Raw genomic sequence first — 144,179 nt, forward strand, 5'->3', positions numbered from 1 at the left:
CCCACTTCCATCAACTTAAAATTGGTTCAGATGTCAAAACAGATAATGTCACATCTAAACGGGAAGGTATGAACATATTACTCACATCATGGGACACTCTGTGGAGACCATAGTGATACCCAAGCTCATCGAAACTGGCTTGAGTGAAGACAGGTGCTGGGAGCTCTCCTCTTACAGTGAGGGCTGGACTGACCTTTAGGATTCCCAAGCACAATATGCATTATTTGTAGTTTCTATTCAGCATCGAGGGAAGGAGCTCTTGGGCTTTCTAATCCGTCTGATGAGTTACGGGGCAAAAGGGAACTGGGTAGAAATGGGGCTTGAAAGTGTCAATAGTCAAAGCATCAAAAACAGAGTTAGATTCTGTCTTGCATCTTGTATGCTATATATTTTACTCTCCACTGGCTAGATGTTCTTGGTCTGTCTTCCAATCCACTGTTTTGTTCTTCATTAGTGCCAGATTTCTGCTTAATTGCTTGTACATTCAGTCTCGCAAGTAATTATAGTTAAAAATTGTTTTCTAAACTATTTAGTGCTATCATTGGAAGACTTGTCCAATGTATTGTCCAAAGTATTTCATTCATAGCACTTTTGGATTCAAAGGCCATGTGACATTTCCATAGAAGCTTCTCCCTTAGGAAAACACAGGGTGGTTGTCCCACTTTGCCTGTAAAATACGCTAGGCTTTCCTTTTTTTTTTTTTTTTTAATTTCTTTTTTTCAACGTTTATTTATTTTTGGGACAGAGAGAGACAGAGCATGAACGGGGAAGGGGCAGAGAGAGAGGGAGACACAGAATCGGAAACAGGCTCCAGGCTCTGAGCCATCAGCCCAGAGCCCGACGCGGGGCTCGAACTCCCGGACCGCGAGATCGTGACCTGGCTGAAGTCGGACGCTCAACCGACTGCGCCACCCAGGCGCCCCTACGCTAGGCTTTCCTAATTCTCAGGTATTTATTAGCAATCCTCACTGACTAAGAGACTTCAATGTATATTCTCCTGTTTAGATGTCATCAGTTCTAGAAGTGACTTTGTGCTCTCTGTTTTATCTTTTTGTATTTCTCTATGTGTTGAGGCTCCAGGTGAAAACAGAGACTATTTATTGAGGACTCTTAATCTCCCAAAACTTGTGTGTGAGTTAGTTACGCTAAATACAAGAAAAATACTGTCAGTTGGAAACACAATACATGTGGCTCCATAGCAGCTTCAGTTCAGCCAAGGTTAGTAATAATCTTTTGTCTTGATGCATGTGAGGAGGCCATGTATCAATGTATGACTGCAATCCATTTTCTCATTAGTATAATAACTACACAAAAAGTTATTGTGAATGCCTCAAAACATAACAGAAAAGTTAAAGTAAATGCTAACTAAAGAAAAATGGAAGACAGGAACTTGTCTTTGAGCGCATTTATTCATTTGTCAACTGGAAAAATACCTGTAAAGTCGACATATTGGCTGATAGAATTATCCCAATGGTAGTTTCCTGATTTTTTTTTTCACTTCTAAAATTTATTTATTTATTTACTTATTTATTTATTTTTTAATGTTTATTTATTTTTGAGAGAGAGCACAAGCGAGGGAGGGGCAGAGAGACAGAGGGAGACAGAGATCCAAAGCAGGCCTCCAGGCTCTGGGGCTTGAATTTATGAACCACAAGATCATGAGCTGAGCCAAAGTCGGATGCTTAACCAACTGAGCCACCCAAGTGCCCCGATTTATTTTTTAAGTGTAAAACTCAGCAAACGTAGAAGTTGAAGGCGAAGAGAAAAACACTGACAATAAATTATTTAAATTTTCCTCTTTCCAAATATCTGAACCATCCCATGTACCACTGTTTCCACTGTAGCTTGTGAAACCCAAAACTTCTGACTTCTGCTCACTAGTCTGAAATAAGTCCAGTAGAGATCGCACTGGTGAGGTGCCAATTCTCTTTCCTTCTTGTATACTGAGATGTTCAGTTCTTTCCTTATCTAATACCACAGTTGGTTACATATTTTCTTATTTACTCCTAGTGTTTTAACTTTCTGATGCATCTTAACCAAAAGGTAAACTATCCATATTCCCGATTGTCACATTCATTGGGCTCCTCAGGAGGACTGTGGGATGGAGTCTTTGCCGGAACTGTTAGGTGATCCTATTAACTGTTCGTTGCTAACAGATCAGAATCGCGACCAAAGGATGAAGATCCTTTGCCTTCAGATCCTTTGCTGGGAAAAGCACAGTATGTGACTTCTGCTTTGGTTGAGATGCAGTGTTATCTGTATTGACATTAGAAACTCGTACATACACCTGTAGCCTCCATGGACGGTGATCTATCGTTAATTCTTCTAAGTCATTTCCATTTATTATTAACTTATGTCCAGAAATGTCAAGAATACATCCCTATTTATTTTTATGTGGGCATAGATGTGTAAAATTTAGTTTTATGTCATTTTCAGCAGGGTTTAACATGTACCATTTACTAGCCATTTTCTCATCAAATCCTCTCAATTCACTTGAAGGGTCAAGGATGCATTCTGAAATAAGCACACACTTTTATTCAGGTTCCTGGGTTTCTTTGTACATGAAACTCTGCTCAATTCCCTGTACATTATTTTCTCTGAAGTCTTTCTGAGAAATATGTGGCAATTCCAGCTTTTCTTTTGGTTCAGACTTTTTCAGGATAGTTGCAATAACAGGAGAAAAGGATTTCTATAAAACAGTGTATTTTATTATTTTCTTTTTGGTTATGTCCCTTTCATATTCCACAAAGTGAAAAATTAACTTAGATACAGTATCATCAACAACTTGACAGAGATTGCGCTGGGCAGTTTCTGGGTTGCTTACTTAGAAGATGAGTTTTGAGATCTTCAAATTTCTGCAAGCAATATTCACCGTATCTTGTTTCTTCTTCTCTTTCAATTGGAGTTGAATTGGGATGCCATCTGCTTGGGTTTTTTAGTTTAAACTAAGCAATCAGCTTTTGGATGCTGGAGGGCTTATCTACATCAAATAGACTGGAATGCTTCTGAATAATTTATAAAAGGCATATTGGTCAACTGAAGACAAAATGGTCTATAAAGTTGGCTTGTATTTTCCATCTTCACAAAAGGTTTTTTGAGTCTACCTGTTCTTGCTTTCTGGGTGCCAATACCTACTCTTTTCGCCATAAATATGAGGAATTTTTACTCCCCATGATATGGCATTTGATAGTACACTATAGGAAGGAACAACATCATGGTCCTTGATAGCTGTTTCAACCAATGCTTTTCCTCTGCTCAAACGTGCTGAGTCTAGAGACCTAAAAGAATTTCCATCACGGCTGGGAGGAGGTGAAGTGGTTTGTGCAGTATGGACTTGGTACAGAAGAAATTCTTAACAACGTTTGTGCAAATTTAGCTTCTTTTTTTATTTGAAGTAACATAACTGATATCTTTGCTGGGAAATTCTTCACTGCCCTCTCAGATACCAGATATAGTGACAGAAGGTAAGTCAGTATAAAATGCTTTACCCAAAGTGGCTTATATTTGGATTTTTAGAAAGTGCTTATGTTACTGTGCTCTGATTTTTAAAAAAAGATTGTTTTTCAATCAGTTTGTTTCCAACATTATTAATTTATGTAATGATGCAGAATACAATCAGGAATTTAACTTGGACAGGTATGTTTAAATATTGCCTGTCCCATAATATCTCTAAGTTGAATGTTACCTAGTTTATTTTATTTCTTCTCTCTTTTCACGTGCCATAAGCCATTGGTACTTCTTCAGAAAAAAGAAAAAAATCAATTATATAACTTTAAAGGAATTAGCACTTTCATATGGTTGTTTCCATTGAATTCAAATTTCTTATACTGTAAATCATGTTAATTAAATAGTTTATATATGATTTGAAATCAAATACACAATTGACGCTTTTGGAATCTCTGTCTCTGAGACTTTTCTTCGTGTATACCTTACCCTTCTAAAGCAAAACTAAGTAACTCTCCAAAGGACAGCTGTAGTAACGATCTCTTCCTTAATTTAGAAGTTAGGCTGGAGTTAATGATAATTAAACCTTCATCACATATTGTCTAACTTATAATAGTTTTGTAATATAAAAGGAAACTGCAGAGTAAATAATCTAGCAAATCTATTCATTACTAACTCATCTTGCTTTAAACAAAGTGTTTGATTATTGTAATTTGATTTTCATAAGGAAAGAGCATGAAACATAGCTATATGTATGTCTAGTCATATATTCATGGTTTTATTCTAAAAGAAATTGCAGGCCCCCTTGCTGAAATCTGACAGAAATAAGCCAATTATAAGGTTCAGATGTAAAATGTAGATATTGCATCTCTGCGAGACTCCTCACTGTGGTATTCAGTCACTGACATTAAGCAATCTGTCATTTTCCTCAATCATCAAAATCCCATCTGCAGGTGACAGTTGCTGTCAGAGAAGGCTAGAAACAGCTGCTCCCTAATTATGAGGAATACGAATAGAGGGATGTAAGAAAGTCCAAGCTGGATAATTCTTGAGGCTGGCAAAAATGATTGCTACCGTAGAATGCAACAGCAAAGGAAAATTTGGGGGAGTATTTCTTACAGAGGCTCACCTACACACGAAGAATCTGCTGGCCATGCCCCCTATAGGGGTGTATTTAAATGCTCTTCTAAATGTTAGGTAGACATAAGCAGGTTGCAAGAGCTTTGATTTAAGAATGTTCATTTAACTAGAAATGAATGGTCTCCAAGAACAAGTTTCAGAAAGTTTTCTTCCTCTGGATTATTCATTTGTTTAATTTAAAAGCAAAGATTTGAGCACACTTCCTTTCAACACAGCAATGGCCACTAATGGATCTCATTGCCTGTAACTAATGAAAAAGAATTTTGGCAAGGCATTTCCTTTTTAATCTATAATTTGCCTTTTCACTATATCTTTCAAAATAGAAATGGGCTTTCCGCAAAGTGTGTTTAACTCTTACACAATACTAGTGGGAATGCAAAATGGAACTGGTACTTCCAATGAAAGAGAATTTGTCATTATAAAATTAGATATATTACATAATATATATTCTACATAACTCTACCTTTGGCTCAGCATTCTAAGAAATTATAGTGAAGATAAAATGCCAAAATATCAATAAACAAATGTATGCATAATCTTCTTCTTCTTCTTTTTAAATTTACATCCAAGTTAGTTAGCATATGGTGTAGTAATGATTTCAGGAGTAGAATCCAGTAATTCATCCCCTATGTATAACACCCAGTGCCCATCCCAACAAGTGTCTTCCTTAATGCCTCTTGCCCTTTAGCCTATCCCACCACAAACAACCCCTCCAGCAACCCTCTGTTTGTTCTCTATGTTCAATAGTCTTTTATGTTTTGTACCCCTCCTTGTTTTTATATATATTTTTTTGCTTCCTTTCCTTATGTTCTTCTGTTATGTATCTTAAATTCCACATATGAATGAAGTCATATGATATTTGTCTTTCACTGACGGACTAATTTCGCTCAGCATAATCCCTTCCAGTTCCATCCATGTTGTTGCAAATGGCAAGATGTCATTCTTTTTGATTGCCGAGTAATGCTCCATTGGATATATATACCACATCTTCTTTTCCATTTATCTGTCGATGGACATTTGGGCTCTTTCCATACATTGGCTATTGTTGATAGTGCTGCTATAAACTTGGGATGCCCTTCAAAAGGGCACACCTACATCCTTTGGATAAATACCTAGTATTGCAATTGCTGGGTCGTAGGGTAGTTCTATTTTTAATTTTTTGAGGAACATCCATACTATTCTCCAGAGTGGCTGCACCAGTTTGCATTCCCACCAGCAGTGCAAAAGGGTTCCTTTTTCTCTGCATCCTTGCCAACATCTGTCGTTGCCCGAGTTGTTAATTTTAGCCATTCTGACTGATACGAGGTGGTATCTCATTGTGATTTTGATTTGTATTTCCCTGATGATGAGTGATGTTGAGCATATTTTCACGTGTCTGTTAGCCATCTGGATGTCTTCTTTGAAAAAAGTGTCTATTCACGTCTTTTGCCTATTTCTTTACAGGATTTTGTTTTTGAGTGTTGAGCTTGATAAGTTCTCTATAAATTGTGGATGTTAATCCTTTATCTGATATGTCATTTGCAAATATCGTCTCTCATTTCATTGGCTGCTGTTTAGTTTTGCTGATTGTTTCCTTCGCTGTGTAGAAGGTTTTTATCTTGATGAGGTCTCAAAAGTTCATTTTTGCTTTAGTTTCCCTTGCCTCCAGAGATGTGTTGACTAAGAAGTTGCTGCGGCCAAGGTCAAAGAGGGTTTTGCCTGCTTTTCCCTCTAGGATTTTATGGTTTCCTGTCTCACATTTAGGTCTTTCATTCATTTTGAATTTAGTTTTGTGCCTGGTGTAAGAAAGTGGTCCAGGTTCATTCTTCAGCATGTCGCTGTCCAGTTTTCCCAGCACCATTTGCTAAAGAGACTGTCTTTATTCCACTAGATGTCCTTTCCTGCTTTGTCAAAGATTAGTTTGCCATACATTTGTGCGTCCATTTCTGGGTTCTCTACTCTGTTCCATTGATCTGAGTGTCTGTTTTTATTCCAGTACCATACTGTGTTTATGATTACAGCTTTGTAATACAGCTTGAAGTCCGGGATTGTGATGCCTCCAGTTTTAGTTTTCTTTTTGAGGACTGTTTTGGCTATTCAGGGTCTTTTATGGTTCCATACAAATTTTAGGATTGTTTATTCTAGCTCTGTGAAGAACGATGGTGTTATTTTGATAGGGATTACATAGAATATGTAGATTGCTTTGGGTACTATTGACATTTTAGCAATATTTGTTCTTCCTATCCAGGAGCATGGAATATTTTTCCATTTTTTGTGTCTTTTTCAATTTCTTTCATACGCTGTCTATACTTTTCAGTGTATATATATTTTTCACCTCTTTGGTTAAGTTTATTCCTAGGTATTTTATGGTTTTTGGTGCAACTGTAAGTGGGATCAATACCTTGACTTCTCTTTCTGGTTCTTCGTTACTGGTGTGTAGAAATGCAACCAATTTCTGTGCATTGATTTTATATCCTGTGACTTTGCTGAATTCATGGATCAGTTCTAGGAATTTTTTTGGTGGAGCTTTTTGAGTTTTCCATATACAGTATCATGTCGTCTGCAAAAAATAAAAGTTTGACTTCCTCCTTGCTGATTTGGATACCTTTTATTTCTTTGTGTTGTCTGATTGCTGAGGCTAGGACTTTCAGGACTGTGTTGAATAACAGTGGTGAAACTGGACATCCTCTCATGTTCCTGATGTTAGGGGGGAAGCACTCTGTTTACACCCATTGAGGATGATATTAGTGGTGGGTCTTTCATATATGGCTTTTATGATATTGAGGTATGATTCTTCTATTCCTACTTTCTTGAGAGTTTTTTATCAAGAAAGAATAACCGTATTTTGTCAAATGCTTTCTCTGTATCTGTTAAGACGATCATGTCATTCTTGTCCTTTCTTTTATTGATGTGATGTATCACATTGATTGATTTGTGGATATTGAACCAGCCCTGAATCCCAGGTATAAATCCCACTTAATCGTGGTGAATAATTCTTTTAATGTATTGTTGGATCTGGTTGGCTATTATCTTGTTGAAAATTTTTGCATCCATGTTCATCAGGGAAATTGGTCTATGGTTCTCCTTTTTAGTGGGGTCTTTGTCAGGTTTTGGAATCAAGGTAATGTTGGCCTCATCAAATGAGTTCCATTTCTATTTTTTGGAGCAGTTTCAAAAGAATAGGTCTTAACTCTTCTTTAAATGTTTGGTGTAATTCCACATGGAAAGCCATCCAGACCTGGACTCTTGTTTTTTGGGAGATTTTGATTACTGATTCAATTTCTTTACTGGTTATGGGTCTGTGGAATTTTTTTTATTTCTTCCTGTTTCCGTTTTGGTAGTTTATATGTTTCTAGGAATTTGTCCATTTCTTCCAGATTTCCCAAATTAGAGGCATATAGTTGCTCATAATATTCTCTTTTTATTGTTTGTATTTCTGCTATGTTTGTTGTGATCTTTCCTCTTTCATTCTTGATTTTATTTATTTGGGTCCTTTCCTTTTTCTTTTTGGTCATACTGGCTAGATTATTTTATCTCTGCAAAAAGGGATTCTATGCTTTTTTCAAGTATAGTATTCTTATTATGATTCTAAATTCGAGTTGAGACATCTTGCTTCTATCATAGTTGATTAAGTCCTTGGCTGTCATTTCTTCCTTCTTTTTGGGGGGGGTGAATTCCTTCAATTTGTCATTTTGGAGGAATAAAAATAATTAATAAAAAATTCAAAATCAAAAAATTAAAAACAACACAAACAATCAAATAAAGGAAGCTAGATCCTAGATGTGTTTTGGTATGGTTGTTGAAAAAAGCTTGATAGAATGAGGAAAAAAAGAAAAAAAAGAAAAGAAAACATATAAAAATTAAAAAGTGAATACAGTAAAATAGAATAAAATGACATGAAGTAAAATAGGATAAAAAATCTATAAAAAATTGAAAGAATATAGTAAAAATTTAAGAATTAGTAAAAATGGAAAATAAAAATAAAATTTTTCTTCTTTTGTATCCAACAATAAGGAAAGAAAAAGAAAAATGAATAGATGGACCAGTAAGCAGAATGAAATCCTTATGAAATTACATCCAGTTTCTCCTGGACGTCAAACTATGAAGAATTTTATAGTCCACACACTAAGCAGGAGAGATTTCCACTAGGTGGCAATGCTTGGCTTACTGGGGTGGATTATTGTGGCATGTGGGCACATGTATGGACATGTGTGGGAGGGGTGAAAATGGGATCACCAGGCGTCCTAGTCTCTAGTGCCAGAACTCTGTGCTCTCACCAGCGACAATCAAGCACCCCTCCTTTGTCTCTGGCTTCTGACCATTCCCTGCTTCTACACTGTTGTGTCCAAGCTGTCTGCCTGCCAGGGGACACTTCCTTGCTGAATTTTCATCACAGATGGAGCTGTGATTCCAAACCCCTCACTTCTGAGGGCCTCGTGACATCGATTTACTCTGACCCGCTGGGGAAGGGTCTCCCTGAGCAATGGCTGGGTTTTGGCTTGTCCCTGGGAGTGCTCCTGTGATTGCACAGCTACAGAGGCTAACAGATTGTGGCCGGGTGCCAGCTTGCCCCAGAAAGAGTTCACGTGATTGCCTAGCAGCAGTGGTTCAGCGATTATAGCAAATCACAACACACAACTGATGCCAATCACCACACCCTGGCATCTTTGTTCCAATACCAGCAATTGTCTGTCCTTTGAGGCCTGCTGGGACTTTTGCCTATGGGGTAGGCACATGACCTCTACCAAATGCCCTCCTAGCAGGGGAACCACTTCTCCCCATGTCGCCCATGGACCCCTCGGACCTTGCGGCCTGCTCCTGGGGATTTGCCCTTCCCACCAAAGCACTGCCAGGTATTGAGCTCCAGTATTTCTGACTCTGGTCTCCCTTGCCTATAGAGTCCTAATGGTATTGAAACCTTCTCCTTCTCCTTCTCCTTTCTTCCTTTCTTGTTCAGTCACTTCGACTTTTTCTCTTTCCCTCCAGCTACTTTTGGGGAGAGTGCTTTTCCTGTACTCTCCCTTCTGTCTCCCTCCTCTCCACAAAAACATTTACCTACCCTTTGTGGCTTCTCTCTCCCCCAGTTTACCTCTCCATGCATGTACCTGCCAAGTTCTGTGGCTCAAGTTATGCAGATTGTTGTGTTAATCCTCAGATTAGTTTTCTAGGTGTGCAAAAGTGTTTGGTGCTGATCTAGCTGCATTTCAAGGATGAGAGATGCACAGAACTTCCATGCTGCTCTGCCATCTTGGTCCCTCTGCTGCATAATACTATTCTTAAACTCAATTTTAAATGATAAAGATCAGAAAGAATTTAAATGTCCATTTATAATTAATAAATTATGATATAGCCATACAATGTAGTACACAAAGCTCTATGGACTATTATGGCAAAATCTCCATGAGTCATTATTAGATTTAAAAAATAAGATTAAAGATATCCACATAATTTGAATATTATTATTTTGAATACCTAAGAAGGAAGAAAGGTAAACATATGTATTCACACATACATATACATGTATGTGTGTATATATATATATATATATATATATATTTCAAGTTTATTTCAGATGACTTTATTAACAAGTGACTATGTTGAGTTTTCCTTCCAAGTAACTAGGATAGTTTGGAAGGACATGCATATCAGTGCAGGAAAACTGGTGAACCTGAATCACATGACTGGGCAGGATATCAAGCTTTCTTGTGAATTATCTTCTCTTTTATCTTTAAGTTTTTAATTATTTTATTTGAGTACAGTTGACACAAAGTGTTACATTAGTTTCAGGTATACGACATACTGATTCAACAAGTTTATGCATTGTGCTATGTTCTCCATAAGTGTAGCCACCTTCTGTCCTCCTACATTGGTATTATAGCATCATTGACAATGCTGTGCCTTTTATTCCCATGTTATTCATTCTGTGACCAGAAGCTTGTATGTCCCTCTCCCTTCACTCATTTTTCTCTATCTCCACCACCTTGCCTCTAGAAGCCTTCAGTTTGCTCTCTGCATTTATAGGACTGATTCTGCTTTTTATTTATTCATTTGTTTAGATTCCACTTATGAGTGAAATAATATGGTATTTTTCCTTCTCAGTCTGACTTATTTCACTTAGCATAATACCCTGTAGTTCCACCTATGTTGTCTCAGTAAGCATGACCTCTTTTTTATGGCTGCATAATATTCTACTGTGTATATATACGGCATCTTCCTTATCTATTGATGGACCCTGAAGTTGTTTGCATATTTTGGCTATCGTAAATAATTCTTCAGTAAACATAGAGGTTCATATATCTTTTCAAATTATGTTTTCATTTTCTTGGCATAAATATTCACTTATATTTTAAAAATGGTTATTTATACCTCCTTCTGTGATAGAATAACCGTACTAGAATTTCCCTGCAACTGAAAGTGAACTAACAAAATATACAAAGCATCGATTTTTAGACCTTACAAAATTAGAAGCACAGGACTATTTCTCAGAGCAGGGAAATCCATGAGTTGAGGCCAGTATATTCTTTGGATCTCTGCATAGATAAAATTTCCTGGAGGTGAAACAATGAACAGATGTGGAACACAAGGAGGTTGTCATGATCCAACGGTACTGACGAGACAGAAATCATAAGTAGGGGCTCTGACACCTGGGTCTATTGGGGAAGTTCACTAGAGAAAGACCAGAGCTGGGAGAGGGAAAGATGGAATTCTCTATTAGCATTCCACTAGGATCTTTGGCTGTGTCTTATTTGTCATACAGGTGCAGCAGCTTGGGTTGACAACAGAATGAAAATGGTAGAGATTGTGCATGCTAGGAAACACAGGAGTTTCAGACCAGCCAGAGTGGCAAAATCTTACCACGTATCTGGAATATTCAAATAAGACAGTAGAATGGCTACACTGAAGATGAAGAAATGTACTAAAATAAGGATTCTTGAAGGCTGTAAGACATTCTAAAACCATGTCTCAACAAGATCATTTTAATCTGCAAGTAAACCAAAATTGGGGGGGGGATATTCATAATACACATATTTGATCTTCAATCTGTCTCCAAAATAACAATGTTCACAAATATTTAGAAAACAAATTAAATTTAAAATAGGAAAAAAAACAATAAAAATGTGCAAAGATGTGAAGAGAAACCTCACAGAAGATATACGAGCAGACAAAATACCCTTGAAAAAAATGCTCACCTTCCTTAGAGATCAGATAAATGAAAAGTAATCACATCACTTTCACTAGCATGGCTAACATTAAAAGTCTGGATCATTGAAAAGTTTTTTGAGGACTTTGAACGACTGACATTATTAAAATTGTTGACTGGAGTGTAAATGGAATTTGGTAGCTTTTTTGGTAATCCCAAGCATGTGCCACCCCAGGAACTAGCAATTTAGGAACTCTGCTACTTGAACGGATGGAAAGGCAATGAAAGCACGTGTCCTCAAAAAGATGTGGGCAAGATTGCTCATGGCATTTTGTTCAGAATCACTTCAAACTGGAACCCCCTTGTTGGTCAATATGTATTCTGGATTGAATTGTATCCCCAAAGTTGGTTGAGGCCCTAATCCCCAATGTGCCTGTGCTTGTAGATAGGGCCAAAAGGGAGGTACTTAAGGAAATATGGTCATTATGTGAGTGGGGCTTTTTCCTAAGATGATTAATATCCGTATAAGAAAAGGCACCAGAGGTGTCACTCTCTCTGCCATGTGAGAAAACAGTGAAAAAGCACCCATCTGCAAGCCGGAAAGAAGGTCTACCAAGAGCTCTCTATACTGGCACTCCGATCTTGGACTTCCAACCTCCAGAATTCTGAGAAAATAAATTCCTTCTGTGTAGGCCACCTAATCTATAGTGTTGTGTTACAGCCCCTGGGCCAATACAAGATGTAGAAAGAAAAATAAACTGTTATAAATAGAGAAGACAAAAATGTTTAAACGCATCTATTGGTAATGCAGGTATCAGCATAGTCTAATGTCAACGACGTCACATTGAGTAAAATCAACCAAACATTAAAGAATATGTGCAACAGAATTTCAGTTTCATTAATTTCTACAGGGACAGAGGCCAGGCTGGTGATTGAGACGAACGAGGGTGGGTGATTGACAATAAAGGGGAAATTTCCGGGATGATGAAATCCCTGTCTTCATTGGAGGACTAGTTACATGGGTAACCTTTTTAGTGAATTTGGATTTCTATGAAGCTACATAATTTTCATGGGTCAAAGAAAGACAATCCTAAATTTTAAAGCTGGAGGAGACTTCAGACTTAATCTGGCCGCTTCTTTATTTTAATGAAGCGAAAGCAATGATTTTCCATCATGTTTTACTAGCTAAGTCAGAACAATTATCAAAAAATTTTTTTTGATTGCAGGGTAGTTTTTTTTTATTATATTTTATTTGTTTTTACTTTGTTGTCTTTGATAAGAGGACATTTTACATATTTTTAATAGTCACCTGCAACAACATAAATAAAATAGTAAAATTTCTGGTTACTAAAAAAACCTGAAAATAAAGTTATTTCTTTATTGCACTGTCATTCAGAGTATGTTCTCTTATTTACTGTCTATATGAGTTTGAACAGGTTGTGCTATTTATCAGTGACTTGTTTCTTTTATTTACTTTTTAAATTGTCATCTGCAAAACGAGGAGAAAGACCATACTCCCTTAACAGGTTGATTTTGAAAATTACATGAGATAAAACATTTAAATCTTATCAAATGATACTTGACATATTATAAGCACTCAGTAAATGACACATAATAATGAAATACATAAGTATTTGTGTATTTTGGATGTCTGTGCCAATTCTAATTTTTGTAATTCTCTCAATCATATAAAAATGATAAAGCATCCTTTCATTCAAATAAAAAAAACTAACTCAGAGTTATGGAAAGAGTATTTTCTCTGGAGTAGAAACAAAAACAAACAAACAAAAAAAACCACAAAAAACCAGTTTGTCAAATTATCCAGAAAACTTCAACTGTTGAATGGGAAAATATTTTGCAATGCCTAACGTATTAGCAAACCCACAAACTGTAGGTTTCTTCTCATTTGTTTGTGTTTTTTTTTCCAACCACAAACAAATGAAAGATAGTACTTCCATGATAACATAAATATGGCAGCAGAAATACAAGTGAAAAAAAAAAAGAAATTTGCCAAAAGACACATACTGGAACAGCCTCTAAAAGAAATCTTCTCAGTTGCACATTAGAAGACCACAAGGTGAAGGGATCTGGCCTCCTTCTGTCTCCCCTTCCTCACGCAATTTTTTATGGCCAGCAATGGGAATAATCTATATCTGTAATAGTCCAACAAAAATGTGCTCAGTAGGTCAGGGATGAAAAGCCAGGAAAAAAAATAAGGAAAATTGAGGAGTAAAAAAATTGATATAAATTATTCAAAATGCTAGTTTTTGTATAATATGAAAACTTTAATTTCAAAGTAATCTCAGCATTTGTTTAGATATAAATACAACGGGTATTTATTGAGTGTCTCCCAACAACACTGGAAAGTAAGCATTTATAGATGAAGATATTGAAATTCAGAAAAGCTTAACAAATTGCTCTAAATTACACACTTGGCATTTACAAAGCCAGGGTTAGAATTTTAATTGACTGACATAAAAAATAGTGACGGATAACAACACAGTCATTAAAATTCCAACGCCTAAACAATCATTGCATCATTGTTAAATCTGTAGAGATGTAAAATCAATGAAATAAACATACACCTCCTGGATGGAGTCAGTTTCACTTACTATAATAATAGTTTGAAGCTTAGCTTACCGATTTAGCCAGTATTGTTATTTACCTTGGCAACAGTTGTTATTTTGTGTAATTATTGCTGAGCTCTATAGTTAATTATTACTATTTTTTGTTTACAGCTGCAATCCAATAAACATTTCTGAATGGCTTTAGAGTAGAGCAGTGGCTAAACTGTTTTGAAGAAAGAGAACTTTCATCATTGGTAAAGTCTGCAAATAGATCAAATGATTTAAGGACTTGTTCAGATGATATATTTGTTTGATCTCTTGAAAAAGAGCTCCCATCAGGGGGCATATTTACTGACGAATTTTGCTTTCAGTGGGAAGTCAGTTATATTTATTTATTTATTGTATGTGGTGGTGATGGAAGAGCGGGCATATTTGTGATTTATATCTCAAGACGGAACTACTACACGTCCTATGCTTCCACACCTCGATCCTACTGGTTGTGTCTGAGCTCTGGCAGGGAAAGTGTCTATTTATACACGTGGAGACTGGACGATAGAACAGCAGATGTGGAGGCATGCCGGGAAGGCCCGTGGCTGACCTAGTCTGCAAAGACGCTCTGCAGTGAGCTGGAGAGAGAACACTGGATTGGAACTGAGAGTCACGTGGATGTGCTCACAACCACATTCCAGTGCTAGGGATACAAAGCAAAGAGACAGCGTCTCTTGGCTTTTTCTTTTTTTCCTTTCTTTCTTGCTTTCCTTTTTTTTTTTTTTTTTTTGGAATCGGCACTGGATTGTGTTGCCCTTGACTTAAATGACAAAGGCTGATTGTGGGAGAAAACACAACATGTTGCTTTAGACTTATCAAAGTTGGGGTTGTCTGTTCCTTGGCCGTCTGGGTATTGTCTTCCCAATGCTCAAATCCCTTGCTTTTATAAGCACCCTAACATTGGTCAGGTCCCTTCTTCCCTGACGCAGCTCATAGTGTTCCGGGAGGCTATTATGACTTCTGTCTCTAAGACGCAGCCCGGACTCACTCTAGCCAGAAACTCCTGTGTCTTGCTACCATTTATTCTTTCAGTGTGGATATGATCCATTTTTAGCCAATGGACCTTGAGAAAACTTTTAATGAGGGTTTATGGGGAGTGAAACTTTTTTGTCTGTCTGAAAAAGCTACCAAAAGCAACTCTGGATGAAGAAAAGTGTTATAAGAACTCCTCATGTTATTTAGTTAAATTCTGTCAGAGGAGGACTCTTTACATCTTTACCATCTCATGATATATTAACAAGAACTAAAAGAACAAGCTCAATGCCTCTCATGTAAACTATCTGAAAACTGTCAATATCAGCAAACGAGTGTCTACCGAAGGCATCTTCCTCTCCATAACACAAAACCCTTCATTTGTCCAAGAAGCACATTTGTCTGCTGGCAGACTGGGAACCTGCCCAAAAGTCATCAAAATAGGACAAGACAAAGTCAAGTTGCAACGACCTTAGCGCTTTTACACTGCTGTGCAAGAGAATAAATGCAAAAGTTTCTCCCCAAAGACAAAGTAGAAAGCCAAGGTAATTGCTACCATTCATCTTGTGACCATAAGAGGAAGCCGGTCTTAAGAAGAAAAGCTGAGTGAGAGATGAAAAGAAATTGGTCTCCATGTCACTGTTGAACTGCTGAATCAAACCAACCCTGAAGCTGTTCCTAACTCTGATGTGTAGTCCTTTATTGCCTAAGCCATCTGGAGTTGATGTTTCTGCAATTTACAAGAAAATAAAGCCTATTAAGCATATACAAAAGAAGATATCATGCAGACGATTGGATATATATATATATATGTGTGTATATATATATATATATATATATATATATACGTGTGTGTGTGTGTGTATATATAGCCTAGAACCACTTAGGGGAGAAGCATAAGATGTTATAGTTACTCACTGTGAACTGACTCCAGCATGAAAGTCACGGGCTTGAAGAAGGATACCAAGGGACGTACGTGGACAGCAGGACGCTCTTCTCTAATCAGTATGGGAGACTCATTTTGCTGCTTCCAAAGGCTACACAGTCCCCAAACCCACTGGCAAGTTAGTGGACAGAACAATTAGTTTGGGATTGGAACCCTTTATAGAAATGCGGCTAAAAATAAGTCACGAAGATGTTCTTAATTATCTTTTTTTTTAATTGGGAAACTTAGCATACTGGCATTTATCTGTCTGAGGGGTTATTATTATGGTTGCAGACATATTTTATGCTTACTATTTTTCAACCATAGTTCCACCAGAAGTGGAACAAGTACTCTATTTTTTGTAATCTGAATGAAACCCACTGTTTCTCGTACCTTGCACCTTCTCCTCTGTGATACTGTTAGTCATGATTAAAAGGATTAATTGCTCAAATGAGAAAACGTAATGTTCCTCACATTATTTTAGCCGCCAGGGTATCCCCACTTCGCTTCCTGGATTTCCCAGGAGAAGCGTCTCTTCTTCTCCATTTCCCTTACCCCTCTGTCTATTTTCCTACACAGGGGTTTTTCTGGTGTTTTCATTTCCCATCCTACTTTTTAGATAATCACCAGGATGATTATTCTAATTTATGTGATCCTCCTGCCTTAAAATATAAACGTCATTTTTATCACTTGCAATGTGAAATCTAACTTTCTCAGAACTGAAAAAACAATCATGCACGCACCCTAACTTAACAGGATGAGGTGAGGTCACAAAATTGTATTTCAGGCATAGGAATACCTTCTGGGTAACAGATGCAGGAATGCTTTCAAAAACCTCTTATCTGCAACGGTGACAGCATTCATTAACAACACTTCCCCTGACACTTCCTTGCTGAGCAATCTTCTACAGTGACTCTGCAAGACCTTGTCCGGGTGTGCTATCCTCTGTGCAGGGGTGTCTCCTCTTGCTCCCTACAAACAAGAGAGATAAAGTGTTTTCTAGAGAAAACCTTACCAGAAATGCTAAAGGGAGTTCTTCAAGCTGAAACAAAAGAACGTAAGTCAGGAAGAGGAAAACATACACAAATATAAAAATCACTGGTAAGGTAAATACAGAGGTAACTTCAGAATACTCAAATGTGGCAATGGCGAGGGTTAAATCACTCATAACCCTACTATGAACATTAAAAGGCAAATGTATTAAAAATAGCTAGAAAGATAATAAATTGTTAATGGATACTAATGTAGAAAGAAAGTGTGATTTCAAAACTATAAAATACGTGTGGGGAAGGTAACAACGTACAGCTTTCGTATGTGTTTGAAGCTAACTTGTTATAGCTTAGAATAGACTGTTATAAGATGTCTTATATAAGCCTCATGTTAACCACAAAGCAAAAACATAAAGAGAAATGAATCAAAACATGCCATTATGGAAAATCATGACATCACAGAGGAAGACAGCAAGAGAAGTACAGGGGGACAAAGAGAGTAGAAAAAAAAAAGACAAAATGGCAGTAGAAATTCAGACCTATCAGTAATGAACGTAAATGCAAATAGGCTAAATTCTCCAGTTAAAACACATACAGTGGCTGAATGAAACCCATCTACATGCTGTCTAGACACATCATCTTTAAGGACAAACATAGATTAAAAATGATGTGATGGAAAAAGACACTCCATATAAATGGAAACCAAAAGAAAGCAGGGACAGCTGTACTTATGTCAGACAAAATAGACTTTATAATTTTGTTGCTGTTGTTTATTTATGTTTGAGAGCCAGAGAGAGAGAGAGAGAGAGAGCGGAGAGAGACTGAGACACAGAATCCGAAGTAGGCTCTAGGCTCCGAGCTGTCAGCACAGAGCCCAACCTGGGACCCGAACCTACAGGCTGCAGGATCATGACCTGAGCCAAAGCCAAACACTTAACCGTCTGGGCCACCCAGGCGTCCCAGACAAATAGACTTTAAGCCAAAACAGTAATGAGAGACCAAGAAGTTCATCATACATTGGTAAAGGAGTCAATCCATCAAGGGGATGTAACATTAGTAAATATTTATGCAACCAACATGGAAGTAACTAAATATATAAAAGAAATATTCATAGATCTGGACAGAGAAAATAGACTGCAATACAATGATATTAGAAGACTTAACTACGCCTTTTCAACAACAGATAGTCAGAAAATCGGTAAAAATTGGACTTAAACTATACATTGGACTAGATGGACCAAATAGATATTTACAAAATATTCCATCCAACAGGAGAAGAATAGATGTTTTTCTTTTTAAAGAAAATTTTAATGTTTATTTATTTTGAGACAGAGAGAGAGAGAGAGAGCGCGCGCGCAAGTGGGGGAGGGGCAGAGTGAAAAAGAGAGACAATACCAAGCAGGCTGTGCACTGTCAGAGCAGAGTCCATCACAGGGTTTTATCCCACAAACTGTGAGTTCATGACCTGAGCCAATATCAAAAGTGGGATGTTTGACTGAGCCACCTAGGCGCCCCAAGACTATACATTTTTCTTAAACATAAATGGAACATTCTCCAGGCGAGATCCTATGTTAGGCCTCATACACACACACACACACACACACACACACAAAGTCTAAGAAGTTTAAGTAGATTGAAATCATATAAGCATCTTTTCCAATTACAATGGTATAAAACCAGAATCAATTGTAAAAGGAAAACTGGATATTCAAAATTATGTGGATATTAAAAACATGTTCTTAAACAACCGAGTCAAAGATGAATCCAAAGAAAAAAATCAAAGAGTATCTTGAGACAAATAAATATGAAAATGCAAAATACCAATACTTATGTAGCAAACTGAGGTTTAAAATGATAAACACCTATATTGAGGAAAAGGATCTCCAATACACAACTTATTTTTCAAGAAGTTAGAAAAAATAAAAAATTAAGCCCAAAATTATTAAAATGAAGGAAATAACAAATATCAGACCAGAAGTAAAGGAAATAGAGATCAGAAACAATAAAAAACAATAAGTGAAACTAAGAGCTGTTTTCTTTTTTAATTTTAGAAAAAAATTTAATATTTATTTATTTTTGAGAGAGACAGAGTGTGGATGGGGGAGGGGCAGAGAGAGGGAAACACAGAATCTGAGGCAGGCTCCAGGTTTTGAGTAATCAGCACAGAGCCTAATGCAGGACTCGAACTCATGAACTGTGAGATCATGACCTGAGCCAAAGTCGGACACTTAACCAACTGAGCCACCCAGGCATCCCAAGCTGTTTTTATTAAATAAACAAAATAGACAAATCTTTAGCTAGACTTACCAAGAAAAAAAAAAGAGAACTTGAATAAATAAATAAAATCAAAAATGAAAGAGGAGCTAAAAAGACTGACATCACACAAATGGAAAGGGTAGTAAGAGACTCTTATGTGTCAATAATTGGGTGTTAACAAAATGCACAACCAAGAAGAGATGGGCAAATTCTTAGGAACGTAAAGTGTACCAAGACTGAATCATGAGGAAATAGAAAATCTGAACAGAGTAATTAATAGTAAGAAAATTGAATCAGTAATTAAAAAGTTCAAGTCCAGATGCCTTCAACTGGTGAATTCTACCAGTCATTTAAAGAAGAAAGATACCAATCCTTCTTAAACTCTTCAAAATTATAAATAAGTACAAGAGTTGAGAATACTTCCAAGCACTTTTTTTGAGGCCAAATACAAATTCCTAAGTATACTTAGGAATAAATTTAACTAGAGAGGTAAAAGATGTGTACACTGAGAAATAGAGATATTGATGAAAGAGGTTGACCCAGTAATTGGAAATATATTTCACACTCATGGATTGGAAGAATTAATATTGTTAAAATATCCATATTACCCAAAGTGATATGGAGATTCAGTGGAATACCTATGAAAATTATGATGGCATATTCAACAGAAATTTTTAAGAAATTCTAAAATTTGTATGGAATCACAAAAGACCCAAATAACCAAAACGATCTTAAGAAAAAACCAAGTTGGAAGCATCATCACTCTCTGATTTAAAGCCATATTACAAAGCTATAATAATATAGTGATCAAAATAGTAAGGTATTGACATAAAAACAGGCACAGAGATTAATGGAACAGAATAGAGAGTAGAGACATAAACCCACACATATATGGTTAATTAATTTATGACAAGAGAGTCAAGAATATACAATAAGAAGATGATAGTTTCTTTAATAAACTGTGCTGGGAAGACATGTAAATGAATGAAAGTGGATCATTATCTTACTTCTTACGCAGAAGCAACTTCTAGATTAAACTTCTAGATTAATCTAGAACATTTTTAGATTAAAATACAAGGAGAAAGTTCCTTGACATTGATCTTAATAATGATTTTTGGGGGGATATTTAACACCAAAAGCAAAGGCAGAAAAAGCAAAAATAAACAGGTGGGACTACATTGAACTAAAGAGCTGCACAGCAAAAGAAACCATCAACAAAATGAAAAGACAACCTAAGGAATAGGAGAAAATATGTACAAATCATATCTGATAAGGGGTTAATGGGGAAATAGAAAAGATCTTACAAAACTCGATAGCAAAAAAATAAAAAAAAAGTCTCACCAAAAATGGACAGAGAAACTATGAACATCTTCCAAAGAACACATACAAATGACGAACAGATACATGAAAAGGTGCTCAACATCATCAGGGAAATGTAAATCATAACCCCAGTGAGGTATCACCTTACACCTATTAGAATAGCTATCATCCAAAGGACAGGAGAGAGCAAGTGTTGGCGATGATGTGGAGAAGGGGGAACCCTTGTGCCCTGTTGGTGGGAATGTCAATTAGTACGGCCACTATGAAAACAGTACGGAGGCTCTCCTAAAACAATAAGAAAATTACTACATGATTCAGTAATCCCACTTTTGGGTACGTATCCAAAGAAAATGAAAGAAGGGCATGGAAAACATCTTCACCCCCATGTTTGTTGCAGTATTATTTACAACAGGCAACATATGGAAACCATCTGAACTCCAACAACAGATGATTGGCTAAAGAGATAGATAGATAGATAGATAGATAGATAGACAGAGAAATATTCATTCAGAATTAAAGAAGGAAAATTTTCCATTTGCAACATGGTTGTACTTTTATTGAACCATACTAAGTGAAATAAGTCAGAAAGACAAATACTATATGATCTCAATTATATGTGGATTCTACAACTTAACTCATAAAAGGACTAAAATGGAGGTTTTCAGGGGCTGGAAATTGAGGAATACTGGGAGTTATTTACAGGGAACAAACTTCCTATTACAAGATGAGTAAGTTCTGGGGTTTTAATGCACAGAATGCTGATTTTACTTAACTGTACTCTGTTATATACTTGAAAATTGCTAAAAGAGTAAATCTTAAATATTCTCAGCATGAAAAAGAAATGCTTATTATGTAACATGGTCATGGGGTTGGCAAACACTGTTTGTGTATCAGATGAACAGCTTGTACATCTTAAGCCCAGGCAATATCATATGTCACATATGTTTCAATGAAGCTAGGAAAAAGATGATAATAAATTACAAAGGAAAGATAAATCCTTATTTGTTTACAAAAATAAAATAATTATTAATTTTAAAATGTTCATTTTGGGACGCCCGGGTGGCTGTCAGTTGAGGGACCCACTTTTGATTTGGGCTGTGGTCATGATCCCAGGGTCATGGGATGGAGTCCTGTGTTGGGCTCCATGCTGGGCTGCTTGGGATTCTCTCTCTCTCCCTCTCTCTGCCCCTCTCCTCTGCTTGTGCTCTCCCTCTAAAAATAAAATGAAAATATTTTTCATTTTGCTGGAATTAGATAAAAGCAAATTTAAAAAGTGAGCTTTTTTTTAAAAAAAGGATAAAATTATAAGAGTTATGTAAGAAAAGTGAAGATTATTATAGACGTTCCCTGTGCTTATTCATTCAAAGTCTTTCCCCTTAGAATGGAATGTCTGTGAAAACGCAGGTCATATCTATTTTATTTCTGAATCTTGAGAATTTTGCAAATAGGCTTTAATTAATAATAATTAAAACCAATTAATTGATGAATAAGTGTTGACATGTCTACTAAATTAATATATGCTACTCAGCATCTTTTAGGCTTCACGGAAATTATGTGAAGATTCCCATTCAATTCAACAATTGTTTGCGATCACCCTTTTTAAACTGAGATAAAATTGACAAATAATTTTGTGTAAGTTTAAGGTGTACACAAGTTGATTTCATACATGTCTGCTTTGCAACATGATTACCAACATATTGTTAAATACAATCGCCATCATGTCACATGATCACCAAGAATTACTGTATTAGCTCTTTTACAGTATATAACACAGTATTGTTAACTATAATCACAATGTTGTGCATTAGATCCTCAGAGCTTATTCATCTTCTAAAAGCAAGTTTGTATCTTTTTTTAAGTTTATTTATTTTGAGAGAGAGAGAGAGAGAGTGCTAGCAGGAGAGGGGCAGAGAGAGAGGGAGACAGAAAATCTGAAGCAGGCTCCATTATGTCAGCACGGAGCCTGATGTGGGGTTGAACTCGCGAACTGTGAGAACATGACCGAAGCTGAAACCCAGAGTCAGATGCTTGACCAGCTGAGCCAACTAGGTGCCCCTCAAGTTTGTATCTTTGGCCAATATTTCCCCAATACCCCAGTCACAGAATTTTTGGTAACTACCATTCTACTCTTTGTTTCTATCAGACTGTCTTTGCGGATTCCGCATGTAAGTGAGATAATACAGTATTTGTGTTTCTCTAATTTATATCACTTAGCATAATAAGGTCCATCTAGTTGTTGCTAATGGTATGATTTCCCTTTTTTCTCATGGCTGAATAATATTCCATCATGTGTATGTATATGAGTGTGTGTGTGTGTGTGTGTGTGTGTGTGTGTGTGTGTATACCCAAAACATTCCTTTTTGTTTCTGCTAAAGGACAGGTGAGGTTTTAATAGATTTAACAGCATGCGGAGAAGGTCAAAGACTATAAAAGGAAAATAGTATCTTCTAGGGATAACGAAGACGATGATTTGGTTGAAATAGCAGAGTAGTTCTGTGAAGTCATATCAGTCCAGATTGATAAATCAATTGAACACATATAATAGTGGGCCTTAAACTTCAGTCTCATAATTTTGAGAACATTGTGAAAACAAGGAGGATCAAAGAAAAGCATTTTGGAGCAGAAAAGAAACTCAGCCACCCAATTCAGCAAATGAAAAGAACTGTTTCTACCCCGTGATAATTTCTGTTGTAAGTGCTGGAGTGAATACAAAGAGGAGCAAGAAACAGTTTCTAAATGAGAGCGTTAACACAACTTTCAGCGCCACGAATCTATGATAAGTAGCTCTAATTGGACAACTATTCCGAGTGCCAATGCTGGAGAGATGAAACATGAGAAAGGAAGTATACGTGACAACTATAAATGTACACAAATGGGACCTAAAGAAGAAGCGACAGTAAAATTGGAGAGGCATGATAGAAAAAAGGATGTTTGAAGAAAGGCATTGTAGCTTTCCGCACAATTAATCATGCGTAGTTTACAGGCTGAGCATGAGTTTCTTATGTACATTTCTTTTATTTTGCTTACTAGATCACAAGACTACCTGAAGGTTGGACATCATATATTAAACATTGCCTCCCTTGAAAATGCTTACCAGAGTATCTTATGAATAGTAAGTATTGAAAAGCACTGCTCAATTCATATAAATAATATTTCAGTGCTTTGAGTTGATCAGGTTGGGATACATGTAGACTCTGAAAGAAAGTTTGTTATGAGAAGAAATATTTAGAGAACTGTTTAATTGGTGAGATTGCAGAAAGTTTTCATTTATCCAAAAAGGAAATATAAAGTTTGGAGAAAAGATTATATAAATTTTATGCTTAATATCTATTTTGCTACATCAAAATCTGATTATAGGGGCGCCTGGGTGGCGCAGTCGGTTAAGCGTCCGACTTCAGCCAGGTCACGATCTCGCGGTCCGGGAGTTCGAGCCCCGCGTCAGGCTCTGGGCTGATGGCTCAGAGCCTGGAGCCTGTTTCCGATTCTGTGTCTCCCTCTCTCTCTGCCCCTCCCCCATTCATGCTCGGTCTCTCTCTGTCCCAAAAATAAATAAACGTTGAAAAAAAAAATTAAAAAAAAAATCTGATTATAACTAATAGAATAATTAATTACTTCTTTCTTAATTGGCAATTTTAATTAATATTTAGTTATACCTTTAATTAATTTAATATTTTAATTCTGAGATTAAATTTAATTAATCTTTAAATAATTTAATATAATTTTTAATATTGGCACCTTTACTTGATGAGTTGTATTTGAAAGAAAGACCAAGGCTCAGTTGGTTGAACGTCTGACTTTGGCTTAGGTCATGGCCTCACGGTTCGTGAGTTTGAGCCCCACGTCAGACTCTGTGCTGACAGCTCAGAACCCGGAGCCTGCTTCGGATTCTGTCTCCCCCTCTCTCTGGCCCTCCCCGTTCATGCTCTGTCTCTCCCTCTCTCTCAAAAACAAGTAAACATTAAAAAATTATACTGAAAGAAAGACCAAATTTCTTCCATGTAACAACTTGAAAATTGTTAGTTTAAATGCCAAATGACGGTAACAATCCATTTAGTGTCTTTCAAAATATACCCAAAACAATGTTAACTCTTAAGGTAGTTTCTCTTTACTCAAGGTAGACTAGAGATATTCATAAAATTTCAGTAGTATATGTACATAGATCAGAGTCTTTTGGGGCTTGAAGTCTTCAGATACTTATTCTTTTTTGGAGGTTGAGTTACCCCTTGGGCTTATAACAGCACGTCTAGCCTTCTGAAGTCAGTGCCTCTATCACACACACTTTGAATTTGTACATAGAAAATGGGTGCAAAGGCGGTTGGTGAAAAGAGTTGTCAGGGACCAAGTATGAGATTTTCGTTCAAACAGATACTTAGGGAACGTGAACTAAAAGACATACATTTGTTGATCTTCATCGGATCAAATGGGTAGGAGTTGACAAAATCTCCTACATCATTTTGCCCATGGGTGAAGCCCCCAATTAATCATGCACAGAGAGATACACACTGTGCTGATAAAAATGTGTATTGCTCCTTCTTCAGGTCTGGAAAACAGCTATTACCCCTTTCAAGTAAATGACTTTGTTGAGAGTAAGAATACACAGAGGCAGTAGATAGAAACTCTAACGGAAAATAAACCTCTTAGAGCAACCTCTCCCATCTTTAACGAGAGCTACGTTTCCATTCAAACAGGTTGTCTTTAGAAAGAATAAAATTCACTCTGGAGTGAATGTGCAAAAATAAAAACAAGTAAATTTGGCTTTTACAGGGTGGCTGACAGCCTTGGGGATAAAATAAGGCTTCAGCTGCCAAGACATTCAGCTGATTTCCAAATTCGACCAAGGATATTGGGGCAAACTCCTTGTCTTACATTGAAGTCGTAGGATCTCAAATGTATGCAGAGCAGACAGAATTATGGATTCAAATTTTTTCCAAAAGTGTATAGTGAATAGCTCTATTTGTGTTTATATCTCTCAAGAGGATAAAGAAATTAAGTGCCCTCGACAGGATTTTAACCTCCAAAGATAAGCTGGTTGAGCTAATCTTCTGCTTATATATGTAACTTTTATGAAATTAAAGAAGCTATTAGCATGAAAACTAAAATTTGAATTATTTTCCCCTTTACACTCCCATACTATCCTTTTTTTTAATTCCCATACTATCCTTAAACTCTCATCTATTATCACAATTATTACACATTGATAGAGCAAAGCTCCAGAATCAGACACAGCTAGATTTAAATATATAGTCTGGAACATACAAACTCAAGATTGATGAGCTGCAGGAAGACACTTCTTTGTACTTTAATTCTTTTATATTTAAAATGTAATAATAAGAAAAAATGCTAAAAATTTTGTGTTGAGCATTAAATAAATAATACAACTGGCACCCTCAAAAAGTAACATGGCTATTATTACCCAATGGAGGACAACACATTTTTTTATTAATATGGAGTCAGTATAGAAATGCATAATACTATCTATATCTATATCTATATCTATATCTATATCTATATCTATATCTATATATCTTAAACACTTAAGGTCAGTTGCATTTATTAAACAATCCTCAAAAGGTTATACTGGGACATTTTCTTACAAAGAAGAAAATGTACTGGAAATGTGTGGCATTTCATTACTTACTCTTTAATATTATGCCTTCATATTAATAAATTATCATTGGCATTTGAGTGTGAATTAGTTTTATCATTTCTCCCTTTTTTGTTGCTGTGAGAGAGAAAAATTATGTGTTAGAGGTGGTGCATGTGCTAAGAAGATACCAATAAAGGAGGTAGAAAGCAAAAGAAAGAAGGTGGAAATCAGACAAACAGACATTCTCAGCCTCTTCCTCTGGAGTCCTCCTAAAAGCATCCTGGGGTCCAGGAGAGCCACTGGGGCCCTGGGAACATGGCCAGATACAGCTAGCCACAAGTACAGATGTCTGGGTACCCCTCCAAAGTGTCTAAAGTGATGCAAACTTTACATTTGCTCTTTTGATCCTTGATTACTTTATTTTATTTTTGGGACAGAGAGAGACAGAACATGAACGGGGGAGGGGCAGAGAGAGAGGGAGACACAGAATCAGGAACAGGCTCCAGGCTCTGAGCCATCAGCCCAGAGCCCGACGCAGGGCTCGAACTCACGGACCGCGAGATCGTGACCTGGCTGAAGTCGGACGCTTAACCGACTGCGCCACCCAGGCGCCCCATCTTTGATTACTTTAATACAAATAACTTTTAATCATACGGCAATACATACGCTTCAACATGTTTCCCAGAGTCAGAAACCACCATTCACACTGTAGAAACTACTCAAAATGGAGACAACAGGAAGGGAAAATGGTGTACAAGACTGACTTTCGCAACTCAAACTTGCAAAGTGACAAAAAACATTACAGCAGCATCCTATGTGCAGAAATTCTGGTGTTATGAGAAAGCACAATAATTGGGATATGGGCAAATTATTTCAGTCCATCAGGCTCCATGAAGCTGTCCTTAAAAATACGTTACAGAAGGTGATGGTGTTTCTAATATTACATCTATAAAGTCCAGCTCTGAGGAAGCTCCGTGGTCAAAAGAGAAAGAGGGTCACATGCCAGACGGATTTTTTAAAGTTCTTTTTAGGATTGCCTCAGCTTGTTGCCAGCCTTGTGCTGCTGGTCAGTCTGTGTATGAAAACAGAAATTATTATAACATTTTTTTTTCTTTTGGAAAAAAAAAAGAAACAATGCATACTTAAGATCTTTTAAGATATTTGAATTTATTGTTTAAAATAGTCTATGAATGAAAAGTTACTTTGCATACATAAAATATATATGACCCAGGTAATAATTTTGCTTAATGAATCTGTTATCTTTAGTAACAGTAGTTGATCTAACAGTAAATACAGCCCAGCTCCTTTGTCTCTTAGGGGTAAATGAGTCAATTGCATTTATCTACACGCTTTTTTTTTTTAATGCTTATTTATTTTTGAGAGAGAGAGAGAGAGAGAGAGAGAGAGAGAGACAGAGCATGAGCAGGGGAGGCGCAGAGAGAGAGGGAGACACAAAATCCGAAGCAGGCTTCAGGCTCTGAGCTGTCAGCACAGACCCCGATGCAGGGCTCAAACCCACCAGACGTGAGCTAATGATCTGAGCCTAAGTCGAATGCATTCAGTGGACTGAGCCACCCAAGTGACCCTTATCTACAATCTTCTAATGTCACTCACTTGGTGGAGGTGAGGCAGTAAGACATAGGTTAGCCAATGGAAGATAAGAACCCTCCCTCCCTCTTCCTGTTCCTCCTCCCCCTCTTTTTTTGTTTATGATGCTGTTTGCTCAATATACTTGAATAGCATAAGTGCGTTAAAAGAACTCACAAGCTAACGGGGTTAAAGATGGCAGAGTCCTTCTTTTCTTAGGGTGGGATTGTAACACGCCCTGCCACAGATAATACCTCATTTTTAATCACTTCCATGATTCAATAACTGACTTTTTATGAATTCTTCCCAACTTGTTCTTTTTGTAATTTTCAAAACCTAAGGTTTTTTGTTTATTTCCTTAAGCTCCAAAATACATTTTCTCCAGTCCAAACCTGAAAAACATCCTCCTCACGGTAAAAAATTTATACTTTACTTTTTATTTCTAATCTGCACAATTCTTCGAGGATAGAAATTTCCATTTTTTTCTGATTTATACCAGACAGCCTAAAATACGTCTCTTTTCTTCTTGTTCAGTTAATACTTCTGTTACTGCATTTAGTCTAAATTTTATTCTAACAAGAGCAATTACCCATTACTGATATTTTTCTTGCATAAATTCTCAAATATTCTATTTTTTAGTTTTAAATCATTTCTTCTTTATGTATACCCTAAAAATTCTACTTCTCTATATTTGTATTTTATACACAGTTGGTGGGTAGAATTAAATAGGAGAATACATTTGTAGCAAAAAAATATTATTTCTAAAAATTTTTTTTTACATTTATTTATTTTTGAGAGACAGAGAAAGACCGTGCATGAGCAGGGGAGGGGCAGAGGGAGAGCAAGACACAGAATCTGAAGCAGGCTCCAGGCTCCGAGCTGTCAGCACAGAGCTCGATGTGGGGCTCGAGCCTTCAAACCGTGGGATCATGACCTGATATCTTTCTTTCCATCTATATACCATTTATTTTTTTCCCTTTTATATATATATATATTTTTTTTTCCCCACATTTATTCATTTTCGAGAGACAGAGCATGAGTAGAGGAGGGACAGAGAGAGAGGGAGACACAGAATCCGAAGCAGGCTCCAGGCTCCGAGCTGTCAGCACAGAGCCTGGCGCGGGGTCTCGAACCCACAAACAGTGAGATCATGAGCTGAGCCAAAGTCAGACGCTTAATCGACTGAGCCACCCAGGCGCCCCAGTTCTAATAATGTTTAAGCAATTTATTGTCAATCTTGATTCCCTGCTCCAAATTATTATGTCAAGTATGTTACCCAAGCCAGAGTAATTTACATATTTGCCCGGGTAAGAAATGATGCACCGGAGGTCGGCCAAGTTTCTATTTGTCTATGTTGTTTCCAGAATTCAAATTCCAGAATTAAATATGCTTTCAATTGTAGAGTTAGAGATAATACGGAGTTCACACAGAAATGAAAATGCTTGGTCTGGAGGTCAGTAGCCTCCAGTCTAACTTACCTGTGTCCACTCAATGGCACAGAAACCGGCCAGACCTCTGAAATGATGATTGCTGCTACCTCAACTCTTACGACTGCTTTTATGTGTATTACCACTAAATACTACTAACTGCTTAGTAAATTAAGGGATTGTTTATTTTTGAGCACTATTCATTCTTAAAGAAAAATAAATGCTTTATTGATTATGCATTGAACTTTTAAGTCATTCTTCCGAAAGAAATTAGAATACTAGAAATTTTAAAGGCGTTCACAGTAATTAAATGTTAACATTGTTTTGATTTTCTGTGGTTTATTAAGATTTCTGTTTTTAAGTTTACTGTTGTGTAGCTTTTGTTTCTTGAATTATGTAATTACTGACAGCATGTTATTTCTCTTAGGTTTAAATTGCATTAAAGCACTTGTATGTCTTTATTGATATTCTGTTTCCAATACAAACTGAATATATTCTACATAGGTACAAAGAAATCAACATGAGAATAAAGCCAGTTTCCCCCAGTCACCGGAGTGACGTAAATGACTTTACTTCTGTCTTCTGAGTAACTTTACAGAAGCACTTTGGCAACAGTAAGGAAGATGGTTGTACATGTTATGAAGTCTTTGGTGTCTAGAGTTATGTAAACTGATGTATGTGATGATACTCTGATGTTGTCCTTCTTCCATAGTCTAGCCTTCTGCCAGTGCAGAACATTTATTTGGCCAAACTGAAATGTATTTCTCAGAAGACAGAGAAAATTCTGGGCTTATACAGAACATCTCTAAGGACAGTACTGAAAATATTTCCAACCTATCTTGCCATGACTTTGGTTGTGGCCAGTTATAGATCCAATTGCTGGGATCCAATAATGGCTTTTTACTTAGAAAAAGGTTCTTTATTCCCATTTCCTAATATCTCATCCATTCCAACTGCTTCTTAGATTTTCATATCTTATCCTTATATATTTGCAATGGCTTGTTGAAAATTAGTTTTGTTTTCAAACTTCCCATAAACTAGTTTATAAATGTATCCTCACATATGATGTTATGTATAATACTGAAAACTGATAATTATATTCAGGTTCACCAGGCTAATATCGGCAAATTTTACAACTATAATTTTTGAAAAGCCTGTGCTAAACCCACCTGGCATGGTATGCAAATACATTTCTTCCACTGTGGGAGATAGCATATCCGAGGTCCACTAGGGCTAGAAGAAGATATTTATGATACAAATAGACAACAGAAGTCTCATACATAGACTATGATTTATTTACAAGAAATTCTACAAAGTAGTTAGAAAAACAGGATATTCACTTAAAAATGGCAGAAAAAACTTGATTAGGAAATTCAAAAATAGCACATTAAATTGTTTATTTAAAAAAAGGTATTCAATGTTATGACACATTGGAGAAAGCATATAAAAGCCTTAATGATTTCCTAGTATGAACCTAAAAGAATGGGCAAAATAGAGCAAAATATACTTTGCTTGTGGAAGACTCACTGTAAGAAAACCAACAGTTATGATTCAATTAATATGCTCAACAAAAATACATACATATATACATCAGAAATACGCATAATAATTATTGTTGAATTGTTGATAAAAACCCAAGTGCAGAGACGATGCAAAGGTCAACATCGGAGCAGAATGCCTACGTATACGGACTTATAGAACTGTGGTTCTTAACATACATGGGAATACTCTGCCTGTGCCTCTGTGAAAGTGCAAACCCTCCCCTTATATGCATCCAAATGGGAGACACTCAGGAACACAATACTGAATGAAAGAAGGCAGACGCAAAAGCATATACATTGATAATTCCATTTAATGTAACTTCAAAATAAGCACAATCAACCTAAACTGCTGCACGTCAGAAGGGAAAGTGTTCTCCTTGAGAAGTGAGGGGCTGAACACTGGGAGGGAGCATGATTTGAGATTCTGGGCAGTGGCCAATATTCCACCTGGCTTCACGGTAGAGATTATTCCTTGGTGATAATTATTCATTGAGCTGGACATTTACATTTTGTGCACTTTTCTGCATCATATTATAGTTTAATTTAATAAAGCCAAAACCCAACATTTATTTTTGCAATACAGCTGTGGATTTTCTTGAATCTCAATTTGCATACAGCCAAACTTCTTACCTGAAATGTTTTCAGTGGCAGTTTTCTTTCCCGACTCATCTTTTTTCAGACCTTCAGAACCTATCTCAAAATTATTATGAAGACCGAAATATAATTAAAATAATACTCTAAACATTTCTGTACAGCAAGAGGAAACAAATATACATTCCATAAGTAATGATGTTTCCTAAACTTTCCTTCCACACTTCCTTATCATAATGTTTCAATGTGATATTTTCATTTTCCTAAATTGCTGCACGTCAGAGATATTATCTTCTCCTAAAGTGTGGATTTATTTCCAAGTGCTTTGTAAAATTTATGAGGAAATATAGTTCAATTTTATGAGGAGGCTCATAGAACTCTCTGCCTGAATATCACTTCTTAAGACAGTAATTAACTTGCATTGACAGCATGAACCCATCAAGATTACTGACATTTAGAATAAAAGTATCTGTACATTCACTTACACTCAGCCAGGACCTTTAAAGATACCTGCTTATCTAAGAATAATTGAATGACACGAACAGCAGTAATTTTGTTTCACATACTTACAGTTTCTTCATCATTAGGCTAAATAAGCTTCTCAAGAAGTTGAGGAGAAATTACTGACTTAATATGTAAGCTTTTAGGGAGGAGGAAGATATTGTATTTTTTGTATTTAGTATGTAATGGATACTCAAGAGTATCCATTATTTATTATTTTTATTATTTTTGTATTAAAATTTATTTATTTATTTTTGACAGAAAGAGAGAGCAGAGAGGGGAAGAGAGAGAGGAAGACAGAATCCCAAGAAGGCTCCGCACTGTCAGCAGGGAGCCCCACGCAGGGCTCATGCCCTGAGTCCAAATTAAGAGTCAGACGCTTAACAGACTGCGCCACCCAGGCGCCCCATCAAAATGTTTTTAAAGACAACATAGCCTCCATGTTGTCCTTCAATAAACCCTGTTTATTTTATATTTCTAATTCCTATTAGCCCTTTTCTTCTTATTATAACATTTAAATCTGGAATGCTTTAGATGGTGGTGTTTAAGAGAAACCAATTGGAGAACCAGTTTTATAGCATCTAAAAATACAATGACATCTCCGCATTTCATAGGTAGCTTACTCTTTTGTTCTAATCAAATTCTGTTGACTGACATAAAATATCTTTCAAATATTTTCTAACATGAAGATTGGGGAAAAGAAAGCAGAGTGTTCATGAGTCTCCATCCCGGTTCCAGTATGGATGTTTGCTAAATGATCCAAGGAGAAGACAGTGGCTTTCTCTTTTACTAGAGCAAGTAAAGGCTTGGGTCCAGCTGTGGAAACATGGCAGGAAGGTCACTTCCTCGCACATCCCCATCCTTTCTCTTTTCTGATGCCTTTCTGGTACCACTATTGGATCCAATGTTTTAATTATTGTTTAATCAAGACTAGCCTTAGATGAGCCTGGGCCTGGGCCTGGGTTGGCAGGGAGGGTAATGTGATTGGGACACCTCATGCTTAGAATATTCTGGGCTCCCCTCGCAGCTTAACAAGGACTAGCCAGTTTCTCTAGAACAGTTGTCAGTGACAGGAATATAAAAAATACTCTTGCAAAAGACAAACCAGAACAACTGACAAGATCCCATATTATTCTCATAGATGACTGAGACCAAGAACCTCTCGCCGTGTTAGCTGGGCTTTGTGGGTCTCCAAAACTTTTCCATGTTGCAGGATTTTGTTGCGTCTCTGCTCTGAGGAGTCACACATAATATTTCACTGACTGTTTACCTGCAGTAAAGTAACGTACACGCTTTGCTGTGCGTCTATAGTATTATGGTCACATTTGTGAAAATCCTGAGTTTAGCCAGGAGACAATTTTTAATACATTATACAATGTTTCCCATGTAGATCCTGTTTATTTATATATATTAATCAGATGATATACATAAGGTATCAGAGGCTTGAATATTAATTAAATTTCCAAGTATACTATGTATAATTTTGATCAGAGCTTTGATCAAGGTTGTATTCCTAAAGGTTGTATTAATAAAGATGTACTCTATGTTATAAATTTTTAGATTTTGTCATATTAAGAAGCTAGGAATGTTAGGATTAACTTTGGATTAAATCTTATATTCAAATTGGGTAAAACTTCACAACTTTACAATACTAGGGCATTTTTCTTCAGCAATTAAAATAAGAATGCTGAGAATACATGAATTGTCCATTAACTAATATTCTAAGTGACTGCTATAAATTTGAAAGATATTGGGAACCGCCATATGACAACCCTGGTCCAAGAAAGTAAATAAATCATACAGGGCTTTCCAAAATTGTTTTTCATCAGGTGTTTCCAAGGAAGCCCAGCGGAAGGGAATCTGCATTCACCTGGTACTTGGGCCTTCATCTGGCTCTTCTGAGTGGGTTTGTTGTGCCTGTTCTTCTGAAGGAACTCTGTTCTTTCCTAGGCAAGTCAAGTGGCTGCACCATATGGTCCGTCGTGAGCAAGTTTGCTTCTCCTTAATATCAGAAGAAAAACATGACCTGCTGTTGTCACAAGGAAGGATTTCACCTGACACCTCCTGTCTGGGTGACTTACATGCTCAATTTTTTTAAATCTACTTATTTATTTTTTAATTTACATCCAAGTTAGTTAGCACCTAGTGCTATAATGATTTCAGGAGTAGATTCCAGTGACTCATCCCCTATGTGTGACACCCAGCGCTCATCCCAACAAGTGTCCTCTCTGACGCCCCTTACCCATTTAGCCCACCCCCCCAACAACCCCTCCAGCAACCCTGTTTGTTCTCTGTATTTAAGAGTCTCTTCTGTTTTGTTCCCCTCCTTGTTTTTATATTATTTTTGCTTCCCTTCCCTTGTGTTCATCTGTTTTGTATCTTAAATTCCTCATATGAATGAAGCCATATGATATTTGTCTTGCTTTGACTAGCTAAGTTCGCTTAGCATAATACCCTCCAGTTCCATCCACGTAGTTGCAAATGGCAAGATTTCATTATTTTTGATTGCCGAGCAATACTCCTATGTGTGTGAAATGCATCTTCTTTATCCATTCATCCATTGATGGACATTTGGGATCTTTCCATACTTTGGCTAATGTCAATAGTGCTGCTATAAACATTGGGGTGCATATGTCCCTTTGAAACAGCATACCTGTATCCCTTGGTAAATACCTAGTAGTGCAAATTCTGGGTCATAGGGTAGTTCTCTTTTTAATTTTTTGAGGAACCTCCATACTGTTTCCCAGAGTGGCTGCCCCAGTTTGCATTCCCACCAACAGTGCAAAAGAGATCCTCTTTCTCCACATCCTTGCCAACATCTGTTGTTGACTGAATTGTTAATGTTAGCCATTCTGACAGGTGTAAGGTGGTATTTAACTGTGGTTTTGATTTGTATTTCCCTGATGATGAGTGATGTTGAGCAGTTTTTCATGTGTCGGTTGGCCATCTGGATGTCTCTAGAGAAGTGTCTATTCATGTCTTTTGCCCGTTTCTTCACTGGATTATTTGTTTTTCGGGTGTTGAGTGTGATAAGTTCTTTGTACATTTTGGATACTAACCCTTTATTTGATATGCCATTTGTAAACATCATCTCCCATTCTGTGGGTTGCCTTTTAGTTTCGCTGATTGTTTCCGTAGCTGTGCAGAAGCTTTTTATTTTGATGATGTCCCTAGTTCATTTTTGCTTTAGTTTCCCTTGCCTCCAGAGACATGTTGAGTAAGAAATTACTGTGGCTGAGGTCAAAGAGGTTTCTGCCTGCTTTCTCCTGTAGGATTTTGATGGCTTCCTGTCTTACGTTTAGGTCTTTCATCCATTTTGAGTTTATGTTTGTGTCTGGTGTAAGAAAGTGGTCCAGGTTTATTTTTCTGCATTTCGCTGTCTTGTTTTTGCAGCACCATTTGCTGAAGAGACTGTCTTTATTCCATTGGATGTCCGTCCCACTTTGTCAAAGGTAAGTTTGCCATATGATTGTGGGTCCGTTTCTGGTTTCTCTATTCTCTTCCACTGATCTGAGTATCTGTTTTTGTGCCCGTACAATAGTGTCTTGATGATTACAGCTTTGTAATACAGCTTGAAGTCTGGGATTTATGATGCTTCCAGCTTTGGTTTTCTTTTTGAGGATTGTTTTGGCCATTCAGGGTCTTCTATGGTTCCATACAAATTTTAGGATTGTTTATTCTAGCTCCCTGAAGAATTCTGGTGTTATTTTCATAGGGATTGCATTGAATATGTAGATTGTTTTGGGTAGTGTCACCATTTTAACAATATTTGTTTTTGGAATTCAGGAGAATGGAATATTTTACCTTTTTTTGTCTTCTTCAATTTCTATCATAAGCTTTCTATAGTTTTCAGCGTATAGATTTTTCACCTCTTTGATTAGGTTTATTCCTAGGTATTTTACGGTTTTTGTTGCAATTGTAAATGGGATTGACTCCTTGATTTCTCTTTCTGTTGCTTCATTATTGGTGTATAGGAATGCAACTTATTTCTGTCCTTTGATTTTATATCTTGCAACTTTGCTGAATTCATGGATCAGTTCTAGCTGGTTTTTGGTGGAATCTTTTGGGTTTTCCATATAGAGTATCATGTCATCTGCGAAGAGTGAAAGTTGGACTTCTTCCTTGCCAATTTGGATGCCTTTTATTCCTTTGTGTTCTCTGACTACTGAGGCTAAGACTTCCAATGTTATGTCGAATAACAGTGGCGAGAGAGGACATCCCTGTCGTGTTCCTGACCTTTCGGGAAAAATCTCAGTTTTTCTCCATTGAGGCTGATATTAGTGGTAGGTCTTTCATATATGGTTTTTATGATCTTGAGGTACTATCCTTCTGTCCCTACATTTTTGACAGTTCTTATCAAGAAAGGATGCTGTATTTTGTCAAATGCTTTCTCTAAATGTATTGAAGGGATCATGTGGTTCTTATCCTTTCTTTTGTTGATGTGATGTATCACATTGATTGTTTTGTGGATATTGAACTGCCCTGCATCCCAGGTATAAATCCCACTTGTTCATGGTGAGTAATTCTGTTAATGTATTATTGGATCCAGTTGGCTAGTATCTTGTTGAGGATTTTTGCATTCCATGTTCATCAACAAAATTGTTCTATAGTTCTCCGTTTTAGTGGGGTCTTTGTCTGGTTTTGGAATCAAGGCAATGCTGCCTTCTTAGAATGATTCTGGAAGTTTTCCTTCCATTTCTATTTTTTGGAATGGCTTCAAAAGCTGTTCTTCTTTAAATATTTGGTGTAATTCCCCATGGAAAGCCATCTGGACCTGGTATCTTGTTTTTTTTTGGGAGAGTTTGATTACTGATTCGATTTCTTTACTGGTTATGGGTTTGTCCAAATTTTCTGTTTTTCCTGCTTCAGTTTTGGTAGTTTATATGTTTCTAAGAATTTTCCCATTTCTCCCAGATTGACAATTTTATTGGCATATAATTACTCATAATATTCTCCTATTATTGTTTTTATTTCTGCTGTGTTGGTTGTGATCTCTCCTCTTTCATTCTTGATTTTATTTATTTGGGTCCTTTCCTTTTTCTTTTTGATCAAACTGGCTAGGGTTTATCGATTTTGTTAATTCTTTCAAAGAACAAGTACCTGGTTTCATTGATCTGTTCTACTGTTTTGTTTTGTTTGGTTTGGTTTGGTTTGGTCTTGATATCATTGATTTCTGCTCTAATCTTTATTATTTTCTGTCTTCTGCTGGTTTGGGGTTTTATTTGCTGTTCTTTTTCCAGCTCTTTAAGGTGTAAGTTTAATTTGTGTATCTGAGATCTTTCTTCCTTCTTTAGGAAGACCTGGATTGCTCTTATTACCGCCTTTGCTGCATCCCGGAGGTTTTGAGTTATGGTCATTTTTGTTGGCTTCCATGTCCTTTTTAATTTCATCTTTAACTTCTTGGTTAGCCCATTCATTCCTTAGTGGATGTTCTTTAGTCTCCAAGTACTTGTTATCTTTCCAAATTTTTTCATGTGGTTGATTTCAAGTTTCATAGTGTAGTGGTCTAAAAATATGCAAGATAGGACCTCAATCTATTTTTACTTGTTTAGGGCTGATTTGTGTCCCAGTATGTGATCTATTGTGGAGAATGTTCCATGTGCACTTGGGAAAAATGTATATTCTGCTGCTTTAGGATGAAATGTTCTTAATATATCTGTCAAGTCCATCCAGTCCAGAGCATCATTCAAAGCCATTGTTTCCTTGTTGATTTTCTGTTTAAATGATCCATCCATTGTTGTAAGTGGGGTGGTGAAATCCCCTACTATTATGGTATTATTATCAATGAGTTTCTGTATCTTTGTGATTGGTTTACATATTTGGGTGCCTCATGTTTGGAGCGTAAATGTTTACAGTTGTTAGATACTCTTGGTGGATAGACCCTTTAGTTATGATATAATGTGTTTCTTCATCTTTTGTTACAGTCTTTATTTTAAAATCTAGCTTTAAAATAAAACTATTTTGTCTGGTATAAGTATGGCCACTCTGGGTTTTTTTGTTGTAGTTGTAGTTGTTGTTGTTTGATAACTATTAGCATGATAGATGGTTCTCCATCCCCTTCCTTTCAATCTGAAAGCATTTTTAGGTCTAAAATGGGTCTCTTGTAAACAGCATATAGATGGATCTTGTTTTCTTATCCATTCTCTTACCCTATGTCTTTTTATTTAAACAATTAGTCTATTGAGTGAATACTGAAATATCTGAATTTATTGACATTATGTTGCCTGTAGAGATGGAGTTTCTCATGGTGTTCTCTGGTCCTTTCTAGTCTTTGTTGCTTTTGGTCTTTTTGTTGTTTTGTTTTGTTTTTGTCTTTTCTCCCCTCAGAGAGTCCCCCTTAACATTTTTTTGTGAGGCTGGTTTAGTTTTTGTTTGTCTGGGAAACTTTCCATCACTCCTTCTATTTTGAATGACAGTCTTGCTGGATAAAGAATTCTTGGCTGCATATTTTTCTGATTCAGCACATTGAATATATTCTGCCACTCCTTTCTGGCTTTTCAAGTTCTGTGGATAGGTCTGCTGTGAACCTGATATTTCTTCCCTTGTAGGTTAAGGACTTTTGTCCCTTGCTGCTTTCATGATTCTTTCCTTGCCTGAGTATTTTGTGAATTTGACTATGATATGTCTTGTTAATGGCCAATTTTTGTTGAATCTAATGGGAGTTCTCTGTGCTTCCTGGATTTTGATATCTGTGTCTTGCCTCAGGTCAGGAAAGTTTTCCACTATGATTTGCTCACATAAACCTTCTATCCCTTTTTCTCTTTCTTTGTCTTCTGGAACCCTATGATTTGGATGTTTTTTTTTCCCCTTTTTAATGAGTCACTGAGTTCTCTAGTTCTTATATTGTACTCTTTTGCTTTAGTCTCCCTCTTTTTTTCTGCTTCATTATTCTCCATAATTTTGTCCTCTATATCGCTGATTCTCTGCTCTGCCCCATCCATCCTTGCTGCCATGGCATCCATTTGAGATTGAAGCTCAGTTATAGCTTTAAATTTCATCCTGACTAGCTTTTACTTCTTTATCTCCACAGAAAGGGATTCTAATCTATATTAAACCCCAGCTAGTATTCTTATTATCATAATTCTAAATTCTGGTTCAAACATCTTGCTTTTATCTGTGTTGATTAAGTCCCTGGATGTCATTTATTCCTGTTCTTTCTTTTGAGGTGAATCCTTTGTTTTGTCACTTTGAAGGAAGAAAAGGAATTAATAACGTAAAAAATATAAAAATTAAAAACTTAAAAACAATACAAAAAATCAAATTAAGGGTTCTAACCTCTAGATGTGTTTTGGTCTGGTTGTTGGAAGAAGCTTGATAGAATAGAGAAAAAAGTGAAAGAAAAAAAGGAAAACTTTTGCAAATTTGAAAAAATGAATACCATAAAATAGAATAAAATGAAACTATGAAAGTAAAATAGAATTTAAAACATTTACAAAAAAGTGGAAAATACAGTAGAAAAAAACAAAGAAAACTCTTTCTTATAAAAACAGAAAATAAGGGGGCACCTGGGTGGCTCAGTCAGTTAAGTGTCCGACTTCAGCTCAGGTCATGATCTCGCGGTTCATGGGTTCGAGCCCTACATCGGGATATGTGCTGACAGCTCAGAGCCTGAGCCTGCTTCAGATTCTGAGTCTCTATCTCTCTCTGTTCCTCCTCTGCTTGCTCTCTCTGAAAAGTAAATAAATATTAAAAAATTAAAAAATGGAATATAAAAATATTTTTTTTCTCTTTCTGCATTCAAGAATAAGAAAAAAAAAGGAAAAGGAAAAGGAAAAAATCAATAGATGTACAAGCTAACAGAATGAAATCCTACTGAAATTACATCCAGTTTCCCCTAAAAGTCAATCTATGAAGCACTTTATAGTCTGTAAACTAAGCAGGGGGAGAGACTTGTGGTGTTCCTCAAGAGTGCAGTTGGCCCAGTTGGGTGGGGCTTAGTGTAATGGTTCCATTCTCCACTAGATGGCACTGCTTAGCTTACTGGGGTGGATTGTTCTGGTGTGTGTAGGCATGTATGCACATGTGCAGGAGGGGTGAAAATGGCATCACACAGCTACCCAGACTCTAGTTTCAGAACTCTGTGCTCTCCCCCACTGGTATCCAAGCACCCCTCCTTTGTCTCAGTCTTCTGCCCACTCCCTGCTTCTACACAGTCTGTGACCAAGCCATCAGGCGGAGAGGCAGCACCTCCCTCCTGAGTTTTATTTCAGATGGGGCTCTTTCACAAGCCCTCACTTCTGAGGGACTGGGGCTTTGACCTGCTCAGACCCTCTCGGGAATGGTCTCACTGAGCAATGCCCAGATGCCAGCCCACCCCAGAAAAAGTTTGTGTGATCATGTAGCAGCAGCATTTCAGGGATTATGGTAACTCACAACACACATCTGACACCAGGCTTGACTCTTAATGTCCTTGTTCCAACACCAGCAAATGTGGTTGTTCTCTGGAGTCCACTGGGACTTCGCCTGCTGAGTTCTGTGGTTTAAATTGGGCAGATTGTTGTGTTATCCTCAAATCAGTTTTCTATGTGTGCAAGATGATTTGGTGTTGATCTGGCTGCATTTCAGGGAGGAGAGATGCAAAAAACTTTCCATGGTCCCTTCCCACTTTTTATATTTTTAAATAAAGAGCTATATTCTTTGTGGAACTAATTACATTTAGAGGAAAGCATATAACATTTATATTCATACATACCCTACTCTTTGTGCATAATACTCAATGAATATGAAAATATTTCAGACAGAACATACTCGTATCATGGCAGAAATCTAGGCATTTATCTCTCATTTGGGAAATATTATGCACAGGCAAACACAATATTTTCCATAATTATATTGTTTCCCAGGCAATGAGACAAGGAAAAACACTGTGTATGTAATGAATACACCAGCAATTTTTAGTACTAAGGAAAGAATTCATATATAATAGTGAGATTCATGTCCATTGTGAAATATAACAGAAAGGAAGTGTTTTGGTCAAGACTATTATAAAGATAATCCGGCTCATTGACTTTTATTACAATATGTGTTCATAATAACAATATATCATTTATTATTATTATAAATAAATGAGGCTCTGTTAAGAAAAAAAACTACTCAGTAATTTGATGACAAACAAATAAGAAGTAGACTAAATAAAAGAGGGACAAATATATAGGTATGTTTCATTAAAAAAAAACAACTCAGTAGAAAGGCAAAATGAAAATAGGATTACTCTAGTGTATTCAGAGAATGCAATGTGGTCTGATAATGGGATAACATTAAATAAAAAAAATTAGAATAGTAAAAAAGGTATGTTAATGGCCAAAATGCTAGTATAAATTGCAAGTGATTGGTAACATGGACTTTATGTCTTAGGGCTTATTAAGAAAGTGAGAGCAAACTAAAAAGTCTAAGTCTTGCTTTTCAGCACAGTATGGAAGTTTGGCCCTGCACTACAATTCTGGGGTGAATACCCAGGGGGTTTGACAAGGAGTCTTAACCTTGCTGATCAGAACACTTTCCCCATGTCGTGCAAGCTGATGGAATTATTATACTTCCTTTCCCTTTATTGCCAGTCATGTGCTGTTTCATTCTGTGCATGTGGGATTCGGTATTACCCCATACACGTTAGGGCTCCTTTATGCAGATTTTTGAGCTTGTTTGCAGGGTCCCTTCCTCTTTATAACTCCAGCACTCAAATCCCATCCACCTGGTCCTCCCCTGACTCCTCCCCTAACAGTCCTGGACTCAGAGAGGCCTTGCCTCTCTGCTTGGGGTTGCCCCTGAATCTTCCTGCTCTGTCCCATGGTCCAGAGCAGCCTCTGAGAGTGAGTAAGCACTGCTGTGGGTTCCCTTTCTTTCTCTTACTTATAGCTCACAGTCCTGTGTGTGTGTGTGTGTGTGTGTGTGTGTGTCTGGTCTGATATGTGGAAAAAGTTTGAATGTGTATTTCACCCAGTGTTTTCGTTGTTTACAGTGGGAAGAAAGATAATGCCATCATATCTAGGACCACCCCATTAAAAATGAGAAAATCCAAACTGGAAGCATCTATCTGTTTTTTTAAATTTATTTTTGTAGAAGTGTCTATTAATGTAACATTAGGTATGTTATGACAAAATGGATTAAAAGTTTCATACCGTCTATAGTTGTTGTTTGTTTATTTTGCTCTGATCAAAGTAAAATAACTAAATCAGCTTTAGTAACTTCATGTAGTGTCAGTGTACGTTGTTAGCACTTCAACCCTTCAGCAAACCTCTACCAATAACTTGGAAACAATTTTGTCTCCTAAAAATTACATTTTAAACATAAAAGCATTGTGGTAATTGTTGGGCAATGTCATCGAAGAGAGGTGATTGATCTTTGGGCTGCCCCCAGGGAACTCAGAGGTTCTCCACCCCTTCCCTGTCCTTGCAATGTGGGTTCCACTTGTCTTTCCCTCTCTCAGAAGCTGCTCTGGGACAGAGCCTTGAGATGTTGAACACACCTGCATGGTGTACCTGACTAAAACTAAGGCCTCTTTATAAACCCGAGGTGCTGAGGGCAAGTGTGGGGATCTATTTATCTAGCTGCCCCCCAAGACAAGCCTGATGTGTAAGTTTTCTTGGTTTATTAAAACTTCCACCTATAAACCTGGAGCAGCTGCTTCTTTACTCAGCCTGTACCTGCCTTGTCCTTATGTTGGCTGGTTTGAGATTACACCAAAGAAGCTTCTGAAAGGGTTGCAAACTGACACTAGTATGTCAAAATTATAGAATAAGTTGCTGGCCTGATAATCGTTATATATTCTGGTTAAGATTACTGTAATTACGCTGGCCTGATAATCTTTGTGTATTCTGTTTAAGATTATTGACATTTCCAAAGAAAGAACAAGGTATTCTGAAGGGGGACTGATTATTTGTAAAAAAAAAAAAAATCAAAATAAAAGGTAAGAAATTTAGAAAAAATAAAGAAAGGAAGAAAGGAAAGAAAAAGAAAGGAAGGAAAGAGAAAGAGAAAGAAAGGAAGTAAGGGAGAAAGAAAAGAAGAAAGAAAAAGTATATGTAATCATGAAGGCAAAATGCACACTTTTTGAGGACAGGCAAAACTTTGCTGACTAGCTTCTTTCCTTATGGGATAGACCATGTTTCCTGTAATTACTGATGTACCAGATTATTTTATCTGAAAACATGAAATGATCCAGTCTGTCAGTCAAGTTTGTTACTGGTTTGCTTTCACAAAACTTTACAATCATGATTTAGCTTCCCATACATGTCTATGTGTATGAGACAACCATATGGGTGCTCTTCCCAGAACCACTTGGCTTCCTTTTGAGCATTTTGTGCACCCCCAAAGCTTCTGTGAGAGTTTGCTTCCAGCAGCGAGTACCTGTAACTCGTTCTTTCTGGAACGCTACCCAAGGGGAATGAGAGGCTTCATCAGCTGTGTGAATGGAGAACAAAATTTACTTGGGAATTTGCATCCTTACAGGCATGAGGTTTAACTAGTAAGTGACAGGTTGCAATAACAGGTGCCCCAGATGCCTTATTCCTGGGCGGGACAATTCGGAGGTTGGGCACACTCCAAATTTCCTGTGAGTCTCTGACAGAGTACCAGTAGTCTCCCCACTTCTCTGTCCCATTTCCTCCTTGACTCATTTCTTCTTGGAAACTTTTGTAATCACAGATTATTATCTCTGGGTCCACGTCTGAGGAACTCAAGCTAACATATCCCTCTCTTTAGAGAGAGAGAGAAAAAAAGGACTATACCATAGTGAGACTTTGAGTCCATGCTATGTAAAACATCCATGTGAAATCAATAAATACACATGTAGGTTCACTGTACCAGATTTACAAATTAGATTAAAATTAGTCCTAACCTGAAATATTTTCTAAATTTAGGTTCATAAGCCTCAAAACTATATAAAGGCAAGATCATGGATAATGATATGTTCACAAGGGGAATAAATCCTTATGGGTGTTTTGGAGAAAATTCCCCGATCTAAGGATCTCTCTAAACCTTTTTGATTCTGTATAAGCCTTTTTTGTTCTTTGATTTTCTAAAGAACATTATTCTTTGGGTTTATATTCTACAAACTTTAGATGAGTAAACTGCTACATGTCTATAGAAAACTCAATATAATCTATCTGTTCAATAAGATTAAGGGAAATTATGCCTGTATTACATATTACATTGTAGTAGTTGTTTGCATATTATCAAAGTAGATCCCATGTGTGTAAATCACCACAAATATCATCATCATCATCATCATTATCATCATCCATCTGTATTTTTATCATAATTGGTCAAATCAAACATTATGGGAAATAGCAAATAAGAAAAACTTAAATATAGCTAATCAGCATTTGTATATATTATTTAAGTATATTAATATTTAGAATTGTTTATACTTTCTGTGAAGAGTCAAATTCTGATATTTTCATTTTGGGTCTAACATCCAAGGTACAATCCCATCAGTTCCAAAAAGTGGTCCCTAAGTCCTGGGGCCCATTTCAGTAATTTCTATCATATGATTTTGGAACATTCAGTCAATTAGTAGCCTAGAAGACTCAAAAGAATATTTTGAAATCTATTGATTCTCTCTCATCATATACTTATAAATGCCTTCTAATTTCTAATTGGCCAGTGCTTGTTACCCCCATAGAAAATGTTGCTGGCAGAACATTAACCTTCCTTTACTCACTCAACAAATACTGACTGAATGTCCATTATGTGTCAGACATTACACAATGGGCTGTGGCACACACACACACACACACACACACACACACAATAAAAGTAAAAAAGAACAGGCAGAAATTGTCCTCAAATTGCTCGTGATCCTATTAAGGAAACAAAAATGTGAAACCAAAAGGCAATAAGATAAATGCTATGGCAGTGTTAGGGTGAAAATAATTTTCATTTCCACTTTGGTATTTCAACTTTATGTCACCCAATAGGTCTGTTTAGGGAGCCATTAGAAATCCTTCTTCAATGTTCTCATTTTGACAGAGCATATTTTGATCACATTGTCACATTCTTCATGTTCCCAGATGTCCTGCTTAACTTTATTGTCCTGATTTTTAAGGATCTCGTATCGTTCCTGAAGGGGCTCTAAAGATTCTCCATTTTGTGACAGACTGCAACTAAAAGAACCGTGGTATAAAGGCCATAAGATTCATTAATATGCAGATGCTACAAATAAGCTTCACATTTGTAATAAGTCTTCAATCCCGCAATTGTTTTGTCTCCAAAAACTCTTGCATAGTTTGCAAAGAAACATTGTGTTATCTCCAAACTTGTTTTGTACACCGAAGGAACTTGAAGAGTCCAGCAGGGTCTAGCTTCCACAGACGAAGGTAGAAAGGGCTTTGACCCAATTTGACCCCTTTGGTGATTCTAAGATAAGGACACTTTATCAGAAATAGCAGAACTAAACTTTATTGATTTTTGTAAGTGCCATGAAAAATATAATGCTCTAATTTTCCCAGGTATGATAAGAATAATTCAGAGTATATTTTACACTGTTCTTGGTTATGCTCGGTAGTAAATTGTGCCAATCATTATTTAGTATAATTTCAAGGTCAGAACGTTTTGCATACATTTAATCAAGAGCATTACATAAGTCTACTGTAATTTAGTCATTAAAGACTATCATACACCAATATTTGAAGTGCACGGATATTTTAATATGTTCATGCTATGTTACCATCTATTGAATATAATTAATAGAATGAATCTTCAGCATTCAGTGAAGATTGTAAAATTGCTGAGATTGTAAAATTTTGGTTAACATAGTGGGAGGGAGAAGAGTTGGAAAGAGTACATTTCCGTGGAAGACGGTGGAGTAAAAGGGGAAAGAGAAAATATTTATTGCTTATTTAGTACTTGTCAGTATTTTATTTAACAAAAAAAAAATGAATGAGGTAACACTATATCAATTATAAATCTATATTTGAGAAGATATTTATAAAGTTTTTCAGTGTTTATATTTTAAGGTTTTATCTGTTTAAATTCACATTTTTGAATGTTAGCATAATCTTCTTTTCATAGAATGTACCTGTACACTTGCAGTTCTGGGTAGTGGGTCCTGTCATTATCAGCCCTGCCTAGTGAATCATCCCGAAATATCTTCAATTGAAGATGGGGATTGGACGTTTGGGCACGGCCACAAAGTTTATTGGAACATAAAAGCGGATTATTCTGGAGTGGTGTCAGCAAGATGGCAGACAAGAAGTTCCAAGCCCTACTGCCCATGGAAAGACTAAATAAAAAGCAACATACAGGTCACAACGGCTTTGTAAGAACTCCAGAAAGTAGTTAAGATGTGGCAGTAATCAAGCAAATACCTAGCCAACAAAAAGCCTCAATCAAAATGCCAGGAAATTTCATGGCATTTTCGCTTGCCCTTGCCATATCCCACCTCTGGTGGACCATGGTGTAGTGGGGAATAAACTACTCAGTTCCAAGTTCCTCTTAAGGATAGAAGGAAAAGGGGCATTCACTTTTGAATGTCCCTCTCTGTAAAGACAGCTTTCCTACTACTCTTACTTTCTAATCTTATACTCTAACAAACTTTTGCCTGCTGCTCAAAAAAAAAAAAAAAAAAAAAAAAGGAAAAAAGTGGAACTTGCAATATGTTGGCTTCTCTGGGGGCTGTCTGGGTACTGGTTTGTACTTGACTTGGAGAGCTGAAGAGAACAGTCAGCATAGGTAGGATATTAGGTTGGAGGCTGTTGAAAGCAGTGGTGAATGCCATGAGGTAAAGAGCTTCAGATGACCCTTTCAAAGACTGAAGAAATGGTTATTTTTTTCAAATTCTCAATTTTCAACAAAGAGCACAAGGCATACAAAAAGGCAGAGAACAAGGACTATTTAAAAGAACAACATAAGTCTCTAGAAACTGACCCTAAAACAACCAGGTCTATGTATTAACTGGCAAAGACTTTTAAAACATCTGTCTTGAATAGCTTAATGAATACAGAAAGGCATAATGAATAAAATCAGGAAAACAATACATGAACAAAATAAGAATATCAAACAAAGATATGGAAATTATAAATAATGAACCAAGCAGAAATTCTGGAGCTAAAAAAAAAATACAACAACTGAATTGAAAAATTCACTAAAGAAGTTCAACAGCAGACTTGAGCAGGCAAAATTAAAAACTAGTGACCTAAAAGACAGTTTATTGGAAATTATGGAGTCTAAGAGTGAAAAGAAAATGAAGAAAAGTGAACAGAGTCAAAGGAAGTTTTGGGATGCCATCAGGCAGACAAACGAATACATTATAAGAGACCCAGAAGGAGATAAGTTAGAAAAAGGGGCACAAAACTTGTCTGAAGAAATATGTTGAATTTGAAGAATACAGAGTATATACATTTGAGGAAAGACATGAATATACAAATATAAGAATCTCAATGACCTCTAAATAGGAAATTCAAAGAGACCCACAGTGAGGCACATCATAATCAAACTGTCAAGAGTCAAGACAAAGAGAAAATCTTGAAAGCAGCAATAGAAAAATAGTATGTAATGAATATGGAAGTCCTTATAACATGATCAGTGGATTTCTCAACAGAAACCTTGTAAGTAAGAAGGGCACTGATAGATAGATAGATGGGATGATATCTTCAAAGGGCTGAAAGAAAAAAAACTTTTCAACCAAAAATTCTATGTCTGGAAAAACTGTTCTTAAACAATGTGGAGGAAGTTAAGGCATTCTCAAATAAACAAAAGGTAGGGGAGTTCATTACTACTACTCATGCTCTACACGAAATGCTAAAGGAAGTCTTAAAATTGAAATAAAAAGGTAACTGAGAGTAACTTGGAGCAATTAGAAAATATGAAGCTCTCAGCTGAAGATAACTATACGTACAAAAGAAAACCATTATTTAATTTTGGTTTATAATCCCCCTTTTAATTCTTTTATAAAATTTAAAAAATAAAAGAAGTATAAAAATAACTGTAGATTTATTTTAATTGGTATGCAATACATAAAAATGTAATTTGTAACATTAACAACAAAAAATTAGTGGCAAAAGTGTAAAGTAGATTTTTATAAGTGATTGAAGTTAAGTTGTTATCACATCAAAATAGAGTGTTACAACATTGGAATGTTTTATGTAATCTTCATGATAAAGACACAAAAAAAATCTATAAAACATACACAAAAGGAAACAAGAAATGAAAATGTGTCATTATAAAAAACTCAAACACAAAACAAGTCAAGGGAGGAATTAAGGGACAAAAAGTTAGAGACATACAGAAAACAGTTAACACAATAGTAAAATTAAGCTTTTCTCTATTAGTAATTATATTAAATGTAAAAGGGATTAAAATTACCAGTCAAAAGAATTAGCAGAATGGATAAAACAATAAGATTCAACTATGCTGTTTCATTTTAGACCTGAGAACATGAATAGTGAAAGAATGGAAAAAGATATTCCATGCAAATAACAAGCAAAAGAGAGTAGGAGTGGCCATTCTAGTATAACAAAAAATAAGCTTTAAGCTAAAAATTGTTACAAGAGGCAAAGAATATTATATAGTTATAAAAGATTCAATTGAAGAATATATGAAAATTATATATATGCATCAGAGCTCCTACATATATGAAACAAACATTAACAGTATTAAAGGGAAATATAGATAGCTTTATAATAATATCAGGAAACTTTAATACTCATTTCCAATAATGAAACAACTAGACAAATCAAAAAAGTAACAGAGGACTTAAAAACACTACAGGACGATTGGCCCTAACAGATATATACAGAACATATACAGAACTCACATTTTTGTCAAGCACATATAGAATATTCTCTAGGATAGAGCAAATGTTAGGCTACAGTCTTAAAACATTTAAAAAGATTGAAATCATATACAGTGTCTTTTATGACCACAATGGAAAGAAACTAGAAATAAATAGTAGAAGGAAAACTGAAAAAGCCACAAAAAGTGGAAATAACATTCACTTAAAAAAACAATGAGCCAAAGAAAAATTACATGGGAAATTAGAAAAACCTTAAGACAAATGAAAACAAACAAAAAGATTTAAAATCAGAAACCTATCTTTATACTCAAGGAATCAGAAAAAGAACAAATGAAACCCTAAGCTAAGAGAAGAAAGGAAATAATAAAGATTCGAGTAGAGATAAAAAAAAATACAGAAGTGGAAAACAATAGACAATATCAGTGAAACCAATAATTTGTTGTTTGAAAGCTCAGCAAAATTAGCAAACCTTTAGCTAGATCGACTAAAAAAAAAGAAGATTCAATTAAAATCAGAATGAAAGAGAAAAAGTACAACTGATTTTACAGAAATGAATATAAGAGAATACTAGGAAAAATTATATGCCAACACAAGTCAGAAAACCTACATGAAATGAATAAATTCTTTGAAAGGTATAACAATCCACTAAAATTAGATTGTTAGAAAAAAAATAGAAAATCTTAACAGATCTCTAGCAAGTTAAGGTAATTGAATCTATAATCAAAGCCCGACAAAGAAAAGACCAAGACCAGATGGCTTCACTGGTGAATGCTATCAAACATTTAATGAATAATTAACACCAAGCGTCAAACTCTTCAAAAATATTTAAAAGAGGCATGTCCAAAGTCATTTTAAGAGGCCAGCATTATCCTGATACTAAAGTCAGACACTACAAGAAAACTATAGACCAATGAATGTCCCAGATGAAGATTGATGCAAAAGTCTTCTAGAAAATCCCAGCAAAGAGAACTCAGTGACACATTTAAAAAATTATACACCATGATCAAGTGGATTTATTCCTGGAATTCACAGAGAGTTCAACATATAAAAATCAATAAATATAATATACCACAATAATAGAATAAAGAAGAAAAACCACATGATTATCTCAATTGATGTAGAAAACAAAAGTTGGCAAAATTTAATACCCTTTTATAATAAAAATACTCAGTGAACCAGGAGTAGAAAAGCATTAACATAATAAAAGTCACTTACAAAAAGCTCACGGCTGACATTATATTCAGTGGTGAAAGACTGAAAATTTTGCTTTAAGATCAGGAACAAAACAAGGATGCCTGCTACTAACACTTCTATTTAATAAGTACTGGAAGTCCTAGCCTGAGTAATTATACAGTAAATATACAGAGGGGTCAGCTGGACTGACCCCAACACCCAACACCCCCAACAGTTAACTTGGACAATTCTCCCATAGGGTTTTAGGGATAGCTTAACCACTTCTTTGGATAAGCACTGGCATCAGATTCCTCTAACCTTTCTCTTCCAAATAGTACCCTTATCCAACATGTGGGTGACCTTCTCCTCTGTAGCTGTTCTTTACCCACTTCTATTTCTTACGCCATCACTTTCCTTGCCTTCCCAACCAAGGTGATAATGTCTCCCTCTCCAAAGCTCAACTTAATCAACAATCTGTCTCATCCTTAGGATTTTTGTTTACACCAGGCCAACTCACCCTCTTGCCCTACATGGAGCCCAACTCTTACATCTATTTTCTCTATAAAACATAGGCCTTTGTCTGCTTACCCCCACATGGAAGGAGCACTGAGCCCTCATATACCTAATTTTTGACATCACTTGCCCAACTCACCAGTCCTCATATACTTAGGGCAGAGTGTAACAGGCGCTCAAGTAAAAACCCAGTCTTTATCCCACTGCTGCAGAACTGAGCCAATGTCTGTCCTTGTCCTCCTTGCCATCTTTACAAAAATTGTGTTAGGCACAGGAGGAATAACCCATTCTATCCATACACAGGAGCTGTCTCTTACCTTGAGTCAACAAGAAGCTGGCTTGGCTTCCACACTCCAAGCACTTGGAGAGACAGATTGATTCCCCGGCAGGAGTAGATCTTCAAAACTGTTGAGCTTTAGACCTACTGACTGCTAATCAGGGTAGAACTTATGCCTTACTATGGAAATAATATTGCTTCTACTTAAATGAGTCAGGCCAGGTCTGAGACAGCCTTGACAAAAATCATCAACACAACTAGAAGCAGTCAAAAACCATATAAAAACTGGGGTTCTGATTGGTTTTCCTGGAAACTGGATATCTGCTTCTTGGTTCTCATGGTTCTCTCCTTTCCTGGGACCTTTAGTGGTTATTGGACTAGCCCTTATTTTGGGGCCCCGTATCTTAAAATATCTAATCTCATTCAGGACCAAATCTCAGCTCTTGTTCATTCTCTAAGGGCTCAACAAGCTCATGTTTAAGCCCTTGCTTTCAGAGCAGTCCACTATCAACCTTTCTCTCACTCTCAGTTCTCTTGCAGCTAAGTAGGGACAGTTCTATGCCCTTACCCGGCAGGAAATACTTACGGAAAAATGACTTCTCCCAATCAAAAATAGTTTTAAATAAAGAGAGGAGCAATGAAAGGATTCTATTCAAAGCCCCACCACACTTACAGACAAAACTCACAGATGTCTGCACTTGGCCCTCTTTGGTTTTCTGGGTCAAGGGGCCCTACATTCTCAGAGAATAAATCATAGCTATAAAACATAATCTTCTCTAGCCTGACCACAACCCACATCCCAGACAAGTCTTGGACAGAGGCCTTTGAAAAACCTGCCACCTCTTGCTTTTCCTGGCCATACCTCTCCATACCTGCCATAAGCTCAACTTCAACACTCTCACATCCTTAACAAACAAACAAATAAACAAACAACAACAAAACTCAAAAGGCCCAGCCTGACGGAAGCTCAGAGCTGACATTTCTCTAGATGTCCGGCCCCTCTTCTCCCTTGGAGAGCGAATAAACTCTGTCCTGTCCTGCTTGGTGCTCCATTCTGTGCAACTCTTTGCCACCTGTGTCATGGGCCACCCTAACAAAGGTCTTGACCATACAGCAAATATGGGGGTACCTGGATCTTGGACTTTCTGGAACTGTGAGAATCAAATTTCTGTTGTTTAAGCTGCCTATTCCATGGTATTTTGTAATGCAAGCCAAACTGTCTAAGATGCTAGTTAAAATGTTAAGGGCAGATTTTAAATATTAATATGTTATTGCAATAGGGAATAAGGTCCATTATTTCTACTTCCTAGAAAGATTCTGAATATGCAATTAGTATAAATGTATATATATAAATATGCATAATATAGAATATACTTAATATAATATATTAAATATTTAATGCGCTTTTATATTTAATGATTTTATTTAACATTTTATACATGTTTAAGCATTTAATATTTTATACTACTATTAATTTATTAAACATTTAATAAAGCCAGTATTAACACATATCAATTAATGTATTAAATAATAGAGATATTTACTATATTAATGTATAGTTTCAATATTTATTAATTAACAAAAATAAGAATGCTGATAAAAGGCATAAATGATATTATTGGGGTTTTTTTCACACTAGGGGGAAGAGTAAGCAAATCCCAACCAGTTGTTCATAAGGGCTTGAAGCAGGAAATCATTTTTGAGCTCTGCTTTTATGAAAGAGAAGCGATGAGTAGCAGAAATATTCACATAGGCTGTTTGGAAAACCCATCTAGAATGGACATATTGGCAAGCTGGTGACATAGAGACAGACTGCTGTGTCTGTAAGGACAAGAGAATGAGGTGAGGTAATGAGAGGTGTTCGTGTAGGTGGTGTCCAGTTATAAACAACCCGAGTGCCTCGCTCAGGAAATTTGACTAGTGGAAGTTTTTGAGCCCAAACCATGAGAGTTTGAAAAGAAAAACTGTAGAAGCCCAAGAAGAAAAATTGGTTAGGATAGAACCTGAGGCCCAATGAGATTAACAGTCCAAATGAGAGATTGAAGCAAAGCGAAGCAAAACAAAGACAGGAGCACGGGCAGCAGAGGTAGAATGGATTTGGAAATCATTAGGCAGGAGCCGGTGCTGAGGCCGCTCTCATTCAGTGGCTTAGTTTCTCAGAATTGCTGCTGTCTGGGCCTCCACATTAAATTTTCATATGTAAAAAGGGAATTATAAAGGTGACCTAGATCAATGTGTTAAATTACTGAGTCATTAGTGGTTCCATGGCTTGCTACAAAAATAGTTTTAAAATGCCTATTCTTTTTTTTTTTTTTTTTTTAATTTTTTTTTCAACGTTTTTTATTTATTTTTGGGACAGAGAGAGACAGAGCATGAATGGGGGAGGGGCAGAGAGAGCGGGAGACACAGAATCGGAAACAGGCTCCAGGCTCCGAGCCATCGGCCCAGAGCCTGACGCGGGGCTCGAACTCACGGACCGCGAGATCGTGACCTGGCTGAAGTCGGACGCTCAACCGACTGCGCCACCCAGGCGCCCCAAAATGCCTATTCTTAGTACATGTTGCTCTTAGGGTAAGGGGATTATAGAACATAAGTAAGACCGTAATAGTGGGTATGTGTGGATTCCAGAAAACCCAATAAATAATTCTTCTCCAGACAGATTCAGAATCACTTGTGAGTTGGACAAGGAGATTGGGCAAGCAGAGATTAAAACAACACCTTTATTAATAATAGAGCTACAGACAAATACTTACTTCCCTAATTATAGACAGTATTGCACTCGTGTCCCTTAGGGGAAGGGTCTGCCAGGAAAAACCTATAAATTGAAGGAACGGATCTTTTCTCTTTGTTTCTTTGTTTCCGTCTCTCTTACTCCCTCCCCTTTTCCTTTCGTCCTCTCTATTTCCTTTTTCTGTTGGCTTCCTAGAGAGAGAAATATCTCAAACACAGAGTAGAAAAGGGAGTGTGCTGTGAGTATTGGTGGTTCTATTATACTCACCGGTCAGATAAATGACTGATACTTTTATGGACAAGAATGCATGGCAGAGTAAAGGCCAGAGTGTTTCTACAGCAGGATTCATGCATGTGGAAGGACAGAACCTAACCCAGGAATGGGTATGCTGTCCCGTCACTATGCCACAGAGGACTACAAAGGGAAAGCTGCAGAAGCAATACAAAGGTGACTGAAGATTGACATGGTAACTAACTAATGTTCTGTAGTTTATGGTCCCCGTTATCATGATGACACGTAAGCAGAATGAAAGTAAAAATGTTAATGCTGATATAAGCAGAGAGGTGCCATGATGGGTGCGAAACAAGAAGGGTGTTGGGGTAGGAAGGATGTAAGTAATTGGCACACAGCACCTTTCAGCATATTCCAACCACAGCCATACACAGACTTCAGAGACCAGAAGTCCAGATATCAACTTCTTATTACTGGGGAGTATATTTGAAGTTATTGAATGATTGGGAAAACATATAATGAACAAAATATTTCAGGGGGAAAAGACTAAACATTACAGGTGAGGGAAAAAAGATGGAAATGAAGCAATGAAGACTAAAGTTTTATGATAAAATAATTGGGATTCTCATTAAATATTTAAATACTGATAGAATGATTATAGAATACTTATATAACTGAAACGTAATATATATTTATTAAATACTGATGTTCAATGTACAAGATGACTAACAACACTGACAATAGGAATTTTGCTTTACCTCTGCCTTGCTTTTTGTTAAAACATATTTTTATTTTAGAATACTTTCATATTTATGTAGAAGAGTCTTTATTTGTGCACAAGTTGCAAAGTCTGTAGAGTTCCCACCATACTCTTATTGTTTCCCTGATTATCATGTTAAGTTACCATGTTGCTTCCATTTGTCAAAACTCAGAAACTGATATGGTACACTATCACTTTCCTAAACTCTAGAATTTGTCACACTTCCTTCGTTTTGGTCTAGTGCTCTGTTTCTGTTCCAGGATTCTATCCAGGGTCCCACATTATTCTTAACCATCATGTCTCTTTAGGCACCTGTTGGCTGGGAGTTTCTCGGACTTTCTTGGTCTTCAATGACCTTAAGAATTTTGAGAAGTGCTGGTCAGGTATTTTGCAGAAATTTCCCTGAATTGTAGTTTGTGGGATGTTTTTTCCCATGTTCCGACTGGAATATACCTTGTTTGTTACGAAGAACTCAGAGATAAACAGTCATTACCATCACATCATGTCAAGGGTACATCCTCTCAAATTGAGTTATCACTGTTGATACTCTTGACCACATGGCTGAGGGAGTATTTTCCAGGTTTTGCCACCTTAGTTACTCTCCTCTCCTTGTCATACTGTCCTTTTTGGATAAACTCACAAGTAGCCTGTACTTACAGGAGGTATGCTGCCCCTTCTTGAGAGTGGGAGAATCTACATAAATTGTTTGGAATTCTTCAGAGAAGAGTTTTGTCCCTTCTCCCCTATTTTGTCATTCATTCACTTATTTATATCAGTATGTGTCTTAGCTTGGGCTGCCATAACAAAATACCACACACTGAGTGGCATAAACATCAAAAATTTGTTCCTTAAAATCTTGGCAGCTGTGAAGTTCAAGATCATGGTCCAGAAAGATTCAATTCCCTGGTGAGGTCTCTCTTCCTGACTTACTGACAGCCAGCCTTCTCTCTGTGTCTTCACCTGGCAGAGAGAGAGAGAGAGAGAGAGAGAGAGAGAGAGAAACCACCTCTCCTATCATAGCACTAATCCATTCACAAAGTCCCAATCTAAACCTGATTACCTCCCAAAGGCCCCATCTTCAACCACTATCATATTGGGGGTTAGAGTTTCAACATAAACATTTTATGGGAACACAATTAAGCCCATAGCAGTATGGCTATAGTCTATTTACTTTTATTTACTTTTTCTTTTTTTTTTTGTTCTCTAATTAATTATTCCACCTTTGGCTCTTGGGAGCTGTTTCAGTTGGCTCTTGTGTCCCTTTGACATACTCTGTGGGTTTTTTGTTTGTTTGTTTTTTGTTTTGTTTTGTTTTTAGAGGTGGGGGTTAAAGTGGAGGGGAAAGGCATAGGGAGAGAGAGAGAATCTTAAGCAGACTCATGCTCAGAACAGAACCAGAACCAAGGCTAGGTTCCACAACAACCCTGGGATCATGACTGAAGCCTGGGATCATGACCAAGAGGCAGGCACTCAATCGACTGAGCCACCCAGGCATCCCTGGTTTTGGGTTTTGAGCACTCCCCTAATTTCTGACACTACAAGCTTTTCCAGGCTCACTTGTACATCTCCTGCCCCAGCTCTAGAGGCAGTCATCTTCCCAAAGATCCATTTTTGTTTTACTTGTGCTACGTAAAATATTACTTGGAATTACACAATTATATAATTAGACTTGCTGCTCTAGAAACTATATTTTAAACAACTAACATAACAAAATTGAAAAAAAAATTAAATATACAATCCTAAAACTGAAAATAACTTCCAGAAGTCATTAGCCTAGAGTTCGAATTCCACCTGAAAATTCATCCTAGATATTCACTTAAGGTCTTCTGTTTCAATACACAGCAAATATCTCAGATCTCTAAAGTTCCTAGTTTGTTGAATTAATACCATGATATTTCACCGTGCCTATTTCATACTCTTAGGAACTTCTTAGCAAGACATTTTAGCCATCCAGTGGTTTAGAATCAGCATATTTGAGCTTAAGTTTTGAGACACTTCCAATTTGTTACACTTGAAATAAAAAACATTTGGGGAAAAAACCATACGTATAGAGATTATTTCAAATCAACTTCATATTATAAATGATATAATTACTTTAGCACAGGAAATAATCTCATATTTCCAAAATATCCAAAGTAATGTTGAGTTTTCTTATCATTTGAGCCTAGTAATTCTATCAAGTCACTTGTTTTTAATTTTTAAAACATTTTTTAATGTTTATTTTTGAGAGAGAGAGAGAGAGAGAGAGAGAGAGTGAGTAGAGAAGGGGTAGAGACAGAGGGACACACAGAATCTGAAGCAGGCTCCAGGCTCTGAGGTGTCAGCATAGGGCCTAACGTGGGGCTCGAAACCCACAAACCATGAGATCATGACCTAAGCTGAAATCAGATACTTAACCAACTGAGCCACCCAGAAGACCCTAAGTCACTTTGGTTTTAACATTGAGTTCAAATTATTTTAAAACTATTTGTCAATTATCTTTTCCCTCTTTTTTTCTTAAGATAAACATTGAAACCTTAACATTGCTCCTTGATCTATTTGCCAGAGAGATCATTTCTAAGATTAAACACCTGAACAAATTTTCTTTTAGTTATCTTTCCAAACACTCTTAATATTTTCTATTGAGACAGCTTGTGTGTGTTTTTTATTAAAAATCTCTCCTAAAAATATAAAAGATAATAAACTTATACTTTTAGGTCCCTACAAGTATTAAAATGGCATCCATCAAAACTTTAAAAACATTATTTTCAGAAGAGATATTGAAATAATGGTTCATTACTTTCATTTAGATAACATTTCCATTCTAGTATTTTATTAATAATCCAAAGTAAAATGTTTTATGACACCTACTTTCTAATGAAGAAGAATGTAGTTTTAATTGGTTTAAAATTATTGAATTTGGCTCATGTGATTTTTTATGGCATTTTTTTAACTTTTTTTTTTTAATTTTATTTTTGAGACAGAGAGAGACAGAGCATGAACGGGGGAGGGGCAGAGAGAGAGGGAGACACAGAATCGGAAGCAGGCTCCAGGCTCTGGGCCATCAGCCCAGAGCCTCACGTGGGGCTCGAACTCACGGACCGCAAGATCGTGACCTGAGCTGAAGTCGGATGCTCAACCGACTGAGCCACCCAGGCGCCCCATTTATGGCATTTTTAAAACTACCCGTAAAATAAAACATACGCTATCTCCCCAAACATAGGACATAAATGTAAACATTCTCTAATGCAAAGGAAAATATAATAAAATACGAAGTAAAACCACTTCTGTCTTTAACAACATAAGCTATAAAACTTACACATCTTACTGTGGCAAGAGTGTCAGAGGGTAACAAGTTTCCTCTGTCCATCTTATGCAGTAAATCAAGCCATGAAAAGAGAAGGGCCTTGGGACACAGACTGTGAATTAGAGTTTCTGGTTTTCAGAGGGGTTAGGACTAGCCGAGAGCCTGTGGTCTGTGGGCACTGAACAGAGCCTGGGTGAAGGTTAATTCTATTAATATTGTTCTCTACCCTAAGAAACTATCATAGGGAGAGAACAATGACACATTTTATGTACCTTAATAAGACATAGATAAAGCAGGCATAAAAAAGCTAACCTAGGCAAGCTAAACCATATATATATATATATATATATATATATATATATATATATATATAAATGCCTCTTGTATGGGAACTCATTGTCTGTCCTTATTTATTTTCACAGGCATCCTCTATTACCATTTCCATTTTTAATATCAAAACTTTCAAAACAGTTATCAAAGACTGAAAATCATATAGCTTCTCACTGAAGGATCACAAGTCCTACTGCCTCTCATTTCATTTCATTTCTTGATCCCCTGTGCATTCTTTTTTTTTCTTCAATGTTTCAATTTATTTTTGAGACAGAAAGAGAGGGGAGAGAGAGAGAGAGAGAGAGAGAGAGAGAGAGAGAGACAGAGCATGAGCAGGGAAGGGGCAGAGAGAGAGGGAGACACAGAATCTGAAGCAGACTCCAGGCTCGGAGCTGTTAGCACAGAGCCTGATGCGGGGCTCAAACTCACGAACTGCGAGGTCATGACCTGAGCCGAAGTCGGACGCTCAACCGACTGAGCCACCCAGGCGCCCTACCCCCTGTGCATTCTTAATATCCCAGGTGTATTCAGCAGAGCCAGCTAAAGTCATTGTATTTTTATTGGTTATACATCTCTTTGTAAATGAGAAGTAAACTGAGTGTAAGCAGAACTGGTTCATTATTATTATTATTTTTTTACCACATTTTACCACATCGACAGATAATTGGCTAATTTTCTAGTATTCTTTGTCAATACGCTTTTCATCTATACAAATAAAAAGCAAGTGCCTTGAAGTCAAGAACTATATTGTCCCTCTTGTAGTACCAGGATAGACACTTCTAAGGTCACAAAGTGAATTTGGCATACCAAATAAAAGTTATGTATTCTTGCCAGCTCCCTGTAAACCCTGGCTGTTGGAAGATGAACCCCATATACGAGTGCTGTCTCAGTCTCCCAGAATTGCCACCCAACAGGTGTCATTAAGACTTTAAAAGGCCAAATAAATAATTAAAAGCATGTGAAAATAAGGAAATCTTAATAAAATATAGATTTTAGTTAAAAATAACATATTGATGTCAGTTCATTAATTATAACAAACATGCCATATTGACAGAAGATGTTAATAACGGGGGGAATTGAATGTGGAGTCTATGGGAGATCTCCACACTACCTTCTCAATCTGATCGAAAAATAAATTACATTGAAGAAGTCAACGTATATTAAAGGAAAAAAAAAAGGAATAGCACACATTCCCCCCATTCTAACTGGCCTAGCTGTGCCACAGAAATAAAGAACCCAGTGAATTCCATTAGCATGTTTTCATGCTGCATTTCATTTGCTATAAAATAAACCCATGTTCAGAATCAGTCTGGTGTGGATTACCATTACCTTGAATAAGGTATTAGGTAAATTCACAGAGGAGGGTTTTGGCAGAAACACTTTTATCAGGGAAAGAAAGCAAAGTCCTATCCAGAGTAAGTGCCTATTTCAAAAAAAGCCCCATTCCTTTCATGATGAAAGTGTCCAATGTAATCAACCTGCCAGGTAACTGGATTATCTCCTCAGACAATAGTGCCATCGAAGAGCTGTAATCTCGTCCTTGGTCAGCTGAGCAATCAGCGGTGGTACTCAGATTGGCCTTTGTGAGTGGAGGCTGGTACTTCTGTGTCCATTTGTAATGCCCGTCTCTGTCGCCAGGCACAATTTTCTCATGAAAATTGCCCAAAATTCTCATCGGGCAAGTCTAGGAGCAGCTAAGGGGAGAAAGTGACTGGCATCCATTCAACACCTCATCTTGTCCGCCTGAACTTTGAGAACAGTTTACAGGGACACTGCTTCTTAATAAGCACTTACATAAATCAAATATTTTCATTCACTGTGCCCATTTGGAAAGCCCATAGCTTTTCCTAAGATCTGCTTTTCACTAATTTTCTAAGTTGCCTCAAGGTCCCTATTCACTGGGCCAGTGATCATGAATTTATCCATTGTTCAAAATTAGTGTGGATCCATATGGCTATCTCTCTAGCTGAAAAGAATGATCAGATGCCCTGCTCAAAATTTTACTCATTGGATAAGAGTTGGGAGTAGGATTTCCCTTCATCACTGTCCTTCTGAGTGACACCTGAGTGGGACTGTAGTTCCACAGTTGTCTGCTATTGGATGGTGGCAGCATATTCTGGTAAACGATCTGGAAACCATGAGAAACTTTGTTTTTTCCTTAGTTCACCAGTCACAAAGAATATTTGGTACAGGCTGTAAGAAGGAAACTGACGACCCACGAATGGATGTCCATAGGAATCGGAGTCATTTACTTACAAAAATTATTTATGCCCTATCTTGGTCATAATCTCTACTTGTCAATGAAATACTTGGTGAGTTGGAGAACATATGGACAGCTAAGGTTGCATAATAACATGGGACCCATTTTCAAGCATTTGGCCTCTACCATGTCCAGGAGGAGAGCAGAAGTTCTTTCTGACCCCGAGAAAGTTGAAGTTGGATAGTTGAAGAGGATGAATAGTTTTCTCCAATCTTAAACAACCAAATAATTTATTCTAACACAACAGAGAAATATAAGAAATATTGCAAAAAAAAATCAGCTAGCTTTCTCAGAATGAAAGAAATTCATGACTGATAGGAGTTGTAGAATGAAGAAATATGAAATTTGGTGAGAAGGCAATGACCCAAATATTAGGTTTACAGCTTTAAGTAGGGGAAAAAAAACCTGAATGTCATATAGAAATGATGCAAAAAAGATATTGTTTAGTCCACACAATAAATATTTACTGAATTTATACTATTTTCCATGCACTGTGAAAATACAGAGGTTATCGAAATAAGGGACATCTTCCCAATCTTCAAAGAGTATTTTTTGTCAATAAGAGAGATGAGAAAAAACAAAAATAAACATCTAGACAATGTAGGTGAAACGTTATGAGAGGTAAAAATACTAAAGCCTAAATAGATTGTAACAATCAATAATAATAACATTTTCACAAAATATTTGTCAAAATATTTATAATCATACTATAATGAATATGAACCATATGAATATTAACAAAAGTAATTTAGATTTCCAAATTTGTCTTTATCTAGTGTTAATTTGTGAGTCTTTACAAATTATATTAGCAATCGTTTTAGATGCTATGGCTGCAAAACATATTGCCAAAAAATTGATGTAAAACGATCACTTATTATCACAGTCTGTGAGTCAGGAATTGACACAACAGGGATTATTTGTTTTCTTGCCACAATATCTGGGTCCCCAGCTGAGAGTCTCCACCAAGGGATTGGAATCAGTTGAATATTTAGTCACTCACATGTTGGGTGGTTATTCTGGTTAACAGCTGAGAAGTTCACTAGAGTTGTCTCAAACACTTATATTTAGCTAGTCCTTGTAGTCTGAGCCTTCTCAGAGCATATATTGGGTAGGTTCTAAAGGTGAGTCCCCTTGACTGATTGCTGTGTTGCCCCAATCTAAAAAAGAACAAAATTTTGCCATGTGCGACAACATCAATGGGCCTGGAAGGTATCATGTTAGGTGAAATAAATCAGAGACAAATACTATATGATTTTACTTATATGTGGAATCTGAAAAACAACACAAATGAGCAAACCAAACACAACCAAAATCATAGGTACAGACCACGGAATATTGGTTGCTAGAGGGGAGGAGTTGGTGAGGTTGGGGAGTGGGAGGAACAGGTGAAGGGAGTCCAAGAGGTACAAACTTCCAGTTATATATATATATATATATATATATATATATATATAATATTGTATTATATTGTATTATATTATATTATATATATTATATTACATATTATATTATTATATTATATTTATATTATAAATATATATTATAAATATATATTATAAATATATATAATATATAACATAATTATTATGTTTCCGGGAGACATAATGTATACCTTGGTGACTACAGTCAGCAATATTGTAGAGTGTATCTGAAAATTGCCAAATGTGTAAATAAATACGAAGTTAACTTTGTATGGTTATGGATGGAACTAGACTTATTTTGGGTTTATTTCACAATATGTACACTTATCAAGTCATTATGTTGCGCACCTGAAACCAATATAATGTTATATGTCAATTATACCTCAATAAAATTTTTTTAAAGAAAATGTGTCAAACTATATGTATCGTCAGAACAATTTCTGTGTTAATGAACAACCAATTTCTTTGTTATTGTAAAATAGATGAGTCTAGTCTTTATCTTCTGAGAAGAGTTTAATTTTTTTTCTGCTATTTGAACCGAATTAAGATTGAGGTTCGAAAATGAATGCCACGATAATTTTACATCAACCCTAAGCTAGATGCTCTCCGTTCACTGAGAATTGACTGAAAGTATTACAAAGAAAAGGAATTTGTCCTTATTTGAAAAGTATCCGCAAATGGACCAAAGTAACTCAGGTTGAAACCCGATAATATAATGACAGTTATTTTCTTTCTGCTTTGAGAATTTGTTCTAATAATACACTGCTTTCCTTCCCATTTGAGCAACACTATTGACCACAATTATTCTCTGTGTGAGGTGTTTATGGAAAGACCAGTGTGTGGTGATCATTTCATTGCATGCTGTTCATGTGTGAAAATAAATCCTTGATTTTCAAACTTAGTCATTTGTTGCTGTTAGTTTTTTTCATTCTTTCATTTTGAACTCATAATCTGACTGAGACATTAATTCAAAGGCACTTATCTCCAGCCATTTCTAAAGGCAGCAAACCCATCCCAGAGCTCTGTCAGCAATATCTCAGAGAGCTAGCTTTCTGAAGTGACCTCGGTGGATGCCACTTTTGTCCTCATGAGCCACCAACAAAGTCTCTGGGCATGAACAGTACTGTCTTCATTCTTTGTGCATATCAAGTCAAAAAACTTGTGATGTATTTGTGGTGGGCACATAGTCAACTCTGCCAGTATAGGTTTGTATGACTAGTACTCATTGCTGGCTCAGACATTTCTTCTATTGTTTAGAGAATATAAAAATAAGGTACAGAAATGGGCAGAAGACATGAATAGACACTTTTTCAAAGAAGACAACCAGATGGTCAACAGACACATGAAATGATGCTCAACATCACTCCTCATCAGGGAAATACAAATCAAAGCCACACTCAGATATCACCTCACGCCAGAGTGGCTAAAATGAATAAATCAGGAGACTATAGATGCTGGCCAGGATGTGGAGAAACGGGAACCCTCTTGCATTGTCGGTAGGAATGCGAACTGGTGCAGCCGCTCTGGAAAACTGTGGAGGTCCCTCAAAATATTAAAACTAGATCTACCCTATGACCCATCAATAGCACTGCTATGAATTTACCCAAGGAATACAGGAGTGCTGATGCATAGGGGCACTTGTACCCCAATTTTATAGCAGTGCTTTCAACAATAGCCAAATTATGGAAAGAGCCTAAGTGTCCATCAACTGATGAATGGATAAAGAAGATGTGGTTTATATATACAATGGAATACTACTTGGCAAAGAGAAAGAATAAAATCTGGCCATTTGTAGCAACATGGATGGAACTGGAGGGTATCATGCTAAGTGAAATAAGTCAGTCAGAGACAGATACCATATGTTTTCACTCATATGTGGATCCTGAGAAACTTAACGGGAAACCATGGGGGAGGAGAAGGGGAAAAAAGTTACAGAGAGGGAGGGAGGCAAACCATAAGAGACTCTTAAGTACAGAGAACAAACTGAGGTTTGATGAGGAGTGGGGGAGAGAGGAAAGTGGGTGATGGACATTGAGGAAGCCACTTGTTGGGATGAGCACTGGGTGTTGTATGGAAGCAATTTTGCAATAAAATATGTTTAAAAATAAAATAAAAGTCCACAAAAAATAATACAATAAAAGTCCACAAAAAATAAATAAAAATAAAAATAAGGTACGAAGATATATAAATGGCAGATGAGCACCTGTAAAGATGGGTAACATCTTAATATCAGGGAAATGCATTTCATACCAAAAGGATATACCACTTTTCACCACGTAGGATAGAAACAATAAAAAAATATGGTCCATAACAAGGATTGATGAGTTTGGGGAATAATAGGAACATACTTACCTAAGGGTGAGATTGTTAAAACGATGCATCCACTTTCGAAAACAGTTTTATTTCTTCAAAATATTAAGAATAGAGTTATGCTATGACCCAGAAGTTCTGCTCCTAGGTATATTCCCCAGAGAATTGGACATATATGCTCATTTAAAAACTTATACATGAATATCTATAGCACCTTCATTCATAATAGTCAAAAAGTAAAAAAACCCAAATGTTCATGAGCTCATGAATAGGTAAATAAAACAGGATATATCCATGCAACAGGATATTCTTCAGCCATTAAACAAGGCTAAAATACTGACACATGCTACAGGATGGGTAACTCTTGAAAATACTATGCCAGGTGAAAGAAACCAGTCACAAAGACCACATATCATGTGAATCCATATATATGAAAAGTCCAGAATATAGAGACTGAAAGTATGTGAATTGTTGGCTATTTGGCATGTTTCCTTGTCTTTCACTTTGTTTTAACATATGAATTATCAATTCAACCCCTTAATACCACTCTACATTAGTAATAGCTACTGATCTTTATATAGGATTAGTAATATGAGCATACAGATGATGCCAGAGACTTTTAAAGTACGTTAAGTATGAACTCATTATATCTTCACAACTGCTCTAGGAAGTAGGCACAGTCAGGTCAACATATAGGAAAACTATAGTACAAAATTATTGGGTGATGTTCTCAAGGTTACAGAGATAGTAAGTAGCAGATTGAGATTGGTAATGAGGAAGTTTGATTCGAGGATCTTTCCATGGTGTATCTCTTGAAAGTTTAATTTCATTCTTATGTTACAGATGTTTTTTACGTACTGCCAGTAGTAACTTCTTTCCACTGAGATCTGCGAAGGAATGAAAAGCACTAGGCATTCTGTCATTAAGAAGTTGGTGGTGTGGATTTTTCCTAACGAAAATGAGATCCTTGAGTCTTCTTTGTTTTCTACCCTAAAGGGATCTATATTTTTTTCAACCTCATACATAACTGTCAAACTTGTAACTTTGTATATGATTATAAAATCATGGCAGTTATTGTTATACTGTGAATGTGAATTATAAAGCCAATAAATAATCATAAAATACTTCTCATATAAGAAAAACCTGACTCACCAAGTATTTGACAAGCTATGCACTCACCTATGAGCAGCTCACATTATTCAAATGCTTAAGCTTAAAATCTCTTTCCAAGTGAACATATATAATTTCGTATTGGTTTCTAGTCCTCTTTCAGGAGTGGATTCTTTTTCACTCCTCCCTCAATCCTCAAATCGGTTCTCACTTTATTCTTTGGTGTTACTCTGCTGCCTTTCAAGACCATTCTAGACATTCATTATTTTATTGCTACCACAGTTTGATCACTAATCCATGGTCTGTGGTTGTAAATTTAGAACTTCTTATGGTTAGTTTTATGTGTGAACTTGTTTAGGCTCTGGCACTTACTTGTTTAATCACACACTACTACAGGTGCTGCTGTGGAGGTCTGTTGTAGATGTTGTTAATATCTGCAATCCGTTGACATTAAATAAAAGACATTATCCTTCATTACGTGGGTGCACCTCCCCCATTGAGTTGAAAGGTCTTGGAAGCTAAACACTGAGGTTTCCCAAAGAAGATATTCTATGTCCTGACTGCACTATTCACCCTGCCTGAATTTCCAACCTGACCTATGGATTTCAAATTTGCCATCTTCACAGTCATGTGAGCCAATCTCTTACGGTAAGTCTCTCCTTTTTATCTAGATCCGTCTCGTATTGGTCTGTTTCTCCAGAAAGCCCTAAGACAGTACTCTTTTTGCTTCACTTAATTTTGTCCTTACGCATTTCTGAAACCAGGAAAATATTTTCGTGACTCCAACTCTTGGTTAGCATTGCCTACATAATCTAATTGAAAAGCTCGGTTCTCTTCATTTTCTTTTAAAATAACCCCACCCGGAAAATAGATATTCACAGTTATAAACTATCTTAGATGACACCGTAGACACAGGGCTGTTAGATTAAATTTTACTACAACTCTCACAACGTTTTGGGTTCCATCTTTATAATACAATAAAGTACCATCGAGACACAGCTCCTGTTAACAAGTGGGTGTTTTCTGTCTTTGTTGTCTGGGCTTGAAACTACATCAGGATAAATTCAAAGTTCCAATTCTGATGTTTAAGACTACGTTTTCTTATATAATGATAACAACATTCTAATGTATATTGTATATTTGGTTTTAATATTACTTCTTTTTTACTTCAAATGATTGTAACCATCATTTGTTGTATTTAGCAACAAACAAGAATGGTGTAATGTTGAGAGTGATTAATATAAAGTCAGGTTGCCTCATTTCAATCTTGGCTTATCCACTTATTATCTTTGTATTATTGAGTAAGCTTCTGATCTCTCTGGCATTTTTTTTATGTGCAAAATACAGATAAAAACAACCTATCATACAGGATTGTTGTGGAAGTTAGTCAATGTTTGAAAAACCTGTAGAATAGTGCCTGGTCCAAAATAATTTCTCAGTAAATATTAGTTACACTCATTATTGCTTTTGCTTTTCCTTAAAATATGTTATTTCTCTGTTACAGACTCTTAACTTTAGTTGGCTTGAGTGCAATTATCACTAAAAAACACTACACTAAAGCTCCAAACTTATACACTAAAATGTTACTCTCAACTCTTATTTATTCAGATTTCTACAGTATCTTTAAATTCAAAGAAAAATGTTGTTGTATATTATATTCTTATTTACATCGTGTAGGTAATAGATCTTTTTCAATGCAGACATAGTCTGTTAATTGATGTTATCCAAGCTGCTGTGTTAAGACTCACTGATCCAGTGGTATAATAAAACAAAATATAAATTGCCTTGGAGAAGCAGAGTTAGCTGAACAAAAGTATGAATACAAGATAATGATCAGCAATTATGTCATTATAATTGTATCTGATTTATAAAAATGCTCATGTGAAATACTTACACTGGGCTTTGAGAGAAATATGTATTTCCAAATAGTATAGCAAATTATAAAATTATGTAGATTTTCTATGTATTACCGAGAAGATATAACAGGGCTTGGGCAGTGTGTAAGAGCAGTTAATAAGTTTAAATTACAACAAAATGCAAAGTCTGAAAAATGTGTTGTTTTCCCCCAGAAAAGTAGAAATTTTCCATATTAAGAGATTATTAGACAGTTAACAGTTTGTCTTTCATCTTCAATTCTCATATCATCCTTTGCTTTCTGTTTTGGTATGTGTGTTCCATGTAATAAAGCTCATGCAAATAACCCTTATGATTAAGACCACAGTGTGAAAAGGGGTCCGGGTATGATAGGAGTGATATCACTCAAACCTAGGACTTAAAATATTTGCTTCATTTTTTTCAAATTAGAATCAAAACATATAAACTGCAAAATAAAAGTTTTATATGACTATAGTCATTTCTTTTAATTAAGGGTATAATGACGGGGCGCCTGGGTGGCTCAGTCGGTTGAGCGTCCAACTTCGCTCAGGTCATGATCTCGCGGTCCGTGAGTTCAAGCCTCGTGTCTGGCTCTGTGCTGACAGCTCAGAACCTGGAGCCTGTTTCAGATTCTGTGTCTCCCTCTCTCTCTGACCCTCCCCCGTTCATGCTCTGTCTCTCTCTGTCTCAAAAATGAATAAACGTTAAAAAAAATAAAGGTATAATGAGATATTTAACAAATAATTGAACAACTGCAAAGTGATGGCTGCAATTCTATTCAAATTAGTACCTTGGTTATTCTGGGCATTTTGCTTTTCCATGCAAACTTTAGAATCAGTTACTTGATATCCACAAAGTAATTTTCTGGGATTTTCACTGGTATTGCACTGAATCTTTAGGTCAGGTTGGGAATAACTGATATCTTGAAAATATTGAGACTTCCTATTTATGAAGTGGAATATCTTTCTGTTTAATTTAGATCATCCTGGATTTTTCATCAAAATTTTTATTTTCATCCTACAGATACTGAGTGTATTTTGTTAGATTTACACGTAAGCATTTTTGGGTACTAATATAAATTATGTGTGTGTGTTTAGTTTTTAAATTCAAATTGTTCTTTGCTGATGTACATAAAATTGATTTGTATATTAGCCTTGAATCTGGCAATCTTGCTACAATCGCTTATTAGTTTCAAGAGTGTTTTTGTAAATCTTGGGATTTTCTGCCTCGGCAATAATACCATGTGAACAGAGACACTTTTATACCTTCCTTTACAATCTCTGCACCTATTATTTATTTTCCTTGTCTCATTGAGTTATCTAAGAGTTGTAGTACAATGTTGAATAGGAGTGGTGAGAAGGGACATCCTTGACCTGTTCCCCATCTTAGGGAGAAATTATCTTGTTTTTCACCATTAAGTCCGATGCACTTCTTTTAGCCATTAAGTGTTCTGTAAGCTGGAGGTAGATGTCCTTTTTTCAAGTTGAGAGATTCCTCTGTATTCCTACTTTGTTGAGTGATAAATTTTAAAAAGAAAACTAAAGTAAGCAAGAGGGAAAACTTAACAAAGTTTTTTTTTTAATTAGTGTATTTAGGAAGTAAAATTTGAGGAGAGCCAGGGTGGCTCAGTCGGTTAAGCATCTAACTTTGCCTCGGGTCACCATCTAGTGGTCTGTGAGTACGAGCCCAGCGTGGGGCTCTGTGCTGACAGCTCAGAGCCTGGAGCCTGCTTTGGATTCTCTATCTCCCTCTCTCTCTCTGCCCCTTCCCTGCTTGTACTCTGTCTCTCTCAAAAATAAATAAAAAATTAAAAATTTTTTAAAAAAGGAAGTAAAATTTGAAATCCAGATGAAATGAGAGAGAATGCTACATCAAGATATGATAGAAGACGATTCCAGAAAAAAGGACACGGACATAAAAAAATCCTTGCATGTAACGAACTTAATTGTCATTGAGAATTTTTTATTTTCTTTTCTTTTTCATTTATCTCCTTTGTTAATTCAGTTGTCTTTGAAATGAAACATTACTTGGATATGATGCTTCTCTTACATGTTGGTTGTTTTCTGGAGACACTGGTCAGCTCTAGGATCTATATCCCATGTTCAATCTAGATCTGTTACAAGAAAAACCCCGATATTTGGGCACAAGTGCTACAACTGAGTGGTTAAGTTGTTTTCTTGTAGTATAGGCAGGGTCTTCGTGTCTCTGGAGGGGGGGGTGAGAGGGTGGATGGCACCCAACTCAGAGTGCCAACAATGGGGTGTTACCTTTGGTACAGGCACCTCAGACATGCTCTTCAGAATAAGAAGCGAACTATCCTGCTTCTCTTATCTAACAAAGGAAACCAAAACTAAAACATGCGTAACTCTTCGTGATTAGAACTTCAACTTCAAGCATGTTTTTTTGTCGCCCAAGTGCAAAGATTGAAAATTCCTTTTTTGAGATTTGTATTAGTTTCTTGCTGCTGCTATAAAAATACTATAAATTAAGTGGCTTAAAGCAGCACTAATTTATTATCTTTTACTATTTTACAGTTCTGGAGGTCAGAGGTCTGAAATTGATTTTATGGAGTTAAAATCGAGGTGTTGGCAGAACTAAATTCCTTTTGCAGGCTGAGGGTAAATATGTTCTTTGCCCTTTCCAGTTTCTGGAGGCTACCCGAATTTATGGTCACATCACTACAACGTATGTTTTTGTCATCACCTCTCCTCTGACTCTCCTGCCTTTCTTCTTCCCCTGGAAGGACACGTAATTATACTGGACCCATATGGATAATCCGGGGTAAACTCTTCATGCTTATGCCTGCCACAAGACTTGACAAACTTTTCAATTTGTTCCTTCAGCTGTTAGCTGATTAACAACGCAGAACTGGCTTCTTCCCATGCTCTCTGCTGCTTCATATCTTGGTAACATTTCCAGACTTTACTTAAAGGTGAACTTATTTTTATGTCCTTTCTTTTTCACCTGCTTTATTGGGTCCATTAATTCCTCACTGCTCAGATCTGCTGGTAGCACATCTAGTGTTAAAATGGTGAAATAAATTAACTTGCATTTTTATATGTAGTCATTTATTCCAATAGAGCTTTGAAAGAGAAAAGTGCTAAAAATGTGTATATCATAAACCATCGTGAGTAGGAAGATAGTACATTTACTCTGGAAAAAAAGAAGAGAGCTTTATTAAAAAAAAAAAACTTCTCAATTATCTTGGATATGACATTGAAAAGATCTCAGAGCGATTAGGTAAAACTGTTATTTCAGAACTATGGATGGATTTACCTTAGATTAGAAGGATTTTTAAAAATCAATCTTCCATTAGATAATATGTACAGTTTTTGTTCTTATAGCTTAGGATGACTTTAAATTACTGGTATGGATTTCCATATAACATTTGCTCTTTCTGATTTTGAAAGTAACATAGAAAAAGCATGATTCAGGGATACATTGCTGTAGTCTCTGATGTGTGAGCATTTCATATACACACCCACACCCGCAGAAAGCTCTATCATTTATACATAGTTTCATGGATGATCTTTCACTTTTATTGCCTATGGAATTCAATATCCTTAAATGAAATCTATAACTCTATGTGGCGTGGACTGGTCTATCTCTATGAAATATCTTGTTAGTCTATTAATTTAAACAACCACCACCAACTGACAGGAACTATTTTTCAAGAACACTGTTGCTTTGTGCCTTTGCCAAAATAGTAAAACAACAAATAATGAAAGGAAGACCAACCACAGTATGGATATCTTTGCAACATTTTTTATATATTATTGCTTCGAGAATGTGTATATCTTACTCTATCATAGCACTTTTTAATGGTGATGAATACAACAGCTATCATCATCAATTCAGCCTCTGTTTCTCCTCCATTCTTTTGATAGGACAATACATATTTACTATTGAAAATTATTTCCATTGGGTTTACATGGAAATAACCTAATTTCCACATTATCTCAGGGTTCAACATATGATCCAGTCCTGGTCAACCAAATGACTCCATAACGCTAGATTTTGTCATTAGTTTGACATTCATTAGAAAACCTAATTAAAAACTGAGGGGGAATGTCTAGGGTTTCTGTGGGACAACAAAGGAATGGTGGTTGGGAAGGCAATGTAAATCTATAGGAGAAATTGTCTTCTCTTTGTTTCATCAGATAGAGCATTTTGATAATAAGTCCAGGACTAAGTAATGCAGAGAGAAGAGATAATGAGACACAGATTCTTGGTTTTATCAACCCTAAATCCCTCTCTTCATGAAAATTCACAACTTGAACTTCCTGATTTAATGATTTAATAAATTCCCCCCTTTTTTCTTGTGAGCTAGTTTGAAGATGAATTTCTCTCATTTGCATCTGAAATAGAATTGTCTAACAGAATTGATAGTAGCAATTGTGGTTATAAGATTGACACTAAAATTGAGAATCGATTGAGCTGAAATGTCATGGATGGCAATAAGGATTCCCTCACCCTGGCTATGAGTTGGACATAATTTTTAGGTGATGGCAAAGCAGCTGGTAAAACTATTGTCTAGTGAGTGTCTAGTGATCTTGTGACTGAGATAATGTGTAAACCTAGCCTAGAATTTTCATCCTAGATTCAGATTTTAATTTTATATTTAGATTCCAGCCTCTAGATTTGGGTTTTAATCCTAGATTTATATTCTAGCTTGACTTTAGGTTCGAGCTAATCCTAGCTTGGGGCAAAGGAAAAATTAGCCCCAATGATTTGTGGAACAGAATGGGTATTATTAAACTGGAAACAAAAGAGATTAATGTGTATCCAGGAGCAGTACAACAAGACATAATGGTAAAAGACTAAAACCCTTAGGGCTTGGATCCATGGCAACACTTAAACTCAGTCTTTGCTATTAGATGACACAGAACCAGGTGGTTGTTTCAAATAAGCAACCTCAAAGCAGGGCTAAAGCAAAGAACCCACAAATGGCCATGTACTATTTATTCAACCTTCAAGCCAATTCTTCCCCTTACATTTCCCTAGTTTAGGTAAATTTTAATAGTCCATACAACCATGAATACGGAATTTTGGAGTTTGCCATTATTTTTCTATATTTCTCAGGTCTTAACTATAAAATGGATCAGATACAATGGTTGTAGGGATTGCATAAGAAGGACTTGCAACTTTTTAACTATAAAATATGTCTCTTTCCAGATAATTAAATATTCTTTCTCTTCCTTTTTTGATTACTTTTTCCTCATTGTCCCTCAGTTGGTCCTCCTCATCTTTTGTCATGGAACAGAATTTGTTGAAAGGTTACTCAACAGCCATCACGTGGTCCTGATTTCTTAACCGCTTTCCATCAAAACAAATAAGCTGAATTCTGAGTTTCCAAGGCAGCTGTAAACAACTAACTATACGACCCAAATTTGGTCAATAAAAACAAACATGTCTGGAGCTTCGTAGGGAGTTTTGTTTTTTGTTTGTTTTTCCTGGATCAAAGGAGGGAGAAATGTAAAAAGTGTCACTGTCTCTTTTTAACTTACCTGTCACCTGCTTTTCGCAACGAGGTTATGAAGAAATGATGCCTGAAACCTTAACCGTCAACTTGATACAAGGGAGCAATAAACTGGAGAATGAAAGACCACCTGCTCAGGATAGTGAAATTGTAGGATAGAGAGCCTGGATGTCTCTGAACCTACGTGAGCAACTTAATAGAGCCACAGTCTTTAAAAAAAAAAAAAACATCTTCCTAATAAATAATGTGTTCTTATGGACAAATGTCTTTTTACCTGAATAAAAGGAATTATAATTGATCTCATGTTCCTTCCCATTTAAAAATTTTCTTGTACTATCAAAATATATTATTTTTTACATGCAAATAGTCATTTAAAGAGTATGTGCAAATATATGATTCTTCACTACACCTGTTTTTAGATAATATATTGAAAATGTGAACATTGAAACTAGACATAATTTTGCTCTTTTTTTTTCTCATCTCCATGGTATACCTTCCAATTCTTGGGAGAATAATATGATTCCATTATCTAAGGTTGTATTACCACCCGTCTCCATGAAAACTTAGGTCCCCCAACGTCTCATCCTGACCAGGGATACCACTTAGAGTACCAGACTAAATCAGAAAGTGTATATAAATACAGAGTATAATATTTGAGAAATTTATAATCTTCCTGAAGTCAAGAAATCAGTGATACAGATAAGGCTTGTTACCTAAAGCTTTAATTTAGGAAAGCTATTTTGATGTATGCCTATGTGATTCAAAATAGTCCATTTTTTTGGAAAATTTTTTTTTGGAAACAGGAAGAAAGGAAGCATTCAATATATTACTTCTAAAGACTTATCTTCTGTCTGGTATTTTTATGTGATGCATAACATTATCAATCTTATTTTCATTGTTATCTCATCCTTTTGAAATCAAGAGAGGAACTTTGGTTTTCTAAATAGACTATCTAAATTTTATATAGCAGAAAATTTGGGGTTATTATAAGAAGCTCATAAAATTCTATATGCATGTTTTGGAAAGTAGTAACATTTTCTGGAAATCTAAGAAAATTCTGAAAAATATAAGAAATATAATACAATCTATTTATGCAAATAAGTAGCTTTACTGCAAACAATTGAACTCTAAGTCTACACATATTTATATGTATTTATATTAATTTGTTACTAACAACTTGAATAGTTTACTCTAATTCTTTTAAAATATGTAGCATTTAGGACATTAAAACTCGATAACCATAACTTGGCAGCCATCCTCGTTTTGAGAGATCAATTTGAGTATTTTAATAAAAACACTTTGAAAGTTGTACACCAATTTTTCCTACAGATAAACACGACACAAGTCAAAAGAAAATTTCTTTATTTCACCACTTTTACGTGTTACTGGAAGTTTTCATTTTTGTGTAACAAATATTTACTTGGCACATACAATGATCAAAAAAGGCATTCCCCTAACATAACATTGGATGTCAACCATGCTTCAATAATAAGAGTTAAAAATAATGAAGTTAAATATATACTCAAAGAAAGATATTAGCCATCGTGGGATATAAGAAGAGAGTATTTCCCCGCATATTTTACATGGAGATATCATAGGATAGTGGAAGGAGAGGAGACTTTGGGACCAGACAGACCTGGGCTGGCATTTATTAGCTGCCTGACCTAAGGTAAAGGGGGAGAGTGGGTGCTGTTTAAATTTTCTGTGCCATTTTTTCATTTATAAAATGCGAATAAAGCCTATCTCACAGTGCTCTGACGAATCTTCAATGAGCCTTGTCCACAATGGACCCAGGATAGTGTTTTGCGTGACATTTATCCCCCAAATGTGATTTTTTAAAAAAATGACTGCCTTTTTTCCCATGAAAGGTAATATCTACCTTCCTGGATACAGTGTTCGTGGAAGAATGGTGTTGGGAAGGAATGTGACAGTGAGCAGCACTAGGGGGCGGCATGCAGTTTGTCTGATGCCTCGGGAAACTCTCAGACCACTGCCCTGCCAGGTGGATAGGTCTCTGCTTCAAATGAGCAGGACATATCCTTACCTTCGTAGATCACAGGAAAGCCATGGCTGATGATAATAACAAGATATGTCAGAATTTGTTGTACTCCTACTGTTTCCCAAGCGTTACCCTAAATAGTTTATATTTATTAATCAGATTGACTCTGAGTTGGGAACTATTAATTATCACAATTATTGGTGAGTCAATGGAGGCAAAGAGAATTACAATAACTTTAACAATATTACACAGCTGTATCCAGGCAGTCTGGCTCAAAGCTTGTACCCTTTCTTTCTTTCTTTGTTTCTTTCATCTGTATTTATTTTTATTTTTTGCATTTGCTTTTAAAATATTTTTCTGATTACAAAATTTTCATTATACAAAATTTTAAATTAAAAATATTTTTTCAGCTTCAGTGAGATATGATCGACATACAACATTGTGTAAGCTTCAGATTTACAAAGTGTTGATTTGATAAAATTCTGTATTTACAAAATATCACCATAGCATTAGCTAGCACTCCCGTTACGTCATAATCGCCATTTCTTTTTTTGTGGGGAAAATATTTAAGATCTGATCTCTTAGCAATTTTCGAGTATAGGGTCGAGTATTGTTAACCATAACTGCAGTGTTGTGCGTTTAGATACCCAGCACGAGTTCATTTTGTAATTGGAAGCGTGTACTCTGAACCAGGTTCTTCCCATTTCCCTCACCCCCCGAACCCTGGTAACCACCATTCTACTCTGTTTCTATGCGGTTGGCTGTTTTAGATTCTGCATAGAGCATTTGTCTTTTTCTATTCGACATACTACACAGAGCATAATGTCATTACAGTCCATCCCTGTCATCACATGCAGCAGAATTACCTTGTTTCTTTGTGGCTGAATAATATTCCATGTGATATATCTACCTCTTCTTTATGCATGTATCTGCTGATGGACACCTAGGCTGTTCCCATATCTTGGCTATTCACAGATAACGCTGCAACAAACAAGGGGGTGCAGACAGCTCTTCAAGGCAGCTTTCATTCTTTTGGCTAGATACCCAGCAGTGGGATTGCTGGATCATATGGTAGTTCTATTTTTAATTTCTTGAAGAACACTCATACTACATTTCCATAGTAGTTGCACCAATTTATAGCCCCACAAACACAGCACAAGTGTTTCTTTTTGTTCATATCCTTGCCAACACCTATTTATTGTCTTTTTTAATGGTAGCCATTTTAACAGATATGAGATGAAACCTGCTTGTGATTTTGATTTGCATTTCTCTGACGGTTAGTAATGATAAGCCTCTTTTCATATTTCTTTTGGCCATTTTATGTCTTCTTAGAAAGACGGTCACTCTGCCCATTTTTGATTGGATTGTTTGTTTTGCTATTGTGTTATAGGAGTTTTATATTTTGGATATTAACTCCTTATCAGACATAAGATTTGGAAATATTTTCTCCCATTCGGTAGATTGCCTTTTCATTTTGTGGGTGATTACCTTTGCTGTACTTGCTTTTTCGTCTGTTGTAGTCCCAGATGTTAACTTGGCTTGTCGCCTTTGCTTTTGGTGTCAAACCTAAATAATCATTGTCAAAACCTGTCAAGGAGCTTATCACCTGTGTATTCTTCTAGGAGTTTTAAAGTTTTAAGTCTTATGTTCAAGACTTTAACCCATTTTGTGTTGATTTTTGTGTAGAGTATAGGATAGGGATATAGCTTCTTTTTAAAATTTTTTTCTGTTTGTTGTTGTTTTCGTTGTTGTTTTGCACGTGGCTCTCCTATTTTCCTAACACCATTTATGAAAAGACAATCCTTTTCTCATTGTAATATTCTTGGCTTTTTTGTTGTAAATTAATTGGCTATATATGTGTCAGTTTTTACGGGCTCTCTATTCTCTTCCATTAACCTATGTGTCTCCTTTTATGTCATTGCCATACTGTTTTGATTATTATAGCTTTGTAATGTGGTTTCAAATCAAGAATCGTGATTGCTCCAACTTCATTCTTTCTCAAGCATGCTTTGAATCTTTGGGATCTTTTGTGGTTGTATAATAATTTTAAGATGTTTTTCTATGTCTGTGAAAAATTGCATTGAAATTTTGAGAGAGATTTCATTGAATCTGTAGATTGCTTTGGGTATTATGGACATTTTAGCAATATCCATTCTTCCAGTCCACAGTCATGGAATATCTTTCCATTTATTTATGTCATCTTCAATTTCTTTCATCAATGTCATAGTTTTCAGTGCATAGGTCTTTCACCTTCTTGCTTAAATTTGTTCCAAAGTATTATTCACTTTCAATGCAATTATAAATGGAATTATTTTCTAAATTTTTCTTTCTGATTGGGGATTGTTCATGTGTTGAAATACAACTGATTTTTGTACACTGATTTTGTATTACGCAACTTTGCTGAATTTGCTTATTTGTTCTAACAGTTTTTTTTTTTTTGTGATTCTTATGATTTTTTATGTATCATGTCATCTGCAAATAAAGACAACTTCCAGTTTGGATGATTTATTTATTTATTTTTCTTGTCTAATTCTTCTGGCTAAGACTTCCAGTACTATGTTGAATCAAAGTGGAGAAAGTGGGCATCCTTGCAATCTTTTAAGATTTAAGGATTTTTTTTCAACTTTTCATTGAATATAATGCTGTGAATATAAGGCTTGTCATATATAGGCTTATTATGTTGAGGTTTTGAGAGTGTTTATCATGAAAAGATGTTGACTTTTGCCAAATGCTTTTTTTGTGCATCTATTGAGATGATTATATGACTGTCATCCTTCATTTTGTTAATATGGCATATCTCATTGCTTGATTTATGGTTGATGAACCATTTGTGCATCCCTGGGATAAATTCCACTTGATGATGGTATATAATTGTTTTAACGTATTGTTAATTTGGCTTGCTAATAATTTGTTGAGAATTTTTAAATCTATGTTTATCAGAGATGTTGGAGTGTAGCAATCTCATCTTGTAGTGTCCTTGTCTGTTTTTAGTATCAAGGTGATGTAAGCTTTATAAAATGAGTCTACTCTCCCTCCTCTTCTCTTGGATCCTTGTCTTTTATTTTTTGTAAGACTTTGAGAAATATTGATAGTAAATCTTGTTAGGTGTTTGGTAGAATTCACCAGTGAAAATGGCTGGTTTGGGACTTTTGTTTGTTGGAAGGTTTTTGATTACTCATTCAATCTCCTTCATAGTAAGTAGTCTGTTCAGATTTTCTATTTCTTCATGATTCAGTCTTTGTAGGTTGTATGTTTTTATAAATTTATCCATTTCTTCTAGGTTTTGCTATTTTTTGCCATATGATTATTCATAGGGATCTCTTATACTTCTTTTATTTTTGTGGTGTTTTGTACACTGCCTCCTCTTTCATTTCTGATTTTATTTATTTTAATACTCTCTTTTTTTCTTCTTTAATCTAATAGCCTGTCAATTCTTTTTTTTTTTTTTTATGTTTTCCACAAAACACCTCTCAGTTTTGTTGATTTTTCTATTGACTTTTCTAGTCTCTATTTTATTTGTTTCTATTCTGATCTTTGTCATTTCCTTCCTTCTACTAACTTTGGGCTTAGTTATTTGTTTGACTATATAGTTTCTTGAGGTATAAATAAGGTTTTTTATTTGATACTTTCTTTTTTTATTAATTTAAGCATGTATTGCTACTGACTTTCCTCTTATATTGCTTTCACTGTATCCCATAACTTTTGCTATGTGTTTTCCATTTTAATTTGTCTCAACACATTTTTAAATTTCTCTTTTGATAAATTTTTTGATCATTAGTTGTTCAGGAGCATGTTGTTTAACCTCCTCATATTTGTGAATTTTCTACTTAGACTCTTTTTATTGTTTTCTATTTTCATATCACTGTGGCTAGAAATAATGCTTATATGATTTCAATCTTCTTAAGTTTATTAAGACTTGTTTTGTGGCTTAATTTATGATCTATCCTGGAGAATATTTCATGGGTCATTGAACAGATTATTTATTCTGCTGCTGTTGTATGAAATGTTCTATAAATTTCTATTAAGTTTACCTGGTCATGCTTGTCCAATACACGTCCAATATTTCTTTATTGGTTCTCTATCTTCATAATCTATCCATTGTTGAAAGTGTGATATTGAAATATATTAGTATTGTATTGCCTATTTCTCTTTTTATGTCTGTGTGTATATATATACATATATATATATATATATATAGGCATATATATATATAAAGCTGCCCTTATGTTGAGTGCATAAATATTTACAAATGTTATATCCTCTTGACAAATTGATCACTTTATCATTATATAATGACCTTCTTGGTCTCTTGTTACAGTCCTTGACTTAAGGTCTATTTTGGCTGATAGAAATATAACTACTCCTGCTTTCTCCTGGTTTCTATTTATATGAACCATCTTTTCCCATCCCATTATTTTCAGTCCATGTGTGTCCTTAAAACTGAAATGAGCCTCATGTACGTAGAATATAGTTGAGTCTTGTTTTTTTAATCCATTCAACCATTCTATGTCTTTCGATTGGAGAATTTATTCCATTTACATGTAAAGTAATGTTAGATAGGTGTGAACCTACTATTACCATTTTGTTACTTGCTTTTTTTTGTTTTTAATCTTTTTTCTCCTTTCTTCCTCTCTTGTTCTCTTCCTGTGTGATTTGATGATTTTCTATAGTAGTATATTTAGATTCCTTACTCTTTTGTGTGTGTATCTACTATAGTTTTCTGCTTTGTGGTTACCAAGAAGATTATATAAAACATATTATATTTATAATAGTCTATTTTAAGCCAATAAAAACTTAATTTCAAACACATAAAAAGCTCTAATTTTTACCCTCTCCACTCACATTTCATGTATTTAATGTCAAAATTTACATTTTTTTACATTGTGTATCCATTATGAAACTATTTTAGTTGCAGGTATTTTCAATACTTTTGTCTTTTAACATTTATATTAAAATTATTAGTGAGTTATCTATCTCCATTACAGCATTAGAGTATTCTGAATTTAATTAAATATTTTATACTTCCTTATATTTTCCTGTTACTAATTAGCATCTTTTTATTTCATCTTGAAGAAGTTCCTTTAACATTTCTTATATCTTATAAGGCTGCTCTCATGGTGATGAATTCCTTCAGCCCTTGCTTATCTGGAAAACCTTATCTCTTCTTCAATTCTGAAGGATGCTTTGCTGGATAGCGAATTCTGGATTAGTAGACTTTTCCTTCAGTATTTTGAATATGTCATGCTACTTCTTTCTGGCCAGCAAATTTGGGAAGAAAATCCTGCTGATAGTATTTTTTTAATTGTTTAAATTTTTGTAAAAACTTTTAATGCTTATTCATTTTTGAGAGAGAGAGAGAGAGAGAGTAAGAGACAGAACATGAGTGGGGGAGGGGCAGAAAGATAGGGAGACATGGAATCTTAAGCAGGCTCCAGGCTCTGAGCTGTCAGCACAGAGCCCCCCATGGGGCTTACCCCTAGGAACCATGAGATCATGACCTGAGCCAATGTCAGAGCTTAACCTACTGAGCTACCCAGACACCCCTGCTGGTAGTCTTATTGGGATTTTCTTCTAAATAACAAGTTGTTTTCCACTTACTTTTTTTTATTTAAAAAAAATATTATTATTTTTAACATTTATTTATTATTGAGAGACAGAGTGAGACAGAGAGTGAGCAGGGGAGGGGCAGAGAGAGAGGGAGACACCGAATCCGAAGCAGGCTCCAGGCTCTGAGCTGTCAGCACAGAGCCCAACACGGGGCTTGAACTCACAAACCACGAGATCATTACCTGAGCCAAAGTCGGATGCTTAACCAACGGAACCACCCAGGCTCCCCTCACTTACCACCTTTAAGATTGTTTCCTTGTTTTTAACTTTGGGCCATTTAATTATAACAGGCTTTAGCCTGGACCTCCTTAAATTTAATCTATTTGGACCCTTTTGGACATCCTGGATCTATATATATATCTGTTTCCTTCTCCCAGGTTAAGGAAGTTTCAGCCAGGACTTCTGAGAATAAGCTTTCTACCATTTTCTCTCTCTTCTCTTTCTGTTACCCCTATATGGCACAGAGTGCTCCATTTGATAGTGTCCTATATTCCCTTAAGCAACTTTCCCCTTTTGTTTTTTTTCTTTCTTTTTTTTTCTTGTTTTGCTCCTCTGATTAGAAGAATGCCACTGTCTTGTCTTCCAGTTCATCGATCCTTTTGCCACTTTCATCTTTCTATTGTTGAACTATTCTATTTAACTTTTTAGTTCAATTATTGTATTCTTCCACTCTGTGATTTTTGTTTGGTATTTTAAAAATATTTTCTATCTCTGTTGCAATTCTTACTTTGTGCTTACGTTATTCTGCTGATCTCAGTGAGCATTTTTATGACCATTATTTTGAATTCTCTATTAGGTAGATCAATGATATCTCTTTTACTAAAGTCTGCTTCCGGATTTCTACATTGGTCTTTAATTTGGAAGTTTCTCCTCTGTTTCTTCATTTTCCTTGACTCCCCATGTTGGTTTCTGTGCATAGATACGATCTCTCAGTCTTGACAGAGGGATTTCATGCAAGAGATAAAGCTAGACAACTGGCAGAGCCCCTGGTTCTTATGATCTCTCAAGCTGTTTTGATTTGCTGAGCCACCTTCTTTGTTCTTAGTGGCTCCCAGTAATTGCTTGCGTGGTATGCTCTGTCTGTGTCCTAAAGGGTAGGATTGTAGTCTGCACTTGGATGCTGGCCATTTGGAAGCCAGAACATCAGGCAGCAGCATCCGGGAAAGTATGTAATTTGGTCCCAGTCAAGGAAAAATAAAGGTGAACTTTTTGTCTGTTCCGTGTGTTCTGGGCCCAGGTGTAGAGCCATAGGGGGAGACGTGTCTCCTCAGTCCATTAAGAGCCATAGTCTTGTCAACTCCAGAATGCAAGTCCTGTTGGCTATCAGGGCTAGGCAATCTGAGAGCTTCTTCCTCAGGTGGCAGCTACAAAAGCTGGGGCTCCGGATGTGTGCATAATCTCCTTCTATGGAAATACTAGTGGCTTGGAAAGAACAGGAAGGCGGGAGCAGAGGAAGTATCTGCAGACTTCCCAGATTGTACTCTGGAAAGGATTGCACTCATCCCCTAGATAGTTTAAGAGTGACCTGCAGGCAGCACTTCTGAAGCATGCAAATCGACCCCCATCAGGGAAAGACTGGGAGCTGAGCATTTCTGCCTCATCCTTCTCTGCAGAGCTCTGAGGGGATGGCCAGTTGATAACTCCTTCATTGTTTACTACAGTCCTGTGTGACTCTTGAATGGGAGTTCTCTGTGCTCTCCAAAGCAGGTTATCTGAGGAACCTATCCCTTGTGCAGCAGCCACAAAAGCTGGGGTGCAGACATATGTACTAGCTCCTTGCAGGGAGATACTGGCAATACGGAGTGGCCTCGAGAGAGAGGACGGGGGAAGTGTCCATTGGCTTCCCTGGTCTCTAGAGATGATCACAGTCAGCCCCTGTTTCAATGTCAGTATTTTCTCATTTACACAATGTATGGGATTTGCTCAACTAGCTTCTGGATTTCTTTCAGAAGGAACTGCTCCAGGTGGCTCTTCATTCCGGGTGCTTGTGTGGGGAGGAAGGTGAAGGAGCTTATTCTGTTATTATTTTTAAAGTCCTCTCAAAGCTTGCCCTCTTACCCACTATGTTTACAGAAGACTGTGTGTGTGTGTGTGTGCGCGCACACACACACACACGTGAGGATGTTGGTGTGAACTCCAGGTAACAAAGATTAGCAACAATTGTTTTACTTAGCACTGATGCTTTCTTTTCCTTCCTGCAATACTGATAACCTATAAAAATTGAAGAAAGAAAAAAAAGAAGAAAGAAAGAAAGAAAGAAAGAAAGAAAGAAAGAAAGAAAGTTTAGTCACGTGGAAAAGAACAAAGGTTTAAACTATATTCAACTGAACACAAAGACGTGAGAGTAAACCAAGGCCAGTTTAAGGTGTATACAATCTGTGCTCCTGAAGAAAAAAAAATGGATCTAAATAGCATTTATATATACGATTCAAGAAGATGCTCTTGAAGTAAACTTTTAAATCAATAAACACGTGTTGGTCATACATCTGACTTTCAGAATAATGAAAAAATTACTCGTCACCAGGGCAAAAACAATAAGGTCACTCCTTAAAAAGATAAAAAACGAGTTTAGCTTTTAATTTCTTCGTAACAACATTCCAAGCTGAAAAACAGAAGAAAGATCCCGTTGAAGTGTTCACGGAAAGAAGTGTGATTCCATAATCTCACATCCCTTTCTGGAAGGTCTCTTGGTGCTGGTAGAGGGCAGTGTGTGCTCTGCGTGAGACTCCTTGTGGAAGGAGATCCAGTTTAGGTCGTGAGATCAGTGGTGACACAGACTCTTTTCTTTTGAATTTTCTCTTTTGCTATTTCATCTTTTAAAAATCATTTTGCTGCTGCTTCTGGTCTCCAACCATCCTCCTCCCATCTGTAGCTGCTTGTCTGTCCATAACCATCGTCGCTTTCAGATTTACGTTCATCCTTTCTGCACAATTGCTCTCTTCTCCTCCTTGCTCACCAGCTCCTTCCTCCTCCTGGCATTCTTCCTCGTCAGTCCCCCGTTCCAAGTTTTCTCTCTATCATTCACATTAGCTGGCACACCTCTGCCTTTCTTCCTCTGCCACTCTCCTGCCCTCCTTGCCTCAGATCCTTTGTTGGGATCTAGGGTGTGCGTGATTAAGGGGATGATCTGACATCACGCCAAGAGATCCGAAGCCATGTGCTGAAAACAAGTAGCAAGGTCTGAAGGCTCAGGCTAAAAATACACACTAATTATTGGAGAGGTTTCAGTAGAACTTAAAAGGAAGAGACTCCGTTAAGTATGAAGTCAAAGGGCAGTGTAAAGGAAAGAAACAATATGTAATGGCATTGATTGGAAGAGATATTATGAGAATAAATGTTTCTGTTGTAGTCTTCAATGATTTTGAAATTATTTTTGGCTAAATGGCCTGCATTTTAACTTCATGTTGACACTAGAAATGGGCATAACCTTAGGAGTAATATACTTACAAAATTGCAATTTTAGAAGCTATCCGCTAGAATTTTTGGATGTGAAATGTGTGTTCAGATACCTCTTTTGATAAAGTAATTACCTTCCATCTGTTTCTAAAATGCATTTTAAACCAGACTGTCCAAGATTTGGGTTTATGGTGGAACACACACACACACACACACACACACATGACTGAGATATATTTTGCTATGTGACAGTGTCGAACCCTATAGTGAAACAAGAATTTTGCTTTTGGGAAAAATGCAGTGTGGCAGTTGTGGGACCAGAGTTATACAGTCTTATAATAATTTCCCTAAACTAAAGAGGTCTAGAAAAAATTCTACTAAAATTGCTAACAGAGAATCTTTTACTCTTTAGTAAATTCACACAATAGATTGTGTGACATTTGGATGCTTAAAAGAGGTTAATGCCAGGGCTCCTGGGTCACTCAGTCGCTTAAGCAGCCGACTTCGGCTCAGGTCATGACCTCACAGCTAGTGAGTTCGAGAGTCACGTCAGGCTCTGTGCTGACAGCTCAGAGCCTGGAGCCTGCTTCAGATTCTGTATCTCCCTCTCTCTCTCTCTGCTCCTCCTCTGTGTCTGCTTCTCTCAAATATAAATAAACATTAAAAAATTAAAAATAAATAAGTAAATAAATAAATAAATAAGTGAGATTAATGTCAAGAACACAATTCATTCAAAAATGCTGACTAGTAGAATCATCTAAAAGTTTAATACGGTAACAGTAATTTGGATGAACAGAAAAAGTAACTGATTCCATGTGTCAGGACAAAGCAGGGACCACTAGCTCAGAACGGGAAGGCCAGATGTAAAGGACAGACTTGAGGGCGTGTAAGCCCACCTTGAACAGGATATTACCAAGCAGATTGCAGAATCTCAGTTCGTTGACCTTCTACCAGCAAGAGGTCCACTTTGGGCCTATGCTCCCAGTGTCCTGTCCTACCAAATCAGTGTGGTACATGTTAGGTAGGACCACGTGTCTCATTTGGATCTATTGCAATCCTCTGGAATCTCAAGAACTCCAACATGGGGGGACAATCACCCAATTTAGGGGACTTTTACCATCCTAGTATGTTCCACGTGTGGCAGATATTCATTTGCCACTAGGCAGCAAATGGTCTTAGAAGTAGAAAAAGGTGTGCCTGGGTGACTCAGTTAAGCATCCAACTCTTGATTTTGGCCCAGTCACGAGCTCAGCTTTTGAGATTGAGCCCCGTGTCAGGCTCTGTGCTGTCAACGCTTGGGATTGTCTCCTTCTCTCTGTCTCTCTTCCCCACCCCTCCTATCTTTCTCTCTCAAAATAACTAAATACGCTTAAAAAAAACAAAGAAGTAGAAAATAAATATGCTAATACTACTGTTTGATATTGAAGAGATGTGCATTATTACTCAGGTATAGTCCATGCAAGAAGTGGGACTCCAGAGTCAAGGATGAAAAATTGTTATATCCCATTAGAGTGAATAAGCAAGGAGGCGTAAGTGAGCCTGATGTCACATTACACTGTCAATAACAGCCTCTCCTATATGACACGGATCACTCCTGGCACCTTTGATAATGGAGAATTATGACATGGCAGGCCAGGAAGTGGGCAGGAAGCAGGAGGAAAAAAAAAACATACTGGAATTAATCGCTCAGCTTCAAAATACTGAGTATAAAAATATAAGGAAAAAAGGAAAGAAACACTTCATGAGAAAGAAACACGTGTTTTGACTAAGTAGATGGGAGAGGAAACTATTTTTTAAATTTCTGGATAGGATGCTTCTCTTCCATGATGTTTGAGAACAGAACTTCAAACTACTAACAATCAATATAATTTCAAATTAAAAACAATCAACTTGGACATATGTTTTGTGAAAATTAATAAAGAGAAACCTCATTAAACTGGAGTGGGGAGGAAGAGAGGAGACCAGAATGGGAAGCCATACCTTTGATGTCAATTACAGAAAAGAATCGTCAGTTACAGATCCCCACAGAAGAATCCTCAACCCGAAAGAATCATCAAGAATTGTCATGAAAGGCCCCAAGAGGGAAACATGTACATTGCATCTGTCCCTGAAACTCCGACACTGAGAAGGCATCATTACCCTGGGACTGGTCTGGTCCTGTGGCAAGTGGGAAACCTGGGTCAGCAGAAGCCCACCTTGAGCCTGGGACTGCTGGGGCTCCTCTGGCATTGGTGCAGACCAAGAGCCTTGAGATGGAAGAGTTTACCTGGAGCTGGATACTGTGGAGGTGGGCCTGGTGTTGGGGTAGGCTGGGAGCTGGGTTCCCGAAAGCTGATCTCGAGGCTTGGTGTGAAGGCCAACTTGCTGTTGGTGTGGGTCTGGTACTCGTGCTGTGGTGAATTCAGCTGTTTACTTCTCCTTCCTTCTCACATGGGGAGGATGTCTTCTTCTGCACGGGGCTGCCCGGGCTTGGGGAGGGGTGATAGTTAGGGTGAAACTGTGTTTCCCATGTTTGTAAATGTGTCTTTTGGTCTATTTTCCATAAAGGCTAAAATATTGGGAATAAAATCAGTTTTTTGACGATACTTTTCGGAGGAGCATAATAGATCCCGGTGAACTAGCATATGAAGAAAACATGAGAAAAAGAAACATGCATATTAGAAATATTAATAGCCCCATAAAATGAGAGACCTAAGATGGTACATGTTAAATAAAACTATGGTATCATTTCTAATAGATATAACCTGGTTTAGGGACATATAAAATGTGACATTTCGAATTCCTTTTTAAAGACGACTATAATGAACAGAAAGAAATATTGCATTCCTGAAAAAATAATGTATTCCTGAAATAATAACGTGTTGCTAAGGAAGGACTAAAAAAATTTAGGATTGAAAACTAGGCTGAGAAGAAGTCACGGAGGTGTATAATTCTTGGCTACAACAACGTACTTTTAGTAGAGGCTTTGGTTTATTTAAATTCAAGTGTAAGAGGAAGCAATAGAATTATAAATTAACACTGTAACAGGAACACCCTGAGACCCAAGCAACATAAATATTGATAGCACCTCTGGGTACCCAAGGAAATGCTTTTGGTCATCAAGTGTAAGGTTAAATGTTAGCTACAATATGATTTTAAATTGAGAAAGGAAAAGTTAATGTTCTGTATCAGCAGAATCAGACTGTATAGAACAAGAAACACTTTTAGCACAGAAAAAATAAATGAAGGGGTTTTCAATTCCATATGTAAAGAATTTGGAAGTCACCACTCCATACTAGGTGAAAAGCTGAAGAGAATGAAAAATACACAGCTCTTCTTGGATCTGCAAGAAAGGGAAGGACACAGGGCAAACAGGGGCCCCCCCGAACATTGGAGAGACCAGCAGGTGAGTGGAGGAAGTCAAGGGACTCACAAGCAGAAATCACTGTGGGAACCAGCGCCAGTGTAAGAAAATCCAAACTGTAACTGACCAATTTCTGGAGGCTCAGGGAAGGGCAAGTTTGAGAGTTAAAAACTCCAGGATTACGAAATCAGTCATAGGAAAAACATTGATATTTTCTGGAAAGATATTCTATTCTAGGAATGGAGGGGAAAGAAATCTAGTTTGTTGCTATATTATCCAGAAATTTTCTGCTCAGTTATAAACATAGTGGGGAGATAAAGACATTTTGACTTCAACGTAAAGAGTGAGCATATGTTTATAAATTTATTTGATCTTTGCAATTAATATAACATTCAAAATTAGTGAGTTTCAACTTATTTAATGCCTACTTTTTGGGCTTACATAATTTACCTCTTTAAGATAATTAGTTAATAGAGAAATGTATACAAATAGATTATTCATGGTATCCTTTTTGAATGAAAAAAATAACGGTTTTATTATGTATCAGGAAAAAATGAGGTTAATTAGGCCAAGACTCATAGTTTACTAGTTTTATGATCAGGTAGTTTGAGCCTGATGGAACCTTCATAATTTAAGAGCATAGTTATGCAGTACAAAATCCATTGTAAATCTACAATGAAATTGATCACATATTAGTACATATCAGCAGAATTAAACATATATGAACACACACACACACACACACACACACACACACACACATCCTTCCATATTCAGGAAACTTTAAAGTTTAGAAGATAATATTGGGCATGGCTAAATAATTTTGGTCAGAATGTAAAGGCACAGTATAAAAAGCAGAATTTTTAAAGGTATAATACCTTTCCATTTTAAAGGTATAATCAGTGACTTGTGACACAATTATGTCACCTTAGCCACTGACAACCTCCTTGAGATCATCTATTAGAGGAAAATTTTAATAAACTGCTATCATTACCTTCTAACAATAAATAATGTCTATATTGTTGCAGTCCACAATCTTTGAGGTCAATTTTTATGAGGAACCGTTCAAAGCATTGATAATCAAGCCTAACTCACTTAAAAAATTAAATTTGCATACTGTAAGAAATGTAGAACACTTCATCAGAAGTTTTCTTCCCATGCTAACTAGTAGATAGAGGTTTTCCTGTGATGTGTTCATTTGAAGAGGGGAGGGGGAAGTTAATGTATCGAGTGTTCCCATCTTGAATTATGAGAACAGAATTCCTTAGCTGCAGTAGAGTAAAGAAATTAAATAAGATTTGTAAAAAGCAAATAAAATATTTCTAAAAGGAGAGCATTGTATGGAGCAAAGTCTAATGTTAATAGTGGAACACAGAGGCAAGTGTTAACATCTGGAATGAAGTTATAAGGCAGATGTAAGACACAATAGTAACCAGCTCAAAAGCATTCCTCAAAGGACAGGCCTCCTATTTTAAGACAGTGAGCCTTTAAATTCTCCTGAAACTATTTATTTAATGCTACGAAAATTTGTATGTAACTCTGAGTTTTTATGTGAAGATGCCCTTTCTAGATACTATTAGATTGGGTTATAATTTTGCAAAGAATTTCTTGGATAACCACAGAATGCAAACAGCAAACAAAAGCAGATTTAATGGACATTATGGAGCAAATCAGTTTTCACTTTCTTATGTAGGCAGAGAAAATTAGAGAGAGTAACTTTTCAAAGATTCAGGGTGTCAGCTGGTTCATACCTTGGAGAGAAGGTTAAAACTGAATTGAAAGATGACATCTGTAATTAGAACTAGACATCATTCTAGCAGCACAAGTAATTCCAGGGCATTACGTACTTTGAATTATTTTTGATGTTGCAGATTACAAAATGAGGCTCTTACATGATGTCATACCACGTGCTAAAGAAAAGTTATCATGTTGAGTTCAAGTATATGTATATTAATTATTCAACACTTTAGTTATGGTTATTGAAGTGATCACATAAGAAAAAATGTGTATGAAAAGGAAAGAAAAGTGAACATGAAATACATTAAAAAGGCAAGTGCAGCACATCAATGCTGGTGCCCCAACCATTATAATTCTCATGGAAACTAGATATTTCATTAAAGAAACTGGGAGGAAATGAGTATGAGTTTTTGAGTATGAGTATGAGTTTTTTCAAAAGAAGACAAAAAATGATTTCTACCACTTTGAGGCTTCCACCCCACCCCGAATATAGTGTTAAAACTTCCATGTTTCTAACACAGATTCCAAATAGCAAACCTATAACTTTTAGTAATTGAGGTATCTTGTATATGCCTTCCTTATGCAATTATTCCTTTCCTCTTTGGGCATTTTTGTTTGTCTGCCGTTACCTCGTGGGTCATTATGGAGCTGGACCCCTTAGGGCTTCCTCCTCTGCCACTTGCTCAAGCTTAAGCTATCTTAGGAGTGAGTGGGCTCTGAAAGGACGCCAGAGGGGAAAGGGTCTCTGCCAGGTTCTTGTGTGCTCCTCTTGGTGGCTTTTGCAGCACCAGATGGCCGCTAGCACTTGACTCCTCCTTGTGGGCACTTTCCGTCAAGACCCAGAGAGGGTTTTCTCAGAAGTATCCATAGTGCAGCACCTCCCTGTGGAAAAACTCTCCCCACAACCCCCCAAGAAACTTCCCAGAGGGCTTCCAGACATGGCTTCTCCCCGGGGGTGCCTTCCTCTGACATCCTGGAGAGCAAACCCCCCCGACAAACTTCCTCGCCTTCCCGTGACCACACCTGTGCCCTCTCTAGTGAGGCCTGGGTTCCATTCCTGGGGCCCTTCCTTCAGATGTGTCCTCCTTCAGGAGCTCTGCCCCACCCTGTGGGCGGTCACTGCTTCCTGCATCAACTACTCCCCATTCTTTAGAGTTCTCTTTACCTCTGGCAGCCAGTTCCCTTTCTTCACACTTCATAGTAATTCTTTTCATTCACTATGCAGTGTCCACCTTGGGACTAGACTGAAAAGGGAACATTGTGTAACATGACTTGGAAACACCTTGAAAAAAAAGTTTTGGGGAGTTTAGGAGGGTCGTGAGCACACTTTGAAGGCTCACACACGAGTTGTGTCTTCCCACTGTGTCAGCTTTATTCAATCGTAAAGCAAAGTTAATCCCAGTTATAGAGCCGTTTCAAGATTCCAAACCCAAAGACATTTCACGACGTGATTACACTTGGCTTCTCACACAGCACACAGAGCAAAGCATCCAACAAACCACACAACACACAAGAAAACAGAAGGGTGTAGGAAGTAGAGGAACCAAAGGCAAAATTGGTCGGTGGGCCCGCAGTTGAGATGAGGCCTCGGTGGAGTCCGAGGTTGGCTGTCAGCACTTACTGCTTATTACGTTCAAGCAGGGAAGGATCTCGGTTCTGTTCCGAGATAATAAGGCAGAACTTTCAGCGGAAGTTACCTTTTTTGAAGTGGTCAGACATAGAGAAGTCCTGTCTGAAGAGTCTGACAGTTTGCTGCAAAAATCCCCCCCCACCCCATTAAGGAGAGTTAATCAGTGTTGGGCCCCAGCAGACGTCCTCTGGTTCTGCTGCTGTCAGCTCTGGGGTGTCCGCGGGTGCCAGTCCCGGTGAGATCTACGTAGCTGAGGTACCTTCACGTGCTTGGGTCATTGCTTGACACCGCTCCTGCTTGACGCCAGAGGCTCCATTTTTGTCTCTCGAAGGAGAAGGCGCAGAAGGAATAAAAGAGGTATAAGTGGGGGAAAGAAAGATGGCTTTGTATACGGTAAAAGAGGGTTTAGAAGTTTTAAGTCTGAATAAATATTTCTCTTTAGCTTTTGCTAAAGGAGAGAGCAGCTTGGTCAACTTTTGGTTTTAAGGCCTTACAAAATTCCAAAGAAAGATAACCTTTAAGTTTTTGGTGGTTTTGTCTCTCTTCTTTGCTGGAACTCCTATACACTGGATGATTTTGATATGTAAGAAAGCCTTCATAATAGCCATTGTATTCTCGCTCACTAAAACATTTTCATTTTTCAAGATAAGCTCAAAATTTGGATTATTGTGAGATAATGAGGATGCAATCTTTCTTGCAGAAACAGATTGTAGTGTTGGGACAAGCAAACCCGGACCCACTGGAAAAAGAGGCCACGATAGTAGAACCACAATAGATGTTATAAAAGACCAAATAATCAGTAAGCCGATTTACTCAATTATGGCCTAATCAGAGTGACTTTTTCACATATTGACAAAGCAAGGAGTGACTGCATGACGGATTTTTGGGAAAATGAAGGCAACAATTGACTAATCACCTTTACATGAATACATTGGAAGTCCCATCATCCTCTAGCATTAGCCATCAGGGCTTGCTTGGTTTGGGTTGGAGCCTTACTGGATGCCTTCCTCAGGTTGTTCCCTATGGAGCTTTCTTCGCACGTTCAACTGGTAACAATACAATCCAGGACAAACAAAAATTCTTGAAACAAGATTTTGGGCATATAGACAAACAAAAGTACAAACAAAGCAAGCAGCAGAAGAATAAACAGATTAATGGCAAAATAATACCCTTGACTTCTATTAAGGGTATAGCCACAAACTAAATAGTAAAATGATGTTGTCTCATTATTTACCAAGTGAGCTACTTTTAAATTAAGGTAAACAGTTTCTTCATACAAAACCCAGGTCTAATTCCCTGATACACAGCTCTAAAGCTAATGGCCTTATACGACAATATGATAATCTATGTGATTACAAATATTAGGTTTATAAAATAATTTTGGCAAGCAGAACTCATGAAATTAATCAGTTATCTGATTTTTCTAACAGAATACATTCAGCAACCAGAGCTCATAAAATTAGAGCTTAGATTTTCTTCAAGCTGATGTATCTGGAAGCCGATCTAAAGGATAAAAATACAGTTTGGGGCCACGGACCAGGGAACATCTCTTGGTCGAAAGAACTCTTAGAATGTTGTCAAATGGGGTCTGTAACATGAACTCTTGAAATCTCTAGACTTGTCAAAGAATGATGGGATTGCCACATATCTTAAATAACAAGACAAAGCTGAATTTATTACTAATTATAGTAGATAAAAGCTATGCTGGTCTGGTCCATTCTTGCAGAAGAGGGCAGGGGTTTTAGGAAGTGTGAGGCTTCAGGACTGGCAGAATTTCAGAGACAGAGAAGCCTGATTACTCAGGTGAGACTCTTATTGGTTGTTGGCATTCAGACATGCTTATTAGAGAAAATCTGTTTGAACTTGCTGATTTGAGGAAGCAAGGAGTTGTCATCAGTTGGTTGACTTGCTACGGTCCTTGATGTGAATTGTTGCTAAATTAAATGCATTTAAGTCTAGCTCTAACTGCCACCTGCTACCATGATTACATGGCTACAAGACAATTAGTTGTTATTATTGTTGTTTCCCCCAAGGAGTGTGGAAATTCTTTCTTTGATTTTGTTTGTTTTGTTTTGTTGATTCTCAGTAAGTTAAAATGTATTTATTCATTTGAAAATAAAGTTTGGGTGAGCAAAGGGCAAATTATTCCTTAAATTAGGTATTGTCATTTCATTTCAGTTCATATGGAGTACATTCCACCCCAAACAAAACCAACAAGTTTGATTCGAATGTACTTCACCTCATAAAAAAACAAGTACATATTTGAACGAAAGTATGGAAGAATATTTAAGTCACATTTGAAAAAATAAATTTTGAGTTCCAATATCATTCATTAAAAATGAATACAATCGGGGCGCCTGGGTGGCTCAGTCGGTTGAGCGTCCGACTTTGGCTCAGGTCATGATCTGGCAGTCCGTGAGATCGAGCCCCGCGTCGGGCTCTGTGCTGACAGCTCAGAGCCTGGAGCCTGTTTCAGATTCTGTGTCTCCCTCTCTCTGCCCCTCCCCCGTTCATGCTCTGTCTCTCTCTGTCTCAAAAATAAGCGTTAAAAAAATTTTAAAAAAATGAATACAATCATAAATTTGCTTTACCAGGATGGCACCTCAAAAAATTCAATCCACAGCCTCAATGTGGAAAAGTTAACTCAATATTTATGAATGTTTTATGATGTACCCAAGTACCTGCACTCTCATTGCCAGACATTTCCATGAGCCAGGAGGCATAAATATTGTTAGGCATTAGGAAGAAATTTTAGCTCATTTTATTATTCCATACATGCTTTGCAACAGTCCAAAGAATGGAGAGTGGTTTGCACAAAGTACTTTCACCATTCCTGAAGGTTGAAGACCTTTTATTTCTATAGGTTTTTTCAATGACTTAACACTATAGGTTTTTTCAATGACTTAGTAGGGTGTTCACCATGGGGTACAACTTAGTAAGTTGTCCAAAGTAATTCAGAGCACAGGAGATTGGGGCATAATAGTCATCCCAAGATTAAATCATGTTTTTCAGGTGTTGAATAAAATTAAATGCATCGTTATGAGTTTACATATGGTCAGCTGACATTGCCAATATTCTTAGATTTTGTTGGGAAAAGAAATGATTCCAGTCTTATTGTTGTTGTCAACAATCTTGCAGGCAACTTTGATACAACCGTGTATGGGAAAAGAGAAAAATATTGCTTCTCATACATGTTTATCTCTCTTGAATTGGAAATTCTGGTATATGAAGAGCCCTAATTCTACCTTCATACCTTAAAATTCAATATCATGACAATTTCAATTTATCATTCCCATGATGGTCCTTTTAAATTTCTGTCCATTGTTTTTACAACTTTCAGATATTTTGCTAACTCTGTGATTGGAATATACAAAAATTGTTCAAATTTACAACGGATGTTTTTTTGTAACAAATGTTAGTATGAGGAATAAGGGGCTAACGTTTATCATGCAGAGACTCTTTCATGCTAAGTATTATGCACTAAACAAACACACAGATGCACATATACTCAACATTGTCGTGGAGACATGGTAAAGTATATATTTCATTTGATATTCATAAACTCCTTCCACTTGGTATGATTTTAATACTGTGATATAGGTATTCTAACTTACACATGGGGAGACATCTTCAACGTGTTTTACTGGTCAACCTAATTTCACTCGTTTGATCATCAGTAGAGTTAATTTTTGAAAGCATGCTTGATATCAAACACAGTAACAATTATGATAGGTAACATTTTTTGAGCTTATTATCTATGCAAGATTGAGTACTCCATTAACATGGTTGTCATTTATAAATAACAATAGACCTATGAGGGTGGTTTTATTATTATCATCCTCTCTTGATAGATGAAGAAACAGCACTAATACAGTAAAGGCAGAAACTAATGAGAACCCAACTATCTAACCAATTTTTCCATGGACTACCCAATACACAACATTGCTCATGTTCTCCTAAACCCAGGCTGCACAATTTATTTCTATGTGTGTGGGTTTGAGTAAAACATTTGTCAGCATTCCTTTGCACAGCTACAATCCTTTCCTAAATCTTTCCAGAAAACGGGTCATAAATAGTTGTAAGAGACAGCAACTAAGACTTGTCATGGTATATTTAGAAGGAAATAAAAATATTCTCCTCTTCCGTGTATGTTATATCAGAATGAGAAAAATATATATACAAAAAAACATTAAAAATAAAGGTCCGTAGCTAGGCCTTCGAGATTATTTAAATTTGATAATTGGCCTTTATAAACTCATATCACTTTTCTGCCCAACACCTATTTCATAAATGCTCCTAAAACATTTCAGCTTCTGGCCACATTTTTTCAAAGTGGAATAACGGCTCTCCTAGAGCAGCAGTTACTTGTCCTGACAATAACTCTTTTGTGTCTAGATCTCGGGCATCCCAGTGGAGTGGCTTCTTTTTCAGTGTCTCTTTTTTCATCTGTTGCTGCGTATATGGGTTACCCAAACAGAAAGCATCACAAGACAATTCAGCCTCACCATCAGCTTTCATTATGAGCTGGGGAAACGTCAACGAATCAACATTTTACAATTTATAGGAGAACTCTTAGTAGGAGAAATGAGAAATTCAGTGAAGAGAATCTTTGCCTTGAGATGGACGAGCCTAAGTAATTTAAGTGTACGATTTCTTCTCATTCACTGATACCGGACAAGATCTGGTGTTATGGTAAGGTGTATGCAACTCCAGCAAAGTATGTGGGGGGAGTTTGCTTGCTTGCTTTTTTCTTCAAGCCACCTATTTTCCTCAGCAGTCATAAAGGGCACCGTCTTTTAGCTGGATCACAAAAGGTTGGCGACAAAAGTACTTTGGGAATAGCACAAATTCCAACCTAGACATCTTAACATTAAAAAAGAAGTTAATAGACATTTTCTACTGTGATATATTTCCTATCACATTATTTAGGTTAAGAATCACAGTTATTGGTTCCGATAATATACCAGCCTTATATTGAAATTGAAGAGATAGAATTTTGTTAACTTGCAAATGACTGAGAGGCATATATTTTAATACCAATTTAGCTCTATAGTTATGGCACACATAGGAGACCCTTACAGAAAATGTGACCACTTTCTGGGCTGAGTAATCCAAAGCATAAACCCACTATTTAGTGTAACCTTACAAGTAGCTATAGATTGAGAATTATAAACAAGGTAGCTGTTGCTTGGACAGGGACGGGATGTATCTTGTGAGATGAAGGAACCAAGGGCCAGAGGGTCCAGATAAATGATGACAGGGTTATGGAGGTTTCTCTGCATGACTCCTAAGTCAGAGGAGTATGAGACAAATAAATCTCATCTGCCACTGAGACACTTTCTGCCTCTAAACCTATGCTAGTCTTTATTTTTATCCAAAATTCTCTCTTCAAAGCTATTATTCTGTAAAATGCACCAAAGATCCAAAATTCTTTAAGCAATGTGAGCTTTAGTAGACATTAGAAAAGAGTTTTGAAACAGACACAGAATGTCTGAAATATATAAAAATAAATTTATCTTGGTATCTCGGTAACATTGTGTATTATCCCTCCCCCTCTTTAGTCTGCTAAATAGCAACAAATTACAGGGGCAAAGATTTTGAGACATTAACTTCATTCACACTTAATAGCTTTGGGAGACTATGGAGGGTCAAACTTCTTCAGTAAATTAAAAATGAAAAGTGGTTTGAAACAGCTCACTTGATATGAAAGTGTTTATTACATGGTAAGGACTGACAGCTGGATTCATTAGGTGATGGCATTTTCTATGCTGACATAATGATCATTATGCTAAAGAAGCTTGGTTTTGGCTGTAACCAGGAAACAGTTCCATTTTTAGGATTCAGTTGCTGTTTCTGGTATCAGAACTATACATTTAAAGAGCAGAGAATTTGAGAAGGCCAAAGGACCATGAAAAAACATATATTCTTAATTCTGTATTTGAAATAGTCATATTTAATATTTTTGACAACTACAGTATTGAAAACTGTCATAATGAATAATGTTTCCTTTTGTTTGTTGAGACAACTCTACCTTTTGTGACATGAGTTTGTTTTGCTTTTTATTCCCATTTACTGCACAAGAATATGATCAAAGGATGTTATTACAACTGTTTCTTGACAGAGTTGAATGGTAAGAAATAGTGGATTGAAGACATGAATTATGAGAAATGGAAAATCTCGGTGAAGAACTTTCTTGCTCAACCGTAGGTTGAACTCAATCATAGGTGGTTTTATACTTTTCCAAACTTGCAACATATTTGAATCCTAAGTAAGGTAGAAGTTATTGTCTTCTCTTGAGGATCTATTTGTTGACTTTGATTCTGAAATGATGTTCTCTCATTTGAGCCTAGGAAGATGATTTCATTTATTTTCAATATTACCAAAAGTAATAATTAGAAGTTAAAGTATGCATATTTGTAAAATTAAATGTAAATTCCTATCTTGAAAAGGCTGTTATTTATGCCTAAATAAGAGGTTTTGAACATAAAAGTGGAGGGCAACATTGAATGTCAAGAATCATGGAACAATTTGAATATGTGGTCTAAAATGTGTGAATACTAGAACACAAGAGATGACTGGATTGTCAGTGTCATTAATCTAAAACAGTCATTCATAAAGAAGAGCTGTGGCATATATTTAAAGTAATGGATTCCAGGGATGGGAACCTCACGAGGCTGGACAGTGATTCTACAAAGTCCATTTTTCCTCCTGTACTGCTGAAATGTCTACAGGTCCAAAGAAAAGAAGCTATTCTTGCTAATGAACGTAGAGAAGGAATTCTTCGACACAGACAAAGTAGCTCACAGATCAATGTGAAGACAAAGAACCAAGCTTAAGAAAAATGATAGCAAAGCAGCTCTAGAAGGCTTCCTGGCAGAAGGCAAATTTGAAGATACCCTAGTGGAATCCATGATTTCTAACCATTTTTTGTTCCGGAATCACTTAACTCATGACTACAGGTCCTGTCAGAAGCATTAAGTGACTGTCTAGAGGAAAATCGTGTACCTTGATTTATGATCCTACTAGTTCAGCCCCTGATTCAGAAAGAAATTAAGTATGACCATCAAAATGGGATGGATTCTGGGCAGCCATAGCCCTGAGTCCTGTCCTCACCACCGCTCACCCAGCTTTTCTTGGTAGTCCTCACACTTGGGCTGTCCTTGCCCCTCAGCCTCTTAAAAGCATGAGTACAAACCTGTATAATGACTTCCATCATAATTTGATTGCAAAATGCAAGTTCTTTTCCCCACTTGCAAAATCCTTCCTTCCTAATAAGCTGGTAAGAGAACGCTTTTATTTGTCTTATATTTGAACAAACTTACTACTAATCACTTTCACATCCATCTGGGCTTAGTTTATATTGTTTGGTTTTAGAACTAAAATTACAAACAAGAAACAACTCCATGTTCTCCTGTTTCTTATTTTGTCTACGGCTATACCCTTAGCTTCAGGATAGAACCTAGCAGAATGGAAATAAATTTTGGTTGAATAAATGAATCAGCACATTCATTCATGTCTGATGCATACTTTCCCTGATTTATTTGTCAAAAAAGTTCCTAAATATCATTTCAGCTTGGATCAGGTTTCATCTTATCCTGAACTCCTGGGCTAGTGTATTCCCCCTTTGTGTTTTTGCCTAGATCACACTCTACTTCAAGAATTACCACATTATATTAAAAATCTATCTTCAAGTCTTTCTTCTCCACAGTATATATACTTTCTTACTGCAGAATCTGCATACATTTGTCTTTTGTGTGTACTTCCTATGGAAATAGAAACTTATTAAATCTCCATGAGCCAGACCGCTTAGGTTCAAATCCTAACTGGGTCATTTGTCACTTTCAAACTTGTCACTAGGTTGTCTGAGCCAGACATTGTTCACAGCTGTGAACCTTGGCAGGGTAGCATGAATGTGGAGGTTCTCCATATTTCTTTTAGGAAGCCCAACAACAATAACAACAACAACAACGACAACAAACTCTTCTGAGGTGCACATGATCTGAGATTGGTAGCAGTTGGGCTCAGAGAGTCAGAGAAAAGTGCCCACTTGCAGGCAAGGAGCTGTGAGACCTGGGCTGTGTGGGTCTGTGTTTGGAGAGGTATGGAGGGGTAGTCAACAGGTCAGGGCTAGGACTATGAGCTAATCAAGGGTATGTGTGTTTTGGATGCAAAATTGGACGAGATCATAGAGTTCTGTGAGGTCTCTCCACACAAGTCTAGAAGGTGCAGAGGTGCAGCCAGAATAGCGACATTGACGCACATGAGAACTAAAAACACTTTCTCTTGCAATGTTCCAGAAGCTCTCTCAACTAACACAACTTAACACCATGCTTTCCACAAAGGAGACAACGCTTGAGGAATCCATCAGCGTTATCAGAAAGACAACAAAAAGATTTGGACTTGAGACAACATAAACTGATAATTGGCACAGTCTAGCCAATTTCTACAAGTGCCCTTCTACACACATTTAAACTCCTGTCCAGCAGCAACACGCCTCCATGTTGTCCCCTATGAGGATACAGCTCTCCTTCCTTCAAGTGAATAAGTTCTCACCATTTCCCAGAGTGAGACGAAGCATAACTCTGACAGTCTTTGTACCTATCTGGTTATATTAAATATGCCTCAAAATCGGTCATTTGCCAGCAAATATTCCAGTACTTACAGCTGAGATTTTAAAGGTATGCCATGTTAAGTCAGAAATAAAATAAAAACGGGGAAGGAGGAGAGATAAATGGATTACATATACAAATAGGCATATAAATATGAAAACAAAGGAAAATGCAAGAGTCCACCTACCTGCAATAAACCAAGAAGTTGTAATTGATGGCTATGGCTTCCATCTTGCTTTACACTTTTCATACTTGCCTTCCTGTCATCCAGAACCTCTGCTGATCTTGGTTCTTTACATAGTTAAATGACCCAAACTTTCAGTCTTGAACAGTCTATGTCTCCAATCAGCTGGCTTGTTTTAGTTTCTTTCTTTCTCCATTAAGTGTATTATGCACGGGAATACTGAAGGCTATCTAGAGAATTCCCTGGGTTCTCAAAACATTTTTTTCTACAGAACTTCACGATGCTACACTGAACGTGGGCTACAATTCCAGCATCTCATACCAGCTGCTAAAGGTTTCAACCCAGAAGGAACCTGTGCCATTTTTCTCATAACTGGTTGTCTAGCAGCAAGATAGTAGAGAATTATAACTATCCTATGTGCCTAAAAGGACAGGAAACTTCTCTACCAGAAGAGAAAAAAATTTTTTTCGAGCAAAAATAAGTATTATGATGGGATCACCAGTATTCATTGCCTCATTTCTTTTCAAATACAACTTTTTGATAAGTTCTTTATAGATTTTGGATATTAACCCTTTATCTGATACATCATTTTGAAATATCTTCTCCCATTTCATTGGTTGCTGTTTAGTTTTGCTGATTGTTTCCTTCACTGTATAGAAGCATTTTATCTTCATGAGGTGCCAATGGTTCATTTTTGCTTTTGTTTCCCTTGCTTCTGGAGGCATGCCAAGCAAGAAGTTGCTGCAACTGAGGTCAAAGAAGTCGTTGCCTGTTTTCTCCTCGAGGATTTTGATGGCTTCCTGTCTTACATTGAGGTCTTCCATCCGTTTTGAATTTATTTTTATGTATGGTGTAAGAAAGTGGTCCAGGTTCATTCTTCTGCATGTTGTCATCCAGTTTTCCCAACACCATTTGCTGAAGAGACTGTTTTCATTGGATATTCTTTCCTGCTTTGTCAAAGTTTAGTTGGCCATACATTTGTCAGTCCATTTCTTCATTCTCTGTTGATCTGTGTCTGTTTTTGTGCCACTACCATACTGTGTTGATGATTACAGCTTTGTAATACATCTTGAAGTCCAGAATTGTGATGCCTGAGGCTTTGATTTTCTTTTTCAGGATTGCTTTGTCTATTCAAAGTCTTTTCTGTTTCCATACAAATTTTACTATTGTTTGTTCTAGCTCTGTGAATAATGCTGGTGTTATTTTGACAGGGATTGCATTAAATATATAGATTGCTTTGAGTTTTATAGGCCTTTTAACAATATTTTTCCTTCGAATCCATGATCATGGAATGCTTTTCCAATGTGTGTGTGTGTGTGTGTGTGTGTGTGTGTGTGTGTTCTTCAATTTCTTTCATAAGCTTTCTCTAGTTTTCAGTTATAGATTTTTCACTTCTTTGGTTAGGCTTATTCCTAGGTATTTTATGGGTTTGGGTGCAACTGTAAATGGGATTGATTTCTTTTTTTCTCTTTCTGCTGATTCATTATTGGTGTATAGAAATGCAACTGATTTCTGTACATTGATTTTATATCCTGCGACTTTGCTGAATTCATGGATACGTTCTAGCAGTTTTTTGGTGGAGTCTTTTGGATTTTCCACAAGCAATATCTTGTTGTCTGTTAAGAGTGAAAGTCTGACTTCCTCTTTGCTGATTTGGATGACTTTTATTTCTTTGTATTGTCTAATTGCTAAGGGCAGGACTTCCAACACTATGTTGAATAACAGTGGTGAGAGTGGGCATCCTTGCTGTGTTTCTGACCTTACGGGGAAAGCTCTTAGTTTTTCTCCATTGAGGATGATTAGCAGTGGGTCTTTTGTAAATGGTTTTTATGATCTTGAGGTATGATCCTCTCTCCCTACTTTCTTGATGGTTTTTATCAAGAAAGAATGCTATATTTTGTCAAATGCTTTCTCTGCATCTATTGAGAGGATCATGCAGTATCATGTATTACACTGATTGATTTGCAGATATTGAGCCAGCCCTGTACCCCAGGAATAAATCCCACTTGATCGTGGTGAATAATTCTTTTAACATATTGTTGAATCCAGTTGGCTAGTATCTTGTTGAGAACTTGTCAAACTCACACCCAAAAAACAAATAATTCAGTGAATAAATGGGCAAAAGACATGAATAGACACTTTTCCAAAGACATCCAGATGGCTAACAGACACATGAAAAAAATTCTCCACACCAATCATCAGGGAAATACAAATCAAAACCACAATGAGATACCACCTCACATCTATCAGAATGGCTAAAATTATCAGCTCAGGAAACAACAGATATTGGCAAAGATGCAGAGAAAGAGGAACCCCTTGACACTGCTGGTGGGAATGCAAACTGGCACCACCACTCTGGAGGACAATATGGAGGTTCCTCAAAAAATTAAAAATAGAAATACCTTATGACCCAGCAGTTGCGCTACTTGTATTTATGTAAAGGATGAAAGCATGCTGTTTCAAGGGGCCCATGCACCCCAATGTTTATAGCTGTGCTATCAATGTATGGAAAGAGACCAAATGTCCAACAACAGATTAACAGATAAAGAAAATGTGGTATACATATACAATTGAATATTACTTGGCAGTCAATAGGAAAGAAATCTTACCATTTGCAACAACGTGGATGGAACTAGAGTGTATTATGATAAACAAACCAAGTCAGTCAGAGAAAGACAAATATCATACGATTTCACTCATATGTGAATTTTCAGATACAAAACAGATGAACATAAGGGAAGGGAAGCAAAAATAATATAAAAACAAGGAGGGAGGCAAACCATAGGAGACTCTTAAATACAGAGAACAAACTGAGGGTTGCTGGAGGGGTTGTGAGTCGGGGGATGGGCTAAAAGGGGAAAGGGCATTAAGGAAGACACTTTTTGGGATGAGCACTGGGTGTTGTAAGTAAGTGATAAATCACTAAATTCTATTCCTGAAATCATTACACCACACGTTAACTAGCTTGGATTCAAATTTAAAAAAGAAAGAAAGGAAAACCAAATACTACTTTTTGTATTCTCTGGGGGCACCTATTAATACTCCTTATTAGAAATCATTTTGATTCTTTTTCCAATTTTGTTCCTTTATAAGAGTAATTAGAAAATTTATAATTTTATAAGCTTTTTAATAAAATAGCATGCTTTGAAACAAATAACAGATCTATCCATGTAGGTATATATGAAATTAAAGGCAACAAATAATGAATAAATGCTTAGTAGTTTTTATTCATTAACATACAAATGAGACAGTAATAACTTTTCTGAGCAGATACAATATATAATAAAATGAACAGTATGGAAGGGAATCAAGAAACCCAACTTCTTTCATTTCTGGTCTTTGCCACCATCTGTGTGAAATTAGGCAAGTTATTTTTAACCATTCTGTGTTTCAGTTTCCTTAGGGAAAATGCTATTCTGAAGAGTATGCAGACCTCTTAAAAGCCAAGTATGAGGCTTGTACAAGACTATGGGTCTGACATTAACAGTGCCTGGAATAAATAGTATTTCTATTATTATCATGTTCTGCTGATTGTTAAGAAACCCGAGTACAGTGGTAGAATCAAAGAAGACAGTTTTCTTGCTCTTCTCTCCCATAACAAGATTTCTGAAGGTGCATAACTCAGGGCTCCATGTGACAGTTTGATGGCCCCATAAATGTCGCTGGGACTCAGTCCTTCCAGAATTCCCTTATCACTCCACTACCCAATCAGCAGCTCTTTTCCTCTGTGTTTCTTATTGATTTCATTGCATCTATTTTAGAAGAAAGAAAGATGTAAGGAATGCAAAAGGCAAGAATAGGATACATAAATGTGTGACGGTTGAGCTTACTCCTTTAAGTGCTTTCCTGAAGTGCCGTAGCCTTCTGCTAACAGATCATGGCCTGGAACACGAAACATAACCACCGACAGGTGCGTGGTGCTGACTCAAACATAATTTATATGAAGTTAGGAAGCACGAAAGGAAGAATGGATATGGATGAGGCAATTGGCAGTGTCTACAATACATAATTATTTAAGGTCACTTTTTTCGCCTCCTTTTCAGAGATTTAATTCCTTTGTTTCTTTTATTTTGGCATTGAGAGGGCATCAATCTGTAATTATAACTAGTTTTGTCCATTTTACATTGATATAGGCTAAAACAGAAGTAAGCTTCCATGAGTGCAAAAAGTATTTCTTTAGCACTTGCTATGGCCCAGATACTATTTTGGGCCCTAGAGGTATATTAATATCCAGGTCAGATAGGGCATTATTTTCACTGAGAATATGTTCTTACTTGTGACACATTAGTCTTTCTCCATGGAATCTTACTAAAACATTTTAAAATCCCATGAAGTAAATTGATATAATGTGTTAACATTTTCCTATGCATCTACATGGTATTAGCTATGTAATAACATCTTTAAGAAAAGCGAGACATTAGTAACAAATCATTTGTTATGTTTAGATAAATAATTAGAGCCGAGAGAGGTATATTATTAAATGAATTCATTTTTGAAACAATGTCAGAAAGTGATAACTGATGCTATATTTAAAAAGTGACTTGTGAAAGAGGTAGGAGAGCATCAATTCTACCTTCAGCAAAACTATTCTTCAAAAAGAAAAAGAAATTAAAATAATCTGAGGTAAACAAAAGCAGACTAGACCTGTATTGTAAGAAATACTAACGAAGTCCTTCAAGCTGAAATAAAAATACATTAGAAAGTAACTCAAATCCATATGAAGAAATAAAAAGCACTGATATGGATAGCTACGGCTAATATAAGACCATGTAAATACATTTGGGTCTGTAGCACTTTTCTTCTCCTAACTGATATGAAAGACAACTGCATAAAGCAATAACTTCAAATCTGCATTGATTGTTAAAGATAAAATTTACATGACAATAATAGCAATAATGAGGCAATAAGGAATAAAGCTATATTAGAACCAAATTTTTGTATATTCCTGAAATTAAGTTGGTATTGACCTAAACCAGACTAATTTAAGCTAAGATGTTAATTGTAATTCCCCCAAACAACCTTATGAGAACTTAAAAGGAGAGTGAAGGGAAGACAAGGAAATTGAAATGACACATTGGATTCTTTGTAAGAACTGAGGAAAAAAGACATGTAAAGAATACAGAGAGCAACATACACATGTAAATCCTAAATAACAGCAATTAGCCACAAAGCAATTAATCACTCTGATAAAAAAGCAAATATTGACAATAAACTAAAAACAACGGAAAAATCTTAATCCAAGTATAAAACATAGTTCATATATGAAAATACTAAAAGTTTGAAAGTTAAAGGGTGAATGAAGGCATGCCATACAGAAAAGATCTGGAGTGGATACGTTAATAATGGAGAAAATAAAATTCTATGAAGCATTACTAGCAACAGAGATGCACCTTGTATAATGCTAAAAGCTCAATACATCAAGAAGATACAATTATTGCAAACATAAAAGCACTCAACAAGAGAGACAAAAAATATATAAAGCAACTCCTGACAAAATTTAAGAGTGACATAGAACATTCAATACATACACCACAATACATACAATAGTAGTGAAACTTCAAAACTTATGTTCAATAATAGGTAAAACAGCTAAGGCAGAAGATAGCAAGGTGAAAAAAGTGTATATAAATGAACCATTGAGACCTAACTGGTATGTAAGCAACATACAACCCACAATAGTAGAAAACATTCTTTTTAAGTGCACATTAACATTTCCCAGAATAGTTCATATCCAACAATAAATTGGAAGTGATTGAAACCACACAAAGCAAGTACTATGAGTAAAACATAATTAAATTAGAAAAAAAATAGCAGGAAGGAATTTGGAAAATTCTAAAATTTGTGGAAATTATATAGCAGTACTAAATAATCAGTGAGTCAAAAAATCACAAGGAAAAGCAAAAAGTCCTTTGTGATGAATGAACATGAAAACAGAACATGTCAAAATTAATAATGTGTAACTAGAGAATAATGTTCTAGAGGAAAATTTATGTCTCTGACACATACATTAAAAAAGAAAACCTCAAATCAAGAATCCAAATTCCTACCTACAAGATTAGAAGAAAAGAGGAGAAAGTTATACACAGAGTAAACAGAAGGAAGAAAAAGATTATGATCAGAGTGGAAATGAATTAAATGAAGAATATAAAAACAATAGAGAAAAATCAATAAAACAAAACCTCTTTTTTTGAGAAGATCAACATAATCAGTAAATATTTAGGTAGAGTGCCAAGAAAAAAAAAGAGAGAAGATTCAAATTTTCAAATAAGGATTGAGAGAGGGAGCATCACTAAAAAGTTTGCAAAAATTCAAAATAAAGATTGCAAGGGAATATTATAAGACACCACATGGCCAACACATTAAAAAAAAACTTGATGAAATGGACAAATTCATAGGAAGATAGAAATGACCATCGGATAAAGGTTTAGTATCCAAAATCTAAAGAACTTACCAAACAACACCAAAAAATCAAATAATCCAGTGAAGAAATGGGCAGAAGACATGAATAAACACTTTTCCAAAGAAGACATCCGGATGGCCAACAGACACATGAAAAAATGCTCAACAGGGGCGCCTGGGTGGCGCAGTCGGTTAAGCGTCCGACTTCAGCCAGGTCACGATCTCGCGTTCCGTGAGTTCGAGCCCCGCGTCGGGCTCTGGGCTGATGGCTCAGAGCCTGGAGCCTGTTTCCGATTCTGTGTCTCCCTCTCTCTCTGCCCCTCCCCCGTTCATGCTCTGTCTCTCTCTCTGTCCCCAAAATAAATAAACGTTGAAAAAAAAAAAAAAATTAAAAAAAAAAAAAAATGCTCAACATCACTCGTCATCAGGGAAATACAAAGGAAAACCATAATGAGATCATGAAATGCCATGTCACACCAGTCAGAGTGGCTAAAATTAACAACTCAGAAAACAGTAGATGTTGGTGAGGATGTGGAGAAAGGGGAACCCTCTTGCACCGTTGGTGGGAATGCAAACTGGTGCAGCCACTCTGGACAACAGTGTGGAAGCTCCTCAAAAAATTAAGAATAGACCCAGCAATAGTGCTACTAGGAATTTATCCAAAGGATACAGGAGTGCTGAGGCACATGCACCCCAATGTTTATAGCACTGCTATCAACAATAGCCAAATTATGAAAAGACCCCCAAATGTCTATCGAGTGATGAAAGAATACAGAAGATGTGGTATATACATGGAATACTACTTGGCAATGAAAAAGAACGAAAACTTGCCATTTTGCAACAACATGGATGGAACTGCAGGGTATTATGCTACGTGAAATAAGTCAGTCAGCGAAAGACAAAGATCATATGACTTCACTCATATGAGGACTTTAAGAGACACAACAGATGAACATAATGGAAGGGAAACAAAAATAATATAAAAACAGGGAGGGGGACAAAACAGATGAGGCTCATAAATAATGGAGAACAAACTGAGGGTTACTGGAGGGGTTGTGGGAGGGGGGATGGGATAAAGTGCCCGTAAGGGGCACTACGGAATCTACTCCTGAAATCATTGTCACACTATATGCTAACTAATTTGGATATAAATTAAAAAAAATAAAAAAATTAAAAAGAATAAAAGAATAAAAAAAATTAACGTTCCTCAAAGGTTAAATGGAAGGTCCTCAATTGCTCAGTTCAATGGATTTCACTTGTATTGAAGTATGAATGTTAGGACTATAGTTTGAACTTGGAACACACAGCCACAGTGCAAACTGGCAAGGGAGTTGAGATCATGTTCTTGTTTCAACTTTTGACAGGCCATGACATATAGACATCAGTTGGCATTACTTACAATCCAATGGCAAAGCTGTCTGCATGGGTATGCATCCTCTGTGTTTGTTCACAACTCCACAGTTAGAAGTGCCCAGCACTTGGTTCACTGCTGTCATAGCCTAGAACTTTTCATGTTTTTGAACTTGAGCTATATGCACTATGCGTGTCCACTTCTCCTCACTGGCCTGTTTGCATATGGTGTCAGTGACGCCCCGAGGGCGCAGTGAACTCATACCGCGTGGGACATGAGTGGTGTCAGAGGACAACACAGACGTGTTACATCGATGACTACATATGTGGGAACACCGACAGCCCGTAGAGGCCACACTTGTTCAAACCGGACCTGGCTTCGAGGCCATGACATTCTGGGGAGCCCTACCCTTACTTTTCTTGACCCTATCACTTCCCTGTATTCACCAACCCGCTTATGCTGAAAAATGATGGCATGGAAGGAAAGAGAAAGACACAGCTAACTGGAATTCCTTCCCCCGTGATTCCTCACTCATCAGTACATTGAAGGTAGACAGTGTTGCTAGGATTATGTTAAGCAGTGAAATAAAACTGTTGAGTTCATTTCGTGTAGTGTTTCCACCGTTCGGGTAAGAACAAAGCATATATGCGTGTGAGGGCTTCAAAATTTGAATTGCGTAATGCTAGGAATTCCTCATCTGAACCAAGCACTCTTACACTTGCATTTTGAACTGGTGTCGCATCGTACAGGGATGAATGGAAACGCCTGTTTGCAGTGTGCCCTGAAGCAGGGTGGAGTTCTGGGGAGGGCCTTCTATCTCCTGTGGCGCAGTTCCTCAGCTCTGGGGCGGTGGGGTTAGAGACACTGTAAGTGACACCGAAATGAAGGAATATCGCTGTGTTCCAATGAAGCTTCATTTGTGGGCACTGAAATTTTATTTTCAGTGATGATGCAACGTGATTCTCTCCCCCCGCCCCACCAAACGCTGAACATGTAAAAGCTATTCTCAGCTCATGGGCCATATAAAAGTAAGTGGCAGGCTGAATTTGGACCAAGGGTTCTGTTTTAAGAATCCTTGATCCAGAAAGAAGGCATTAAAACAGAAGGATAAGGTTCATAAATACCCCAGGGCGTTTAATATTGAATGGTGTTTTAGAGGAAGAGGAGAGAGTTCAGGAGATGAAGAAAATATGAGGGTATAGAAAGATGGAAAGAAATCCAGGGCGGTGGAGTGATTCATAAGTGTGGGCAATTTTTTTTGGTAACTTTCAGTGTTTGCGTTGTTTTTTTCCAGGGTAGCAAGCTAGTTGGAGGTTGCATCTAATCAAAAACCAATGAAAAACACCTACATACCACTTCTAAAAGCTATTGATTCTAGGGAAATCTCTAACCTGAGAATTTAAATTTCAGCTAGTCTCTCTGTGGGGCACACACATTTACTCTGCGTTTGCAGTTTCCATTGCTATCATTTCAGTAACTGCTTTCCTTCCAGCTGTAATAAAGAGCGTGACTCCATTTTTTGATGTTTGCATGCTAACAGCTTTTAAACCTCAACTCTCCCTCTTCCCCTTTTGTCCTGTATCTGAGAAAAGCCGACGAGAAGACCGAAGTGCTCCCTTCTTTGGTGTCAGTGAGAGTTTCAAGCCATGCAGGCAAGAACCTTTATCCTGGCCCTGCTCCTACTCATAATAAAGACCCCATCCAATCCCCCTTGTCTGACTTCTCAAGCCACTTACCATCTGCTCAAGAAGCTTCCTGTGCTCCTCGCCAGAGCCTTCGTTATGTTAGTAATACACCCTCTCATACCCTTTTGGGGCGTGTGGATGTCATCAGTCTCAACATGCAACCACATTTTAAGTGGGATCCATCCTGCTCTTCGAGAATGGTGCTCTGATCAGGATTCCTAGGCGCTGACTAGCCCCAAGGAAGGTCCTTCTACTCTTGCTTTGGTTTGCTAAGTCATTCTGCTGCCTGCGGGCAGTCACCGCAGCATTGCATCTTGAGATCTGTCATTGTTAAGCCCTCCAGTTTTGTTCCCTACAATATTGACGTGGCATTTGCACTTTTACGTGGCTATTAGAATCAAATCGCAAAACATCAGTTAAAAAAGAAATCTTTTGGGGCACCTAGGTGGCTCAGTCAGTTAAGTGCCCGACTTCTGCTCAGGTCATGATCTCATGGTTTATGAGTTTGAGCCTCGCATGGGGCTCTGGGCTGACAGCTCAGAGCCTGGAGCTGCTTCGGATTCTGTGTCGCCTTCTCTCTCTGCCCCTCCCCTGCTTGTGCTCTGTCTCTCTCTCAAAAAATAAACATTTATATATATATACATATATATATATATGTATATACATATATATATGTATATATATACTATACATTGTATTATATATATTATACATTAAACATTTATATATATATATATTATAACATTTTGGGGTTTTCACTGGAATGACACTGAATTTCTAAAATAATTTATAGATAATTCATGTGTTGTTTGTAGATCTTTTTGGACTTTCTCTGTGTTTAGAGACACAATATGTTGTCTGAATGTTTACGCGACATAGCTTGTGACATAACTCCTATAGATTGAGAGGAACTCGCCTTCAGGTTCCACTTGGCAATACAAGTTGGAACCAGATTTGAGGTCAAGAGAGAGGAGGCACTGGGGTACTGAGTCCTTAACAATAAAGGGTTCTTGAAAGTTAGGACCAGTTCAACCAAGGATCAGATCACAGCAATTTGGTAACACATTCTTATATACTGAGATACAGCAATTCAGTATGATGTTTCTTCAATATGACCAATATTTCTTGTAGGGATCACTTAAGATTAAACATCTGGGGTCTTGGGCATTTCTTCTTCTCAGTAGATATTAAAAGTGGTCATAAAAGTGTCACATAAAGTCACAGGAGATATAGAATTCAACAGCATATCATTTCACTATTCATGAATGTCATGTGGTCCTACAAAATAATTCTATATTTTGGATTCCGTCAGGTTCAAATGTCTTTAGAATTAGGAAATAGAGTAAAGTATCTTAAGAACATATATTTATGTATCTTAAGAAACAAAGATTTACAAAAATAGAACCATTGATGTAGCAAATGCAGTAAATTGGGCGCTTGTAGATGGGCAAACAGTGGGTTGTAGTTGTATCTGTATAGACTAAAAGTCTAGGGCCAGCAAGGTACTAACCCAGTCCCATTCTAGATGTGGAAGTCCATGGAAAATGACTACTACAAAACCCTTAATAGGACAGTCTCACTGATGAGATTTACCCTCATATCTACAGCTCTGGATCCAAACTCAGCCAGAATTTCTGAAACATAGTTCAGCTAACCAAGAAGTTAGCTGTCAGTTATTTCTCAAGAATTTTAAATTATTGAATATAGCGTTTAAAAAATAAAAGTCACAGTAATAATATCTTGGCATTTATGAATCTGTGAAAATTTGGGGCTCCTGGGTGGCCCAGTTGGTTGAGCGTGTGACTTTGGCTCAGGTCAGGACCTCCTGGTTCTTGAGTTCGAGCCCCGCACCAGGCTCTGAGCTGACAGCTCAGAGCCTGGATCCTGCTTCAGATTCTGTGTCGCCCTCTCTCTCTGCCCCTCCCCCACTTGCACTCAGTCTCTCTCTCTCTCTCTCTCTCTCTCAAAAATCAACAAACATTAAAAAAAAACCTGTGAAAATTTGATCTTTTAAATACTTAAAAATTTTAACAGAAATTAGTCTACTAGATAATAAAATCAGATTTTAAGTGAAATTTAGAATATATACTTCAAAACTTGACTGAAGTCTTACAAAGATTATATACAATTTGACCATTTCATAACTTCATGTTTGATATTTAAAATAACTTAAATGTTACCAAATATAAAGAGTTTGATGAATCTTTAATATTTGTACAAATACAAAATATATTTTTTCAGTCATAAAATTTCTGTACTTAAAGAGGAAATTAAACATATTTTATAAATGCAGTTAAAATGGTAACTAAGTTTATAAATAAAATAAGGACCCCGATTAATGAATTGTTACATATTGCTAGATTTATACCTAGACTACTATTTATCAGCTGAACCGAAAAGCTTAAAGAACTAAGTTTTCAAAATTGTGACTTTGGAAAAATGAGTATTAATTTTTCAAACCAAACACACTTGTTGCTTTGAAAAGCACTTTGTTGTATTGAAAAGCACTTTGAGGGCTTAAGAAAGCTTAATTTTGATACATTTTATTTCCACCAGAGAAACAATTAACAATGGTTGTCTTTTCATGTTGCTTGACTATAGAGAGAACCCATGCTCATCAAGTTTACCAGGTGTTTCATTTCATGTATCAGGGAGAATGGTCATTGTTAATGTTAAACGCATTAGCATTCTGTTTTATTAAACTACACATTAGTTTAATTGCCTCCATTAATGACAAGTGACCAAGAGGAAGGCATCTACTCTTACTTTCTTGCCAAACCCCATTTCAGAGCCTAGTGTGTGGGTGGCCTGGTTGATATCCCACAACACCGTGGGTGGTACCAGCCCAGTCTCATGGGAAATAGTCTGTTGGCCTTCACAAGACAGAAACATATGCCTTTATACTCCTGTACTGATTCGTTTAGAAAACTTCTCGTGTGGATATGATATTTATGACATTTTCTATCTATAGGTCAACTTATATACTTTAAATAATACAAAATATATTGTGAAGAATTGCTTATTCCTTTGTTGAAAAAAACTTTCACTTCTACAGTTTGTTGTCTGACAAATGGTGTTCGAGTCTGCGTGTCGATGCACAACGGTGCTAGAATGTTCTTTGGGAATTCTAGACATCTTATCGATGCCTAAATCATTCACAAAAGCCGTAAATATTTTGCAAAATGAGAAGAAAAAACAGCTTCCTCACTGAGAAGAGAAAGAGGTGAAAACAAAATTAAGGAATAAAAATAAGTCACTGAGTTAAACTCTAATGGAAGATTTCCCTTCTGCAGTGGAGTGGGGACAGAACAAAGGGCAAGAATTGTATCTCTCACCACCCTTTTGTCAGTCAGTCATCCAAAGAAGGTCGGGACGTTTGAATCTTCCTAGTTTGAGGCATGTGAAAGCTTTCTTTTTAAAAATTTTTCTTCTTAAGGTTTATTTATTTCTGAGACAATGCGAGAGACAGTGCAAGTAGCAGAGGGACAGACAGAGGGAGACACAGAATCCGAAACGGGATCCAGGCTCCGAGCTGTCGGCACAGAACCTGATGCAGGGCTCGAACTCACAAACCGTGAGATCCTGACCTGGGCTGAAGTCGGACGCTCAACCGACTGAGCCACCCGGGCGCCCCATGAGGCACGTGAAAGCTGTCTTAAGCAGCCTGGCCTCCTCAACTCCGACCTGATTTACGTACCTTCCCCTAAGACTCAGGCCAGCCTTCGCGGTAAAGCCTTTCCATTGTCCCAGACACTTTATGATAACGCAGCAGACGGTTCATTTTTGTTCATGTAATATATTGGGCAGTGGGCTGAAAATATCAAAAAAACAAATGTCTTTTGGGTAGTGCTCTGTGATGAACAAATCATGCCTGCGTGTGATTTTATATGCAGCTATAACGATCTTTCTCCCCCTAAGCTAATAGAGGGGTGTAAGGGATACTGCTCTATACTTGCAACGTATTTATAGTATATGTAGCAATGTATACTTGCAAAGAAAATTAAAACAAAAGGTTTTAATACTATGCTTTGAATTGCTCCGTGCATAAAATAAAGTCGCTAAATGTTATAAAGCTACAAGGAAGCCTACTCTGTGTACTTTTCAAATGTCCACAGAGTATGCTAAGAGCTTTATTTGTTCAATTGCAGCAACAAGCCCAGTCTGGCAGGACAAAGTGATTTTGCCTGAGTATCACCGCTGGACGTCACCGCAGCTATGAGACACCCGCCCTTCCTAAGGCTCCAGCCACCATGCCAACACGGTGAAACTTGCTGCTACTGCCTTGAGCTGCAGCCCTGAAACCTCTTGAAGAGGTTGCACAGAGGGAGGCTGCAAAGAACATTGGGCCACCGGGCGAGTGCACACCTACGGGGCCTGGAACTGCAGAGGCGGTCACCGTCCCTGCGCCCATCACGGGAAGTTTGACTGGGAAAGAGTGTAAAGTGGGTCCCCCGAAGGTGGAGGGTTCTGACAAACAGGAGGTGGGGACAGGGCCCTTCTGGCGAGGCAACTGAAACGACGGCAAGAAAGTCTCGGCCGTGTGTTCTCCTGCTGTCCCGTCTGGCTCCTGATGCGGCTGATGTGCGCCTTCCGTCATGGACGGGAGGGGAAGAACACGGGGTTGGGAGGGCCGAGATGCCACGGCGTGAAGCTACAATAACTTGATGGGAAACTCTGGCACGGGCTGTGGTCCCACGTCCTTCTCAGGAAAGCTCCAGAGTCAGAGAGCTGCTCGTGAAGACCGAAGGGCCTACCACGCCTACCATGCAGCCGAGCACTGGGAGCACTCCCTAGGCTGAGGAAGCCTGAGTTCATCCAATTGAAGACATGGGAGCTTGACTACTATGAGTTTTATTTCCCAGGCAGGTGCCTGATTACTTCGCTGCCTAAGCCAGTGTTCGAAAGCCCTGTCTTTTGAACTGACAGTCTTCAGCAAAATGAACAAGATGGTGTTTGGACCTCTTGACTTGCGAACGTCTTAAGTAGCTGGTTCCTCACACTCTTTGCGTAGGGTCTTTAACGTGGCAGTCCCTGGGTCCCTAGACTTGGTATTAAACATGATGAGTTTCACCCAGCACGAGGTTACTGTCACCTGGGCAGTGGAGAGGTATGGAGAGGTATGAAATAATGAAGGCTCCAGAGCCAGCAGACTTTTGGTCTCTTGTCTGGTCTTGCTCGCGCTGCTCTTCCTGATAAAATTCGAGTTGTGTCTCCTTCCAGTCCTCAATGAGTAGTCTCGTCGATGATTCGGACAAAAACAAAATTCTCTCCAAGCTTCTGAACAACTGTCGATGCTTCCTTTATAAATGTGACGCTTAAACACACAAGCAAAGCTCCAATTTTGCGTGACTATGATTTTCTAACGTTGGGGATGATAGTGGTTTGAGAGGGAGACATTAGAAAGTCTAGTTAGGATAATAATATTTGCACTGAGAGAATATAAAGGAAAAAAAACTTGTTTTTACTTTGTATTCTTTTACCCTGTTTTCTCACAGATCAGTTATAATCAAGCTAAAAGAGCATAATTCAAGTCTGAGAGACTAGCTTCTGGGCCCCTGGCAGAATATGTTAGCCTGAATATGTGTAAGTGACCACAAATACAGTCGCTCCCAAAAGCTGAACAAATACTTAATGTGAAGTATGATTTGTATGTTGCTGCCCGGCTAGGCAAGTGCTCATTTTCTCACCTGAATTCGCCTAATTCTAAGGTCTATTAACTAACATGTGACTCTTTCATAAAGATAGGCAATCAAAGAGAAATGTCAAATAGGATATTGCACAGAGGAGTCTAGAATGCCGGAGAGGCGACTGGCCTGCAGATAAAACTCAGAGAATCAGCACGTAAATGACACGTAATGCCAAGATCCAGAATGAAATCTCTCCAGCGTATAAATGTAGAAAGCAAAGACAAGATATATTTATTAATTTCCTTTCCTTAAATGCTGTTAATGTATGAATTTGGGAAGGTACTTAAGACCGATGGCGATAAGGAAAAATACAAAACAAAGAGATCTAGCTCTGTAAATGATGTCCATCCATTACTTTCACATGACATCATCGATTTCTCGTTAGGGTGAGCGGATCACTCCACCAATTTTTCAGTATACCATAAACTTTGGAAAGGTCTGAAATTTGGGAAGGAGTATAGCGGCTACACAATATCCTGTCCTTAGATCAGAAGGGTGATGTGACATAAAATATATAATAAAAAATGCCTTCACTGTACTATTTTCAGCAAACCACCATGTGCGTTAGTCTGACATTTGCAAATCTAGGCTTAGTGATTTCTCCCTCTTAGAGGAGCATTTAGATAGTGAAAAGGCTGGATTGGAGACAGATGTTCAAGTTAACCTTGAAGAAGGGAGATGACTGCAACCTTTGTATCCCCATGTCAAGACATCTCAATCTAACACCAAACATGCAAACGACTCACCTTTTGATTAAATCTCTTAAAGAGCAGAAAAGCAAACGTATGTGAAGGTACACAGCTGGGTCTGGGACGTGATAAGTATTCAAGACTTCGCTCTTTTTTGGGTTTTGTTGTCGTTGTTGCTTCAAAACAAATGTTCTGGTGACATTAACATCAACAGTGTCGAGATGTCAGAAGATTTTATCATAGACACTACACAAAGGTATTTGTGTAATGCTGTGTGAGCATTAAAGGCTCAGTGGTCTTCCCGGGTGAAGAGTTAGCTATTTAATCTTTCCTTCATTTTTAAATAAATTAAATAACAAGTAGTATACTTAGTACTAAAATAGTCTTTGAGGTTGAAAGAACAGAAATCTCATACATTTATACTATTTTTAATGTTTATTGTGTGCGTGTCATTGGTTAATATAAATTAAATAAAAACACACTTTGGGATCAACTCACTAAATATGACCACCATTGTCTCTGTTACGCTTGTCTTTGGTTCAAAGAATTTTCAAGAACGTACATACAAATGGGAGATGTTAGATGTGAGCTTCTTAGCAACATGTTCATTTAGGACAAACGAGAACCTCACCCCAGAGAATATTGGTAGAACCTGTATGTGGGCCGTAGCAGATAATGATGGTAAGGATGTTAGCATCAAGGCTTTTGGTCTCATGTCATTTCAAACTAAGAGGACAATATGAATGAAATAATGAAAAAAAATGTTATCGGGTGTCACAAAAACTGATTCTGTGTCTATTTTGTTGGAAGTCATTTTTTAAATGACATTTAAATAAGGCCAGATGAATTATGAATGGAATCATTTCAGGAAATCAGAACCCTCCCTGAAAATAATATAAACTCATTATTAAAACTTAATTATAGCTAAAACCATAATAAGTTTTTGAACAACAAGGGTACAAATGTGTAAGATAGAGAAAAACAAACAGCCCTGTGGCCTTGGAACATAATTTGCATTCGATAACAATTTTTAATGCATACCAAACACCTAGAAGTGTGCAAAGAATAAAGTAGCTAATAACTAGATATTAATTGAATGCAAGAATGAGTATATTAAAGAGGAAGTTTTATATGAGTAATACTTTTGAGAATCCACAGCTTTTATTTTCTGTCTGATCTTTTTTCCAGATATGATTCAAAAGCTTGAGACCAAAAACGTGTGTGCATAGAAAACACTTTTCAGTCCTCACTCATAGTGATGTGAACAAAAGCATTCAATGTCAAAGTCTAAATATTTCTTTTAATTACTGACTTGTAGTTTGAGCCTTTAAAAAAATAAGTAGTGAACTGTTACAGCTCTTTTAGAATTTGTCTAGCAGGTTTTCCGGTCTTACTGGAAGACTCCTGCCTGCCCCCCCCCCCCCCATGAAAAAATAAAAATTAAAAAAAAAATAATAAGTAGTGAAAACAAATCTTTTCTAGATTCCAATAAATATCAGAGGACTTTTTCCACTTTTCGGTGGCAAACTATATAACCCTCATTTTATTATCTTATTCTGTGCTGCTTATTTAGAGAACTGAACAGACACAAGGTGATGGAATTAGCCACATGTGCGATCCAATGGACACAGCCTTTTCCTAGCTGAGTATTGTTGAACGAAGTACTCATACCCTAACCACATCACAGGGTTCCTTGAAGAATAAGAATTGCATCTGACACAGGGTCGATTCTCCAAAACCTGGAAGCCACTACTGGTAATTCAAAGGTAAGCATTTCTGCACAAGCCTCTGTAGAATGGTTGTCAACTCCAGAAATGCTTGCCACAAACATTATGAAAACCTTGGATGTGTAAGATTATATATACATATACAAGCTCAATTGTACACTGGGTGATTGAAAGTAATGGGATTCATTCCACAGAAACCTGTAAAATAGCAAAGCTCAGCCAAAGAGAACTTTTTCTAAGGGATATTAATTCACTCTTCAGACAGGCTAAAGGTGGCTAATAACCTACCAAGAGATAATAGAAAGACAAAGCAGCCACTGGTTACCTAAGAAATGAAATCAGAAGTAAATTACTCATAGAGTGCTTGTGGATGCTTTCTTTTTTAACAGGAAGAATGCATTTTGTCAGCATGAGATGACCATGAGTAATATAAAGACCAAACTTTCTAATGCTGTGTAACAAATTACCATACACTAAGTACCTTAAAATAGCACACACACCGTTTTCTTAGTTCTGTGGGTTAGGGGTCCAGCACATTACACAGTAGGAGTGGGTCCTCTGCTCAAGGCCTCAAGGCACCAGATGACTATGCCTTCCTCCAGAGGCCCAACTAGAGAAGGATCTACTTCCAAGATCCCTCAGGTTGCTGGAGAAATGATTTCCTTGTGCCTGGAGGGCCCAAATCCCATTGTCTTGTTAGCTCTTGGCCAGGGACTGCCCTTAGTTCTGAAAGGCCAATCCATGCACCCTGTCGTGCATCTGACTTCAGGAAGACCCAGTATCTTTTTTTCTTTTTCTTTCAAAATTTTTTGACGTTTATTCACTTTTGAGAGACAGAGAGAGACAGAGCTCAAGTGGGGGTGGCGCAGAGAGAGAGGGAGACAGAATCTGAAGCAGGATCCAGGCTCTGAGCTGTCAGCGCAGAGCCTGACATGGGGCTCAAACTCACGAACCAGGAGATCATGACCTGAGCTGAAGTTAGATGCTTAACCGACTGAGCCCCCCAGGCGCCCCAACCCAGTATCTTCTAATTAGGGCAGCACTGCCTGCACAATCTCCCTTTTGACTAACACAAAGTCAACAAAATAGTAACCTAGTCGTGAGCGTGATATCCCATCACAGTCATAGTTCTGCTCACACTCAAGGGGAAAGAATGTTATGGAGAGTACATGCCACAGGCAGCAATCTTGGGGGCAATCCTGGAATTCTCCCTATCACAGGAAGGGAAGACATAAGGAGAGCCTTCATGGGGTATGGAATTCTAGACACGGAAAAAAATCCCTTTGTTTCTTCATGCATGAATTGAAAACCCAGCCATACAGGGAAAAGATACCATACCGGAAAGAACATCACATTAGATGAAGAATAATATGTATACTTTATTGATTAGTTTAAATGGATACTTAAAGATTATATTATGTCAAGAAATTATCTTCTCTGCCACTTCCAAATGTGGATTGCTATAGTCTGAACGTTTGGGTTTCCTCGACATTCAAATGTTGAAATTGCAGCCTGCTGAGTATTAGGAATTATGGCCTTTGGCGGGGGTGCCTCAGTAATGAAGGTAGAACCATGAGATCTACCACGAGATCTATCATGAGATCTACCACGTGGGCATGCAGCCAGAAGTCTGCGACCTGGGCCCTTCCCTGACCATGGAGGCACCCTGATCTTGGACTTCCAGCCTCCAGAACCGTGATAAATAAATTTGTGTTCTTTACAAGCTACCCACTGCTCTAGCATCCCAAATGGACTAAGACAGGCATTCTTTCTGAGTATTTAGTTACCATCATTGAGCAATATGAGTTGATGTAATATTCCCTGTTGACCTCTGTCTTGAAAATACTGCATATTTACCTTCAGATTGATCCCTAATTTTTAAATTGGCTCCATTTAATCACGAGTAACTTTTCATAAGTGGGTTACATCAGAAACTATTCTTTGTATTTCCATTAAAAATTTTGATAACCGCATAATAGAAATTGAAATTAAATCAATGATTGTAAGACTTGCTTCCCAACGGCTGTTTTTGCAAGATCAGTTACAAGCATGTGACAGCACTGTCCTGTGGATGATATTATAGCAACATTAGAGTCATGCACAAATATCTGATATTGAGTGTGATTTTATAACCTGATCTCTTCATTTCTTTTAAGCACTATGTTAACCTTAATTAAAGTGATAAAATGGCCCAATTCTTGTTCTTCTTTAAAGTATTCTATGCCTCAGAGTGAATAAACCAACCAAACCCCTGGGAGTCAGTCTGAGAAGTCGAGCGGGGTAGGGACTCCCAAATCTGACAGAGCTGGGTTCCACTGACCATTCTGTTTTTTTTTTAGGTATATGACTACCCACAAGTTTTCAATGCTTCTCTGCTTCTGTATCCTTATCAATCAGTAAGTGTTGGTAAAATCAGGGATATTAGAAGATTTATGTCACAGTCTTGTTATTCAGATAAAGCTTATAAAACATGTCAAGCATCCATCAAATGCCAACTATCACTCTTGCTATTACTAGCATCAGAAATAAAAATATGTTTTAAAGTAGGTTTGAGATTTTTTTATTTCTTATTTTTTACTTTTTTTTAATATGAAATTTATTGTCAAATTGGTTTCCATACAACACCCAGTGCTCATCCCAACAGGTGCCCTCCTGTTGTATGAGGGCATCACCCATCCACCCCTCCCTCCCACCCCCCATAAACCCTCAGTTTGTTCTCAGTTTTTAAGAGTCTCTTATGTTTTGGCTCCCTCTCTCTCTAACCATTTTTTTTTCCTTTCCCTCCCCCATGGTCTTCCGTTAAGTTTCTCAGGATCCACATAGGAGTGAAAACATATGGAATCTGTCCTTCTCTGTATGGCTTTTTTTTAAATAAATTGACTTCAAATTCTGTTTTTATTTTTAAAAAAGCATTGGCCTTTTTTTGTTATATATTATTTTACCTGATCTGATTACTACTGTATTTCTGTCTGACATTTACCCTTTGTCTTAATCTGTTTTTACTTGTCAGGAAGTGTGCTAATTATAGTTAAATATGGACAAATGACGTATAAACACAAAACAGCATTTACTGCTTCAGTCAGTTGTCTCGAGGATAAAAGTTTTAAATAAAACTTTTCTTGTCTTGACAAGTTGAAATCACAATAATTTCATTTTCTGTTACATCACTTGATATAACTCCCTTTCCAAAAGAAGAAAAATCTTCTTCCTGAATAATTTATATGCCCCATTTGTTTTCTAGAAATCAATTGTCAAATTCAAGGTAGGTGCTTACATTTAATTTTAAGTAATAATAATGACAATAAATAAAATAGATCAGGACAAATAAATATACGCTTATATAACCCCACAGTGATTTAGTTCACAAATTAATATTACTGACAACAAGTCATGTGTAAAGTTAAGAATTATAATATCACACTATTTTGTTTACCTCAGTGTTTCAGAGTTTCACAAGCTTGGAGCTGAATTTTGAGCCTCCAAGGATGCAGTTTTTTGTGTTTATTCATTTATCTATACTAACCTTACCCTAGACTTCATCTCAGTTCCCTATTTTTTTCCATTGCAATTTATTTATGTCTTTTTACTTTTCTTATATTTTATTAATATTACTAATGGTCAGTCTAATCCCTTTGGTGAAGAAATTATTTAGATATCACCCTTCACTTATAAATAGGCAGAAATAATAACTAATACAGTAGGCAGAAATGTTCATGAATAAAAACAAAAACAAAGCAAAACTATTTCTGTTTCACAGCACAGATAATAATTTACATTTTAAAATGACTAGAAACAAATATGAAATGAAAAGATGTTTCATTGTATAAATTAGAACTCTTGGATGCTTGAAAATACCAAAACCTAAAATAACTGTCAAAAAGGGTCTGCATTATTAATCTTCAGATGACTGGAACATTTCAGTAGTGGCCCTGATTTCAAACATATTTCAATGTCTCAAAAATCCTTGAGGTATGATTGTGTGTGTGTGTGTGTGTGTGTGTGTGTGTGTGTGTAAGCGTGCTTGTGTGTTTGGAGGAGAAAGTGAATATTGAAGACCCACATGCAAACAAAAATACCTTTATAGGAAAAAAAGGTACTTCTTCTTTGAATGCTATTAAATAATTCAGAAAAAAATTCCAGTCAATCTGTTACGGGAGTACTGGTCACTCTAGTGGGGTAGGAGGAATTTGGGTATGATGATTGATCAGGATGGGCAATGGGTCTGTCCTGTGGTAGAAAGGTAAGAGGGCATGGAACATAGGATGTGGAAAATGTGATGGCCCACCTGCCGTGTAGATGGCCCACCTGCTGTGTAGACCGGAGCAAGTCTGGCACCCAAAGGACACAGGAGTACTAGAGACGGCCGCCACATGTAGAACAGTGTTTATATACAGAATTTAAGATGTCCTAGAAGATGAGTTGAAGACATATTGAAGAAATAAGTGTGTAAACTATAAGGCTTGAATGAGACAATTAAATGTAAATCAGTGTGTATACACAGGAGATGCAAATACACACTTAAGGCCTTTCAGCATGTTATTTCCTATTGGTTTACTCTTGGTTTATCTTTTTCCAGCTGCAGTATCCACACCTTAACAGATAATCAATTTGTTGGATGTTGTTGGATGAAATCGATGGAGGAACACATTAAAGAAAACAAGTTTCTATTCGTTTCTATCCTAATTCATTCTTTGCGATGTAAGTGTTTTCTACATTGTGATGTCTATGCTTTTACCTGTTGCCGGTTTTGCTCCCCCAGAGGAAGATGGCAGAGTAGGGGGACACTGAAGTCTCCCTGTGCAACATTTATGACCAGATACTGCCCACATCCACGTCAATAACCCCAAGAACGTGCTGAAAACTAGCAGAACCAACCCCACCACCAATTATAGGCAAGACGCTGCATCTGAAAGGTGAGGAAGGTCTGAAAGGTGGAGGGAGGCTGCCTGCAGGAAGAAGGGAGCTGTGTGCACGGAAAGGACCCGCACACCAGGAAGCTCAGGCTGGGAACACCAATCGCCATAACACTTGGCTTGAAAGCTAGCAGAGGCTGAATTCTGTGACTTTGTGAAACCAAGAGGCACTTGGAGCCTGGGGTTTTAAAAGCCAGCTGACTCAGCACTGGGTGGGCCTGGAGGGTGAGTGGTAGCAGGGTCTCTGCCCTTAAAGAGATAGCAGCCTGCACACAGAGGCAACATACAAACAGCTTACACAGACAGGAGAAAAATCTGTTTATACTGATTTCAGAGGATGTTGGGGGACTTCTCTGGAAATGAGGGAGCTGTCAGAGACCCCTTTCCTCCCCCAACTGCCAGCATAAACACGGAGCCACCTGTGAGAAGCAGCCCTGCACAGATGACTTGCTACCTAATGAGCTAGCAAAGGGTTATGTGCCATGTGCATGAATTTTTCCGAGGACTTGCCATGCCAAGCCTTAGCCCTGGGCACAGGGCAAATTTGTTAAAGCCACATGTGTGCCCCCCACCACCATTTCATGTTGAGACTAGCCACACACCCCCAGGCTCTGTAGCAAGCCATGCTCCTAGGGGCCCTGGTGCTCCAGACCCAACCATGCCCCCCCTGCCGGGGTCACACACTGTGCCCAGCCTTGCACCCCCGGCCAACCCCAGTGCACAGGAACCAGGCACCATCACGCTTCGGGGGATCTGGTAGAGGACTAGTGGCCCAGTTAGCAAATTTTGCTAACACTGCTATTCTGCCCCCAAGTTCCCTGGCAGACATTCCCCCTTAGAGCCGGCCTGCCAGAGAGGAAGCACCGGCCACAAGAGACAGAATCAGTGCAGATGAAAAGAAAAGTGACTCAGACACAACAGCAGGGCATCAGCAACACACACAGGATGCTCTCCTGAAGTGCTAGGCTCTGGTGAACAGGGATCACTGCACTCCAGGGCACCCAGGACCTCTTCTTCATAAACTCACCAGAACTTTCAAAAGCAGAAGATATAGCTGACTTTCTTAAACACAGAAAAACAGACAACAGAGAGGCAGACAAAATGAGGAGACGGAGAAATTTATCCCAAATGAAAGAATAGGGCAAAGCTATGGCCAGAGATCTAAGCAAAACAGATAAAAGGAACATTCCAGGTAGAGAATTAAAAGCAATGATCATTAGGATACTCACTGGACATGAGAAAACATGAGTGAGACCTGGAATAACATAGCAGAGATAAAGGGCTCAACTAGTAAAGTGAGAAACACACTTGACAGAATGAACAGCAGGAGGGAAGAATCAGAGGAATGAATTAGTCAGGTGGAAGACAGAGGAATGGAAAGTAATCAAGCTGAAGGAAAGAAAGAAAGAAAAATTTGCAAAACAAGAATAGACTGAGGGAACTCAGTGATGCCATCAAAGGTAACAACGTTTGTGCTATAGGAGTCCTGAAGAAGAGAGAGAAACAGGGAAAGAAAATTTATTTGAAGAAATAACAGCTGAAAACTTTTCTAATCAGGGGAATGAGACAGATACCCAGATCCAGGAGGCACAAAGAACTCAAATCTAAATTAAAAAAGGAAAAAAAAAAGTAGACCACACTAAGACATATTGTAATTAAGTTGGCAAAATAGAGTGATAAAGAAAAAAAAATTAAGGAGCAAAAAAAAAGCCCATAATTTTATAAGTTTTTTTATATAGTTCGGATACTAACGTTTATCAGATTTGTCGTTTGCAAATACCTTCTCCCATTTCAAAGGTTGCCTTTGTTACACTGATTGTATCCTTCACTGTGCAGAAGCTTTTTGATTTTGATGTAGTCCCAATAGTTTATCTTAATGAATCATTATCACAATACTTATCACGTTGTAATGTAATGAATTTCCAACTTGTATGTCTCCTCACTAGGCTTCAAAGCATTTAAAGGAAGGGGCCATGTTCTGATTAATTTTGGGTCCCTGATCTTAACAATTCTGTGCTGCCGGAGAGCGTGCACCTGGATGTCGTGTTGCTCATGTGCTCTAAACTCTCAGGTCCCCTAGTTGTGTCTCTGTGCTTGTCATTGTCATCTGACCTCAGCCTTGGAGCTTGCAAGGATCTGTAGGGTATAACTTCTTTTTTAAAAAAAATTTTTTTCAACGTTTATTTATTTTTGGGACAGAGAGAGACAGAGCATGAACGGGGGAGGGGCAGAGAGAGAGGGAGACACAGAATCTGAAACAGGCTCCAGGCTCTGAGCTGTCAGCCCAGAGCCCGACGCGGGGCTCGAACTCACGGACCGCGAGATCGTGACCTGGCTGAAGTCGGACGCTTAACCGACTGCGCCACCCAGGCGCCCCTTGTAGGGTATAACTTCTTAAGTAAAGTAGGTAAATATTTGAATTAAAACTCGCAATATGGGGGCGGGGCGCCTGGGTGGCTCAGTCGGTTGAGCATCTGACTTCGGCTCAGGTCATGATCTCACATTTTGTGGGTTCGAGCCCCGCATCAGGCTCTGTGCTGACAGCTTGCTCAGAGCCTGCAGTCGGCTTCAGATTCTTTCTCCTTCTCTCTCTCTGCCCCTCCCCTGCTCATGCTCTCTGTCTCTCAAAAATGAATAAATGTTAAAAAAAAATTTAAAAACTCGCGTTATGGAAAGAAAAACCATCAAAACTTCAAAAAACATCACTGTATAACATGAACAATTTACTTGTTTACTTAAGCCTCATCCTCAATTAATCAATTAATTTGTATTGTAGCATTCCTTAAATTGATTCTTTTTGGAATCTGAGGTAAATAGTAGACACTGAATACATGATATTAGATAAATTTTACGGATTGAATAAATACTAACTGATTAGGAAAATCTTAGCAAATCTAGAATAAAAATGTTCTGATACTGAAAGCCTGCAAATAAATGACCACAGTCTATGCTTAACTGTTTAAAAACTTCTGATGTTTTCTTTGCCATAAACAATTATACCCACAGGGATCTTATTACCAACATAGCAATAGATACATTATCTACATCTCCCTTTAGGGAAATATAGATGTTTTAAACCTGTTTCACAAATGACAGTCCTTGACATCAAAATAAAAGCCATTTGTGTGGAAGCTTGCATTATTAGCAAGGCTGTGCTAAAGAGGAAGCAGGTACAAAGAGCAGAGACTTCAAATCACCATTCCTGTTTTCAATGAAGGCAATCGTGCTATTTTACTAAGAGGAGAAACTGCATGAGAATCTCAACGGTTATCATGTGACCTAGAAACGAAAATGTAGGGAGCTCACAGGTAGAAAGGGATTCAGTAGTCAGGGATGTTTGAAGAAAGGCTGTAGAACTGGGAATTTTTTTTTTTTTTTTGGCATTTCCAGTTTTAAATAATTTTCGACCTACAGTAATGTTGGGAAACAGTACAGAACAACCCTGTTAGCTTTCACACAAATAAGCCAAGAACCTAACATTGATACGACACTGTCATCTAAAGTCCAGACTTAATTTTGGTTTCTCCTTTCCTTCTACCAATGTGCTCTTCTGTTCAGGGTCCCACATCGCCTGTAGTTTTTCTGTCCCCTAGTGTCTCCCACTCTGGGACCCTGGGCTGTATTAACTTTCTATTGCTGCTGTTAGAAACTACAACAAACTTAACACCTTCAAACAACACAGACTTGTTGTTTTACCCTCGTGCAGATTCGTTGTCTCCACTGATTCTTCTACTGTAGGTTTCACGTGGCAGAAATCAAGGTATTAGTGTGGCTCAGCTCTCACTGAGAGGTTCCAGGAAGAATGCACCTCTGAGTTCATTCACGTTGTCAAAATCCAGCTCCTTGTGGATTGTAGGACGAAGGCCCCTGTTTGCTGTCTTTCTGCCTGGGGCCATTCTCAGTTCCAAGAGGACCCTTTCTGGTCCTTGCACACGGCCCTGCAGCTCAGGGACCTCAACAGTACATCAAGTCCTCGCACAAGACGTTTCTGATGTCCCCTCCTGTTGGTTGCATATCTCCAACACTGGACAAACTTTTGTTTTTTGAAGGATTCACACAGTTAGACTGGGCCCACCCATATAATTGAGGGCTGTCTCACCATCTTCAGGTGGGCCACCTCTCAATTTTATACCTGCAAAGTTCCTTTCTCCACACAAGTTAACATCTTCGTAGGCTCCAGGGATTCCTGGTCACTGGGTGAGTGAGAGTGGGGAGGAGTCTGTCCACCGCACTTTGATGCTTTTGACCCTTTTGAATAGTACCAGTCAATTATTGTGCAGAATATTCCTCAACTTGGGTTCATCTGATATTTCCTCTTGATTTAAACGAAGTCCAGCATTATCGAGAAGAATACCACAAAAAAAGATGTGATATGTTATCAGCACATCTATCAGGGGTACTTGCTATCCATAATTCACATTATGGGTAATTCATATTACCCATGGTTACTTACATAAGGTGGTGTTTGCTAATGTGAATTTCTCAGGTAGAAAATAACTATTTTCCCTTTGTAGTTAATAGATTTTGTGGGGAAAATACTTTGAAAGTCTGTAAATATCTTGTTCCTCTGAAAGATGATGATCTTTATTTCCCTCATACTTTCCATATTTATTAATTAGAATTCTTTCGAAAAGAAGAAATGTCCCTCCTCCCTCCCTCCCTCCTTCTTCCTTCCTTCCTTCCTTCCTTGCTTCCTTCCTTCCTTCCTTCCTTCTTTCCTTCCTTCCTTCCCTCCCTCCTTCCTTTCATCACATCTTTAATTCAACATAGACTGACATTTATTTGGGCTTTGGGATACAATCTAATACTACTGTTACTTTGTTGTTGTTGTTTATCAAATTATTCCACATCCTGAGTCCTTGGAAAAGCCTCCATAATTTTGTGAACACTGCCCTATTTTCTGACACCATAAAGTGTCCCAGGCCTTTTGACTTTCCATGGCCCAGCCCTGGATGCGGTCACTTCTACAAGGAGTCCTGGGTCCGTTTATTGGAAATGGTTTTTGAAACAGAAGCTGTGGGTGCAGGTGCTAGATATACATGCATACCTCGTTTTATTGTGTTTTGCTTTGTTGCACTTCACAGATACTGTGTTTTTTACTAGTCGAAGGTTTGTGGCCACCCTGTGTGGAGCAAAGTCTGTTGCTGCCTTTTCCAACAAGATTTGCCCACCCCACGGCTCTGTGTCAGACTTTGGTGATTTTCACAATATTTCAAACATTTTCATTGTCTTTACATTTGTGATGGTGATCTGTGATTGGGGATTATGGTTCCCTGTAAGCTCAGATGATGGTTAACATTTTTTAGCCATCAAATATTGTTAAATTCAAGTTTACACATTGTTTTTGGACATAATGCCATTGCACATTCAACAGACTACAGTGCAGTGCAAAGCATAACTTTTCTATGCACCGGGGAAACTAAAAAATCATTTGACTCATTTTACTGCAATATTCACTTTATCATAGCGGTCTGGAGCTGAACATGCAATATTTCCAAGGTACGCAACTCCTAACATTTTAGAGGCAATTTGCCTGTCCTCTCTTTTTGTGCCATCTGTTTTATTATAGTTTCAGCTCCTTCTCTGTGTGCCCTTTGCCACTAGCATTCAAGCATAATTAAGTCTGTCACAACTTTAACAACAAAAATAATTCTTCCTTTAAGACTATAACACATACTAGCTACTCCTGTGATTTTCCTCTTCCAGTCTCACTGCCAAGCTCCTAGAAAGCACGTCTACACCAATGGTTCTTAATTTTATTTTATTAAAAAAAATTTTTTTTTGTCTCAGGACTCCTTTACACACATTAGAGTCATCAAGAACACTCCCTTCCCATTTTTCTTCTTTACCTGACTTATAGCTATTTTTACTGTGCTAGAAAATAGAAAACCTTTTGAAAATGAAAATAATCGTTTAAGAATAATAAATCATCTTCGTGTTAATATGGATAACATACTTTTTAAAACAAAACATAGATAATCTTCCAAAAATTCAGTGGGTAAGGCGTTGTTTTTCATTTTTTGCAACCCTCTTTAATGTCAGGCTTAAGAGTGATGAATTAGATTCTGATAAATGCCTTCTGCATTCAGTCTTTTTCAGTATGTTCATTTTGTTAAAGTAGTTGATGAAAATAAGGCCTTACACTGATATGCACTTGAGGAAAGGAAGAGTATTTTGGTAACTGCTTTAGACAATTGTGGATATTTTCATTGATACTAAAAACGGGACTAGGGGTAGTTTCTTAGAGTTTAGTGATGATGCAGACTTGGTTCATAGCAAAGGCCATTTTACTCTGTCGCATTTCAATGCTATACGTCTCAGATCATAAATGGGTCTCTTACCAATGCGTGATTTTGAAATATATATGTCATTCGTAAAATACTGGTCTCCTAAGCTACGCATATTTTCCAAATATTGAGGTATTTTATTAAATTGCCTTAGACATTTCTAGAAATCAAAAGAATACTCAATCATATATTCTACCAGCCATCAAAACAATGACATCAACATGCTCCACGTCGCCTTGGAAAACCGCTGTGCCCCTGGTGGGACAGGAAGTGTGGAGAAGGTAAATCACAACTTTTCATTACTGTGAACAAGGAGTCCATGGACAGGGTTGCAGGGGAGCTGCAGACTACACGTAAAAAGCACTGGGATGTGCAGCTGGCAACTTCGATTTCTTAGGACAAACTTCCGCCCTCACCGCCATTTAATTTAGTGTGACCCAGTTCAAACACAATACCCGTTTGTCTTCAGAAGATTTACTATTTAGATCATTCAGCCTCCGTGGTGTCTTCCACTCTGACCTTGGAATACGTTTTTCTCTTGGGTATCTGTGAAACTTTGTGAAGTTACTCATTTCTCCTTAGCTCTCTAACCACTATACCCAGATACCTTTGGGGCTTCGTTTTTATTTTTTCCTTTTTCTGAATTTATTTATTTATTTATTTATATGTGGGGCTTTTGTTTACATGTCGAGTTAGTTTCAGGTGTACAACATAGTGATCTGACAACCCTGTATGTTATGCGTGTTCCTACCACCTGTCACCCTGCAACACTATAACAATGCCATTGATTGTATTCCTTATTCTTTGCATTTGACTCCCATGACTTATTCAGTCCAAGCTGTGGCTTCTTCTTTTGTGTGTGTGTGGCCTCAAAAGGAGGTGTTTTTCAAAAATTCTCTCTGCAGCCTTCTCCTGCCAGAGTCTGGGTGGCCTCTGGTATTGCTACAACAACAAACATCACCCACATGTGGATGGTTCCAATCTGATCCCCTTCCTGAGCCCCAGAATCACGTATTCGGCAAGACACTGCGCATCTGTACTCACACGCTTCTTAACAACATTGTTCAGCATTTTTTACCTGAATTCATTATTTTCTCCTTGGCATAATTCTCAAAATTTATCTAGAGTCTTTTTTTTTTTTTTTAATTTTTTTTTTCAACGTTTATTTATTTTTGGGACAGAGAGAGACAGAGCATGAGCGGGGGAGGGGCAGAGAGAGAGGGAGACACAGAATCGGAAACAGGCTCCAGGCTCTGAGCCATCAGCCCAGAGCCCGACGCGGGGCTCGAACTCACGGACGGCGAGATCGTGACCTGGCTGAAGTCGGACGCTTAACCGACTGCGCCACCCAGGCGCCCCAAAATTTATCTAGAGTCTTGATCAAAACAAAGAAGACATGGATACTTTTATCAATCCTTTTTCTCTTTTAAAGTCAGAATAGTATTTTCTTAGACTCTAATATGTGTTATATCTTTCATTTTCTACAGTCCCTCAAAAAACATGGATTGGTTTAAATGAAATTATTTTTAAGTTCTTCAGCACTTTCAGATGCCACTTTTCCAAGTGTTCAGTTAAAATAAAATATCTTCATTTAAAGATATAGATATATATCTATATAAAGATATAGATATATATGTTTATATATAAACATAGGAGATATATATATATGTCTTTTTAAACATAAAATTAATATGCTATAAGATATATTTATTTTAAATATACAATTTAATGGTTTTGTATGTCTGCAGAGTTGTGCAACCATCACCAGAAACTAAGTGTAGAATATTTTAATTAAAATAAAATTCATTCCCCCCCCCCCCCACTAACCCTTGGAAACCACTACCTGTATAGTTTGCTTTTTTTCAAACAGCATATCATTGGATTCATACCATATGCAGTCTTCTCAGATTGGCTTCTTTCACTTAGTAATAGACATTTACGTTTCCTCAGTGCATTTCTTGTTTTCATAGTTCATTTATTTTTAGCACTGAGTAAGGCCCCATTATCCGGAGGTACCATCGTTATGTAACTATTCACCTACTGAAAGACATGTTGGTCGCTTCCACGTTTTGGCAGTTATGAATAAAACTGTTATAAGAATTCGTATGCAGGTTTTGTGTGGACATAAGTTTTCAGCTCCTTTAGGCCATTACCACAGAATGTAATTGCTAGATCACGTGGTAAGAATATATTTAGTTTTGTAAGAAACCACTAAACTGTCTTCCACAGTGGCTGTAGCATTTTGCTTTCCCTACAGTAACGGATGAGAGAGTTTCTCTTGCTGCCTATATTTTCCAGGATCTGATGGCGTCAGTTTCTGGGTTTTGGCCACTTCAGTAGGTAAATAGTGGTATCTCATTGTTGTTTTAAATTGCATTTCCCTGATGACATATGACGAACATCTTTTCATATGATCATTTGCCATTTGTGTGTCTTCTCTGGTGAGGTGCCTCTTAAGGTCTTTGGCCATTTAAAAATTTTTTTTAATTTATTTTTGAGAGACAGAGAGACAGCGTGAGTGGGGAAGCGGCAGAGAGAGAGAGAGGGAGACACAGAATCTGAAGCAGGCTCCAGGCTCTGAGCTGTCAGCACAGAACCCAACACGGGGCTCAAACTCAGACTCCAAGATCATGACATGAGCTGAAGTCAGACGCTCAACCAACAGAGCCACCCAGGCACCACCCCCCTTTAAAAAAAAAAAATTAATGTTTATTTGTGAGAGGGAGAGTGAGAGACAGAGAGAGATTTTTCTTTAATTTTTTTTTAGTGTTTATTTATTTTTGAGAGAGAGACACAGAGGTCTTTGGCCAATTTTTAATTGGGTTATTTGTTTACTTATTGTTAATTTTAAGAGTTCTTTGTATATTTGTACAACAGTAGTTATCAGATATGTCTTTTGCCAACATTTGCTGTCAGTGGCTTGCCTTTTCATTCTCTTAGAGGTGCCTTTTTTAGGGTAGAAACTTTCAATTTTAATAAGGTTTTATTTTTTCAAGTATTTTTTCATAGTTTGTGTTTCAGTGTTGCATTTTTATTTTTTAAATTTTATTTATTTTGTTTTGTTTTATTTTATTTTATTCTATTTTATTTTATTCTATTGCTTGTGGATGTTCAGTTGCAACACCATTTGTTGACAAGACTATTTTTGACCCATTGTTTCTTTGCCTTTGCTTCTCTGTTGCAGGCCAGTTGATTGTATTTCCGTGGATCTGTGTCTGGGCTCTCAATTCTATTGCTCTGGTGTATCTGTCTATTCTGTTACTAACACCACACTGTCTTGCTTCCTATGGCTTCAGAGTAAGTCTTGAGGTTGATAGTGTCAGCCCCCCCCCAACTTTGTTTTTCCCCTTCAATAAATACTGTGTTGGCGATTCTGGGTTCTCTGTGGTTTTGATTTATATTCCTGTAATAGTTATTGATGTTGAGCATCTTTTAATTTCTTATCATACATTATTTACATTTTATAAGTAAATATTATTCATTTCACTGTCCATTTTTTTTTTAAGTTTATTTATTTTTGAGAGAGAAAGAGAGAGACAGAGCTTGAGTAGGGGAGGGGCAGAAAGAGAGAGGGAGAATCCGAAGCAGGCTCCAGGCTCCGAGCTGTCAGCTCAGGGCCTAACGTGGAACTTGAGCCCACAAACCTCCAGATCATGACCTGAGACCAAGTCAGATGCTTAACCAACTGAGCCACCAAGGCGCTTGGTTTGATAAACTACTTTCTAAATAAAGTAAGGAATGTTAGCCCCTGCTATTCTTTTTTTTTTTTTTTTAACATTTATTCATTTTTTGAGAGACAGAGAGAGAGAGAGACAGAGTGTGAGTGGGGGAAGGGCAGAGAGAGAGGGAGTCACAGAATCTGAAACAGGCTCCAGGCTACAAGCACAGAGCCCAACGCAGGGCTTGAACTCACAAATCACAAGATCATGAGCTGAGCTGAAGTCAGATGCTTAACTGACTGAGCCACCCAGGCACCCCTCCACTGTCCATTTTTAAATTGGGTTGCTAATGTAAAAAGATTTAAGTGGTAAGAGTTCTTTGTATATTCTCTGTTTTTCTTCCGAATCCAATATATAATTTTAAAACATTTATCCCATTCTGTGGATCATGTTTTCACTTTCTTGATGGTGTCATGTTTAGTATGACGTTACATTTTGATGTAATATAATTCATGTACCTTTTCTTAATTTGCGAATGTTTTGAGTGTCACATTTAAAAAACTATTAATTAATCAAAGGTCACAATGATTTATACCTATGTTTGCTTCTAAGAGTTTTATAGCTCTTACACTTAGGTTTAATGATCTTTTAAAAGTTATTTTTTGTATATGTGAGCTAGGGATCCAGCTTCATTCTTTTACATGTGGATATCCAGTTATTTCGGCAATATTTATTGAAATGATTGTTCTTTCCATATTGAATTGTCTTAGCACCCTTGTTGAAAATCAGTTAAGAACAAATTTGAGATTATTTCAGTATTCTCTCCCACCTTCTGCTGTTTTGATTGTTACAGATGCATATTAACTTTTGAAATTGGGAAACAAGAATTTCCAAACTTTATTTTTCAAGGTTGCTTTTTGTATTCTGAGTTGTTTCCAAATGGATTTCCAAGTGGATAGATCCAAATGGATTAGTTTATCAGTTCCTTTGGGGGAAAAAAAAAGCAGGTGTGATTTTTATAGTAATTGTGTTAAAACTGTAGGGCAGTTTGGGGCACTGGGGTGTCTCAATCAGTTAAGCGTCTGACTTTGGCTCAGGTCATGATCTCACGGTTTGAGAGTTCAAGCCCTGGGTGGGCTCTGTGCTGACAGCTCAGAGCCTGAACCTGTTTTGGACTCTGTGTCTCCTTCTCTCTTCCCCTCCCCTGCTTGCACTCTGCCTCTCTCTCTCAAAAGTAAATTAACATTAAAAAAATTTTTTTAAACTGTAAGGCAGTTTGAAAGGGTATCTTAATAATACTAACTTTTCTAATTCATAAACATGAAATGTCTTTTCACTTATTTAAATCTTCTTTAACATATTTAAATAACTTGTTGTAGTTGTCAGTACAAAACTTTTATCCTCCTCTTGTTACATTTCTTGAGCATTTTATGCAGTCTGATGCTATTGTAAATGGAGTGTTTCCTTAATTTCATTTTTAGGTAATCCATTGCCAGTCTATAGAAATGTAATTGACTTTCATATATTGATCTTATGTTCTAATACCTTACCAAAATTGTCCATTAGTTCTAATAGATTGTGCCTGTGTATGTGTTCCTTAGAATTTTAATTTTTTAAATGTTTATTTACTTTGGAGAGAGAGAGAGAAAGCAAGCAAGGGAGGGGCAGAGAGAGAGAGGGACACAGAATCCGAACCAAGCTCCAGGCTCCGAGCTGTCAGCACAGAGCCTGACGCGAGGCTGGACCTCACAAACTGCAAGATCATGACCTGAGCTGAAGTTGGACGCTTCACCCAGTGAGCCACCCAGGTGCCCCAGAATTTTAATGTCCCAAATGACGTTATCTGCAACTAGAAATACTTATGCTTCTTTCTTTCAAATCTGGGGAACTTTTATTTCAGCCTGATTGCTGTGGTTAAAACCTCCATTACATTGCTGAATAGAAATGATGAGAGTAGACATACTTATCTTGTTCCTGGTTTTAGAGAGGAAGCATTAACTCTTTCACTATTAATTGTGATATTAGCTATGTGTTTACCATATATGACTTTTGTTGGATTTAGCCTTAATTGCCAATTTGCTGATGTTTTATAATGAAGGGTGTTGAATGTTATCAAATGAGTTGCCTGTGTCTACCTACATGATTCTCTCTCTCTCTCTCTCTCTCTCTCTGTTCTATTATGATGGTGTATTATAAATATTTGTGTACAATAAATAACTTTTCCACTTTGCATTTCATTGTAGGGTATCTTTGAAGGGTGGAATGTTTGGAGAGTGATAAGTTACCAGATGTTTTGAATAATTTACAGGTGATGATGGAACTACACTTGAGCCATAAGATAATTGTGAGGCATTTCAGATAATTAAAGCTAATCATTTTTGTCAACCAAAGATAGTTGTCACATTTCATAGACCTTTTGGGAGACTCACATGAGCACATGAATTTTTTCATAATCATGTTTTTGCTTTTGAATTAGAAAACAAGGTTGCTGAGGACATAAACTTCAATAACTAAAAGCCACTCTCTTCCTGTGCTTATACTAGCCCAACTATAGGATCTAGAAGGAATAACAAGGTTTCACTTTGATGTTTACAACACAAAATGCACACAATCAGTACTTGGCAGATCTGACTTATCAACCTCACAGTTGCAACATTTTTAAATTTATTTTTCTTAGAAATTTGAAACTTATACTTGTAATATGTTCCCTAATTCTGGGTTGAACAATCTTAGCATCGCTTTAAAAGCAACTCCTTGCCTGTAATGAAAGTATCAACCTGATTAGATGAAAAGTAACATGGAACTTTCCTTTTTTAATTTTTTTAACATTTATTTAGTTTTGAGAGGCAGAGAGACAGCTTATGAGCAGAGGAGGGGCAGAGAAAGAGGGAGACACAGAATCTGAAGAAGGCTCCAGGCTCTGAGCTGTCAGCACAGAACCCTACGTGGGGCTCAAACCCACCAACCATGAGATCATGACCTGAGCCAAAGTCGATCACCCGGGTGCCCCAGTAACATGGAACTTTCAAAGAAATAGAATGAAATAAAAATACCTTAATGTTATATTTATATATTTGAACATATAAAATATTATTCTGAGTCTGTTATTTTTGAAATATGAGTTACTCCTTATTAGTACTTACTTGAATAATTTATCAAATAAAAGCTGCCTTCCCTTCATACATACTTTAAGCTATGTACCTCTAATTGTAAGAATAATCTAACTGGCAAGAACTTTTTATTGTGTGCATTCTTGAAATTGAATTACATCTTTTGTATTCTCTTGTCAGCATATAGAGGCAGGTAGAACTCTCATTTCTCATGCCTAAAGTCACTTTACTATGATTTCTGTCTCTGTAAGCATAACATATAAAAATGCTTACTTGGGAAAAAGAAAACATGTGTTTTATCTTCAGGAGAAAATATGAATTATAAATCAAAAACTCAAACCTTTGAAATGTTGGGATAGGAATATATAAAAACTAAATGACTAATATAGATAATTAACTAAAATATTAAAAAAAAAGAAACACAAGTATTCATAGAGTGTAAAACTATGATGTTTCCATTTTCAAGTAACGGATACATTTACTTGAAGCCCTTGCTTCTGAGAATTGACTTCTGCAGAGACTTAGTAACAAATGCTTGAAGCCATGATGGCCTCACTAACCCTATCTTTTTTGGATAAGTGATGTATATTTTATGTAAATTGTATATAAATGATCACAATAGTCTTCTCTTTATTCTTTAGGGTATATGTTCTGAGACCCACAATTGTTGCCTAAAACCACAGATGGTACCGAACCTTATATATACTGTCTTTTTTCTATATAAAAAGTTTAATGTATAAATTAAGTACGGTAATATATTAACAATAATAACTGGTAAAAACGTAGAATCATTACAATAATGTATTGTAATAAGTTACGTGAGTGTGGTGTCTCTTTCTCAAAATATCTTATGCTGTGCTCACCCTTCTTTCTCTAGTGATGATGTGAGATAATAAAATGCCTACATGATAATACGAAGTTAGGTGAATGGTGTAAGCATGGGATATAATAGGCTACTACTGACCTTCTGAAGATATGTTGTGGTTGACTGTGGATAACTGTGGATAAGCTGTGGTTGACTGTGGATAACAGACCATGGAAAGTGAAACTTCAGTTAGGGGGGAAGCTACTGTATTTCCAGTTAAGGTTGGTCTGCTGCTGGTTCAAAGAACAGCTTTGCGGGAGAAATGCTAATTACAGCTCACATTTTTAAATTCCTGGTTATTCTTTTGCTTTTCAGCCAACAGCTTTCCTTTTTGAAATGTTTTCAGAGATATTTTCTTTCCTGAGTCTTTCAGAAGTATTTAGGAATGTATACTTAATTGAATAAGTGTAATACTCCTTTTTGTCTTTTTGAGCCATTAGAATTGGCTTTTGATTACTCAACTCTCTGGATATTCCGTTCATCTCTCTCTCTCTCTCTCTCTCTCTCTCACCCCCACCTCTTTTTTTTTAATGGTTTGAGCTCTATGCTTGTACCAAGTACTATAAAGGCTTTGTAGATCCCATTTTAGCAACAACAACGACAACAAAAAGTGAAGTCTCCAGGCTCCTGTACCTTCCTTCTCTTAAGAAAACTGCTCATCTACTACATTAACACCGCTGCTCCCTGGATGCATTTGCATCAATAACACCAATTTTGAACTTCACATGAGTGAAGTTAATCCACACTGGATAGCTGAGGTTGGAGACGAAAAGGTTTTAGAAGACCATACGATCTTTCCAGCAACATGATAGATCTTAACATACGATAGATCTCAAACATACGATCTTTCCAGCAACATGATAGATGCAGTCACAGAAGAAAATAAAACAAATGGCTTTGTGGACCCAAGTTTGAAAGTTTTCAAGTTGGATATTGAAGAAAGAAGTGTAGGATGTAAGAGTTTGTGAACTCACCGCACCACAGTGTGATAGAGACTGACTCAATATTCACCACACTAATCTTTGCTTCCTGGTCACACGGCTGGATGACAATCCCCAGCCTCCTTTCAGATGGCTGGGCCCATGTGAATGAAACCTAGACGATGATTATGAGTTAAGGATGTGGACCAATTCTTCTGCAACTTTCCATAATAGTTTTGCCCATACATCATATTCCATCTTCTTTCCCATCACCTAATTGAACAAGGGTAATGTGAAAGTGGATCCTCTAGCTTTTTCTTTTTCCTCCTATATTCTAGAATAGGTTTGGGAGAATTTGACAACGTGGACACAAACAAAAGGAAAGACAAAAAAATCAGGCACCCCCCAAACCATTAACTCTCCTTAACCAAAGAACTAGAAAAGGAGCAGCCTCGCAACAGAAAACTTTTAGACCATAAATAGACAGTCTAGATTTCTACTTTGGCCTGGCTGTACCACGGCACTCCAACCCTCCTGACAAGGTGATATTACAGAAAGCTGAGCAAAGGGCAGTGCTTTTCTCCTCACTGGGTAACAATGAGCACAGTCACATCTCCACCTGGATGTCTGTGGATGCCATGGATGGAGCGGTAGTGAGACACTCCCCTTCCTCTCAGTAGGTTGGTACCAAAGGAGGAATCTTGGGAGGCAGAGCTCCCAACCACAGTCTCTTCACTCCCTGAGTGCCATCAGAGGATGGGTAGGGAAACTTGCTTTCTATTCCTACATAGTAATAACAAGGGATTGACCTCCATTTCTCTGCCAGAATGGTGTCAGCAGAATCCAGCTACAACAGAATATTTAAATAACCTCCAAATCCTCATGACATAATACCCAAAATATTCAGGGCCAATAGAAAATCAGTTATCAAAATGTATCATGCCACACACCACAAAAGTCTCGACTTGAATGAGGAAGAACAACTAATAGACATCAGCACTGAGAAGACAGAGATGTTGAAATTACCTGACAAAAATTTTAAAGCCATCATAGAAATAAATACTTCTTTAAAAATTTAAAAATATGTTTGAAACAAATGGGGAAAATGCAAGTCTCACTGACTAACTATAAAGTCTTAGTAAAGAGATAGAAGATATAAAAAAAGTGAAAATTTTAGAACTGAATAATAAAAATTTAGATTGGGGAAAAATATAAATTTAATGGATGGGCTCACAAACATGGGAAGGAAAGAGGAAAAAAATAAGTGACGGTGTAGACAGAACAATATAAACTACTCAATCTGAACAACAAATGTAAATAGATTGAAGAAAAATACAACCCTAGGGACATATGAGACTTTAATAAAAGATATAACATTTCTGTCATTAAGTTTCCCAGAAGAGAGAAGAAAGATAGTAGGGATGAAAACTTATTAAAAAAAAAATTAATGGCTGAACCTTCTCAAATTGGGCCATTTTTTTTCCTTTACAAAACGACAGAGTCAAGAAGCTGAGTGAATCCCAAAGAGTGTAATTCCAAGAAATCCACATCAAGGCACATCAAGACACATCAAGTCAAACTAAAAACAAAAAACAAAGGAAAATCTTTAAATCAGTGGGAGAAACAACACGTTTCTTACAGGGGAAATGAATTCTAAGGACACCATGTAAGAAAGCATAAAGACACAAAAGACACAACATTTTTCAAAGGATGAAAGAAAAGAACTTGCAGCCCCACGTCTTATACCCAGCAAAATTAATCTTTGGAAATAAAGGGAAAATCAAAACATTGTCCTATGAAGAAAAACTAACAGTGCTTGTCACCCATAGACTTACCCACTTAAACACACATTCTCTTTCTTCTTCTGTACAGTTATTAATTGTGACATTGACTGTAATAGGAAAATGTTGGAAAAACCTAAATGTTTGTCGAACTGAATGGTTAAATGAATTATAATTCATCTGCACGGTAAAATTTCACAACTGTCAAAAAACTATGGGTAGGTCAAAAACTGGTAGTGGTGACTTCAAGATATAATTGCTAAGCATAAGTATAAAAAACATTGAGGAATTCTAATATATTAAAAGCATCACATTCTTAAAGCACATAAGTCTTGTACTTATTGCATTAGCTGAGAGTTTGGGAAATTTACTCCACGTCATTTTCCTTGGCTTAGATCACCCGTCCCTGTCGCTCAATGACATTTAATCCTCTGGTTTATAACTTTCCCCCCCTTCATTGGAACTATCATAAAATTCCTGTATTTTCTTTTTGTAGAAAAATACACAACTAAATCTTTTGGACCTATCATGAAAAACACATGTAGAGCTCCCAAAGGAATTCAGAGGACTCAAAGATGGCAGACCACTGAAACTTCTAAATTATCTGCTTAAATCAGTGATCCAAATCCTCACATGAAGTCACTTTCTACGGATAATAATTTTATTGTGACATTATCTCTGTCTCACCGCTTCAATATCTGGTAGCTTGTGGTGGGCATAATAATGGCCCAAAGATGGTCACTTGCTAATTCCTCAAAGCCATGGATAGTTGATACCTTGTATGACAAAAAAGAACTTTATAAATGTGATTAAATTAAGGACATTTACATGGGACAATCCACTATTCTGGATTATTAGGTAGGCCCAGTGAAATCATAAGGGTTCTGATAATTGGAAGAAGGAGGAAAAAGAGTCAGAGGAGGAGATATGATGATGGATGTCTCCAAAAGCTGGGAAATGCAAGGACCAGATTTTCCTCTAGAACATACAGGAAGAATGGAATTCTGCTGACGTCTTGACTTCAGTCCTAGAAGACCCATTTCAGAAATCCATCAGCCAGAACTGTAAAAGCAATAAGTTAATGTTGCTTTAAGCACTGAAATTTGTGGTAATTTGTTACAGAAGGAATAGGGAACCGATACAAAGCATGAGGAAGAAACTCCACGAGCATACAGGTATTTAGTGATGGAACCCTTTGCTTGCCTCTTGTTGTGTCTCGTGTTATCTCTCTTGCTCACATTGATGCAGCCACTCCAGTACTTTCAGTTGCTGGAATATTCCATTTTCTCCTTTATGCATATAATTTCTTCATACTGTTGAACCTACCAGGAACGTCTACCTCCTCCAACTCTTCACCTCACCAATTTACTCTTGAATTCCCCATTCAGACACCATCTGTATCATTTAAGAAACTCATTCTCATCACTTCTTTCCCTATCTACTTTTGTTCTGCCCAGTTTCATCTCAGCACTTGTAAAACTGTAATGTCAAAATCTATTAATTTCTACCTCTTAATTCAAGTTCAAAGATCCCTTGAAAGAAGAGCTAAGTGATATTTAGTTATTTATTAATTTAAGTGATATTTAATAATTTTATCCTCAGCATGTACAACAATATCTGGACCATGGTAGATACTTACGTTGCAAAGGAATAGATAAGTATGTAATAAAATGCATGATAAATGGATACTAAGGAATAATGCTTAACAATTATTTGGGGGCAGAATTATAAACAAAAATAAAATGCATTGGTGAATAAAATGCCATTGATTTCCTCATAATAAACTTACTAACTTTAGATTCTACATCATTTTTATCTTGCACTGTCTCGTCGATGAATAGTTGAATTAAAAAATAAACTTGTACGAATATGTCAGACTATATTTTACTCATTTAATACATTCTTGTTTTAAAATCAGATGTCGTCACTCAGCAGGAACACAATTTTTGTTAACAATTGCAAACTTGCCTTACTGTTTGAAGAGTTATAGATTAGGTATTCATTTATCCATACAAAAGAAAAAGGAATGTTTGACATTCTAATTCCATAAGCGTTAATTTATTAACATTGACAGCTTTCTAATTATGTGCTAGCCTGTGTTCAGTCTGGGCAAGGGGAACACAATGATGAATGTCATGAGATCCTACCATAGCAGCAAGGTAACTGCTTGCTGATATAGACAATATATAGATCTAGACAAAATATGCTGGGTCAGAGAGGACAGAGGACAGAGATGTGACCTCAGGAATCAGGGAAGTTTAATAGTGGGATACCATTTGTTATGGGTCATTAAAAAAAAAAAAAAAAAAGACATTCACCAGATCCAGAAATGAAGGAAGAGAATTGCCAGTAGGAGAATCAGGTTAATAACTTCAGCAGTCCTCAATATTGAAGTATTTTGTGTCAACCTCTTAAACTCAGATATTGATAAGATAATAATGTAAATCTGCTTAAATACATGTAACTAGGCTCAAATGATTTTTTAAACACAGATTTTCCATGATGGAAATTTCCATCCATCTTTGGATGATTTTCTTTTCAAAAGACAACTATCAATTCTTTTTAAAAAGTCATGTTTTAATGTGGTCATGCACTAACAAAAATGTGCTCTGCCTATGAGATATCGATCTCTGTCCTGAAAGAGCATGCGTGTTCAAAACTAGTGAGCAGACCCCTTGGAGGCAGTAGTCAGACTATGGAGGGAGAGTAAATGTCAGCAACATTTGAGACTGCAGTTTTGTAACAGCCATTTGTGAGGAGGGATTAGTATTTACTGTGGTGGAGGTTACAGAAGATAAAGAGGCAGAGTTGGGGAGGAAGATACGAAATTTGGAACTGAACATGTTAAGAGGTGACTATAGTTACCCTGAAGGCAAAATACAAAGTCATGAATTGGGCGAATGTGCGTGCCATATCTGTGGATAAAGCCCAAATTTTCCTCCATAAAACACACGCGCGCACGCACACACACACACACACACACACACACCATGGAAAATTAAAATTAAGAAGCGTTGTTATAACTCTTCATGTTAATCACACTCTAAACAAGAGTGATGCAGAAACACAAGATAATGGCCAGGGGTAGGTGAAGGACAGCCACACTTAGAAAGCTTCCTGGTACAGTGATTTATTTTTTGACATAACGTACTTAGGAAAATGAAACAAAGGCTATGGTTTCTAGCAAAATTCTCTCAGCAAAAGCTATAATTTACTGCAACGGAGACAGAAGCAGGACCAGATGCAGTGGGCAAGAAGCTCGTAATTAAGAACAGGAGTTGGTAATTACCTTCTTCTATTGTGAGGGGAAAAGAATAATTAAACAGCCAAGTCGAAGCAGATGCTTACCAAGGGCTTCTGATTGTGAAGGAGACTCCTAGAGTAATTTGTAATCGACAATATCAGGGAATTATTTTTTCCCCCAATGCATTTTGTGTTTTGTGAAATAATTGCTTTAGACCTGAAGCAATTGTGCAGGTTCATTTTAAAGACGACAGCAACACGGGGCGCCTGGGTGGCGCAGTCGGTTAAGCGTCCGACTTCAGCCAGGTCACGATCTCGCGGTCCGTGAGTTCGAGCCCCGCGTCAGGCTCTGGGCTGATGGCTCAGAGCCTGGAGCCTGTTTCCGATTCTGTGTCTCCCTCTCTCTCTGCCCTTCCCCCGTTCATGCTCTGTCTCTCTCTGTCCCAAAAATAAATAAATGTTGATAAAGACGACAGCAACAAACATGTATTAAATACTTACCAGGTGTGGGTGTGTTTCAAGCTTTGATGTTAACATCACTAAGTTCCTGTCCTCAAGTAGTTCACCGTCCATTATAATTCAATTATCCTGGAATCCAGCACACTATTTATAGTGCTTACTTAATTTTACGTTATCTCTTTTTACCCTTCAGACTGGAGGAGTTTTGACCACGGGTTTTAGCCCCTGGGGAAAACCTTTTCATCGTGGGGTGATTCAATGTGACATTATCTGGGACCCAAATGAGATGAGCCGGTTATGTGATGATGTTGAAGAAGGGTGTTCTGGCTCAAGGAAACAGCCTGATCAGAATCAGCTAGAAATGAAGTGAGCCTTTTGGAAGAATAAATGAGGTGCTTTGAGCAGAGTGGGCAGGAAGTATCTGGTAGAAGTCAGGCTGACATACCCTGCAGGTAACAGATGGAGGTAATGTAAATTGTTTACAAAAGTGGGTAAGATCATTTCCCTTTCCGTCCCCAGGCAGCTTTGCGTTGCGATTTTCTAGCATCTCTTTCCCACTTCTTCAACCTGTTCCGTCTTCGTGACTTTCTTTTGGAAAAGTATACAGAGGAAGTAGCGTTATGTCATTTCCAAGCCTAAGCCTCAAAAAGCTTTGCGCTGTTCTCCTCTCCCCGTCAAGCATGGCCTCCTTGCGAACAGACTTGCTCTAATGATAGAGGAAGAGAAGTATGGGGGGAAAACTGAACAGCTCCAGCCCAGAGTCAGCCCCTGTCCGGTTAACCTGGCTGCTACCCAGAGATGCAGGGCGGGGGGCAGGGGGGGAGGTGCGTAGCCAAGACCAGGGGGATTCCCTGTCTGAGCCCAGCCCAGCTTGTCAGACAACAAAACTGTGAACTCAGGTAATGTAGTTCTCAGCCACAAAGCTCTGGGTTGGTTTGACACGCATCAAAAGCTAGCTGATACAGATAGGGCAGACACTGTATTGAACACTGTAGACCACTTTAGATTGTCTAGATTATTTGCGCACTTGCAATGCAGAGGCATTAGGGGGCATGAGACTGGATTTATGTTTTAATGAGAGGATTCTGGGCTGAGAAAGGCCAAGAATGGAGGCACTGAAATCATTTAGTAAATTGCAGTGTATAAGTAACAATACTGTGGATTAGAACGCTACGGTGGAAATAGGATTTAGAGAATGATGGTATATGGTTAGTGAGGGAGAAAAGAGAATCAAGGATTATTTCAATAGATACCAATCATGTGTTTATAAGGTCCCGAGACTGACAATGTATGCTCTGAATAAAGGCAGACATAGACCTTATCATTACAGAACTGCAGTATCCCAGATGTTAAACGAACAGTCGCAAAATAATGCAGACGTGCTATCAGTGTAGTTTTCAGAGAAAAGGTGCACACAATGCCGTGGAAGCTGCCTGATGCCCTGGCCCATGTAGTTCAGCACTTTGCTTTAGGGAATCATCTTTCAGGTTACAGACGGACTATCAAAAAATCACTTTTTTTTTCATATGAATGCTGAATTGTGTCCTATTCTTTTAGAAACCAAAACAGATATATAAAAAAGTAAATATCAGGGTGTATCACATCACATAAGTTAATAGCACTGAGAACTTTATGAAACCATGTCTTTATTATGCACTGAGAAGTATCACATTTATTTATTGTCATTTGTACCACAAAAGTGTGGAAGAACAGTGTGATACATACAGCAGAAGATTGGAACGCTATCCTATATTGGTACGATTTAGGCCAAACACTTATCAACTTTCTGTCAAAGTGTCCTCTACTAGTTGGGAAGAGAGGGAGAAAGACATTTAAGGATACAGACCTGAGGATAAAAATATCCGATTTCATTTGCAGAAATAATTAGATCTGCACTTGATTTTCTAGCCCAGAGCAAACTGATATTGAACGGCTGCCACTGGTACAACTATCAATTTAGCAGGAGAAAAGGGTTAATTAACTTCCACAGGTAAAGAAAAAAAAAGAGTTTGTATTTCCTTCTTTATTTGTGTGTTGTGTTAGTGTCCTCGGTGTCTCGACTAAAAAGAAAATCTGTTTTAACATCATGAAAATGGAAGGTTATGAGGAAAAAAACATTTTGATAGAAAGATATGCTGTGTAACTTAATCATAAATTAAGAAACCACATACAGTGAACCCTTGGATTGCAAGTAACTTGTTCTGCAAGGGTTCGGCCAGATGAACAAACATTTGTACTAAATTTTAACTTGATAAAGGAGCGATGTCTTACAATACGAGCAGTGTGTGACTCCGAATGTTACATGATCACAAATGAGCCAATAGTGGTTTCTCTCTCTCTCTCTCTCTCTGTCTGCGGGATTGTGGGTGATAGTCTCTCATGCTCGGATGCTCGATCTC

The 144,179-nt window shown here is 37.2% G+C and overlaps 1 non-coding gene and 1 pseudogene across 1 annotated transcript; one reads left to right on the plus strand and one right to left on the minus strand.

Moving 5' to 3' along the window:
• Positions 1-1,720: 1,720 nt before the first annotated feature.
• LOC123586655 lies at positions 1,721-59,720 on the minus strand (annotated as a pseudogene).
• A 56,441-nt stretch (positions 59,721-116,161) lies between these two features.
• On the plus strand, positions 116,162-116,222 carry LOC123587093. Its single transcript, XR_006707149.1, has one exon. It is a non-coding gene; the product is annotated as a U7 small nuclear RNA (small nuclear RNA).
• Positions 116,223-144,179: the final 27,957 nt, after the last annotated feature.

This window comes from Leopardus geoffroyi, chromosome C3, assembly GCF_018350155.1.
Source record: "Leopardus geoffroyi isolate Oge1 chromosome C3, O.geoffroyi_Oge1_pat1.0, whole genome shotgun sequence".
Lineage (NCBI taxonomy): Eukaryota > Metazoa > Chordata > Mammalia > Carnivora > Felidae > Leopardus > Leopardus geoffroyi.